A 144179-nucleotide genomic window follows, 5' to 3' on the forward strand; every position below is an offset into this window, starting at 1 on the left:
CTGTGTTTGTGTCTGCTAATAATGATTTTAGTGTATGTTTAGCAAAAAATATTGTTTTCATATTTATTTATTTTTGGGGGGGGGGGGTCCTGACAGATAGGCTGTAAAGGGCCCAGTGATTTCTAACAGCTGCCTTGCAAGTGATGTGTGTAGCTGCATGTTGCAGTGATGCATATGTTATTGTCTGGCCAGTGAGGAGATAACCTACCTAGTGATTACATGAAAACATATGTATGGAGAACATTGATGTTGTTATAGGGAAAATGGAAGGTATATTGGCGAGTAGTTACTGTATGTCTCTCCTGTTCATATCTGGACATTGTGCTACTCTACAGTGCAGGTGAATTTTGCATTACAATACACATGTGCTGTTCAATGCTTGTACAATGATCAGGAACACTGACTTGCTTTTTTCTGGCGACATTGGAACTGGCGTGGCAGTGATTAGGATTTAGGAACACTGTAGTTGGCTTATACTGGTCTGGTGACACTGAAACTGGTGTGGCGATCAGGAACACTGTTACAGGCTTACACTTATTATGTGCCACTTGGACGGTGCCGATCAGGAACATTGCTGTTGACTTACACTGGTCTTGTGACACTGGGACTGGTGTGGTGCCGATCAGGAACATTGTTGCTGACTTACGCTGGTCTTGTGACACTGGGACTGGTGTGGTGCCGATCAGGAACATTGCTGTTGACTTACACTGGTCTTGTGACACTGGGACTGGTGTGGTGCCAATCAGGAACATTGTTGCTGACTTACACTGGTCTTGTGACACTGGGACTGGAGTGGCACTGATTAGGAACACCGTTGTTGGCTTACACTGTTCTGGCATCACTGGAAATGGTGTGGTGGCGATCAGGAACACTGCTGGCTTATACTGGTCTGGTGACACTGGGACCAGAGTGGTAGTGATCAGGAACACTGTTGCTAGCTTACACTGGTCTTATGACACTGGGACTGGTGTGGTGGTAATCAAGAACACTAGCTTACATTGCTCTGGTGACACTGAGACTGGTGTGGTGGCAATCAGGAACAGTGTAGTGTTGTTGGCTTACATTGGTCAGGTGACATTGAGACTAGGGTAGTAGCAATCAGGAACACTGTTGCTGGCATTCACTGGTTTGGCGACACTGGAGCTGGTGTGTCAGTGATCAGGAACACTGTTGTTAGTTTACACTGGTCTTATGACATTGGGACTGGTGTGCTGGTGATCAGGAACACTGCCTTACTTTGTTCTGGTGACAATGGAACAAGTGTTGTAGTGATTAGGAACACTGTTGTTGGCTTATACTGGTCTGGTGACCCTGGGACCAGAGTGGTGGTGATCAGGAACACTGCTGTTGGCTTACACTGGTATTATGACACTGGGACTGGTGTGGCAGGGATCAGGGACACTGTTGTTGGCTTATACTGGTCTGGTGACACTGGGACCAGAGTGGTGGTGATCAGGAACACTGCTGTTGGCTTACACTGGTATTATGACACTGGGACTGGTGTGGCAGGGATCAGGGACACTGGCTTACATTGTTCTGGTGACACTGGAACTGGTGTGGCAGTGATCAGGAACACTGTTGTTGGCTTATACTGGTCTGGTGACACTGGGGCCAGAATGGTGGGGATCAGAAACACTGTTGCTGACTTACACTGGTCTTATGACACTGGGACTGGTATGGTGGTAATCAGGAACACTGGCTTACATTGCTCTGGGGACACTGGGACTGGTGTGGTGGCAATCAGGAACAGCGTTGTTGGCTTACATTGTTCTGGCGACACTGGAACTGGTGTGGCAGTGATCAGGAACGTTGTTGGCTTATACTGGTCTGACACTAGGGCCAATGATGGGGATCAGGAACACTGTTGCTGGCTTACACTGGTCTTATGACACTGGGACTGGTGTGGTGGTAATCAGGGACACTGGCTTACATTGCTCTGGTGACAATGGGACTGGGGTAGCAGCAATCAGGAACACTGTTGCTGGCATTCACTGATTTGGCGACACTGGTGCTGGTTGTGTCAGTGATCAGGAACACTGTTGTTGGCTTACATTGGTCTTATGACATTGAGATTGGTGTGTTGGTGATCAGGAATACTGCCTTACTTTGTTCTGGCTACAACGGAAAAAGTGTTGTAGTGATTAGGAACACTGTTTTTGGCTTATACTGGTCTGGTGACACTGGGACCAGAATGGTGGTGATCAGGAACACTGTTGTTGGCTTAAACTGGTATTATAACACTGGGACTGGTGTGGCAGGGATCAGGAACACTGGTGATCAGGGACACTTGCTTACATTGTTCTGGCAACACTGGAACTGGGGTGGCAGTGATCAGGAATACTGTTGTTGGTTTATACTTGTCTGGTTACACTGGGACCAGAGTGGTGGGGATCAGGAACACTGTTACTGGCTTACACTGGTCTTATGACACTGGGACTGGTGTAGTGGTGATCAGAAACACTGACTTATTTTGTACTGGCGACACTGGAACTGGTGTCGCAGTGATCAGGAACACTGTTGTTGGCTTAAACTGGTCAGGTGACACTGGGACTGGTGTGGTGGCAATCAGGAACACTATTGCTGGCTTACACTTGTCTGGTGAGACGCATACACTCATGCAGTATTACATTTTACTGAACATCACTGCACGTGACCCCTAGTGCAGCGTTATGGTGTGCACTGGTCACAATTGTTTTCTATATGCCCTGGTGTTGAAATTATGTTGATATATGCAAATTACCACAGTTCTAGCTTCAAAATGGCTCTAAAGGCGCAATGCATGAAGGTAAAAAAAACCTTCTGTGTGCAGCAGACTACCCCAGCACCCCTAATACTTACCTAAGCCCCATTGTGATAAAGCAAAGTGCACGAAAGCCTTGGCTCTTTGGGGGCTCTCCCTCCTCATTGGCTGAGACAGCAGAGAGGGCCATTAGAAATAGGGGCGGGGTGGGGCCCTGGCTCTATGTCAAAGTGGACACGACAAGCAGCAGCTCTGGAACAGGCCTGCTCAGGTGCCCCTAAAGCAAGCTGTTTGCTATGGGGGCACTTGGCAGGAGTGTGGAGCCAGGATCCAGGCTGCTCTGTGCAAAAGCACTACACAGAGCAGGTAAGAATGACATGTTTGTTATTTAAAAAAAAAAAAAACGCTGTGGTGCCGTAACTGTGAATATTATTTAGTAGTTTCATAGCAGCTAAAATGTGTAAAAAAAAAAATAACCGAAATCTGTTCTCTCAAATGTATTTAAAATAAAAGGAAACAGATTAACAACCATAAACAAAGACGGTTTTCCTAAATGCCTTGATTCCTGCTACGTCTGTGTTATAATGGTGCGTTGTACAGCCATATCAAAGCATTGAATAAATTCAGCATTTCTTTATTGGTACAATTGACGTAGATACTCGGAGGTCACCTGCGTGCCCACAGTGGAACATTTGCCCTGCTAATCACAATGACTTGGAGTGACCAATCCTATGGGGGAGGAAGGCTGGGAGGCGCAGGGAGGAGATAATGAGATATGATGGAGGAGAAGGAGGAGGGGGGGGTCGGAGGAAATCTTTACATCCGTAGCATCAGCATCGCTGCATCAGGGAGACACAACACAGAGTGACGGAGCCAGGTGACAATCGGAGGCCCAGCAACACAGCATTATAGGTGAGAGAACATATGGATGAAATAGATTATAAAGCACAGGGGAGGGAGGGTGATTGTAAGCAAGCAATGCAATGTGTATTGATCAGATGGGAGGATGATGCAGATAATGGGAGAAAGTGGTACAGAACCAGGAAAGGTGATTCTGGTCTGACTCAGCTCGGATTTTGTATGCGGAAAAGGCAATGAGATTGCAGAGGATTGAGACAGAGCGAGAGAGAGAGAGAGAGGGATCAACAGGTTGAACAGAGGACCAGATATAAGTGTAACTGCACTGCAGTCTTCAACCCTATATGGGTCAATTTCAAGCCATATATGGCAGCATCACATTCTATCTGCCGCAGTGTTTTCCTTCGATCTTCGACAGATCTGCTACCCCACAAAGCTATGGCTTGCTTGCTATTCCAGAATGGGGTGTTTAAAGGTCTATAATTGCAGGGTAATGTGAAATAGGTTTAAATTACAGGAAAACTTCTTGTAGATTGAAAGTGTATCCCCAGGCATATTATTATATTGCATATAAATAGGGTGTGCACATCATTATATGCTCGCTGTTGATCCTGTCAATTCTCTCCAAGACACATCACTTCCTTGCAGAGTGCTGACAACGCTGCAGGACCTTTGATGGAACCAGGAGCTGGTTTTCTTGCAGTCACGTGACCGCTCAGCCTCCCCCCATGGGCGATGAGTTGGGACTCTGCATCCTCCTCCTGCATTAGACTAAATCTCCACAGGGCCGCGTCACCTTGGGGAGGGCTGACAATGCTGCGAGACCTTTGATGGAACCACGGCAGCGTTGTCAGCCCTCCCCAAGGTGACGTGGCCCTGTGGAGATGTAGTCCTACGCGGGAGGAGGATGCAGAGTCCCAACTCAACGGGCACGCAGGGATGCTGAGTGGTCACGTGACTGCAAGAAAACTCCAATAGGAAATGTATCTGGCTGACAAATCTTTAAACTGCTTGGATAGGATTGTGGTGCCATCCATAATCTGCAGTTGCTGTAGCTTTCCCATCTACTTTTTTTATTATTATTTTTATTAATGTTATACAGGATTTATATAGCACCAGTTTGCACTTTACAAAATAAAGGGAGACAGTACAGTTATAATACAATTTAAATAAAAGGGTTGGGGGGGGGGGGGGGGGGCTGCTCCCAAGAGCTTACAATCTACTTTTAATAATATCTATGGGGCATAGTTATAAAGCAGTAAATGTGCCATTTACCAAACATCTGATGCGGGCGAGTCATCCTCTTGAATGTGTTTTAACATACTAAACATAATTCACCATCAATGAATATTTGATGAATTTGACACTCATGGTTTTATAAATTTTTCTCCAATAGCCTTTGCTATAGATATATGTATATATAAAAGAGAGATCAGCTTGATGTAAATAATGTTATCAGTAATTGTAAAAAAATCTTATTCTGTTTAACCACTTACAGACCGGACCATTTTGCTGGTCAAAGACCAGACCACTTTTTGAGATTCGGCACTGCGTCGCTTTAACTGACAATTGCGCAGTCGTGTGACGTGGCTCCCAAACAAAACTGACGTCCTTTTTTTCCCCACAAATAGAGCTTTCTTTTGGTGGTCTTTGATCACCCCAGCGGTTTTTATTTTTTGCGCTATAAACAAAAATAGAGCAACAATTTTGAAAAAAAAAAACGCATTATTTTTTACTTTTTGTCATAATAAATATACCCCAAAAATATATAAAAAAAACATTTTTTTTCCCTCAGTTTAGGCCGATACGTATTCTTCTACATATTTTTGGTAAAAAAAATCGCAATAAGCGATTATTGATTGGTTTGCGCAAAAGTTATAGCGTTTACAAAATAGGGATAGTTTTATGGCATTTTTATTAATAATTTTTTATAATTTTTTTTTTTTACTAGTAATGGCGGCGATCAGCGATTTTTATTGTGACTGCGACATTGTGGCGGACACATGGGACATTTTTGGGACCATTGTCATTTATACAGTAATCACTGCTATATAAATGCAGTGATTCCTGTGTAAATGACACTGGCAGTAAAGGGGTTAACCAGTGGGTGGCAGTGTAGGGGTTAAGTGTTCCTAGAGGTGTGTTACTAACTGTGGGGGGGTTGGGCTTTCATTTAGTGAACACTGATCTCTGCTCCAATCACATGGAGCAGAGATCAGCGTCACTAGTTGCTAGGCAGAATGGGGAAATGCTGTTTACATGGCATTTCCTCCATTCAGCCGCCCCGTGAGACGATCGCGGGTATGCCCGCGGCAATCGAGTCCGCAGGACACGCGACTGGACTCACGGGGGTCCCGAGCCGGCGGTGCGCTTGCGATGGCAGTGCGGCATTGAATATTGGACGTACCGGTACGCCAATATGCCTGCCCGTGCCATTCTGCCGACGTACATCGGCGTGCGCCGGTCGGGACCTGGTTAAAAGATACGTTTTTTTCAAAATCAAACTTACCTAGGTGGATGCTGCATCTCTCTCCCGTCAGCGCTAAGATTGAGAACCGAGCGTTCAAAGACCACCGATTGCTCAGTTCTCAGAGCTCCTTGAGCAGAGAGCTGGTGACTCACAAACCTCCCCGCACTGAGAGGCTAAGCCAGGCTCCGGTCCAGGGTTGTAGGCGGATCCTGACTTGATTGTCACGATCTTGCCCCAGCCTGGACCGGCCCTGTGACGTCAACCGACAGTGGGCTTCAGTCCGTTGTCTGCTGAAAATGGGTCACAAGAGTGCACAATAAAATGCACTCCTGTGATCCACAGGAGAAGCATAGCCAAACGAGCTTTGGTTGTACTTCTCCTTTAATTATATTAATTATATACACACTATGTGCCTGGGGCACTGCCATATTTGCTCATTACATGCTCAGTCCCTGCTTCCTACTTTGCAGTGCTGCATGGCTGATATTGTATCTCAATGGCTGTTAATGCGTATGTAAACCCTAATGCCCTGTACACACGATCTTAAAATCAGACGGCAGATCTTTTGACTTTTTTCGCTTACTAGTAAGTAGAAATTGAATAGGTTACTAAAGTCACAAAAATTCTCGTACGACAGAAAAAAAAAAAAAAAATCGGAAATTAAGTCATGTTTTGTATTGTATTTTCGGACAACTATACTGACTAAACGAAAATCGTACGAGGAAAATTTTCATGCTTGTCCGATCGAACATTATTATTTCAGGTACTTATATAGTGCTGTCAACTTACATATACATTCACATCACTTCCTACCCTCAAGAGCTTACAATCTAAGGTCCCTAACTCACATTCATATACTAGGGCCAATTTAGACAGAAGCCAATTAACCTACCAGCATGTCTTTGGAGTGTGGGAGGAAACTGGAGTACACAGAGGAAACCCACGCAGGCACAGGGAGAACATGCAGACTCCATGCAGGCGGATCGTGGTTGGGATTTGAACCAGCGACCCTTTTTACTGCTAGGCAAAAGTGCTACCCACTACACCACTGTGCCGACCAATAATATCCGATGAACTGTTGCGATCGGCTCTCCAAAGCTCTATACTAACCATCCGATTATCGTACGATTGCGTCAAAAGGATTATTTTTCGGATCGTGTGTATTGGCCATTGCAATGCCCTTCTCTTATTTGCTGCCTTTTGGTCTATTAAATATACAATTGAATGTGTTTCTTATATCTGTTCGGTAGATGCAAATAAATACCTGTTGATCTGGTCAGAAATCCAGTGCTGTACTGTGTCTTGTATACTCTGAAGTGTTATCTGTCCTGCCCAGTTCACCTACAGAACCCCCCCCCCCCCACCTATGTTATGGAGATAAAGAGAGGGGAGGTGTTCTGTAGTACTGCCTAGTGTTACAATGCTGCTCATCTGTATATTGTAGATACAGTAAAGTGAGTGAGTGTTGTAAGCCCTAGAACAGGAAGTGTGTTAATGGTGGGATCACAAGGTGAAAATAAGGGAGTAGGACAGAGCAACAGGTGGCAGCCCCTAACGGCAGCATATACCCGCCTGCCTCATTTGGAAAAGAGTTATCCCTATGTAAGCTCCATGTGGCTACTTAGAACGTGCATAGGACTGACAATTCTTTATCCTCCCCGATGGGGCTGTAATAGGTGCCCGGGAGGTTAAATTCCAATCACTGTCCAGTGGGAAGAGAGTCATATGCACTCCAAAATCCAGAATTGCTGGGTTTTTCTTTTCATTCCTGATGACTAAACAGAGCTTTGGGGAAGAGAAGGGTATGTGAATACGGACGGCCGCTGGGGGCTTTTTTTTTTTGTCCTGTATTTGGAAGAATCTGAGTTGTGTGTCTGACTGAGTAGCAGGTGCAGTGTCTAGCTGAGCAGACAGGAAAAAAGGTTAGATATAAATATATCTAGGCTAATCTGCAGGATAAAGCCTTTGCAGGCGACTATGAAAGAGATATCAGCAGTGACATAAGGGACAGAAAGAGTGACTCACTCAATAAGGAGCAACAGGTTAAGCTCAGGAACTGGGTTACTGTAATAAGATATTACAGGGGTAATAAGGACACTCAGGAGCTGGGTTACTGTAATAAGATATTACAGGGGTAATAAGACACTCAGGATCTGGGTTACTGTAATAAGATATTACAGGGGTAATAAGACACTCAGGATCTGGGTTACTGTAATAAGATATTACAGGGGTAATAAGACACTTAGGAGCTGGGTTACTGTAATAAGATATTACAGGGGTAATAAGACACTCAGGATCTGGGTTACTGTAATAAGATATTACAGGGGTAATAAGACACTCAGGAGCTGGGTTACTGTAATAAGATATTACAGGGGTAATAAGACACTCAGGAGCTGGGTTACTGTAATAAGATATTACAGGGGGGTAATAAGACACTCAGGAGCTGGGTTACTGTAATAAGTTATTACAGGGGTAATAAGACACTCAGGATCTGGGTAACAGTAATAAGATATCACAGGGGTAATAAATACACTCAGGAGCTGGATTACTGTAACAAGATATTACAGGGGTAATAAGACACTCAGGAGCTGGGTTACTGTAAAAAGACACTCAGGAGCTGGGTTACTGTAAAAAGACACTCAGGAGATGGGTTACTGTAAACAGATATTACAGTGGTAATAGGACACTCAGGAGCCGGGTTACTGTAATGAGATATTACAGGGGTAATAAGACACTCGGTATCTTGGTTTCTGTAAAGAGATATTACAGGGGTAATAAGACACTCGGTATCTTGGTTTCTGTAAAGAGATATTACAGGGGTAATAAGACACTCGGTATCTGGGTTACTGTAATAAGATATTACAGGGTAATAAAACACTCAGGAGCCGGGTTACTGAAATAAGATGTTACAGGGGTAATAAGACACCCAGGAGCTGGGATACTGCAATGTAAAAGGGGACAAAGACATTCTGGAGATAGTTACTGTAATAAACCGTTAAGCCCCATACACACTATCAGTTTTTCTGCTGAGTTTTTCCTTTAGATTTACCAAAACCATATAATAAGAGGTCAAATCTTAGGAGTTCCAATGTGTATGCAATCAGACAGGCCCTTGTACTACATGGTTTTGGTAAACGTGAAGGAAAAAACTCAGCAGAAAAGGGGATAGTGTGTATGGGGCTTTACAGAAAACTGAAAGAAATTGCTTGTTAATCCGAGCTAATTATTTTGTTTTTTTTCTTTCTCTATTAGGATAGGATGTCACCATTGTTACTTTCCCTTCTCCCCTTTCTCCTGTTCTCCACATCTTGGGGACATCATGACAGATGTCTTGTAGAGAGGAAGCAGAAGGTGGCTGCCAGCGCAGAATCCGGACTAACAAAGTGCCAGCAGTATTCTAGCCGTGAGTGTGATCTGTATCACTAGGAGACGGAGGAGTGGTGGTGGGGGGTTGTCACTAATGTTGTGCACACCAGAATTCATGTCATATCACAGCTGATCTATTATTGTAAATCTGTAACCTTTGCTGCTCAAATATGTCCTGGACCCTGCTCAATCTACCGTATATACTCGAGTATAAGCCGAGATTTTCAGCCTCTTTTTTGAGGCTGAAAGTGCCCCCCTCGGCTTATACTCGAGTCATCGCTGTCTGCCCGCTCGATCAGCGTGTCGAGCAGACAGACAGCGGCCATTCTGATTCAAAAGCCGCGCCTCCGGCTCCCCCTTCGCCTGTGATAGGCGGAACACTGAATTTCCCAGCAGCCTGTGTTCCGCCTATCACGGACTTCGTATCATCCTCGTACTACGGACGAGGATGATACGACGTCTGTGATAGGCGGAACACAGGCTGCTGGGAAATTCAGTGTTCCGCCTATCACAGGCGAAGGCGGCGGCGCAGCTTTTGAATTTTACAATGGCCGCCGACGAACGAAGAGGGCACGGGACGGAGGCAAGGCACAGGACGGCACGGCACGGGACGGGACGGGACGGGACCGGAGGCAAGGCATGGCGGCGAGGCACGGCGGCGAGGCACGGCGGCGAGGCACGGCGGCGAGGCACGGAGGCAAGGAGGCTCGGCACGGGACAAAGGCTCAGGACACAGGTAGGCTGGACACACACACACACACACACACACACACACACACACGGATACACACACACACAGGGATGGATGGATGGATGGAGACACACACACACAGGGATGGATGGACGGACACACAGGGATGGACGGACACACAGGGATGGACGGACACACAGGGATGGACGGACACACACACAGGGATGGACAGGCATGTCTTACCCTCGGCTTATACACGAGTCAATAAGTTTGCCAGTTTTTTTGGGGGTAAATTGGGGGCCTCGGCTTATATTCGGGTCGGCCTATACTCGAGTATATACGGTAGTTAATTATTGGCTTCCACTGAAGCACTTAACAGGTTTTTACTGAAGCAACAAGCATCTCTAGTATAACATGTGGCCTTGTAGGCTATCCTGCATCCTAACACCCAGCAGCTTCAGACTGAATTTGTAGATTGGCCTATTTTGACTTAAAGGAGTTATAAAGGCACAAGGGTTTTTATCTTAATGCATTTTATGCATTAATGTTAAAAAAAAAAAACTATGCGTAGCACCCTCCCCTGCACCCCCCAATTACCTACCTGAGCTCCTTCTCTCTCCAGCGATGTCCACAATCCCCTCAGCCATCCAGTACACTCCTCCTGATTGGATGAGCGAGCAGCAGCGATATTGGCTCCCACAGCTGTCAATCAAAGTCAGTCAGCCAATTAGGGGAGAGGGGACAGGGCTCCATTTCTGAATGGATACACAGAGCTCTGACTCGGCATGGGTGACCCCTGTAGCAAGCTGCGGGCTAAGGGGCACTCAAAGGAGGGAGGGACTAGGAGCAGCAAAGAGGGACCTGAGAAGAGGAGGGTCGGGGCTGCTCTGTGCAAAACCAACTGCACAGAGGTGGTAAGTATAATATGTTTTTTTTTAAGCAAGCCTTTACTATCACGTTAAACATTTGGTCTCATATAATTTTAGCATATACCCAGCTTTATTACATATCATATCACAGCATCCTCATTTGTCCATATAAACTTCCAAGTAATCAGTAATCCACTTCTGCAACCAGAATCTGCATCTTAATTTTTAGAATTGCAGAGTGGTTCCCCTCACCTAAACATCCATTAGCTCCAGCCTTGGTTATAAATTGGTGAAAACCCAACCAATCAGTCATTATCTTCATTAGGACACGTCTTACTTCACCTACCCCAACTCCTAGCATCTCCGTGCTCACATGTAGTGATGTAGAATTGCAGGGTCACCATCCTGATTTGTGTTTGTCATTGTGGAACGGTTTCTTCCATGTGAACCCTCATCACCTCCATCCTGACTTTACATGCTGGACTTCTCCTCATGGTATCTTGACCCTGATATTTCTTTGTAAATTGGACTCCTCAGTCGCAAACCACCAGCTCTTTACTGGCTTGTTGTCCTCTAGACTGGCTCCTTTTCCATCATGACCTATAGTTTTTCTCCACTTGAACATGGTCTCTCCACTCTGATGTGTCCAGATAGGTAGGACTCTTTTAAACAGCTAGGATCTCATTACTTACTTTTTATCTTGTAGACTGGTTCCTCCACCTCCTGATTTGTTACCTTGTACACTGCCTTCCTCCATCATAACACTCAATGGCTAACTTTCTCCAACAACGCAAGTAACCTTTCCAACCTAAATTGTAGTATTACTGACTGGTCTCCTTTGTTTTCAACACCCATCTTTATCCACTTTTTCAACCAGCTTCCTTTTCCATAAAACATCCCAGTCTTGAAGACTGGTCTTCTTCATCTTCATTCTGACTTTAAGCTTCCTGACTTCTTTGATTTCCAAAGGCACCATCTTATTCATGACTTGTAGACTAGCTTTCACAGTCCAAAGCATCACCATCTTCACGTATATTGTTGTAAATTGCCTTCCACCACTTCAGAATAATGTATTTTACACCTAATTTGTAGTCTTTTAAGTCAGCTACCTCAAGCATAATCCCAACATTCTAGCTTGTAGCCTTGTGGATGGATGGACATTTACAAAAGCACCCTTTTTCATCTCCACATTGTCCTGGAGACAATTGTAGCACTCTTGGTGTTTACATCCATCCAAGGTTTTATTCTATTCTTCTTTACATAATACCCAAGCCTAATTGGTCTAGAATTCTAATCCTTATTTTTTTTTATTATAATAATTAATTGCATAATTTTAAAATTACCGTATTTTTATACATAGCAAGCTATTCTTACTTCACAAGATAGCTCAAGGTTTGCGTGGTAATATCATGGCTCCCAGCAGCATAAGGCAAGGAAATTCCCCACATGTAAATAGCTCCTGTCATAGAAATTGAGACCAGAGGGATTAAAAAAGGCATGAAAACATGAAAAGAAAAAAGTCAAAAAGAAGGGGAGCAGGGCTAGTAAATGCAGGATCAAGGGGGGGGGGGGGGGGAATAGCAGCTCCATCCAGAGGGTAATAGGTGAGCTTCAAGCAAACATTCTGTAAGGCACTTGTGCAGGTCTCAGAGTGCTCTCAGTTGTGGGTGAATCAGGTTGGCCTGTCTCCTTCTCCATCTCTGTAGCGGTGGCATAAGGCTTGTTTGTTGTGGTCCAGGCACATGGCTGTGTCTTGAGCCCACTCAAAGAAGTGGGCCTGTCTGTTAGCTGTAACTCTTAGCTTGGCGGGGCACAGCATGACATACGGTAGCTGCAAAGCTCTCAGGCGCCTCTTCACATCCGAGAGTTTGGCCCTACGTTTTTGTACCTCTGCGGAAAAGTCGGGGTAGAACGACACTCTTACCCCATTTACCTGAACATTAGCCTTCTCTTGTGCATTCCTCAATACCGCTTCCCTGTCTCTGTAGTACAATAGCCTGGCCAAAATGGGTCTGGGGGGAGCTCCCGGTTGTGGCGGGCGACCTGGTGTGCGGTGCGTGCGCTCCACTGTAAAGAATGGGGAGAAGGCCTCCTTCCCAAATATCTCAGTCAGCCAGGTCTCTACAAAGGTGGTGGTATCTCTCCTTTCTTTCTTCTCTGGCAATCCTACAATGTAGATATTGTTGTGTAGCAGGCGATTTTCCATGTCATCTGCTCTATTATTGGTGTCCTTGGCAAGCTGATAGGCGGCATGGGCCTCTCGAGCAACAGGCAGGAGTTTATCTTCAATATCACTCACTCTGCTTTCCACTGCAGTCAGGGAGACATCCTCTCTCAGCCCACCACATTGCTCTTTAAGGGTGTTCACAGACACTGCATACATGCACAGCTGAGTATTTCTGCCAGAGTAGGTTGCTCAGTCTCCTCATTGTCAGTGTCTGTATGGAGAGAGGGGGGTTGCTCTGCCATATCATCAGCTTCCCCTGTGCCCTTTTCTTGGTGCCCCCCCCCAGCTTTTAGGCATAACATAGCATGTCCTTTCGGGTAATTCTTACCCTGCTGTTTCTGTGTCCTTCTGCTGTACCCCTCTTTGGTCTTATCGCTGCCCCTCGGCGTGCGCTGTGCATCCATCTTGGATTGCAGAGGTCATGCTTTCTACCTTTTTCTTCGCTTTCCCACAGGTACAGAGGGCCAGTGGGTGGACCGGGAGGGTGTGCGAGTCGGTAGCCAGCTGGAAATCGGTATTTCAGCGTCAGATCACTGCTGGGAGAGGATCGATTGTCTGTGCTGGAGCGGAGCTGTGAGACACGTCTTTTCACATGCTGGTCCTGGCCACGTCCCCATAGCAAACTATTCTTATAAACTGATATTCACAATTTTATTTTTATTTTAAAACGCTTATGTACATATTTTATTAAGACATAAAAATGATTTAAACCTAAACGTGTCTACAATGTTCTCGTTATATGGAGTTCAACCTAAACAAATTATCTACAGTATATTAACGGCAGGTATCTGAAAGCACTACATTTTTCCAGAGGATACCATGAGCGACACTAGGCATGTTTGGCAGAGTGCATCGAGCCTCTATTACTGCAGGTATGCACTTGCTGTGCGAATAGGCAAGAATAGATGCAGACAGCCTGTCATTGCAGTGTAAGAGTTCAGTGGCCGCAGCTATGCACACGTAGCCGTCAATCCCAAGTAAACACCAGTGTGAATGGTGCCTTAACATATTTGACACCCAGGGCTGCTTCAGAAGGCAACATTTTTTTCAGTAATAATGGCCAGAAAAAAATGCAGATAGTCATATTGTAGGGTTACTTTACACTGGTAGCAAGCAAAAAAGTGCCTTTTTACATTGGGGGTCACTGTAGTGTCCCCTTACCCTGGTGGTCAGTGAAGTGCTCCATTGCATGAGTGGTCAGTGGAGAATGCCTCCCTTATAGTGGTGGTCAGTGGTCGTTGCTCAAGAACCCCTAGCAACCTCTGGATAAACTCTAGGTTTCAGACACCTGGCTGTAAAAAGGCTGGGTTATAAGCTCAGTCAGGTTTTTACTGCTTGCTGTGTTCCTGCTGGGGAAACTTCCCCTCGCTGCCTGTTCACGTCACTTCTACAAGCAGTAGGAGGAAATCACTTAAACACATATACACAAATCCCAATACACTTTTAAGTAGAAGGAAGAACAATTATAGCCTCCATCATCTAATATTTTTCCTTTTGTTTCCAGATTCATGCTGCTCTCAGGAACACATAGATGCCCCACCATCTGCCCCTTATCCATGGGAAGGATGTGGAACCCTCAGTCCCAGGTGATATTTCCTAAGAATACAATATATCCGATTATCCAAAAGAGTATTTATTTTAAATTGTCTAAATGTCACATTTAACTCTAACGCAGGTGGTCAGCTGGCTACTGTGTTCCTCACCTATAACAGCCCCCTGTCCAATAAGGCAAGCAGGCCAACCGGTACTCATTTGCCTCCAGGTTTTATTCGCAATGCTATAGTGCCCTGTTACTACGCCGGGGCAGACGCAAACTGAGCAAACAGGTATTTGCAGTTGGCAAAGTGGTTCAATGATAGTCCAAGTAAAAGGCAGGCAGAGTTCATAGAATAGCTGAATTCCGATAGGAGGTCATAGACAGGGAATTCCAATCTAGCAGAGCAGGACAGACAAAAAGGGAGGTTGATCAGGATTTTCACACACTATAACAAGCATGAGACTGCAGGCTTGGCTAGCTTATATCAGGTTTGGTCTCCACCCATAGCCTGGCCACGATAAATCACCTTTCAGGTGAACAGACAGACAAGGAGAATACCACAGCCAAAACTGGGATGCTGGAACCATAAACTATGACGGAGCAGGAGTATACCCTCCCGACACAAAATCAGCCTCTGTCAAACTTTTAGCATGGAAAAACTCTTGAAAAAAAACTTTCTGGTCTCAGTGGTATCGTCACTTGGAGGAACACTCCTTACATTTGTGATCATTGGGAGGCTCCCCTCTCACAGATAGCTAAAGAGATCAATACTGTCAATGATTACTTATCTAAGAAGCAGAAATTGCTCATTGCTCCAGGAACCCCAAGTAACCTCTGGAGGACCCCTGGGTGAAAAAGACTGGTCTAATTCAAACCAGATTCTATTTGTTCTCCAACTGCAGCACAGAAGACTGATAAAAGAAAATCCAATAAGTTACCATAGACAACAATTACAGTTCCCTCTGGTGAACACAACCTAACCAGAACTCTGCCCTTCATTTTTCCAAGGTGTGAAGAATACGTGAGCCGTGTGCAATGTATGTATCTCTGCTCCCCGCACATCGCCAAGTGGGGTCTGCCTGGATCGCTCGCTGGGATACATGAGCTGCCCCTCTGTGACAGATTTTGTGACCAATGGTAAGAATACACTCATGGTCTGCTATAAATGTTGAGATGTAAACACAAATGATATGGAAAGGGATGGTTGGCACACCAATTAATATAGCCGTTTTGTGTCCTCTAACAAAATGTATGCCACTTTGTGAGTGTGAAATGACTGAAGCACCTTATGTAGGTGGCCATTTTCCATTAAACTACCCATCTTTTGCTCCTCCTCCTGTTTATTTTGGCTGGGAGTAGCTTACAAAGTGTTATGGGTTCCCCTATGACAGAGCTAATTGTCCCAGCACTGTCACATGGAGTGAGTCGCATGCTCCTTCATAATTCTTTTGCTACTTTGCCACTGCAAGGAGCCCGCTGTGGCCTTACTCATAGCAATGAAGCGATGAGTAAGGCAACAGCAGATGAAACGCATTCATTGCTTTGAACATTACAATTAATTAAATGGCACTTTTGGTTTGTGTTGCTCAGATTCAGTGTAGTTCCTCTTTAGGTAAACAGCTTCAGGGATCAAGGCATGGCAGCACTGACAGAAGACAGCAGTGCATCATTCTGCAATACAGGGTTCTGTATCAGAGCTTACACAGGATTAACATTCAAGAGAAAGGATTAAGTGACAGCTTCCTTTTAATACATTTGTAATAATGCCAATGAGCCCAGAGGTACCCTTTAAATATTTTACAGGTCTTGACAGAAATTGGGATTTTATGGGATCTATTTTGTAAAAATTGTCATCTTAGATGGTCTTTATGTGTAGACACTAGAAGGCATAATCTATAATGAAGCTCCTTGTACCTAGTAGATCAGGGGTGTCAAACTTCATTGTGGGCAACCATCAGCAGTATGGTTGCCTTCAAAGGGTCAGTTGTATCTGCGCTACGTACAAAGTTCAAGAGTGTGCTACGCACAGAATGCAGGGTTCAGGATTGCATTACATAGTGAGTGCAGAGTTCAGTGGTGCACTATGTACAGAGTGCAGGGTTTAGTGGTGCACTATGCGCAGTGTGGAACACCCCCCAAGCTTCCTCTTTCTCCTACCTGGTCCAGCTCTAGTACCTCTCCGTGTCTGCCTTGCCTTGCAGAGGAATTCTGGAGTTCTGTGCACGCAGGGATCTGTTAGTTCTGGGAGATGCCAAGAGCAAAACTGTCCCTTGTAAACACAGAAGGCTTCTGAGTTGACAGGTCTCAGTGGGGAGCGGAGGGTGAGAGCCAGAGTGGCGGAATGAAGTTCCCCATGACAAGACCTAGCAGGCTGGATTCGGCCCATAGGCCTTACTTTTGACTTATGCGTACAAGATGCTTTTAAGTTTTTCGAGTTTTGGTAGGTTTATTTATTTCAGGTACTTATATACATTGTACATTTACATCAGTTCTTGCCCTCAAAGAGCTTACAGTCTAAGGTCCCTAACTCACATTCAGTCATACACATACTAGGGCCAAATTAGACAGGATCCAATGAACCTACCAGCATGTCTTTGGAGTATGGGAGAAAACCAGAGTACCCGGAGGAAACCCACGCAGGCACAGGGAGAACATGCAAACGACAGGCAGGTAGTGTCCTTGTTGGGATTCAAAATGACAACCTTGTTGCTGTTAGGCTAAGGTTAAAGCGGAGTTCCACCCAGAAGTGGAAGTGCTGCTTTAAGGACTTCTCATCCCCTTAAATGCAACATTGGGCATGTCATATTTTTTTGGGGGGGGGAGTGGGTACTTAGTTTTGACAGGTACCCAGCTCCCACTTCTGCTAAGGCTGCCTAGGTGACTCGAGCGGAAGTTCTCCTCACAGGTCCCAGAAGATTGCCTAGCCATTGAGGCGCAGTGCGACTCGTGCTTGCGCAGTGTGCACACAGCTGTGAAGCTGCAAGCTGTCACAGCCGAGTGCCCACACTTGTGATGCCGGCGCCAGGGAGAGAACCGAGGGTTCAGACAGCTGCATCGCTGGACCGTGGGACAGGTGAGTGTGTGTTTATTCTGTAGCTTAACAGCTATTTTGTAGCTGTTGACTTTTAATAAACGCGAAAACGAGTGAAACTCTGCTTTAATATGATCACTGAACATTTATTTTGAAAGTTTTATCTAGCCAACTGTATGCATAAACATAACTGCACTAGCATTGTCTTCACAGGTTTGATGCATGTAAAGAAGATTTATTATGCTCTGGATACACAAGCACTGAAAGCAACTGCAGCAAAGGCTGTATAACTTACACACAGGTGAGTGCGCTATTCAATCTTCATTTTACCACTTGCCCCCACCCACAATGTACTGTGGGTGATAAATGGCTGCAGGCAAAGCAATGTACCTGTACATTGTTGCCTACTTCTAAGCTTTTGGCGCACACATGCTCACCCCCTCCACTGTTGATTATACAGTCTGCAAGCCCTGGTCAATCATTCCACATGCAGGACCTGCTGACTGTCCTTGTGCAATGACAGCCCAGAGTTCTGTGTTGGTAAGCAATACAGGGCTCTGTACACCGGGAATGATCTGTCAGTTTCTCATCCCTGCTTCGCGAGGATAAGAATCTTAGTGATCTTAATGCCGCACACACACGATCAAACAAGCGGGTGGCAAAGTCCGGCAAACTCAAGTCCGCCGGACAATCCCCCTGTGTGTAGCCTCCGGCATACTTTTTTGACCCGAAAGTACGGCAGACTTAGAATGTCGTTTTACACTCCAATCTTCCCCCCCGGACTCGCATTTCGGCGGACAATCCGGCCGTGTGTATGCCAGTCCGCCGTACTTTTGAAATGAACGGACTTTTCCCGCCCGGAGAAAAGTCCGCTCATTTCGAGCGGGTCTCCAGGTAGGCAGGGCCCGCGAAGGATACGTCGCTGGCCCCGCCGCCTGGTATGGACTTAAAGGGGAACCCCCAACGCCGAAAAAAATCGGCGTGGGGGTCCCCCCAGGTCCACATCAGACCCTTGTCCGAGCACGCTACCCGGCCGGCCAGGAAAGGGGGGGGGGACGAGCGAGCGCCCCCCCCTCCTGAGCCGTACCAGGCTGCGTGCCCTCAACATGGGGGGTGCCTTGGGGAAGGGGGGGCCGCGTGGCCTCCCCACCCCAAAGCACCTTGTCCCCATGTTGATGAGGACAAGGGCCTCTTCCCGACAACCCTGGCCGTTGGTTTTCGGGGTCTGCGGGCGGGGGGGCTTATCGGAATCCGGGAGCCCCCTTTAATAAGGGGGCCCCCGGATACCTGCCCCCCCCCCCACCCTATATGAATGAGTATGGGGTACAATGTACCCCTACCCATTCACCTGTAAAATAAAAGTACAAAAAAAAAACACAACACACAAGATAAAATAGTTTATTGCACAGCTCCGGGGGTCTTCGCGCCGGACTCCTCCGCTATCTTCTTCTAGTTCTTTTGCTAGCGGAGGAGCCCGGCTTTCTTCCTCGCCGCCGGCCTCTTCTTCCGACTTCGGGGGTCTTGTCCCCTTCTTCGGTTCTTCTGCCGGGCCACCGCGCCTTCTTCTAGCTCTTTTACAGGCGGTAGCCCAGTCTTCTGTCGCCGCCGCCTTCCGTTCTTCTTCAGATGTTGCCTCGCCGAGTCCTCCGCTCACAATGACGGGGACCGGGCACGCGGCGACTTATATAGGGACAAGGGGCGGGGTCTTCGGTGGATGTCACATGGGTTGATGTCACAGTCCCAGAGGATGCTGGGACTGTCGCCATGTGACATCAACCCATGTGACATCCACCGAAGACCCCGCCCCTTGTCCCTATATAAGTCGCCGCGTGTCCGGTCCCCGTCATTGTGAGCGGAGGACTCAGCGAGGCAACATCTAAAGAAGAAGAAGAGAAGAACGGAAGGCGGCGGCGACAGAAGACCGGGCCACCGCCTGTAAAAGAGCTAGAAGAAGGCGCGGTGGCCTGGCAGAAGAACCGAAGAGGGGGACAAGACCCCCGAAGTCGGAAGAAGAGGCCGGTGGCGAGGAAGAAAGCCGGGCTCCTCCGCTAGCAAAAGAGCTACAAGAAGATAGCGGAGGAGTCCGGCGAGAAGACCCCCGGAGCTGTGCAATAAACTATTTTATCTCGTGTGTTGTGTTTTTTTTTGTACTTTTATTTTACAGGTGAATGGGTAGGGGTACATTCATTATACCCCATACTCATTCACATAGGGTGGGGGGCCGGTATCCGGGGCCCCCTTATTAAAGGGGGCTCCCAGATTCCGATAAGCCCCCCACCCGCAGGACCCCGACAACCAACGGCCAGGGTTGTCGGGAAGAGGCCCTTGTCCTCATCAACATTGGGACAAGGTGCCATGTTGAGGGCACGCGGCCTGGTACGGCTCAGGGGGGGGGGCGCTCGCTCGTCCCCCCCTTTCCTGGCCGGCCGGGTAGCGTGCTCGGACAAGGGTCTGATGTGGACCTGGGGGGACCCCGACGCCGATTTTTTTTCGGCGTTGGGGTTCCCGTTTAAGTCCATACCAGGCGGCGGGGCCAGCGACGTCTCCTTCACGGGCCCCGCCTACCTGGAGACGCGCTCGAAATGAGCGGACTTTCCTCCGCGTGTGTGGGCGAGTCCGTTCATTTCAAAAGTAGAGCGGATAGTACGGCGGACTTAGTACGCCGTATTAGTCCGCTGAAAAAGTGCCGTGTGTGGGCAAGTAGCCCGTTCGGAAAGTCCGACAGACAGTCTGGCGGGAAGTCCGCCAGACTAAGTAGGTCGGACAGACGGCTACGTGTGTACGCGCCTTAAGTATATAAAAAAAAAAAAAAAAAAAAAAGCAGCAGCACGCTTTACCCAGTAAGGCCCCTTTCACACATGCAGACCGTTCATTTCATCAGTTGAGTCATGTCTTTTCAAAGAAAAAACGGATGGAGTTTTCATTCATTTTTCGTGAGTTTCTTTACATCCACAACCAATGCAAAAAACAGACCATTTGTTAATTTACATCTGTTTTTCATCCGATCCGTTATATTTAAAACAGACGAAAAATAGAGCTTTGACCAGTTTAACCACTACAGCCCCGGAAGATTTGGCTGCTGAATGACCAGAGTATTTTTTTCGATTTGGAACTGCATCATTTTAACTGACAAGTGCGCAGTAGTGGCACGCTGCACCCAAACAAAATTGACGTCCTTTTTTCCCAAAAATAGAGCTTTCTTTTGGTGGTAAATTGATCATCTCTGCGGTTATTTAAAAAGCGACAATTAAAAAAAAAAAAAAAAAAAACAATATTTTGTACTTTTCGCTATAATAAATATTCCTTTTTTTTTTTTAAAGCTAATTTTTTCTCAGTTTAGGCCGATATGTATTCTTCTCCATATTTTTGGTAATAAAAATAGCAATAAGTGTATATTGATTGGTTTGCAGAAAAGTAATAGCATCTAAAAAAAATACGGGATACATTTATAGCATTATTATTTTTTACTAGTAATGGTGGCAATCTGTGATTTTTATCAGGACTGCGACATTATAGCGGACACATCCAACACTTTTTTGGGACCATTGGCATTTATACAGCGATCAGTGCTATAAAAATGCACCGATTACTGCAAAAATGTCACTGGCAGGGAAAGGGTTTACACTAGGGGCAATCAAGGGGTTAACTGTGTTCCCTAGTGTGTGAAGGGGGGGAATGGCACTGTCTAGGGGAGATGACAGATCACTGTTCATACTTTGTATGAACATATGAACAGCCTCTTCTCCCCTCAGAGAACCAGAATCTGTGTGTTTACACACACAGATCCCAGTTCTCGGTGTGTCACGAGCGATTGCGGGAGCCCGGCGGTCATCGTGCTCTGGGCACTCGCATCGGCTCCGGGGGGCGAGCAGTGGGCACGCGCGCACCCCTAGTGGCCACAAGGCTAAGCGACCGTTACACAACCATTACATGCCATTCTGCCAGCTGGTCAGCAAGTGGTTAAAATCAGATGTTGATGGACGCTGATGTAAATAGATGATCATCCGTTTACAATTTTTCCATAGAGATGCATTGATATCCGTTTGAAAAAACAGACCGCCTGTGTAAAAGGGGCCTTAGGCTAACTTTTAACCCCTTGATCGCCCTAGATGTTAAACCCTTCGCAGCCAGTGTCATTAGTACAGCGACAGTGTATAGTACCACTGCAATACATTTTTTTTTATTTATACCGCCAAAAAACCCCCCAAAAAAAACAATGCAAGGGTGATCAAATACCACCAAAAGAAAGCTCTATTTCAGTGATGGCGAACCTTGGCACCCCAGATGTTTTGGAACTACATTTCCCATGATGCTCCAGTACACTGCAGAGTGCCAGAGCATCATGGGAAATGTAGTTCCAAAACATCGGGGGTGCCAAGGTTCGCCATCACTGCTCTATTTGTATGAAAAACATGATATAAATGTTGTTTGGGTACAGCATTGCATGACCATGGCTTACCAGTTAAAGTAGCACAGTGCCTAATAGCAAAAAAAAAAAATGGCCTTGTCATGAAGGGGGTAAAACCTTCCAGAGCTGAATTTTTTTTCTTGCAGCAAATCTGTCACTACATTACATAGTGGATCATAAGGGCTCCTGTTTTACTTAGCGTGCATTGACAAGTTAAATAATAGGTCTAAAGCTGAATCAGCTTAAACATATGAGCTGACCGATAACACCTGTATTGTCCCTTTAAAATAAATAAAAATAAGAGGATGAATGAGCCAGTGGAATTAGTGGACTTGTATTGACAGTAGCCGCAGTGGGATTTCATTGCTTTTACCCAAATCGTGTACAAGGTTTGTATTATCCAATTATATTACAGGAATCCATTAGCGAAGATTCAATTATCCCAAGATGGGGGTGGGTAGAATGGTACATTGATCCTCTTACCTTCTGGGAATAATGGCTTACAAGACCCTTTTATCCCATCAACGTGAAGGGTCTCCGACTGCCTCACCTTCTGCACTTTACATGTTTAGCGGCATTAGCTTATACAAGGTTATTAGCAGATAGACAGGTACGAATTATGTAGGAGGATTGGTTTCATCTACGTGCATCATCTGAGGCTAGTCACTTCACTTGGGTTTACATCCACTTTAAGTCTGGAAAAAAGTGCATTTACAGTGCCCTTGAAAAAGTATTCATACCCCTTGAAATTTTCCACATTTGCTCATGTTAAAACATAAATGGATTTTATGTGATAGACCAACACAAAGTGGCACATAATTGTGAAGTGGAAGGAAAATGATAAATAGTTTTCAACATTTTTTACAAATAAATATGTGATAAGTGTGGTGTAAATTTGTATTCAGCCCCCCGGAGTCAATACTTTCTATAACTACATTTCACTGCAAGTACAGCTGCAAGTCTTTTTGGGGATGTCTCTACCAGCTTTGCACATCTAGAGAGTGACATTTTTCCCATTCTTCTGTGCAAAATAGCTCAAGCTCTATCAGATTGGATGGAGAGCGTCTGTGAGCAGCAATTTTCAAGTCTTGCCACAGATTCTCAGTTGGCTTTAGGTCTGGACTTTGACTGGGCCATTCTAACACATGAATATGCTTTGATCTAAATCATTCCATTGTAGCTCTGGCTGTATGTTTAAGGCTGATGCCCTGCTGGAAGGTGAACCCCCGCCCCAAGTCTCTAAGCCCTTGTACACACGGTCAGAAATTCCGACGGAAAATATCCGATCGGCCCGTGTTGTCGGATAATCCGACCGCTTGTGGGCTCCATCTGACTTTTTCCGTTGGAAAGTCCAACCAACAAAGTTTGCGAGCTGGATATAAAATTTTCCAACAACATGATCCGATCTGAGTAGTTTGTAGAGAATTCCGATCGAACAAAGTGCCACGCATGCTCAGATCAAATTATGAGACCAAAGCTATTGGCTGCTAGCCTGAACGTAGTCCTGTCGTAACGAAATAACGTCATCACGTTCTGAACGATCAGATTTTCCGCCAACTTTGTCCGACCGTGTGTATGCAACACCAGTTTCGGACAAAATCTGACAGATTTTGTTGTCTGAATGTCCGACCGTATGCACAAGGGCTTACAGGTTTTCTTCTAAGATTGCCCTGTATTTGCCCTCATCCATCTTCCTATCAACTCTGATCAGCTTCCCTGTCCCTGCTGAAGAAAAGCATCCCCACAACATGATGCAGCCACCGCCATGTTTCACGGTGGGGATACTGTGTTCAGGGTGATGTGCAGCGTTAAAGTGGATGTAATTTTTTTTTTTTTGATGTCATAATGTAAAGTATAAGATTTACTATCATTTGAGCCCAGTCTTGCCACAAAGAGTTAATCCATCTCTGAGCAATCATCTTTTATTGCTCGGTCAGATAATTCTTGACAGAGAAAAACTTTGTCTAATCTTCCCCCTTGCTGTGAGTGACAGGTGATTTACAGATCTCGTGCACCAGCCTAAGAGACATGCATTCTTTTTTAATTCCCTCCCACGCCTTTCTTCTGCTGCTTTGCCAGAATTGGATGTTCCCCACCTCAGCATGATTGGGCATGCTGAAGTCATATGATTACTTTCCTGTCTTTTCACTGGATGTTAGAGATCATAGCAGAAGTTCAGTGTAAGAAATACACAGGAGAATTTGCATATTGACAAGGGGAGTGTAGAGGTGGGCGGGGAGTCTACTTACATCACGACTCCACCCACCGATCTCCAGACAACAGACCCACCCACAGAATCTGCAGTTTTTCGGGTCTCATAGCAGACAGAGGGGAGACATTTGACAAGTAAAGATACATGAAGGAGGCATGTATATCCGTATAGATAACCCCTATGGCAGTAGTTTAGAAAGGATGACATTGGGTTTACATCCACTTTAAGCCTGCCATACACTTATAGATTATCTGAAGATTTTCTATGGTTAGATGGAAGAAGTGTGATATTCCTCCATCCACACAGTTTTTTTTTTTTTTTTTTTTTTTTTGGGAAAACCAATTTTTATTGAGTATTGGTATTGGCAATTGCAAACATTTCCAAAGGTAGTTATTATCATCATAACAGTGGTTCAACAAGGATGTGGTTCACAGTCTGATATATATACATTTTTAAAACATGCAGTTACCCGGTCTTGCATATGACCGCAAATCTGTTGGTCCCCGACATCCTTTTCCCTCCCGTGGATCTCTCATTGTCCCCTTATCCCCAATCTGCCAAGTGGAGTAATAGTACTGAGCACCGGCGCTTGTCAAGAGCTATGTACAAGTTTCCCCCATCTCCCAGCCACCTTTCCCAAACCTTTGTATCTATCCACACAGTTTAGCAAACATGGAAAAATCTGTTTCACTTTTTCCATCTAACCATAGAAAATCTGCAGATAATCTATAGGTGTATGGCCAGCTTTAGTTTTCCGCCACCCATAACCTTTTGCTTTTAGGCCAAAAAGTTCAATTTTGGTCTCATCTGACCAGAGCACCTTCTTCCACATGTTTTGCTGTGTCCCCCACATGGCTTCTTGCAAATGGGACTTCTTAGGGCTTGCTTTCAACAATGTCTTTCTTCTTGTCGCTCTTCCATAAAGGTCCAATTTGTGATTTGCACGACTAATAGTTGTCCTGTGGACAGATTCTCCCACCTGAAATGTGGATCGCTGCAGCTTTTCCGGAGTTATCATGGGCCTCTTGGCTGCTTCTCTGATGCTCTCCTTACCTAGCTTGTCAGTTTAGGTGGACGGCCATGGCTTAGCAAGACCGCAGTTGTGCCATACTCTTTCAATTTTTGGATAACTGGACAGTGCTCCGTGAGATGTTCAAAGCTTGTTTCGTTTTTTTATAACCCAACTCTGCTTTAAACTTCTCCACAATTTTATCTCTGACCTGTCTGGTGTGTTCCTTGACCTTCATGATGCTGTTTGTTCACTAAGGCTCTCTAATAAACCTCTGAGGGCTTCAGAGAACAGCTGTATTAATACTGAGATTAAATTACACACAGGTGGACTATTTACTAATCAGGTGACTTCTGAAGACAATGGGTTCATCTATATTTTAGTTTGGGGTATCAGAGTAAAGGGGACTGAATACAAATGCATGCCACACTTTTGAGATAATTGTAATAAATGTTGAAAATTATTTATAATTTTTCCTTCCACTTATGTGCCACTTTGTTGGTCTATCACATAAAATTCCAATCAAAAAAAAAAAAAAAACATTTACGATTTTACTTGTAACATGACAAAATGTGGAAAATTTCAAGGGGTATGAATGCTTCTTTCAAGGCCTTGTATTTTTAAATATTAAACCTGGAGGGCGTGTGAATGGAATAGTAGCGTGTTGATCAGCACACTTGTAGTCTATTGAGAATTACAACTCAATTGCCATAGTGACAGACAAGTCTTATTCATCATTCAGACTGCTCTGAATGAATGATGCGGTTCTGTGGATGGAGCCCCAGCACAGCCGCACCAATTTTTAAATGCGACAGTGCCTGGGGGGGGGAGGGGCGCAACCCCCTCGGTCTGCTGTCACGAAGAGGGAGGGCTGGAACATGTTCCAATGGGGAACTTAGCTTTTTACCCTTACCTTTTATTTCAGCGCAGCTTTTTGGATGCAGTACATCACAACCCACTTCTGGTGCATAAAGTTTCTATTCCATTACTGAAAAACCACAAACGCTGCCATGTGTCATTTTAGACACACACACACACACACACACACACACACACACACACACACACACACACACACACACACACACACACACGCACGCGCGCGCGCGCGGCTGCAGTTTAACAAGTCCTCTTGTGTTAAATGAGCCCTTAGAAAAAAAAAAAAAAAGAAAAAAAAATCGTTTCATGCTTGTTTAACGATCTGCAATTGCCTTACAGAAATTTGGATCGGGGGAACAGCTGTGTGACACAATCTGGAGGCACTCCTTTGTAGCAGTAACTGAGGAGTGCTTCTGCATCACCCCTCTGGCAGAGGGGGCGGAGATTTCACAAGAGGATCACACCCACGCAGATCTAGATGCTGCCCAGGAGGGCTCATCAGGATACCCAGAGATGTGTGCCCAGGATCCTCACAAAATCCCACACAAGAGAAGGATGAGAAGAGCTGTGTGGAAGAGGCACGCCCACTTAGACAGTGAAGGGAGTGGCAGCGGCCTAGGGGCATAATAGAAGCACAGCAACCTTTCTTACTCGTGCTAACCACCTTCCCTCCTCTGACGAGTTACCCCACCCTTTCCCTCCCCCTCCCATAATACCTACCCTTTAAAGTGCCCATATAACCAAAGTTATAACCAGCAGGTGATCAAGCTACAGCAGAAACAAGATACGCAAGCACAAGCTGAGCCAAAGAGCTTATAATCTTTCATGACACTGCTACATTAATAAAAAGTATTTTACAATGATTTTACTCTGCCCTTTATAAATGCAGTATTTTTAACTTCTCACCAGCATGTGGTCTCTTGAAACAAAGCTGTTGGTTAGGAAGCAAAACTCTTCCTGGTTATGTACCCCCCCCCAAACAATATAAAGAAAATAAATCTATATATTAAAGTGTATTCCGCGATTTTTCTTTTATAAGCTTGTGTGTATCCAAAAGGGACGCTGGGATTAGGTCCGATGCAGGAATAATGTTATGAAGTTGCGTAGTCCTAATCGGATTCTGGATAACATAGAACAGTTGCAAAGCTAGAGCAACGTGGAACTCGAGCCAAAAGTTATTCTTTGCTTTGGAGTGAGTGGAGATGGATTAGACTTTGACAGTGCTTTTTTTTTTTTTTTTTTTTACTGGGGAGATTTTCTTCCCTTTCTGTTGCAGTGACTGTAGTCACCAGGATAAGACGTGAGATGAAAGGTCTTCAGTGGGGACACAAATGGCAATTACCCACTAGCTTTAGGGCTAATGTAGATGGATTAACAACTTCAGTCAGGTTTTTTTTTTTTTTTTTTTTTTTTTTTTTAACTGAGGTTTACATTCCCTGTTAAGCCTCATACACACGATAGGACTTTTTTCAAAAATCCAAGGGAAAGTTTGTACAAAGGGCGTCGGCCCTGAACTTGTATTGCATACACACAGCAGGACTTTTTCAGCCAACTTTCACCAAATCACGTGGTTTTTCTGCTCTTTAACGCCACCTTTGGTCAACTTCTGTATTGTTGGCTGATCTTTTGCATTGGTTCTGAGCATGCCTGTTTGTACTTTGTACGAAAGTCCTATGGTTTTCTGTACACACGATCAGACTTTGCTCCATCGGACTTTTGCCAGAAAGTTTGTCCGTTCGCACAGCCAACAAAAGTCAGATGAAAACCAAAAAAGTTTGTCCGATGGAGCGTACACACGGTTGGATGTTGCTCCAAAACAGCTAATTTGCATGTTTGTTGTCAAAAAGTCTGATCGTGTGTATGGCCCTTTACAAAGATTTGGCTCACTTCTTGTTGCCAGGAAGCAAGGGTAAATCTCAAGGACAGAGCAGTAACAAAAAAAAAAAATTCAAAAAGATTCTGACCCTTCTTTGTTATTTTGAAAACAAAAATTTGGGCTGGAGTAGCACTTTGTCACTCTTTGATCTACACAATATATTTAAAGAGGAACTGCAGTCTAATCACATAATTTGTAATAGCATATTTGCCATTCTGAAGCTTCCCTCCAACCACTTTGCATATTTTATATATACTGTGATTCTGTACTTGCCAAATACGCTGCAGAAGTCTACCTCCAATGAGTCTGGCTGCAACCATTTTAACTGTGGACAGCTGAAGCTGCTGCCTGTTCACTTCCTGGATTTACACAGATACACCCTTCCAGCTCTCATTGGCTCTCTTATAACTCATACCCCTCCCTTCCAGACAAACTCTCACCAGAGTGAGAGACAGAGAGCTGTGCATGATGTCATAAGCCTAGGCTTTTTACAAGACAAGAAACAGGAAGTGGGCTGTATAAAGTATTTGGCAGAAAAAGAAAATGTTTTACTATCCAAAGTTTAAGTAACAAGGGCAGAAGATTTATTAGATGGAAAGTAAAAAAAAAAAAAAAAAAAAAAAAAAAAAAAAGACTAAAGTTCCACTTTAAGTTACAACTGAATCCTGTTTTTGTTAATTATCACAATCAGGAAATTACAAGAAAACATTACCAGTGTCACGTTAGGCCGATTTCACACTCATGTGTTCTTTCCCACTGATGCATTTTCAATGGAAATGCCATCAAAACGCATATCAAAATGGTTTTAATCTGCATTATTGCACATTTGCAGTGCACTTAATGTCTACATGCATAACACACATCGAGGCGTATTGATGCATTGACTTCAATTGAAAAAGGGAAGCCTTAGGCTGGATAATTTTTTTATATTTTCCACAACCATATAATACGAGGTCAAACCTAAACACTTTAAATTTGTACGCAATCAGGCAGACCCTAGCACTACATAGGTGAAGGCAAATCTAAAAAGGAAACTGAATAAGAAAATTGTATAATGTTCAAATCTTGGCCAGTTCTGCCGGAAGCAATGTCCCGGCAGGAGGGATACCCCCGTCAGCACTGTATGTGTTGATGGGGGAATCGTGCAAATTTCTTAAGAAAACACGACAAGCATTTACAAAATAATACGTTTAATGTTCCTAAATGTTTCCTTTTACAGAAGCACAGAAAAACTAAATAAAAAAAACTTGATTTTCTGATCAATTAGTTAACTAGGACAAAGCAGAGTTCCTTTTCTATTTGGTGTGTGTGTGTGTGTGTGTGTGTGTGTGTGTGTGTGTGTGTGTGTGTGTGTGTGTTTCCTTAAGAAAGGTGCTTGATCCAGCACAGTTCTGATTTAAAAATGAGATCCTGGTGACAAAGGGTGGGGGTAAACTGCTACAGGTATGAAATGAACACACCTGCACAATCCTACTGGCCTATTACAATAAGCAGCCTCCCTGAGGCTTAGGTAAACAGTTACATCAATGCGTTTAGTACCACTCTAATGTGTACGGAGTTAAGGCAGCCCACTGATTTTGAATGGCCCGGCAGCCCACCATGACACACGAAAAGTCAAAAACGACTTTTTTTTTTTTAAACACAACACACAGCATGTGCGCTGTAGTGAGTTGCAATTAAGGTGAATTGCCTGCTATTGTAACAGTGCTTTAAAAGTGGCATTCAAAATGAACAGCACCACCTTTTGCGGCAACAAGTGCCTTTTACCACAGTGTGGATGTGGCTTGATTTTAAAGTGTTGGAGTAAGTGTGTGTGTGTGCGTGTGCGTGTGCGTGCACACACACACACACACACACACACACACACTCTGATACAAATCACCATTAAATTTACCATTACTGATCTAATCTATACATGGAAGCCAAAATAGAATTCCAAACCTGCTGTACATTTTTTTTCCCTCGACTTTCTCAAATTCAATTGAGAAAAAAAAATAATAATAATACAAGATTCTAGGCAACAAAACAATGAACTTCCAAGTGCAGACTCGATCAGAAAAAAATAAATAAAATAAGTGTGTGTCTGTTATTAGGGATGCCATTTTGGTATATCTGTCTGAAGGATCTATAAAACTAGTTAATATTGGTTACGTTGAGGTGATGATCCCCCTATAAATCAGTCACAGGCTCCAGGTGTCTCTCCAGAAAGAATCTGTGCCTCTGCGGTTTGGATTCCTTTGTTGCAGAGAAGAACAACAGAAGCGACTTAGATGACTTATCTGCGTCTTCCTCTTCATCATCCCTGCACAAGAGATACCAATTCAAAATTTTAATATTAAAGCTGAACTTCAGAGAAATAGCATAATAGAACATTGATATGCATATATACAAAAGACGCTTTACCTGCAAAAGGATGTCTATCCAGTGATATACACAGACACATCAGACAGTACAGCCAGGTTGCTGGCCTGACTTTGCTCTGCTGCAGTTAGGCAATACAGCCTAGTCATATTTCTGCCCTTAGCCTGTGATTGGACAATGAAAACAGCAGCAGACCACACGTCATCCATGAGATCACTCTGCTCTCTTTCTGTTGCTATGTGTTTTTTGCCAAGCAGCATTACAGCACAACCGATTGTCTCCTCACTGCTCCCCCATCACCCAGCCTGTGTGCTGCTGAGCAATGGATTACCAGAAGCTGATAAAAAGGACAAAATATCAGCCATTTAAATTTATAAACAAAAATAAATAAACACGCCCAGGTTGCAATATATCCCTTTTCCAGAGCTATCCCTTTGCTGCGGTTTCTTGCCGCTACATGACCCCAGTCTCATGGGATAAATCACATCCCCAGTGAAGTCCTGAAACCAAAAGATGTCCTGTCTTCCCAGATTCCATGACACCCAGTGTTATTCAACCGCCAAGACAGAGGTGATCCTGCGAGTACGGGGCATCATGGATTGTCCTAAGGGGGGTATCACCACAGCACCCTGCGTACAAAGTATGCAATGAGCCAATCATGACTTGAATGGAAACATCTGGAAAAGGCAAATATATATTTTTTTAAAATAACCCTCTAAGGCAGTGATGGCGAACCTCAGCACCCCTGATGTTTTGGAACTACATTTCCCATGATGCTCATGCACTCTGCAGTGCAGTTGAGCATCATGGGAAATGTAGTTCCAAAACATCTGGAGTGCCAAGGTTCGCCATCACTGCTCTAAGGGGATTGACTGGGGGTCAGAAGGATGAGCCAAATTTAAACATGAAAGTGCCAAAAAGAATGGTCTTAGTTGTCCACAGCAGCCAATCGGCTTCCTACTTTGAATGTGCAGGGTTCTCCAAACTTTTTAAACAAAGGGCCAGTTTACTGTGTGACCAGTGAGGGTAACAATTATCCTGGTGTCAGCAGGCGTAAACAGTGCCCCATCTTTGATTTTGGAGAGAACTAGTACCCCACATTTTAGGAGTCGTGGTAGGAACTATGGCCCATTGTTGGTGCCAGTGGAAGGAATAGTGCCGGATAAAGGCAAGCAAAGGGCCGCATCCGGCCTCTGGTCCACAGTGTTATAGAAGCAAAGATGCTCTTAATCTATCCACTACAATATGTCCTCCAACTTAGGAGACTCTAAAAATTATATATAGCGTTAGGACAGCAGTAGCCTTGACGTGGGCACTGCGGCTTACGCATATATTTGCAAATGTGTGCTAACAGAACCCTCTGTTTAATGTGAATTGTTAGACAGGGTCAATTGGGTCGTTTTGCAGGCTGGCTGGCAAGTGTGCTGGGAAATCTTTGTGCTGCAGAACCTCCAGCCACTCACAGTGCCCCTCACTTCCCACAGTGCCCCCAACTACCTCCAGAAACCATCCGCTACAGGGCCATCAACTCTGCTGCAGAGTCCCCTAACTCACATCTAGGACTCAGCCCCATCCAGCATTACAATAAAGGTTTTACATTCCCATTCTTTTATCGTGAGAGTATAAAACAATTTTTTACTGTTAGGGTATGGAAGGTTTATGAACAATTTACTGGGCCCTGGTCTCCAAAAAAAAAAAAAAAAAAAAAAAAAAAAAAAAAAAGAGAGTTGACAACCCCTGGTCAGTTTAAACTGTCCCTATACGGCCAGACCAAACCCCCCCCCCCCCCCCCTCCTGCAGACAGCTCAAGCTTCAGTATGTTTGACTGGTGACCAGTAACTATACCAGATGGTGGTGTGGACAGGCACTAATTGCCCATAAGCAGGCACAACAGGAGTGATGAAAATATGTACCAATTAGGTCTTTGTCCAATCACATTCCTATTTCTATGCACATAAGCGGATTATGTACAAGAAATGGTTGAAGAGGCATCTTGCAACATCTATGGGGATCTTCAAGATTGCCAGTCATCGTGGAAGAATTCGGCTACCAGGAGAGGTCATTTTTGACAGATTTGAGGCAAGCAAGTAAGTTTATACTATAGAAACAAGGAGACGCATGCAGAAAGGTCTTGGGTGAATAACAAAAATTTATCAAACCTGTTTGAATGAGCTCTCGCCACTAGCACCATCAGAGAGGGGTGTCTTCTGATGCCTAAAGACATTAAAAACTTTCCCCGACCCATCTGATCATATAAAATGCCTGAGCAGATTTAGCTTCCCATCAAAACAGAAGACCGCAGGAAGCCGAGACCTGAATTAGAGGCACAGAAACACTCAAGGATCTGCGGTGGTTTTACAAGTGGGTAATTAGACGTGTGAGCAGTTGGGGGATGGAGAGAAGACGTGCAGGAAAATCCTCTTTACAACACAAGGTCTGTCTGACCTCCTCCCCCCTCCAGCAGCCGGCATAATCTGACACTGCTAATTAACGCCAATGGTACTAGCAACCAAGGCCAGCTTTGGTAGAAATCCATGACCTACTGTTACAGTAACTGCATGCAGATAGAGAAGAAAGGCCCTGTGGATATTCTCGCCCACTGCTAGTGCCCCCTGTTGGTGGATATAGGCCAAACAGCACAGGTAAAAATCCTGTTAAAAAGGAAATTATATCATAATCTAGCACCAACACTTTGCGAAGGTAGCACCAACACTTTGCGAAGGTCTTAACAAAATGAAAACATGAAAAATAAAAAAAAATGTATATATCTAATCTTTAGGTCTATTTTTTTTAATATCATCAGCCAGATTCGCCTCGATACCATCCTCCTGCAACCTTGTAAAGCTAAAAACAGACTTAGAGGAGCAGCACCAATGAGCTAATCAGGCTCTGCTGCATACACATACAGTGGTGTGAAAAAGTGTTTGCCCCCTTCCTCATTTCCTGTTCCTTTGCATGTTTGTCACACTTAAGTGTTTCGGAACATCAAACCAATTTAAACAATAGTCAAGGACAACACAAGTAAACACAAAATGCAATTTGTAAATGAAGGTGTTTATTATTAAAGGTGAAAAAAAATCCAAACCATCATGGCCCTGTGTGAAAAAGTGATTGCCCCCTTGTTAAAACATACTATAACTGTGGTTGTCCACACCTGAGTTCAATTTCTCTAGCCAGACCCAGGCCTGATTATTGCCACACCTGTTCACAATCAAGGCATCACTTAAATAGGAGCTGCTTGACACAGTAAGGTCCACCAGAAGATCCTTAAAAGCTACACATCATGCCGAGATCCAAAGAAATTCAGGAACAATTGAGAAAGAAAGTAATTGAGATCTATCAGTCTGGAAAGGGTTATAAAGCTATTTCCAAAGCTTTGGGAATCCAGCGAACCACAGTGAGAGCCATTATCCACAAATGGCGAAGACATGGAACAGTGGTGAACCTTCCCAGGAGTGGCCGGCCACCCAAAATTACCCCAAGAGCGCAGCGACGACTCATCCAAGAGGTCACAAAAGACCCCACAACAACGTCCAAGGAACTGCAGGCCTCACTTGCCTCAGTTAAGGTCAGCGTTCATGCCTCCACCATCAGGAAAAGACTGGGCAAAAATGGCCTGCATGGCAGAGTTCCAAGGAGAAAACCACTGCTGAGCAAAAAGAACATCAAAGCTCGTCTCAATTTCTCCACAACACATCTTGATGATCCCCAAGACTTTTGGGACAACATTCTGTGGACCGATGAGACAAAAGTGGAACTCTTTGGAAGGTGTGTGTCCAAGTATATCTGGCGTAGAAGGAACACTGCATTTCATAAAAAGAACATTATACCAACAGTAAAATATGGTGGTGGTAATGTGATGGTCTGGGGCTGTTTTGCTGCTTCAGGACCTGGAAGACTTGCCGTGATAAAAGGAACTATGAATTCTGCTGTCTACCAAGAGATCCTGAAGGAGAATGTCCGACCATCTGTTCGTGTACTCAAGCTGAAACGAACTTGGGTTCTGCAGCAGGACAATGATCCTAAACACACCAGCAAGTCCACCACCGAATGGCTGAAGAAAAACAAAATGAAGACTTTGGAGTGGCCTAGCCAAAGTCCTGACCTGAATCCTATTGAGATGTTGTGGTATGACCTTAAAAAGGCCGTTCATGCTCGAAAACCCTCTAATGTAACTGAATTAGGACAATTCTGCAAAGATGAGTGGGCCAAAATTCCTCCAGGACGCTGTAAAAGCCTCATTACACATTATCGCAAACGCTTGGTTGCAGTTGTTGCTGCTAAGGGTGGCCCAACCAGTTATTAGGTTTAGGGGGCAATTACTTTTTCACACAGGGCCATGATGGTTTGGATTTTTTTTCACCTTTAATAAACACCTTCATTTACAAATTGCATTTTGTGTTTACTTGTGTTGTCCTTGACTATTGTTTAAATTGGTTTGATGTTCCGAAACACTTAAGTGTGACAAACATGCAAAGGAACAGGAAATGAGGAAGGGGGCAAACACTTTTTCACACCACTGTATACAGCCTATAGGTAGTCTTTTCAATGTATTGTACACATTCACTCTCACCATAGCACCGGGGCGGCTTTACTGTCCAAGATGGTCTGCGCTGTGCTCCAGCTGAATCGTACAAACTGAGGGTACCCAAAGACAGGGTCAAGATGCTTAGCGAGCCACTCTTTGGTCTTTGGGTCTGTTAGAATAGAGAAGTACAAACATGAGATGGAAAATCTCTGCGATCAAAGTGCCATCTTTCCCTTTTCTACCCAGGAGAAGAAGTGTATTATAATACATCTTACTAGTCTTTAGATGTTATTGTAGATTAGCAATAGCGATCCAGCTAGTAACATATTCCCTTGTCCTAGAGCGAGAACACTCACCATACTGTATCTATGGAGGAGAAAACATTCTCCTGCACTCACAGTGGTTAACCCAGAGGTACAAAGTGTAAAATTTCTTCTTAATGCCAATGGTCTTAGGACAATGGGAAAGAAAGAAAGAAAGAAAGAAAGAAAGAAAGAAAGAAAGAAAGAAAGAAAGAAAGAAAGAAAGAAAGAAAGAAAGAAAGAAAGAAAGAAAGAAAGAAAGAAAGAAAGAAAGAAAGAAAGAAAGAAAGAAAGAAAGAAAGAAAGAAAGAAAGAAAGAAAGAAAGAAAGAAAGAAAGAAAGAAAGAAAGAAAGAAAGAAAGAAAGAAAGAAAGAAAGAAAGAAAGAAAGAAAGAAAGAAAGAAAGAAAGAAGAAAGAGAGGCGCACTGACCTAGCACATAACTTCAATAAAATGTATTCAAGATAAAACACGGATATATAGAGATACATAGATAGAGCTATATAGAGAGCTATATAGAGATATACAATATATACACACACTCTGAAACATAGTGTGTAAACGCATATAGCAAGTGAAGGTCTAATCAAGCCAGGGTAGTCATTCACTAGCCTAGCTTTGACAAAGAAGGGTTCACCCTTGAAACAAGTCAGCAATTTTGGATGCCTCCTGACAGTACCAATGGACTCAATTAGAACTTCGGACAGTCTCACTTGCTATGATATGCGTTTACACTATAATATTAACATATTATATATATATATATATATATATATATATATATATATATATATATATATATATATATATATATATATATATTATCTATGGAGGAACACCATTGTTACCCCAGGGCTAGACTACAACACACATCCGCATAATTATACATAAAAAAAAATTATTTAATTATACATAAAAAAAAAAAATTATTATATATATATATATATATATATATATATATATATATATATATATATATATTCACACACACACACAAGAAAAATATAAAAAAAGTGTGTGAACACACACACACTACAATATTTTATTTATATATATTTTCAAATACACACATACTCCTTTTTACACAGGTTAGGCAAGAGGATAGGAAGGGGGAGGGAAATTTTTTAAGAATAGATGGTGTAAAGCTGGTCATAGATGAATCCACTTTTTTGTTCAACCTACGGTTGTGGATGGGGGAATCCTCCTCGCTGAGTTATTGCATTCTGAGAGCAGACAGCCCCCCCCCCCCCCACCATAAGAACACACTGATCAGCGCTGCCGGCTATAGCCAGTGGCACCGCTCGCAGCAAAATCCAGCAGGGCGGTTGTGCAGAAGTTTATCATTAGATAGACAACCTCCCTGACCATACATGGATTGGAACCAGCCGAATTTCAATCCTTGTATGGCCAGCTATAGGCTTTTCTTCCACTTTAGGAATAAATTAAATAAGAAGTAAGGTTTTCCTTTGTGAAACAAATGCTGCACCCGTCATCTATATTAACACATCAAGTCAATGTTATCGGACAATGTGTTGGGGAGGGAGGACTAAGGAAACAGGATTGATGTAACAAACATTTGAAGGTTATTGTCAGCATGTTTGTGTAATGAGCATAACACAGAATGGATGAAAAGGATACATTTCAAGTATCAGCATATTTTTCTAGTGGATAAAAAAAATATCTATTCAATGCATACTGACATTACCATCCTACCATGTGACAGAGGAAGACTATGACTCCTCCCTGCTATTGTGTAATCCCGTGTATCCATATGGGTGTATGCGTCTGTTAAACTATTCTGCATTGATAGTCCTAGTTAAACCTCAAAACTGATAAACGCTCAGTACAGTCAAGGATAGAATTAGGGGGCGTCTAATATTTTACCAGACAAGTTCCCCAGACAAGGAGAATGGTGTTGCACAGTAAGACAGAACTTTAACATGACTTAAGCTGGCCATACATGGAACAAAATGTGGCTGGTTCAGCAAGGAATGGTCAAATCCATGTATGGAAATTGTGGTTGTAAGGAAGTCGATCTACCGATAGACTTCTGTAACAGCTGCTTTGTCGGAAGTCTCCCTGCTGTCAGAACACAAAAGCTCAAATGTGTGAATGGAAGAACTGGGTCTGTTTTTTTCATTCAACAAAAAACGTACTAAATGTATGGACTGCCTTAACTAACCATTGGGATAGCCGGAGCCGTACTCGGTATCAACTCCTCCCAGATCCTCCATGAACTTCCAGCCCTTAACCACACGGTCCCTGGCCACCTGCAGAGAAAATACAGGTCATTAAAACTGTACAGGCACACTTATCAAAATCCAACTACAAATTTAACATATTGCAGCGCAACAGTTACGTTCATTTTTTGCTTGACAGGGGTTTCTCTGAACGCCCACCCCATTTTCTTCACCTGGTGATGCAGCGCATAACACACTTTCCCTCCCCTCGGTTGCTACACTCGGCCCTCCACTGTATCTATGGAGGGTGCCATGTTTGCCTCACAGGCTGAACTTCAAACATGTCCAATTTATTAATTTTGTTAATCTCCATTAGAAGGGGCAAGTGACAAGGACACTGCATTTCTGACAGGATCAACAGGAATTTTCCTTACTTGCTTAATATGTTCCTAGCCTGAAAAAAAAACCCATATGTAATGGTGCATTATTGTGCTTGGTTGTAGATGCCTTTAAAGTCTGCCTAAAAAGAAAGGCAAAAGTGAAGCCTTTTACAAGGCAGAGTTTCCTCTCTCCAACCACACCAGCAATACTCACGCTGGACAACCTCATTCGTTTACAAAGAATCATTTAATACAGGGCACCTCAATGGACACTGATGCCAATGACCACTGTGGGGCCACAGCAGGTGCTTTTTGCCTTAGGTTTTCTTTCTCTGACTAAAGCCCAGTGCACACTAAGCCCTTGTACACACGGGCTGACATTCCGACGGAAAATGTCCAATGTCGGACCGCGTTGTGTGTGGGCTCCATTGGACCGTTTCCGTCGGAATATCCGACCAACAAAGTTTAAGAGCTGGGCTGTAAAATTTTCCGACAACATGATCCGATCGGACTTTGTCCGATCGTTTGTAGAGAATTCTGATTGGACAAAGTGCCACACATGCTCAGATCAAATTCCTAGACCAAAGCTATTGGCTACTAGCCTGAACGTAGTCCCGTCGTAACTAAATTACGTCATCACGTTCTGAAAGATGTATGTATGCAACACAAGTTTCGGACAAGATCCGATGGATTTGGTTGTCGGAATGTCCGACCGTGTGTACAGGGGCTTACAGGCTTTCACAACCCAGCGAGCTGAATGACAAAATAAAAATGGACAGTTCAGGAGGAGCCGCTGTACTATTTGATGTTAGTACAGTGATCTCACCTGCCGTGTTATTGTGTTCTGACAGGGGGGCGGCCTCCCTACCACAACACTCTGGTCAGTGCTCTCAGCCAATCATAGACCTTTTTTAGTCATGCACCATCTGCAGAAACCACCTGACATTCGGCCCATGTGTACTGGGGCTTTAAGCTACATTAACACTTGTGTGTTGCAGGAACGAGCAGAATCATGGGCTCTCTCACAAAGCACATAAAAACAAGATGCTCTTCTGCAGGTGCATAGTTGTGTCATTAATTCTTAATGGCACCCCTATGCATCTTGATAATGTGTATGCACCAGAATGCATGTACCAAGTGTTCTGGTGTGGAACAATTTCAAAAATGACATTAAAGTGGTTGTATACCCTTTTTTGTAACTTTTACCTACAGGAAAGCCTATAATAAGGCTTACCTGTAGGTAAAAAAAATATCTCCTAAACCTGTACGGTTTAGGAGATATTCCCCTTGGTATGCGCCGCTGACTGCAGCGGCGCATGCGCACGAGGGGATTCTCGGCCTGAAAATCCGGCAGTGGCCGGCGGCCGGAAAGAAATCTCCCGCGCGCATGCGCGGGAGTGACGATATCGCGGCTCCGGCCACTCACAGCGCCGGAGCCGCGATACCCGGAAGAAACGCCGAGGGAGCATGTCAGCTCCCTCGGCGTGGATCGTGCCAGATGTCGGGGCCTCGTTCTAAGGTAAGTATTTCATAATGAGCTAGTATGCGGTGCATACTAGCTCATTATGCCTTTTGCTTTGCAGGTGTTAAAAAAAAAAAAAAAAAAAATAGCGGGTTTACTACCGCTTTAACATGCTGACCTAAGTGCATGCCTGCGAGCAGAGTACAGAGTTTTTTTTTTTTTTTTAACAGTTTATTTTCAATAAAAAAAAAAAAAAAAAAAAAAGGGGGAGGAGAAATAGGAAGCAGTGGTTACGGTCACAACATTCAAAGAAATCAATGTAGATGGTACACAAACAGTAATCCATTTTAAAAATAATGGAGTTAAGACGATGGTACATATTCAGTATTGCATTTTCTTATTGCGAATGTAAACAACTACGAATGTCATCCGCTCTAGTCAGGGAAGGATCCAAATATTTAAATCACCATGTACAGCGAATGGTAAAATGAGGAGAGCGTGTACGGATTCCCATCTTTTGGAGGGTTATCATTTGCCCAGAATTGGGCAGATAGGTATCAAGCAAGATCTTCAGTAAGTAACCTATGGAGTACAGTCACATAGGTGACTAGTAGTCAATATAGTGCATGGGTGGTGGTCTTTTGGTTTCAATCTCTACTCCACGGGAAGCTAGCTGCTCCTCACGAGCCCAGACCTTATCAAATTCTTTGGGGCAATTGCATCCCAGATAGGTCAGCTTATACAATGTCAGGGCCGCATTTATTAGGGTTCTCAACTGCTGTATCGTCGGAGAGGAGGGTCCTTTCCATTGTAGCAAAATCGCCTTCCTGGTATAGAAGGCTGCATAGAATACATATTGTTTCTTGGATTGGGGGGCTTCCAATGTTTCGACTATACCAAATAATAATGGTATCAGGTCACAGGGTACTTTTTTTTACTTACAATTAATGAAATTGACAACTACCTTCCAGAAAGTTTGTATGTGTTGACAGGACCAAACATGAAAGAAAGAATTCTCCTCCGAGACACATTTGGGACAGAGCGAGCTTCTATTGCGGTATATTCTAGCTAGTCGCTGTGGAGAAAAACATTCCCTATGTAAACTTAATTTGAGTGAATCAGTCTCTGGCAGAGATCACTAGAGAGAGGTATTGCTGCATGCCCTCTTCCCAGTCATCATTGGCCAGTGTAGGCACATCTGCCTGCCACACAGAACAGCTGTGAGACTTTAGAAGTGTCCAGTCCCACCAGGACAGAGCACAGAGTGGACAGGGGTTTAGTTTCATCCACTGCACTCAGTAACCGGTCGACACCAGAGATCTCCAGCACAAGGGATAGAGGGAACTGGGACCGAAAAGCATGGTGGAGCTGCAAATACCTAAAGAACATGTGGTTAGGTAGCTCTCGTTGCTCTTTTAGGTCAAACATGAGTAAGTCATCAGGGGACACTGTCTGCCAATGTCTTAATTTCAAAGCGGGCTCACAGCACAGGATCCGGATTAGACTGGAAATGTGGCAACTGCGGATTTCCCCACAGCGGAGTGCGGGGGGACCAGTCGTTGGGCTTCTGGACCTTGGCCCGAACAATTTCCCAAACCCTTAGGGTGGTCTGCATCGAGGGAGTGATATTTGGGTTGGACCGAGGCCCACGCTGTATTAGATTCCACAATGCAGAATAGGACTCAAGCAACGCCACTTCCACTTTGGATGCAGGGTTGGCCGGCTCCTCCAGCAACCACCATCTGAGCGTGACAAGGACAGCAGCCCAACAATATTTGAGAGAGGAGAGTAAGATGAGGCCTCCTAAGGTGATCGCAGTTGCAGAGTGGATTTGGTATTCCAGGGCTGCTACCATTCCAGATAAATGAGATAATCAAGCTGTCCAGTTTTTTAAAGAACACATTCGGAATATATACCGGAGTCTGTCTAGGGTACCAAGTCTTAGACCCCTTTTACAGGCGCTATAGCGCTAACATTAGCAGCTGCAAAGCGCCTCTCCTCTCACTACAGTGTGAAAGCCCGAGTGCTTTCACATTGGAGCAGTGCACTGGCAGAGTGCTCAAAAAAAGTCCTGCAAGCAGCATCTTTGAGGCGCTCCTAAAGCGCCCCTGCCCATTGAAATCAATGGGCAGAGGCGCTTTTAACCCTTTTTCGGCTGCTAGAGGGGTTAAAAGCGCCCCACTAGTGGGCGAAAAACGACGCTAAAAATAGCGGCACTTGAACGCCGACGCCCCGGGGAGGCTCAGTGTGAAAGTGCCCTTAAAGTCTTTAAAATCCCTATAAACAAAGGAGCCTCAAGGGAGGGGAGGGGTGGGGGGTTGAGTGATTCCCCATTCAGTTGGGTGTGTTAAGATTCAGTTATTGAATTCTTCTTTTGAAAAGCAATAAAAAAGAAGCCAAAGGCTCCACCTGCTCACTGGCAAAGTAAACCATTTCATATAATATAAACCATTCCTCATCACCCATCTAAAATTTCAAATGTTTACTCATTAGCCCCACACAAAATAAAAACAAAAAAACACACACATGTAAAATTGTTTGTTTTCGGGTAGACGTAGTTCTGGGCCATGCCTACGTCAATAGGATCTGCAGCTGTCCCTACAAGAAAATTGCAAGCCTGGTGGTGTCACATGGAGTAATAAAAGCTGTACAAATGAAGGGGTCAGAAAGTAAAAAAAAAAAATAATGTTTCTATAGCCCATATTAAGGAAAACCTGTCTTTGAAGATGGTGGCCCATTGCTGGCTTCTGCTTTGGAAATGCTGGTTGAATGGCTGTTATGTAGATGCTTTATCTTCAGTACTTTTTGAATCACTGCCCCTAAACTAGTATACAGATAATTTTTTCTGACTGTCAACCTCATGCTCATTTCAAGTCAGTGACTAAGGAATACAGACACTACTGCAAAAAAGTTTAAGTTTAAATTTAAGTACAGAAAAAAAAAGAAACCCCATAAATATATTTTTATTTATTTTTAAAAGAAAATTTTTTAAAGAGACACTTACCTGTCCCAGGGTCCAGCGATGCAGGGGAACGAAGCCCACCCTCGTTCCCCGCTCTGTTCGAAGTGCCGGCATTCTTACCGTGTGAAGCCACAGCCGGGCACCCACTGCACATGCGCAAGCGGCGCCAGGCGCTGCGATACGCCGCAGTCATCTGGGACACGTGACAGGTCCCAGATGACTGTGCCGCGCGAGGGGAATTGATGTCACCAGCCCAGGCATTGAAGGCGGCAGACTACGAGGGACACACTAGCAACAGGCATTTAGAGGGGAGTAAAAAAAAATTTTTTCCCCCAATTATTTTTTTTTACATTTTTTTTAATGAATTTTCAGCTATTTTTTATTTTTTTTTGGTGGCAACACCACTTTAAATTTAAACTGGATGTAGTTGAGTTTTTTTCAAACCTATTAACACAATGCCTTCAAATTAAACATCTAGAACAGTGATGGCGAACCTTGGCACCCCAGATGTTTTGGAACTACATTTCCAATGATGCTCTGACACTCTAGTGTAGTGGAGCATCATGGGAAATTTAGTTCCAAAACATCTGGGGTGCCAAGGTTCGCCATCACTGATCTAGAAGGTTGCCATGTAGAACTGCTAAAAAAAAATGTGTCCGTTAATTTTTAATCTTTCCACTCTGGGACAAATGTATTATGATCATATCTACAAAAGGCCAAAGCCAATTTTTACAGGAGGAAACAAATGACATTACTTTGTCTCCCCCTGCTGTTCACCAAAGTAATTGGACCAAGCATACATGGACATGCAGTATTTTTAACACATCCCACGATGAAGAACAACAACATTAATATGATCAGGTGGTGTACAAAAAGAGCAGTTGGGAGTGTTTAAAGAAAATGTGACAACTGAGTAAACGTTTTAAAAGTCCTGCTTTGTTCTTCTCTGCAAAAAGAAACAAATTCTCTTGCACTCAGGAGATTGCCATAGGGTAAATTAGAGCAGATCTTCACAAATCACCCTGCTGCATCAGCTGTACTGCCACTCTCAACAGGTCAGAGGAAACTCTAAAAAGAAAACCAGCCTTGCGCATTACCTTTGAAACACTGAAATTTATTAAAAGTAGAATTGCTTACTCACAAACGAGTGATAAAATCAGGCAGATAATAAAATGTCCATCATTTGCATCATCCAGCAAGATCTGCTGGCCAGTAAGCTTTGGTGGGATGAAAGTTCAACGAAAGCTGAAGTGTTTTGAGGGGTATCCCCTCTTCTTCAGAGCTAGGTTTGGAACGCAGGCAGACTGTTTTTATAAGATGACTGGGATCAAATGGATTAGATCATGTGATGCGAACCCCTCATATGGGAGGACCAATACAATTAAAACAAATATTTCCTTCCCCATTAGGGATATATGCCAGCAGACATCATATGCATACAATTCAGATTTATGCGTGTGTATACATAAAAAGGAAGAGAGATCACAGTATTAAATACACAAATAGACAAACAATTAAAAAAACAATAGAATACTGCACAAGATCGCTATAGGCACCAAACACTATCTGTATGTAAATACTCACCCTCACTCAGCTATAACCCAGTTGTATATGGCTGTGGGGTGTTCGTAATCCCGCACATGCCATAAGCTCCTCCAGTCTTTTCATCTTGTAAGCTTCTGGGCTCCCACGGAAATCGCTCTATTTTTTTGTGGCATTACAAACACCCCACGGCCATATACAACTGGTTATAACTGAGCGAGAGTGAGTATTTACATATAGAAACAGTGTTTGGTGCCTATAGAGATCTTGAGCAGTAAAGTATTCTTTTATTTAATACTGTGATCTCTTTTCCTTATATGTACACACATGCATTAAGATATGTAGGATGATAAATCTGAAATGTATGCATATGATGTCTGGTGGCACGTGTCCCTAAATGGGAAGGAAATATTTGTTTTAATTGTATTTGCCCTTCCATATGAGGGAGCGGTTCTGGTTCACATGATCTAATCCATTTGATCCTAGTCATCTTATAAAACAAAAAAAAAACAAAAAAAACCACAACATCTACCTGCATTCCAAACCTAGCTCTGAAAAGGGGATACCCCTCGAAACGTGTCAGTTTCTTTGGACTTTCATCCCACCCAAGTTTACTGGCCAGCAGATCTCGCTGGATTATGTAAATGACCTTTTTATTATCTGCATGATTTAATCACTCGTTTGTGAAAATTTAAAAAATTAAATTTTGCTTTTAATAAATGACAACAAATGCCCTGCAATCACATAGCATCCCCTGTCAACTTGTTCCATCTGAGCTCTCCCTGGGCCAAGTGTTGGAGGTGCCCACATCGCTTTCCTGACCGGTTGTTCCAAGAGTCAGTGAGCAGATCGTTTACAGCCCATCGGCAGCTGCTTGATGCGCCAGCATCTGTGGAGCTGGCCTGTCCATCCATCCTGTGGATAGCTCATCTACCCCAGTGTTCAGATGTGACCCTGTTCAGGGTTTTTCATTGGAGGAACTGTTTGACGCTTAGGATTCACCTAAGTTTGTGAGAGTGTATCGATTTTATCTTTTTTATTACAATAATATATGGTCACATCTGGACACAATTCTTACCTTTGCACAGATACTAGCAGCACTAACTACAGGAAACAAAGAATCAGCTTTGGGCTTCACAGTCACTTCCAGCCCAGGAAACCGCTGCTTTAGCTTCTCCTGATACTTCTCAGCAGGACCCACGGTATCCACAAATATCTGCAGGGGAAAACAAATTAATACATTTTTTTAAAAAGGGAGAAGAAAGCATGAGCTCAGCTGAGGGATCAACGCCACATCCCCAATATTTATAGAAGAAAAAAGTAAATAGGGATGTGGGACTTTAAAAGGTGGTAAAACAGAACGATTACCAATACACAACCTTTTCTTAAAAAGGTTCTTTAATACAAAATTTATTAATAGTATTGGGGTGTGTACCCCTTTAAAAACATGAAAAGCTTCCATAACTCATGTAGTAACACATCAAAATATCTTACAGGGGAATAATAAATTATACTGATGCATTTTGGCTTCTTCAGGAAATGGAAGGAAGAAAAAGAAAAATTTACATACAATTGCAGACATATTTAGCCATATTCACTGTTTACTAATAATTTTGCATATTTAGCTATAATAACTTACGAGTGTAAAAAATGTTTTACTCACATTGTAAGTTATTATAGCTAAAATATGTGTAATTTGTGAATATGGCTAAATGTTTGTATGAAATCATATGTATATTTTTCATTTTTCTTCCCAGCAACCTTTTCTAACTGCACTCCTTGATCTCCTGAAGAAGCCGACAAGGTGAAATGCATCAGATTGATTATTCTTCCCTTGTGTGATATTTGATGTTTTACTATGAATATCTGACATATATCAAAATAGATCTCATTATTAATAGGTCTATAGCAGGGGTGCCCAACCTTTTGAAGAGCAAGGGCCACTTAAGCGACTTGGTAAACGGTCGCGGGCCACAATGAGTGCAGCGGGTGGATGGCATGTCTGTGTCCACTCTGCATTTGCAGAAGGGACACGGACGCAGCCCGCTATACTTTTTAGCGGATCGTATTGGAGGTAGAGCAGAAGTCGGTTTATGTCTGCCACTACTTAGGAGGTGAATAAAGGGTCCAATTGGTCGGACTGTCAGACTAACCGTGTGGAAGGGGTCCAAGGCTGCTTTCACACTGGTGCACTGCGGTTGACCTGCCCCACGTGTGCAACGCAGTGTACCTTTGGCTTTCCTGCGGTTTGCAATAGACTTCTATTATATTCTGCAGGTTTGGTGCACTTGCAGAAAACTCGCAGGTAATAATAGACGTCTATGGCTCAGTGCAGGAAACCCACATGTATACTGCTCTGCACCTGCGGATCAGTTTTAAAGCAGCCCAGTAACCACTGCAGAAAAGATATGCCCATATATACACTGTGATTTTAGTAATAAACTGACCTTTAATAACAGTCTTCTTTCTATTCTATCCCAGAGCAGGGGGTCGTGGGCCACATCAGAGGGCCCCGCGGGCCACTTGTTGGGCACCCCTGGTCTATAGGGATGGACCTCTATCTTTAGGGGTCACTTAGTTGGAATATGGGTTGTGGAACCTTTCATGGTTTTAAAGGGGTACACACCCCCAATGCTATTTTTAACAAATTTTGTAATAAAGAACCTTTTTAACAAAACGTTGGGTATTGGTAATCTTTCTGTGAGAAGGATTCAACACCTTTAAAAAGGTCCCACATCCCTAAATTAATGCTGGAGCCAACAACAAACAAAAGATGGTACTAGTACATAAAATGAAAACTAAGGCTGGGTTCAAAATCACAAATCACAGACATCGCAATGCTGTGTCACACATTTCACAGAGCCTGCCTTCTTAACTACACAGGTGACTAGAAGCGTTTCAGGAGGTAGAGTCAGTACAGGAATCACTGCTTGCAGGCAAGGTACCATGGGATATGTAGTCCTTAGAAATTGAGGACAAGCTGCAAAGCACTATAGCGTTAAAAACATCGCCTGCAATCCGCCCTTAAACAGCTGCTCCATTGTGTGCTCGCTTTCACCGCTGTCGTCAGTCTGCAATCATAGACTGGGAAGACTACCCTGAAAGCAAGGCTTGAAGCTCTCGTGGATCGCAGCGTGAAAGGGATAACATTTATGGCAGTGCGAAGGATGGTCTATGTGGACAGCTTTACCCTGGATGCCTGCATATTTAGATGTGCTTGTTTTAATCATCAACCATGCAAGTTTCTAAATGTTGTACATTCTTACCTATATGAAGTCAATTAAAATGTTGCTTGCCTTCAAAAACGCTCTCAAACCGAGGTTTTAATCAAAAAAATTTATATATATATATATATATAACCTGCAGAATATAATAGAAGTCTATATATATATGTGTGTATGTATATTTTTATATACAAACTTTGGTTTGAGAGCGTTTTGCAAGACAAGCTTATAGCAATATCTAAACAAACACACACACTTGTGCTCATAAGTTTACATACCCTGGCAGAAATTGTGCCATTTTTCCATCAATATCGAAATGCCAGATCGTGCACAAAAACTGTCTTATTTAGGCTGCAGTACCTCATATTCCCATCACACACGTCCCTGGATGCGCTCTCGGATTTGAGTGCTGTAGCAACAACCAGCTGGATACTGGTTCAAGTCACTGTGAAGATATTTGGCAGCACACCATGGAACGACACAAATAGCGTTCAAATGGGCGATTTCTTGCATGATCACAACACAAGGATAGTGCAACGTTTCAGAGCCACACAGGGCCCCCTCGTCAGGCATGTGGCATGCCTGACGAAGGGGCCCTGCGCAGCTCTGAAACATTGCACTATCCTTGTGTTGTGATCATGCAAGAAATCACCCGTTTGGACGCTATTTGTGTCGTTCCATGGTGTGCTGCCAAATATCTTCACCGTTATTTAGGCTGCATTCACATCTGAGGGTTCTCAGCTCATAAAACGCCCAAAAAGCAAAAATCACATTCACTTTAATAGCACCTGTTCACATCTGAGCGTTTTGTCACCTGAAGCAAAACACCTGAAAAACGCCTTAAGCTAAAAATAAATAAATAAATAATAATAAAAAAAAAAAAATCATGAACTTCTTTGGGGCAGATTACAGGTTTTTACATTGGTAACCCTTTGATTAGTACAAAATCGTGGCAAAAACACACAGGTATGAATGCAGCCTCAAGGATGGCAATCACATGAAGCCATTTATTATCGAATCGTTTTTTTGATCCTTTTTAAATCATAACAGAAATCACCCAAATGGCCCTGATAAAAACCCTACATACTCTGGAATGTTTGGCCTTGGTACAGTTCATGTGTCACAATACTTTTGACAATAAAGTATATACACATACATTCATACTTGTCACTCGCTTGTACCGAATATTTATAACAACATCTCCACGTTCAAAGGGCTGTGTTCTCCACCACCAGTTATACATACCTCGGTGACCTGTACGCCGTTATCCATGGCGTGTTGAACGAGACCAATGGCTGTGTCATGGGACAAGGCATTCAGATTGTACTTTGCCCTGGAAGTAGAAGAACAGGGGGTAAAATAATTGTGGCAAACAAATTAAGACAAATTACTTTTGAGTAATGGCCCCCTATGCAAGTTTTAAGCATTCCCAAGTATGTGGTACACAGTAGCGTAGATTTCAGTGAAGTACACTCACAATTTAAACCCTTAATGCCTGAAAATAAAACAAATTGTAATACCTCAACCTAGTTTTGCAACTTTGGCATATGTTAGCAAAACTGTACATACCATCACAACTACAGCGTACCCACCTAAACTGTACCTTGATTTTTTCCAGGATAAATCAGGTCTTTGATGGTAAATGTTACGGATATCAACTTTTTTTATTCAGGAAAATGACCAGTTACACTTACCGGTAACGTCTTTTCTAGGAAATCTTCCAGGACGGCACACCTGAGATGACTGGTCCACCTGACAGGAAACACAATCAACAACAAGTTTAAAAGTCCCCACCCCTCCCTCAGACCCTCAGTTATGGTAAAGAAAATCCCACACCGGTGTCAGAGGGAACATTCTGTGAGGAATCAATATACCACACCAATAAAACAAGGGTAGGGAGTAGGCCTGCCGACCTGGAAGATTTCCTAGAAAAGACGTTACCGGTAAGTGTAACTGGTCATTTTCTCCAGTCATCTTCCAGGACGGCACACCTGAGAGGATAAGCAAGAAGTTCAGGCCTACTTTTAGGGCGGGACAACCGCTTGTAGGACCTTCCTGCCAAATGCCAAATCCTGAGGGGACAACAGCTCCACTCTGTAGTGCCTCAGAAAAGTTCTATGGCTCGTCCATGTTGCTGCTCTGCAGATCTGGTCGATTGAGGCGCCTGCCCTCTCTGCCCAGGAGGTCGCCAGGGATCTGGTTGAATGCGCCTTAAGGCGGGTTGGTACTGGTTTACCTGCCTGCCTATAAGCAATAGATATGGTTTGTCTAACCCATCTAGCTATCGTTGTCTTAGAAGCTTGTAGACCCTTTCTCTTCCCTGAGAAGGTGATCAATAAGTGACTGGATCTCCTAAAGTCTTTCACTCTTTCCAAATAGGCTAGGAGACAACGCCTGACATCTAAGAAATGGAACCTTTCCTCTTCCTTATTCTTGGGATTCTGGCAAAAAGACGGGAGAATAATCTCCTGCTTCCTGTGAAATAGTGAAGCCACCTTTGGCCAATAAAGAGGATCCTGAGTGAGGATTACCCTATCCTCTAGGATGCGCAAAAAAACAGCTCTTTAATCGAAAGGGCCTGTATATCACCCACCCTTCTGGACGTAGTGATAGCCAGAAGGAAGGCCAACTTAAAATGATAAAAGTTTAACAGAAATTTGAGCCACTGGCTCAAAAGGCCCCCTTGTTAGGGCATCTAATACCAAGGACAGGTCCCATGGAGGGCAACTGACCGACCTGACTGGAACTACCCTTTCCCTGGCCAACAAAAATCTTTTTATCAGCGGCTCCTGTCCTAGCTTCCTATCAAAAAACACGGACAGGGCTGCCACCTGGACTTTGAGGGTGCTGACTGAAAAACCCTGGTCCACCCCCTCTTGAAGAAAGTCTAGGATGGTAGGTATCATCTGGAGAACCCCCTCCTTAGACTGCAGCCAATGGGAGAAAACTTTCCAGACTTTTGCATAAATTTTTCTGGTAACGCCTTTCCTACTGAGGAGAAGAGTGTCTATCACTCTCTCCGAACAGCCCCTGTCACGGAGTATTTCCCTCTCAATAGCCATGCTGTCAGAGAGAGACGTCCCGGGTCGGGGTGAAAGACTGGACCCTGACTGAGCAGGTCTCGTTGCACCGGCAGATGCAACGGGGGAGCTACCGAGAGACTCTGAATGGTGGGAAACCAAACCCTCTTGGGCCACCAGGGTGCTATTAGCACCAGGTCTGTCCTTGAGTAGGTTAACTTCTGTAGGACTCTGGGAAGGAGTACCAGTGGGGGAAAGGCATAAGCCAGCCTGAAATTCCACACCTGTACAAGAGCGTCTATCCCTTTTGCTTCTTGATCCTTGTAAAGGGAGAAAAAATCTGCTGACCTTCGCATTCCTTCGGGAAGCGAATAAATCTAATTCTGGCTTGCCGAAATGTCTGCAAACCAGGAAGAAGATTTCTTTGCTCAATCCCCATTCCCCTGAAGGATGGGCTGTCTGCTTAAGAAATCTGCCTGTAGATTGAGTGAGCCTTTTATATGAACCGCTGACAGTGAAAGGACCTTCCTTTCTGCTTCCCCAAGGATTTGCTGCGCTAACCAACCCCCTCAGTTTGCCAGACCTTGTTCCTCCCTGGTGATTTAAGTATGCCACCGTGACCTGGTTGTCCGAGAGGACCTGAACCTCTCTGTCCTGCAGCTACTGTTGGAAATAGTCTAGGGCCTTGCCTACAGCCAGGAGCTCCCTGAAATTGGAGGATTCCCTGGCTTGGCTGTGGTTCCAAGACCCTTGGGCATACTGGTCTACCAGATGAGCCCCCCAGCCCCAAGCGCTGGAGTCCATGGTCAAGACTAATGGGTTTACCTGGGCCCAGGGGCGACCTTTCACCAAATCAGGTTACTGCCGGTATGCAGGCCGTCATGAGGCCCAGCAGTCTCATTATATATCTCAGAGAGGCTTCTCTTCTTTCGAGAAGGGTGACAACCGCATTCTGGACCTTCCCTACCTTTTCCGCTGGTAAGAACACCCTCTGTGCCTGTGAATCTAACAGGTAGCCTAGGTATAGTTTGGACTGAGAAGGTGTCAGTAAGGACTTCTCCCGGCTGACCAACCAGCCCAAGGTTTCCAGAACCTCTAACACAATGTCTCTGTCTATCACTGCTTGCTTCTGATCCACACTGTAGATCAGCAAGTCGTCTAGGTAGGGTATTAACCTTATGCCCTGTAGGTGTAGATATGCTACGACCTTGGCCATCACTTTTGTGAATAACCTTGGGCTTGCCGCCAGCCCAAAGGGAAGAGCTCTGAACTGCCAGTGTTCTACTTTCTGCTGTATATGGACTGCGAAACGTAGGTATCTCTGATACTCGGGAGCAAAGGGTACATGTAAATATGCGTCATTCAGGTCCAGAGTGACCATAAAAACTCCTGCCTGAAGATGTTTTCTTACTGAGTAAATACTTTCCACCCTGAATCTCTTCTGAAGTAAGTAACGGTTTAGTGCTCTCAGATTTATTATTAAACGAAATCTGCCTGAGGGTTTTGGAACCACAAATACGTGTGAGTAAAAACCCTGGGCTAATTGACTGGCTGGTACTGGAGCAATGGTTCCTTGCTCTGCCAGCTCCTTTAAATTTTCCAGTAAACCCGCTGCCCTGGCTGGGTCCCTGGGAGGAAAGGTAATTAGAAAATTCTGTGGGGGAAGACTTTGGAATTCCAGTCTGTACCCTACTTCTAAGAGATTTAAAATATATGGACTCTGCGTAATCCTTTTCCAATGGGGAAGGGAAGTTGCTGAGTCTTGCGCCCACTCCTATGGTGGCGCATTTACCCTCTTTCTGAGAGGTTCCGGAACTGGAAAAAAGAATTGTACTCTTATCCTTTCCTTTTCCACCTCTTCCTTTGTTCAACTTTCCCTTTATGATGAGTCCTTGAGTGGGGCCCTCGAAAAAATTTCTTACCCCTTTCCCTCTTGGGTTTTACCGGGAACTTCTTTCCCTTTTCAGTAGATCGGGACAAAACCTGATCCAAGCCTGACCCAAACAACAGGGAACCCTCAAAGGGAATGCCACACAAACGGGATTTGGAAGTGAAATCTCCATCCCAGGTCTTTACCCATAGGGCCCTCCTGGCGGAGTTTAAGAGTGCTGCTGTCTTAGCTGTGGTCCTAACAGTCTCCACCGCTGCATCTGCCACATACGCTACCGCTCGACTGATTACCTCCAGTGATTCTAAAATATCTTTAGTCTCCTCACCCCGGGAGACGTGATCTATTGATTTGTCAAGCCAGGTGTCTGTATTTCTGGCTACTCAGGCGGAAACTAGGGCCGGCGCCATTGCTGCCGCATTCGCTTCCCAGGCCCCTTTTAGTAAAGTCTCAGATTTCTTATCCATCTGATCTTGGATATTTCCAGAATCTTCAAAGGATAAATCCGACCTCTTGGACACCTGTGCCAGGGCTGCATCCAAACGAGGGGTTTTTTAAAAAATCTTTCCTCCTCCTCACACTTAAAGGGACACCTTCTTTTTTAAGCTTACAGTCCGAGAAGCTTACGTTCAGGTTCCTTCCACTCTCTGAGGACTATCTCCTTCAGAGACTGGTGGATGGGAAAGGTTCTGGCCTGCAACCTTCCTAGGCCCCTATACACCCTGTCCTGTGCTGAAACTTGGGCAGAGGGGACCTGGATATCCTCCGAGGTGTAAATGGCCTTTAAAAGACCCTCCATATCCTCACTTGGGAACAAAAAACCCCCATGTTTTGCCTCCCCCTGGCTATCCTGGTCCGAATCCTCCCCAGAAGTAACTTCTGGGACCTGACCTTCCTCCACTCAGACAATAGGGAGGCCTGGCCCTGGCTCTCCGTATAGGATGTGGAAAAATTTTCTTGTGGGTGAGGAATCTCTCTCTCAGAGGGACTCTCATCCTGCTCTTCACTAGAGTAGTTTGAAAAGATTGAAGGGTGGCTAACATTTCAGACTGTAAAGCCCTACCTTCCTTCACGACCTGAGCGGTCTCCCTGCCTGCGAGTTTAAAGATATACCTATCGCAGAAAGGTTTGCTGTGGTCCTGTGCTAATTTAGCATTCAATAACCACAGCGTTTGGACTTTGAAGTAGCCTTTTCTATAGACCTACAGGCTGACCCCTGGGCAGAGCCTTCAGTCCCTGGAAAATAGGAAATTTAACAATTAGCTACTCAAGTCTAAAAGGGCCAAGGGGAGTCTACCTCAGAGTACCCCGCCCCTCAAAACACAGCTTGATCACTCACCCCCTGTGGCGACCTCAATAGCTGTCTGCTCAGACGGACCTTCCAGTTCCATGACGATTTTAGCTGCCCTGCAGAATCGCTGGGTTAAGGCACAGTCCTGAGCGTTCCCCTGTTTGCCTTTGAAAGTGCTGCAAGGTAAACGGCGTTTTCACAAACAGTAGCCGGGGTGCTTCACTGCAGCCTCTGCTGTTTGAATATTCCCGCCGGTCGGCGCCATCTTTAGGAGGTCCGTCGGCCGGAAGTGACGTACGGCCTCTTCCGGACCTGCGCTGTGCAGTTGGAACGCACGCCAATGCGTCCAGACCTCCCAGCCTCCATCCAGAAATCCGATGGCCGGAAGTGATGCATCCGGACTTCCAGACCTGCGCCGTAGAGCTGGAACGCACGCCACCGCGTTCAGCACTGGAGGAATGCAGCTTACCACCAACGAACAGTCGCTCAAGGTAGGCAAACACAAATGGGGAGCAGCACGTTTAGGACAACTCCCCTGTCCCACGAAGCTGCAAACAGGGCTCCTAAAGGAGACCTTAAGCGAGGACTATTTCCCCCAGGTGTCTCTGGGGGTTGCAAGGGAGAAAGGCAGACCCTGTCCGCTGAGCCCCACAAACAAGGATAATCCTCTCTAGGAAAAAGCGAGGTCCCAGACCTCTCCATAAAAAAATAAAAGGAGAAACTTGGTTTCGCTGTCATCTGTGGGAAACACAATCAAGAACTGAGGGTCTGAGGGAGGGGTGGGGACTTTTAAACTTGTTGTTGATTGTGTTTCCTGTCAGGTGGACCAGTCATCTCAGGTGTGCCGTCCTGGAAGATGACTGGAGAAAACTGTCTTAAAATACAACGGTTTACTACAATGTAATATGTTACTATAAGGGGAGCGGAGCGACACCAAGTTGCATGGTGACAGTGGCCAGCAGCTTCCTGTGCTGATTGCTGGACAACCAGAGCGTGGACAGAAGTTAAACACGGGGGTTGTTTTACAAAAATTGGAGAGTGCAAAATCTGATGCAGCTGTGCACGGTAGCCAATTAGCTTCCATTTTTTTTTTTCTTTCAAAGCTTGATTGAACAAGCTGAAGTGAGAAGCTGATTGGCTACCATGCAGAGCTACACCAGATTCTGAGTGCACCAGTTTTAGTAAATCTCTTCCATGGCGTTATGCGTTTGTCAAGGTGCATGTGCTATATGGATATTTCATGTTCATAGAGTAAAGTTGGCTATTTACTGATCAAAATTTGGCAAGTTCGGCACCTTTTGATAGACTTCTTTTAAAGAAACAAACATTCTGAAAAGCGCCTCCCAGTCAGCAGCTGCAGTCATCAATCAGAATAATATGACAGAAGTCAGGGTATTCCTCCATCCACCTTTTTTGCGTGGATGGAGAAATCTGTCCAGTGGGCTGGGAGTTATTTTTCTTTTAAACACCCCAAACCCCACACACCCTGTTTAAAGCGGGAGTCCACCGGGACTCCGCGTTTTTTTTTTTTTTTTTTTTTTTAAAGCCAGCAGCTACAAATACTGCAGCTGCTGACTTTTAAATAGTGACACTTACCTGTCCAGCGCGCCCGCGATGTCGGCACCCGAAGCCGATCGCTCGCTCGTCTGTCAGGTCCTGCCGTCGCCATCTTGGGTATGGGAATCAGGAAATGGAGCCTTTCGGCTTCATTTCCCGGTTCCCTACTGCGCATGCGCGAGCCGCGCGGCGCAATCCGGACGGTCCCCGCTGCCTCTGGGAGCTGTGTGTTTCCCAGCAGGCAGCGGGGCACTTGCTGAAGGGGGCGGGCGCTTGCGGAAAGGGGCGTAACGTACACCCTTTCCGCAGAGAGCTAGCCCGGAAGTGGGTGCAGTTACCTGGATTATCCAGGTAACTGCACCCCCCACCCCCCTCCCCCCTGAAAGGTGCCGATTGTGGCGCCGGAGGGGGGATTCCGATGAGCGGAGGTCCATTTTAGGGTGGACCTCCGCTTTAATTGGAAGTGAACTACCGCTGCACTGCAATAAATTATTTTACCAGTAGATGGTGCTGTTCCATCAGTGATGACAACTTTTTTGTCCCTAGAAAATCTCACAGCTGCTGGGGAGGGGGTTGGGGGTCTCGAACAGAGAAGCCTCCAATCTGCAAGGGCATTACATTTACTACTTCAGCTCCGGATGGTTTTACCCACTACCTGACACAGCACTGTGTTACTTTAATTGCGCAAAAGTTACAGCATATACAAACTATGGAATAGATTTATAGATTTTTTTTTACCTAGTAATGGTGGCGATCAATTTTTAGCAGGACTGCGACATTGCAGCGTACAAATCTGACCCCAGATGAATCCTTATGGGTAGAGCTCCAAAAGGGATGAAGCTAAGGGGAAAAATAATACTGGAGTATGCTATAGGCCCCTAACTTGTGGGAGGAAGGGGAGACAGATCTATCACAATTTGGATTAGCAGCAAGGATGGAAAGTGTCGTCATAATGGGGGATTTCAATTATCCAGCCATCATCTAAGGCTCGCCAGTTCCTAGATGTCTTGCAGGACATTTTCATGGGTCAGATGGTAGATGCACCAAATAGAAAATGGAATTTCTCTGATGTTCTGAAACGGCGGTTTCTGAAGTGCAGATAACACCAGGTTCAGATAACACGGGGGTAATGGTGGATGCACCAGAGGAACTACATGTCTGACCCCCAGAGTAAAAGTGCTCACTAGAGTGAGACGCCAGGGGTCGCTGAAAAAATAAAGCCAAGGCTGATATTTGTCCTTTAAATGGTGCTTAAAGCCAATTTCTGTTCTATTCCCCGCTGCAGAAACAGCAGGATCCTGGAAACGGAATAGGTGTGCGGACGCCATCCTTTCTCCACACACAGAGATGTAGGCCTTCCAAGTACGATGATACATCTTCCGAGAAGATTTCCGTGCGCTCAGTGACACAGTGACTTGACGCGTCTGCCCAAGGATCTCTTGTCCTGGATACGAATCTTGGCACCTTCCGATTGAGACGGGAAGCCAGGAGATCCACGTCTGGTGTGCCCCACTGCAGGCACAGTAGCAGACACAGTCTCCTGGATCCAGCATCTGGTGACTTAGGTAGTCCGCCTGCCAGTTTTCCACTCCCAGGATGTAAATGGCCGATAAGGCCGGTACATGTCGCTCTGCCCACTGAACAATGTGAGAGACCTCCCGTGCTGCAACTGAGCTTCTTGTTCCTCCTTGATGATTGGCATATGCCACCGCCGTATCGTTGTCTGACTGGATCCTGATCGGACGTCCTCGTAGTCTCATCGACCATGTGGAGAGGCATAGCCTGAATGCTCGTAGCTCGAGCACGTGATCGGCAACTTGGATTCCTCCCCTGACCAGAGGCATTGGTTCGACTGTACTACCAGTACTCCACCCCAGCCAGTCAGGCTGGCAGCCGTTGTGATCACTGTCCAATGCAGAGGTAGGAACGACTTCCTGGACCGAAGTGCCGGGGGCATCAGCCACCAGGGCAGGGAGTCCCTGACTGACTGGCTTACCTGAATCTGCCGATCCAGGGATAACGGATTTTTGTCCCATTTCGTCAAGATCTCCTTCTGCAAGAATCTGGTATGAAACCGGGCGTACGGCACTTCCTCGGAGGCCACCATGAGCCCCAGGACTCACATGCAGAAGCGTAGCGACAACTACCTGCGGCTCAGCAATAGTTTCACCCCGGCTCTGAGAGTCTGCAGCTTGTCTGAAGGGAGAAACGCTCTCGCTTCCTTGGAGTCCAGCAGTAAGCCTAGGTACTCCAAACGCTGAGTTGGTATAAGCACTGACTTTTTTAGGTTCAACAGCCACCCAAAATCTTGCAGGGTTTGCATGGTGAGCGCCACATCCTCCTTTAATTCTGAGGTGGAAGATGCTCTCAGGAAGAGATTGTCTAGGTAACCTACAATCGCAATCTTGCGTTGTCGCAACAACGCCAAAATTGGAGCCAATACCTTGGTAAAGACTCGGGGGTGCTGATGCCAAGCCAAAAGGGAGAGCCACAAACTGGTAGCAGGCTTCTCCAACTGCTAATCGCAGAAAACTCTGATGCCGGAGGCATATGGGTATGTGCAGGTACGCATCCTGGATGTCCAAAGATGCCAGGGAGTCCCCTTGATGGAGTGCAGTGACTACGGAGCGAACTGATTCCATTCTGAACCTCTGTACTTTTACAAAGCAATTGAGAGCTTTTAGGGCCAAGATTGCACGTACTCATTCCTTTATGGGGACTACAAACAGATTGGAGTAGAACCCCTGGAACTTTTCCAACTCCAGAACAGGCACAGTCACCCTGCGACTTAGCAGGTCCCTTACCGCCCCCATGAGGGCTTCCCGTCAAGCTGGGAGTAAAGGTATGCTGGAGGGGAAGAACCTGTTTGGTGGCCAAGAGAGGAACTATATCTTGTAGCCAGAGGAAATCGGTTTGCAGACCCATTGTTCGGACAGCCAAGAGGCCCACCAGGCTGCAAATTCCCGAAGGCGACCCCTTCATGCAGTAGCACTTTTGCTCGCAGGCTTATTAGGCTTGCGGTTCCAGGGATGCTTTTGTCCCTCAGAGGCCGTCCTGTTGGGCTGGGGACGTTTAGCCGAAGCTCCGGGCGGACAAAAAAGCCACTTATGAACGAAAAATGAGGGCCCTTGCCTACAGCGTGGCTCCTTAGTCTTCCTGGTCTGTGGAAGTAAGGTACTCTTCCCGCCTGTGGCATTCTTAAGGATGTGATCCAACGAGCTCCAAAGAGCCACTCACCAAGGAAGGGTAGATCCGTCAGGGCTTTTTTTTTTTTTTTTTTTTTTTTTTTTTTTTTTAAGATGCCTGGTCCGCTGACCAGCATTTTAGCCAGATCAGGTGCCTTAGCACCACTGCTGACATTGAAGCTCTGGATAACAGAAGAAGGGTATCCAGGGCCAGGTCACAAACGTACTTAAGGCTTTTCACTAACTGGTCTGCTAGTTCCACGCAGACAGGAGAAGCCTGTTGCTCCCCCTATTCGCAGTGCAAAAGTTTTGCCCAATCAGTAAGTGTCTGTGACACAAGTCCTGGGGCCAGTCCCGGTCGCATTGCTGACCCCACAATCATAAACAAGGAACGGGCCACTCTCGGCCTTCCTGTCTTGGGGTCCTTAAATGCAGGAGTCTCCTCTACTGGGATCGTGGTTACTTTATTTAACCTGGATACTGGGAGGGGGGGGGGGTCGCCGACCATTTTTTAAGGCTCTCCTCAAAGGGGTAACGCACCGCCATACTTTTTGGGACCGAAATGGTCCGTTGCGGTCTTCCCCATTCCTTTTATATGAACTTATCGAAATAAGTCAGATACAAACACCTTAGCTGTACGGGCTGGCTTACGGGACCCAAAAGGGACCGCTACCTCAGCAGAAGGATCTGCTGTATCCTGAATCTTCAGGGTATCACGCACAGCTGTGATAAGTGCTCCAACTAGCGCTTTGTCGTGCGCGAACCCGGACGGGAACTCATCCTCACTGTCTGCTTTTTACCACCTTTGCGCCCACACACTGCCTCCATCCTGGCAACGAACGTATCAAGGACTGCCGGACAAGGCGTCCAAAGGCACTGCACTGTTTGCAGACGAGCCGGTTGCAATTGCCGGGAGTTTGGGGGAAGAAACACTAGTTTCTGAAGCCATGCTGACCCACCCTGTCTGCCACCTGTTGGGGACTTAAGACAGTGACAGGTGCACAGTCCCACCTTCCTAGCTGCTGCAGACTGAGGGTCCTGTGTCAGCTCCCAAGTGTTCTGAGTGAAAAAAAAAAACAAAAAAAAAAAAAAAAACACGCTGTTCTGAACTCAGGGACCAGCGCTGGGCTACAACAAAATGGCCACTGGGTGTCCAGTATAAAGGACATAATCACAGGGAAAATGGCCACTGAACTACAGTAAAATGGTTCCTGACCACGCTTTACACTGAGTCACACCAAACATGGCCGACAAAACTGTACACAGAGGAGGACAGTGAAAAAAGACAGAGAAAATGGCTGCAGAACAGCACTATGGCGTTCAGCATGTGCAGACCCCCTGGGGGGGGGGGGGACGACAGGGAGAGAAGAGAGGGAGGAGAGGGACCCCCGAATCAACCTCCCAGGGAATGCCCAGCTGCTCAAGCCCACCGAGGTAGGGAGAGCTGTACTTACTATCCGAACGAGCTGGGGACATTTCATCACAGACTCCCTTCCGAAAAGTATGGGGCGGCTGCTGGCCACGGCACACTGTGACTCAGACATCAGTAGCCCGGTCATGTGTGTGCCCCGGAGCGCTGCGCTCACTGGCCCGCCCTGGAGCGTGAGGGGCATTTCGTGGCCAACCCAGCAATGGCCAGGCTGGTGAGACTGCAAGGATAAGAGTAGTCAGCCTGTCAGCCGGCTGTTGATAGCAGATCACAGGATCTCAAATCTTGCACAAAGGGCAAACTTCTGAAAAAAAAAAATCCCAGGGCCGACGGTCCCGCAGGGTCCCTAGGTCCATCTCCTTCACTAGGCAGAAAAACTCTGAAGCTGCAGGAAGCAGGCTGGGGGGTTATTACTGAAGGGACCGCCCCTTGGGCATAACTAGAAAGTTCTGTTTTTGAACATGTTCTGCCTAGTCCTCTCCTGAAGGTAATGTAACAACCCTATGGTCAAGAATAAATGGAGCTGTGTCAGTCAGTGAACGAAAGAGAAATTTACCTGTTTTGACATACAGATTCAACTTAACAACAAACCTACAGACCCGATCTTGTTTGTAACCCAGAGACTGTAATAGACCTACCGATTACCAACAATACAGTCCTGATGTGGAGAAAACGGGGCAATTTAGGAAACAACGATCACAGGTCAATTAGCTTCAGTATAAAAATCACACAAATAGGAAACAAAGGGGAATACAAAGACATTGAATTTCAAAAGAGCAAACTTCCCCAAACTACGAACCTTGCTAAAAGATATAAAATCTTATAAACAAAGAACATGGAGGAAAAATGGGTATGCTTTAAGAGCATTTAAAATAAGGGCATTTAAAAGAGCGAACAAAAGTCCTGGATGGCTTAACTCCAATGTAAAAATGCATATAAAAGCAAAGGAGAAGGCCTTAAAAAAATACAAGGTTGAGGGATCATCATCAGCATTCAGACTTTACAAAGAATGTAACAAGAAATGTAAGGGTGCAATTAGGGCGGTTAAGATAGAACACAAAAGACACAGTGGAGTAGAGCAGTACAAATACTGTACCGATGACCCCACAATAGTAATTTTTCCGTGGAAGGGAGTTTAATAAGACTCGTGGCCACTCAATAGAAGAAAAGAGGTTTAGCCTTAAACTACATAGAGGGTTCTTTACTGTAAGAGCGGCAAGGACATGGAATTCCCTTCCATAGGTGGTGGTCTCAGCGGGGAGCATGGATCGTTTCCATAACATACAGGGATATACAATGTAATACTGACATATAATCACACACATAGGTTGGATGCGATGGTCTTTTTTTCAACCTCATCTACAGTGCTATGTAAAAAATACACTTTTTGGGGACCAGTGACAATATTACATTGATCAGTGCTATAAAAATGCAAATCTGACTATAAGTGACACTTTTTGGGGACCAGTGACACCAATAAAGTGATCAGTGCTATGAGGAAAAAAAAAAAAACAGTCACTGTATAAATGGCACTGGCAGGGAAGGGGTTAACATCAGGAGTCGACCAAAGGGTTAAATGTGCTTCTAGGGGGTGCTAACCATGGGGGGAAGCTGTGACAGGAAGAAAACAGATCTGTGTTTCTGTTTTGCTTTGTAATTGAGGTGCTTGTTTTTTTTACATTGGTTTGCGAGTATATTAGTTTTATTTTACCAATGAGTGGTGTAAAAAGGTAATGCCATAGGCTGGCGTGCCCTTTATTTTGTCTTTTGTGCAAAGCTTGATCTGTTATTTAACGCCACATGGATGTTCAGGAGGCGTTACCTTTGTTGCATGCTGGTGGAGATAACATTAGGTGACAATATGTGAACAGCCCAACCAATAAAATCTGCAGACCCATCAAGTTTCTCGAACAACCGCTCTCTCTCAGCCTCGCTCAGTGTCTTGGAGTCTGAAAGGAAAAAGAATTAAAGTGGTTTGGTACCTAAAAATGAAAGTTCATGTTATTAAAATCAACAGATAGCATACTTACCTAAACGAACCCTGAAAAAAAAAAATATTATTTACTTACCTTTTATTTCTGATGTTTAAGCGGACTTCCGGGTTGTCCTCCCGTGGGAGTAGGCGTGGCTATCGTCCTCGCAATGGTCCCTGGGAAATTTCCCAAGAATCCATGGGGGACAATGAAAGTTTTTCTTTCCTTGTCACTGCTCTCACTGAGCATGTGCAAGATGGAGCGGAGCATGCTGGGAGCCAGACGTCATCATATACCAGGAAGTAAATGCCTGTGGGCTTCAGACGCCCACAGTTAAAATGGAAAACCCCAGAGCAGGTTTTTATAAGTCATCCTGAGGAAAAGATTCGTCGCGCCGGGGGTCAAATAAACGCCGGACGTGGATGCCAATCGAAGGTAGCACTCGCCCACCAGTGAGACAGGTAAGAAAAAAATAAAAAAAGAGTGGAATCCCACTTTAAAAAAAAAAAAAAAAACACCAACATAGATGATCAGCATTTAATGCGAAAACTGTATGTTCGCAACTAGCGCTGCAATTAACAATTATATTCATATTCGATTCGTTGGCTGATTATGGTTTCGATAAATCGATTATTCGGAGGAAAAGCTCAAAAAAAAAAAAATAAGTGTGGTGTATCATTTAGTGAATATGCAAAGTTTAAAAAAAAAAAAAAAAAAAAAAGGGAAGAAACTATTTTCATTTGAATGCCTTATTTTACCTCCAGTCTATCAGCCTCCAGCTTTTCTGGGTTTAGATGTTCTTCCCTTCACAAAGCCCTTAGGCCCCTTTTACACGGGACGGATCAGTAATTATTCGCCCCGTGATGATCCGCTCGCTCAGCAGGGATCGCTCCGTTGTCCCGGCTGCGGACAGGGCGGTCTCCGCACAGTGTGCAGGGACCGCCCTGTCAGCTCTCCACTCTCCTCTATGGGGATCGGATGAGCACGGACCGTCTGCCCGTGTTCATCCGATCTGCAGACGGATAGAAAAATAGGATTTTCCTCCGTCTGCAGAATCGGACAGTAGCGGAGGCGGACGATATCAGGTGTCTGCGGATGTTTATCCGCACACACCCGCTATCCCATAGGGATGAATGTATGCCCGTATTTGATCCGCAAACGGATGGATGAAATACGGACATACCATCCGCATGTGTGAAAGGGGCCTTAAAGCCATTGTAAATGTTGAATTCTTTTTTTTTAATAAAACCTTTAGAGTCACCTTTAAATCGCTTCTTTCTCCTGCCCAAGACTACATGTCCTATGAGGCATTACTCCTTATTCATTCAAATTCACAAGTTCTCAGGCACTTTTTGACATGTATGGACAGTGTACCGAGCTGTATGTGAGCTGCACTGTATTTGCAGACATTTAAATAATGCATTCTTTATGTAGGACAACCAATTGATTATGAAAGTAGTTGATAATTTTCATAATCGATTATATTGATTAAATTGTTTCACCCCTAGTTTAGAATGGGATCTAAAAATAGATAAAATTATTTAGAGTGGGGCCGCAACTAGGGATTATAATTGATTATTTGTCTCAGCCCTATTTTCAATCATCATTCAGGTAACTGGGAATGCCTCTCATATGTTTAGGACAGGTGCGATCACTACATATCACATGCAGTAGGTAAGGCTTGGACAATATTGTCCTGTTATATAATGGGGGGGGGGGGGGTGGAGGATGAGAGGTGTTGATTTACCAGGATTTGTAATTTATCAATTTTATAATTAATAAGACAAAACTGTGTCTGGGGAATATTCAGTGTTGCTTCTGTCTTTATCTTTATTTGTATTTCCATATGAAAAAATAAATAAATAAAAAAACACATTCAAAATTGATTTAATGCATCAAAACAATTCAGATTCCTGTACAAAATAAACAAAGATTGTGTTGAGTAGATATAAAATGCAAAGCGGCAAGACATTACAACACCCAAAATTATCAATAGATGACACTTGAAATGCATCTACATCTCATCAGTTTGAAGATAACTGGAAATGGGGAACATATAATTATGTTGATAATTATGGCAGTGATACCCAATATGTGTTGCACAATCACTGCTCACTTACAGGCACATTTGCATTCACGTGTACATGGGCCAAGGGGGGTGCTTTTAAACAACATTTATTCTTTAAACCGGTATTAAACCTAAAATTTAAAATGACTACATTGAAGCTTGCCAAACCTTAATTATGGTGGCCGCATTTGTTTTCTTTTAATCATTTTTTTTTCTTTTATTTTCATTGATCCAGCCAGTAAGCAAGTCAGTTATTTTTCTACCCTCCTTTAACAGACCAAGCTGTCCAGCAAAAGTGGCAAAAAACATAAAAAAATAAAAAGGGTTGCCGTCACTGCTTAACCGCTTGCCACCCGCCCACTGTGAAATGACAGAGTAGCGGTGCGGCTCTTGTTCTGAGACAACGTCATATGACGTCATCCCAGAATGGGCGCACAGCGTGGCGATCCCGGCCCAAATCCTTTAACCGCGTGATCAGCGGTGTCCAATCACAGCCGGTCACATGTAAACACAGAGATGTCGGCAATCAGCTCTCATCGCTACACACTGACAGAGTGTGTGGCGAGAAGAGCCTATCAGCGGCATCTCCTCCCAGGGGACATCTAGACATGTAATCAGGGCACTGATCACAATAACATGCCCCCAAGGCCAGCAATCAGTACCCACCAGTGCCAGCAATCAGTGCTGGTTAGTGATGTCAGTCAGTGCTGGCTATCAGTGCTGCCCATCATTGCCACATATCAGTGCGGCATAATGAGGGCCCATAATACCCTCCCTTCGGAGACTGGCCGCAGGGCAGTATCCCAACAAAATGACCCCAAACACACCTCCAAGACGACCACTGCCTTGCTAAAGAAGCTAGGGGTAAAAGGTGATGGACTGGCCAAACAGGTCTCCAGACCTAAACCCTATTGAGCATCTGTGGGGCTTCCTCAAACGGAAGGTGGAGGAGCACAAGGTCTCTAACATCCATCAGCTCTGTGATGTCATGATGGAGGAGTGGAAGAGGACTCCAGTGGCAACCTGTGAAGCTCTGGTTAACTCCATGCCCAAGAGGGTTAAGGCAGTGTTTGAAAATAATGGTTGTCACACAAAATATTGATGTTTGGGCATAATTTGGACATTTTCTTTGAGGGGTGTACTCACTTTTGTTGCCAGCTGTTTAGACATTAATGGCTGTGTGTTGAGTTAATTTGAGGGGACAGCAAATTGACACTGTTATACAAGCTGTACACTCACTACTTTACATTGTAGCAAAGTTTCATTTCTTCAGCGTTGTCACATGAAAAGCTATATTAAAATATTTACAAAAATGTGAGGGGTGTACTGACTTTTGTGAGATGCTGTATATGAAAAAGAGCTGGGTAAATTGACAGCGCTATACAAGTACCTGAAATGAATAAAGAAGTAGATCTTTTACCGGGTGTCCGGCTATGGCCATCTTTATTGGCTGGTTCAGGAGTGCATTCACCCTGGCAAACAGGATCCGTGCTGTAAAGTAAACAGAGCTGCACTTTTTTTTCCAAAAAATAGCCAGGGCAGTCAAGGGGCCCCAAGTATGTATTACAATGTACAGCTTTAATGTTCATTAACTTGACGGGCACATCTGTAGGCCATTTGGGCTTCCCTAAAATCCTAGTTGAAAAATTCCCAGTTGGCAATCCCCATGTCTTGCCTTGTTGCTAGGATGCAAAAACTGTTGGTTTTCATGCCTGTAAAGCTGGGATCGAACATCAGTTTTCTCAAAAACTTTTTTCCAATCTGATTTCTAGGAGACAGATTAGTATAGGGGCTTTGCTCCGCTTTATAGTCAGCATACTAACACAAAAACTAAACACTACTAACAGTTTCACGTAACACTGTAGAAGTCACTGACATTTTCTTGTGATGCAGTAGTGGTAGAAGTGTGTTTGGGTACAGCTCAGTTTATAAGTTAAGTTTCTGGTACATGTTAAAAGCAAAAACAGACTGCAAATTGCAGGTGTGTGTGGGTGCATGGCTATGAGAACAGATCTCAGTAGCTACCACCAACCAGTGCTGTCCCACAAAAAAAGTCGCAGTAAACGAGACCTGCCTACGTATAAGTGGGAGGTATACGCAAATTTTCTACTTTGATACTGAAAACGTAGACATAGGTGTCTTACCTGCAACTTTCAGGTCCTCCAAATCCTTCTTCCGGGATACAGGACAATAACATATTCCATATACCATGGGGCCTGCAACACAGGGAAATAAAAATCACAATAGTGCAGGAAGTAAAAGATCTGCTCTAGTATTTGCTGGTCTTTTAGGGTCCATTGGGATTTGCTGAGAAGCCCGGTCCAGGGCAGTCCCAAAGCAAGAAAAGGGAAAAAGCCTTCTTCCCCATTAGGCCTGTTTACATAACCACAGGTATGGCATGCAGTACCTTTCATTTGTGAGCGCAGCATGGTGCAATGCAATTCGCAACATCACACCACAGACAACAGAACATAAGGGGAGAATTACAGCCAAAGCTTGTTTGGCTGAATATCTCCTGTGGATCACAGGCTTGCCGTTTTTTTCTGCACTCCAGTGATCCGTCTTCAGCCAATAGTGGCCTGAAACCCGATGTCGGCTGAAGTCACACAGAGCCGATCCAGCCTTGGGAAGGGCCGCCACAAAAAAAAAAAAAAAGTAGTAAACAGTGTAAAAATAAAAAAAAAGAGGGGGAATTTTTTTTTTTTTGATTGAAATTGATTTTTTATCAAATTTATTTTAATAAAATGCTTTGGCGTAAAACTCTAAAGATAGTTTTCTATTTAGGAAACACTAATTTAGTTTATGCAGCAGGAAATTGAGCTTAGTTATGTAGCATGAGGCTGTTTATTCTGCAATATTTACATTTTTGGTAAACTCATTCAATGAATCCAAGCTCTGCAAGCTGAGATAACATGCACTGCATTGATGCATTCACACAATTTCACAGTAACCATGAGATAAAACAAAGTTCAGGAATATTCCATTATCCTATTGTTTTGCAAATCTATGTACACTACAAACTGTATGATTGAATTGGTCCTGATATCGCTGTTTTACTAACCCGACATCTTATTATTCTAAATAGGAAACCTTCATTTTGCTTGCAAATATTAAAGATGCCAACCTACCAGCAAGAATAAGTGCTTATATTTAGAGAGCACCTGTCATTTCACATCCATCATGGCAGTGCATGTTAGTGGGCATCCACTCACCTGCTGCCGCCACGTCCCTCACCTTGTTGTGTCACTGCCCCATCACCAGCCGTCCCATTAAAGTGAATGGGACTGTCGGTGAGTCAACAGCGGGTCAGAGGAGGAGCCACTGCGGGACAGAGATGACAGCTGCTCTTTAAAAACTATGATTTAAATCAAGCCTTTTTACTAGTGATTTAAATCAAATCCACCCTGCAAGAATGAGTGTGTTGGCAGTATTCTATTGCATTCAGTGTGGCTCCTGGTGTAAATGAGCCCTTAAAACGAAACTCCAGATTTTCTCTCTTTTTTGTTTTCCTTGGAAACACCTTGCATTTATATAAAAGTTCTCTAATGACACCTATCCTAGGCACAGATAGCAGCTGGTTATTGAAAAAAATCATAGCTGCTCTGATGTGGGATCCTACTCACAGTTGGGGGTGCAACGGATCGCCACCGATCCGTGATCCGAACGGGTCACTCCGCTTGGATCAGCACATGCCACGATCCGTGGTCTCGGCCTTAGGAAAGGCTGCAGCTTTGGCCTAGCTCCGAAGTGGCAGCCATCTTTCTACACCCAGGCTGTTTACACTGCGATCACTCCGACGGAGCGATAACAAACTGCGTCATGTCATGACGCCGGTTCCTCTCTCCCCGCTCTGTACTAATCTGTACAGTGGAGGGGAGAGATCCAGAGATGGAAGCAGCCATCCCTCCATACCCTGCCATACCCAGCCAATACTCTGCCATGCCCAGCCAATATTACAGTGGGGGAAATTGTGGATATTACAGTGGGGACTATATGGTGGTATAAGTTTCACAGGTTTTTGCAAATTAACCACTTGCTTACTGGGCACTTAAACCCCCCTCCTGCCCAGACCAATTTCCAGCTTTCAGCGCTGACGCACTTTGAATGACAATTGCGCGGCCATACAACACTGTACCCAAATGAAATTTTTATCATTTTTTTCCCACAAATAGAGCTTTCTTTAGGTGGTATTTAATTACAGCTGGGAGTTTTATTTTTTGCTAAACAAAAAAGATGCAAAATAAAAAAAAAAATAAAAAAAAAATCATGTTTAATAGTTTGTTATAAAATTTTGAAACAGGTCATTTTTCTCCTTCATTGAAGTGCGCTGATGAGGCGGAACTGATAGGCTGCACTGGTGGGCACTGATAGGCATAGTTAAGGCGGCACTAATAGGCACAGATAAGGTGGCACAGATAAGGCAGTACTGATGGGTACAGATAAGGCGGCACTGATGGGCAAAGATGGGCACAGATAAGATGGCATGGATGGGTGACACTAAGGGGCACTGATAGGTGGGACTGATGGGCACGGATATGTGGCACTGGGGTGAAGCACCGTTGTTGAGGCAGATTGTGGGCACTGATGGGTGGCACTATGGGCACTGCTGGGTGGCACTTATTTATTCGTGAGGTGGCACTGGCAGGGGGCAGGTGGGCACTGGTAAGCTGGCCGTGATCGGGACTGATGTCCCGATCACGGCCGCCGGTGATCGGCTCTTTTTTTTTCTCCTTGCGCTGTCAGCGCGAGGAGGAAAAATAGCCGATCACCGGCTCCGTTGTATCACGTGATCAGCTGTCATTGGCTGACAGCTGATCACGTGGTAAGGGGTCAGGATCGACCCCTTGCTCGGATCCGTGATCAGGCGAGTCTCAGACTCGCCGAGCACAGAGCACGCCGCGTGCGCCCCTCAGGGGGCGCGCAAGCCGCTCATGCACGGGACGACGTCAATAGAGGTGGTCCCGGCAAAAGAGGTCCGCGCTTTAGCCGTCATTTGGCTATAGCGCGGATCTCTAGTGGTTAAATTATTATTTGCTGATCTGAAAAATGATCCGATCCGTGACTCTGATGCGAGGAATGATCCGATCAGTGAGTTTTTAAAGGGAGTGTTCCGCTTTTAAACCTCCTCCTCTCCCCTCACTCTCTCACTTTTGTAGCCTAGTTTTAAAAAAAGGTACCAGGGACCACTTTTGCCATGGTGATTAGAGCGAAAGTTCTCTCCTCCCCCGCAACCTTCTGGGACACGTCACAGGACCCAGAAGGCTGCGGGATATTGGTTTGTGCAAAAATTTATTGTGGACTTGCGAACACGCCTGAGCTCATCCTTAATCAGTGCTAAATAATATGCACTGAAACTGTACTAATAACTAGGGATGGGCTCCGGCATGTTCGCACAGCCCAAGTGCAGAACCCGACAGGAAGCAAGCGCTGCGCTAATCACAGGCAGTGAGACATTTCCCGACCTCTGCAGCCGCACATCGGGACAACCTCTTCTGGGGGGCTCTGCACATGGGCTGTGTGAACACGCCGGAGCTTATCCCTACTACTGACACTGACAGGGAAGGGGTTAACAGGGGCGATCAAAGGGTTAAGTGCGTGCCTAAAAAGAATGAGCCCCGATGTGTTCGCACACCCCACATGCAGAGCCCGCCAGGAAGTCGGCACTGCGCTGATCCCAAGCAGCAAGATATTGTCGCGATGCACGGCTGCAAGGATTGGAAAATGTCTCACTGCCTGTGATTAGCACAGCGCCGACTTCCTGGCGGGCTCTGCATGTGAGGTGTGCAAACACGCCGAAGCCCATCCCTAGTCATTAGTAGAGTTTCAGTGCACGTTATTTAGCACAGATTAAGGATGAGCTCAGGCACGTTCGCAAGTGTCACGATAAATTTTGCACAAACCGATCAATGTAAGCGTAATGGGATTTTTTTTTTTTAAACCAAAAATATGTAGTAGAATGCACATTGCCCTAAATTCAAGAAGAAACTAAATTTTTTTTTATTAGGTAGGTTTTATAGCAGAAAATAAAAAATATATATTTTTTTTTCAAAATTGTTCTTTCTTTGCATATAGCGCAAGTAAAAAATGCAGAGGTGATCAAATACCACCAAAAGAAAGCTTTGTGGGAAAGAAAGAACATACATTTTATTTGGGTATAGCGCTGCATGACCGCGCAATTGTCAGTTAAAGTAAGGCAGCGCCTAATCGCAAAAAAAGCCCGGTCGTGAAGGGGGGTAAAATCTTCCAGAGCTGAAGTGCCTTGCGACCCCCCATAAAAGGATCGCTTCAGCTGACATTGTGATTAAAGTTGTCCCTCTTTCTCATAGGACAGACCAAAGACAGAATATCTCTGCATAGGAATGTGACATAGTTATGTTTCATATGACTAGTCTCCTCTACCTCCTGATCACAATGTAATGTCATGTACAGAACCCCGGGTACCATGTACGGAGCATCTCCCGCAATATCTCACCCAGGACGGGGCCCCTCCCGGCTTCATCAATCCCCAGGCAGCAATCTTCCCGGGTGCATAGCTCCGGTACCGGGGAGGCCAGCACACAGTTCTTAGAATTGTCCCGCTCGAACCGCTCCAGTTCCATGCTGACAACACAACTTCCGGCAACAACAAGGCTTCCCGCCAACTACGAGTGACGTCAACACGGCCCTGACCAGGCGGCGTCAATAAGCTTTATTGACAGGAAGCTAGAGAGAGCACATTGCAGTGTGGTGTGTGAAGTGTGCTGGTTTAAGTGAGATGTAGCTGATGTCAGGATGAGGAGTATTTAAAGGAGCAACTGCAGTTAATTTGTAATAAAAAAAATATTTTCCATTCTGAAACTTCTCTCCAACCACTTTGCATATTATTTTATATAAACTGTGATTCTGTACTTGCCAAATATGCTGCAGAAATCTCCCTCCACTGAGTCTGGCTGCAACTATTTTAACTGTGGGCAGCTGAATCCACCGCCTGTTCACTTCCTGAATTTACACAGAGGCACGCCTCCAGCTCTGCAGCTCTCATTGGCCCTCTTATGACTCCCCCCTCCCTTCCTGGCAAACTCAGGAGAGTGAGAGCTTTGCATGAAGTCATAAGCATAGGCTTTTTTTTCCTAGACAAGAAACAGGAAGTTTCTTACTATCCAAAGCTAAAACAGAAAAGGAAGAAAATTTAATAGATGTTGCGCTTTAATGGTGTGCAGATGAAGCAGATTTGGGGAAAAACTCCTGGGGTGAACTTCACTCAATTCACTGAAAAGTGATCAAAAAATCAGGATGAGCCAAGAAATTCTGTCCCTAGACATAGCAATAGAAACCATGATAGATTCTGTTGTTTGCAATGATTTTTGCACAGTCCCCCCATGCAAGAAATATATTGTATCTACCTCCTGGGGCCCAAACTGTATAAAAAATAAAAATAAATTAGGGGTACTTTTTTTGTCTGTAGGCAGACTATTATTTTAATTAGGGCGGGGCATTCATTTGTAAGCTTGGTCTAGTTGGAATGAAAAAAAATCACCACGTGAAGCGTGCCGCGGCGGAAAAATTTGGCGAGAATTACATGATGCTAAATATTGGGAGTGGCCTATAGGAGGTGTGGTAAAATAGAGTCTGGAGGGAGAAAGAAAGAAATAATAGGAGAAAGAGGGATGGAGGGAGAGAGAAAGACGGATGGGGGGAGAAAGAAAGAGGGATGGGGGGAGAAAGAAAGAGGGACGGGGGAGAGAGAAAGAGGGATGGGGGGAGAGAGAAAGAGGGATGGGGGAGAGAGAAAGAGGAATGGGGGAGAGAGAAAGAGGGATGGGGGGGAGAGAATGAAAGAGGGATGGGGGAGAGAGAAGGAAAGAGGGATGGGGGGAGAGAGAAGGAAAGAGGGATGGGGGGAGAGAGAAAGAGGAATAGAGGGAGAGAGAGAGAGAGAGGGATGGGAGAGGGAGAAAGAGGGAGGGGGAGAGAGAAAGAGGGATGGGGGAGAGAGAAAGAGGGATGGAGGGAGAGAAAGAGAGGGATGGGGGGAGAGAAAGAGAGGGATGGGGGGAAAGAGGGATGGGGGAGAGAAAAGGAAAGAGGGATGGGGGGAGAGAGAAGGAAAGAGGGATGGGGGAGAGAGAAGGAAAGAGGGATGGGGGAAGAGAGAAGGAGGGATAGGGGGAGGCAGATAGAAAGAAAGGTGGAGGGAGAGAGAAAGAAATAATAGGAGAAAATGGGAGGGAGAGATAAGGAAAGAGAGAAAGAGATAAGCAAATAGGGATGGAGGGAGAGAGAAAGAAAGAGGGATGGAGAGAGAGAGAAGGAAAGGAAAAGAGAAGGAAAGAGGGATGGGGGGAGAGATAAAGAGGGATGGAGGGAGAGAGAAAGGGGGATGGAGGGAGAGAGAAAGAGGGATGGGGGAGAGAGAGAGAGGGATGGAGGGAGAGAGAAAGAGGGATGGATGGGGGAGAGAGAGAGAGGGATGGAGGGAGAGATAAAGAGGGATGGAGGGAGAGAGAAAGAGGGATGGGGGAGAGAGAAAGAGAAAGAGGGATGAGGGAGAGAGAAAGAGGGATGGGGGGAGAGAGAAGGAAAGAGGGATGGGGGTAGAGAGAAGGAAAGAGGGATGGGGGAGGCAGATAGAAAGAAAGGTGGAGGGAGAGAGAAAGAAATAATAGGAGAAAATGGGAGGGAGAGATAAGGAAAGAGAGATTGAGACAGAGAGAAAGAAAGAGGGATGGAGAGAGAAAGAAAGAGGGATGGAGAGAGAAAGAAAGAGGGATGGAGGGAGAGAGAAGGAAAGGAAAAGAGAAGGAAAGAGGGATGGAGGGAGAGAGAGAGAGGGATGAAGGGAGAGAGAAAGAGGGATGGGAATAGAGAGAGAGAAAGAAAAAGGGGGCTGGAGGGAGAAAGAAAGAAAGATGGAGGGAGAGAGATAGAAAGTGTGATGGAGGGAAAGAGAAGGAAAGAGGGAAGGAAAGAAAGAGGGAGGGAGAGAGAAAGAGATGGAAAGGGGATGGAGGGAGGCAGAGTGGCCCCATCCACTTCAATGGGTTGCACTGGTGGACACTGAGCTCAATGAAAGGGACAAGGAGTATAAAATCCCTGCCATGGCATGGAAGGAGAAGCGGTTGGGGAGATGGTAAAAACATGTCTCAACTGCCAGGTTTTACCACCACTCACCTGCTACTGTTAATGAGCCCAAAAATGTAGAACGTGCTTTATTTTTATTTATTTTATTTTTTGCCCTGCATATCATGTGTCGCCGTGTCGGATGCATTTTCTCACACCTAGCTTTTACATTTTTCTTTCTTTTTTTATTTTCTATGTGTATTATATTATTTAATTTTGTTTCTGTACATGTACGCAATGCAGCAACATGTGTTTTGTGATGTGTTAAATAAGCCTCATACAGATCTTCCCATAAACAAATTACAGCCTAATATAAATGCAGCAATATAAAATCAACAAAAAAAATGTTTTATTTGCATTCACAATACATTACTTTATGTGTGTATTTACATTATACAGCTTTATATCATTGTCACTTGTGTTGCCATAGCAAAAGAAGCAGACAATAAAACGACAGCACCGAGACATGTATCTAGGTCAAAGTTGCTTCAGAAGGGGGCGGGGAATGACTGTGTAAGTTTATGCAACTGACAGTAACCAATCAGTATAGAGTGTGTGGTCCGGTTGGGGACCAATCCGTAATTAGAGACGCAGGTTGCTATGGTATCGCTGACGCGAGCAGCAGGCAGCCAATGACAGGACAAGGAAGAGATTGTAAACCGTTATATCAGGTGATCATGATCTCTCAGCGGTCCACGCACAATAGAGCACGTATTTATCACTATGGAAGAATCTGTCGTCGGACATTACAATTAAAACATATCTATAGTTCCACCACGCTGTCATCCATTCCGAGCTGCGGATTGGCTAAGGACAATGGCCAGTCTACGCTTTGAGTGGCTGTCACACTGGCCGCTTTAGTCCCGCCCATTTGTTGGCTCGCTGCTATAGGCTGATAATGGCGGGAGAGGCAGCGTGTGGTGATGTGACATGCGAGGTGGATGAAGATCACCATGAACAGCTCATACAATAAAATGGTGACAGAGCAGCTGGAGTCTCTCATTCTACAACTGATATATGAGTGCTTAACCCCTTCAAAATCACTTAGGACCCCCAAACATTATATATTTATTTTTAGCAAGGACCCTAGAGAATAAAATGGCCTAAGGACACAGCGATCACAGAGTGCGCCCCCCAGAGGAGGAAGTCATATGAATGACGGCTTCAGCTGTAATGTTGCCCTTGTTCACCCTGAGCACGGCGGCTTTGCGTTCATCTGAACTCGCACAACTTCAAAGCCGCATTCCAGTCTGACTTCAGGGGGCGACTTGAAAGACAACTGTTAGCCCCCTTGTCATAGTAAAAAAAAAAAAAAAAAACTAAAAACTGAAGAAAAATGAAAACCACTCGCTGCCACACCTAAATGCAAAAGCACACGTGAAGCGAGCACATGTATGTAAAGAGAGCTTACACAACACATGTGAGATGTCACCACAAACATCAGAGGGAAAGCAAGACAATTCTATGGCCCTAAGCCCCCCATTCACATCGGGTTCATGCACAGATGTCTAATGAAATCACCCCAAGAGTCACTATAAGTAGTGCAGGAAGTACTTTTGGAAATCGGTGCCGGCAATAGGGTCCAATTTGACCTGTCAAATCGCACCAATGTGAACGGGGGCTTAGGGCCCTAGAATTTGCTTGCTTTCCCTCTGATGTTTGTGGTGATATCTCACATGTGTGGTGTAATCTCTCTTTACATACACGTGCTTGCTTTACGTGTGCTATTGCATTTAGGTGTGGCAGGGAGTGCTTTTAATTTTTCTACTTTATTGCTATGACAAGGGGGCTAACAAGCCCCCTTTCAGATAGCATGGACAAGTGAACGGTCCTATTTATGGAGACACTAGGGGTCTTAGGGGTCTAGCAGACATCTGAGACCCTTTTCATACTAAGGCAGTTTTTAGCACTAGAAATAGCGCTTGAAAACTGCCTCCCATTCATTACAATGGCAGACATACCAAGCCTCCCACGAGTCGCGGGAGTCTCCCACATTGTGCTGCGGGCTGCCGAGCGATGGGCGATCTCCCGGCTGGGCCTGTCACTCAGCCACAGACAGAAGACAGGGAATTCCGAGCGGCTGCTCGGGCTGCTCTGTCTTCTGTTTGTGGCCAGGGGAGGGGGTGGGACAGAGCCGGGAGTGCTCCACTGGTGGACACTGTAGCTGCGCTGGTGGACACTGATGAGGTGGCACTGAAGGACACTGATGGGCTGCACTGATGGACACTGATAGGCGGCACTGGTGGACTCTGATGAGCTGCACTGATGGGCTCCATTGATGGACACTGATAGACTGCACTGATGGGCTCTGATGGGCTGCACTGGTGGGCACTGATAAGGTGGCATAGATGGGCTCCAGTGATGGACACTGATAGACTGCACTGATGGGCTGCACTGGAGGGCACTAATAAGGTGGCACTGATGGACACTCATAGGCTGCACTGATGGGCTGCACTGGTGGACACTGATAAGGTGGCCCTGTTGGACACGGATAGACTGCACTAGTCGGCACTGGTAGGCTGCACTGGATAGGCTGTACTGGTGGGCACTGATGAGGTGCCAGTGAAGGACACTGACTGATAGGCTGCACCGATGGACACTAATAGGCTGCACTGGTGGGCACTGATGAGGTTGCACTGGTAGGCACTTACGAGCTGGCACTGATGGACACTGATAGGCTGCACTGATGAGGTGGCACTGAATGACACTGCCTGACACTGATAGGCATCCCTGGTGGGCACTGATGAGGTGGCACTGAAGGACACTGATAGGCTGCACCAATGAACACAGATAGGCTGCACTGATAAGGTGGCACTGAAGGACACTGACTGACACTAATAGGCTGATGAGGTGGCACTGATGGGCTGCACTGGTTGGCACTGATGGACACTGATAGATTTCACAGATGGACACCAATAGGCTGCACTGATAAAGTGGCACTGAATAACACTGACTGACACTGATGGGCTGCACTGGTAGACACCGATGAGGTGGCACGGATGGACACTGATGGGCTGCATTTAATTGGCTTTTTAATCATTGCATTTAATTGGTTCTGGTAAGGCTACATTTCATCATTTCATGGGGGGGGGGGGGGTCAGCACCGGCGTGAAGTGTCACCTCCCTGAAAAGAGTTTTTGCAGGTAGTCTGCAATGGGTGCTTTCACACCTGGATGGTGCACTTGCCGGTGTTCTGCCGTATAGAGTCCGGCCATCGATATGTGTCCGTTCCGTACTGCGCATGCTTCAGCGAAGCTGAACGGCGCCTGCGCCGTGAGTGGAGGAGGTAGCCCCACTATCCAAGCGGACATAGGGTTTAGAAATTTAAAGGGCCCCTCGCGGGCGAGCTTCGCTCGCCACGCTTCGGGCTCGGCCTCGCTGCGCTCGGCTCTTTTTTATTCTAACTCTATGTCCACTTGGATAGTGGGGATAGAACCTGGACTCACGGCGCAGGCGCCGTTCGTCCTCGGCAATTTTCGGAATCTGTGCTCCTGTGTACTGCGCATGCGCAGTACGCAGAGGACAGCATCTGATGGAGGACCCTAATTGACAAGACACCGGACATTCGGAAAAGTCCTGCAAGCAGCATCTTTGGGGCGGTGTAGGAGCACTGTATACAGCACTCCTACACTGCCTCTGCCCATTGCAATGAGCGAGCGGTGCTTCCGAAAAGCTATTCAGAAGTGCCACAACACAGGAGTTTTTTGAGCTGCCATCCATATAAAGGAAGGCCCGTAGATGTGATGTATCTGGATTTTGCAAAAGCATTTGACACAGTTCCCCATAAACGTTTACTGTACAAAGTAAGGTCTGTCAGCATGGACCATAGGGGGAGTACATGGATTGAAACCTGGCTACAAGGGCGAGTTCAGAGGGTAGTGATAAATGGGGAGTACTCGGGAATGGTCAGGGGTGGGTAGTGGGGTCCCCCAGGGTTCTGCACTGGGATCAATCCTATTTAATTTATTCATAAACGACCTGGAGGATGGGGTAAACTGTTCAATCTCTGTATGTGCAGACAATACTAAGCTAAGCAGGGTAATAACTTCTCCGTAGGATGTGGAAACCTTGCAAGAAGATCTGAACAAATTAAGGGAGAGGCAACTACATGGCAAATGAGTTTCGATGTGGAAATATGTAAAATAATGCATTTGGGTGGCAAAAATATGAATGCAATCTATACACTGGGGGGAGAACCTCTGGGGAAATCTAGGATGGAAAAGGACCTGGGGGTCCTAGTAGATGATGGGCCCAGCAATGCCATGCAACGCCAAGCTTCTGTTAACAAAGCCAACAGAATATTGGCATGTATTAACCACTTGCTGACCGCTGCATGTACATTTACGTCTGCAGAATGGCACGGCTCGGCAAATGGGCATACCTGTACGTCCCCCTTTGAATTTGCTGCCGTGTGGTCACCGCGTGTGCCGCAGAGCTCCGTGAGTAGGATCGCGAGTCCTGCGAACTCGATGTCCGCGGAGATACCCACGATCGTGTCACAGAGAGGAATAACGGGTAAATGCTAATGTAAACAAGCATCTCCCCCTTCTGCCTAGTGATAGTGTCAATGATCTCTGCTTCCTGTGATCGGGGGCGATGATTAGTGACGTGTCACTCGTAGCCACGCCCCCTAATAGTTAGAATCACTCCCTAGGACAAACTTAACCCCTTCCTAGCCAGCTAGTGGTTAACCCCTTCACTGCCAGTGTAATTTTTACAGTAATCAGTGCAATTTTATAACACTGATTGCTGTAAAAATGACAATGGTCCTATGTGTCCGCCATAATGTCGCAGTCACGATAAAAATTGCAGATCTCTGCCATTACTAGTAAAAAAAAAAAAGATTAATAAAAATGCCATAAAACCAACCCCTATTTTGTAGACGCTATAACTTTTGCGCAAACCAATCAATAAATGCTTATTGTGATTTTTTTTACTAAGAATATGTAGAAGACATATCACCTTAAACTGAGGAAAATAATAGTTTTTTTTTTTTTGTACATTTTTTGGGGATATTTATTATAGCAAAAAGTAAAAAATAATGTTTTTTTTTTTCAAAATTGGCGCTCTTTTTTTGTTTATAGCGCAAAAAATAAAAACCACAGAGGTGATCAAATACCAAAAGAAAACTATTTGTGGGGAAAAAACAACATAAATTTTGTTCGGGTACAACGTCGCACGACCGCACAATTGTCAGTTAAATCAACACAGTGCTGAATCGCAAAAAGTGCTCTGGTAAGGAAGGGGGGTAAATTCTTCCGGGCTGAACCGGTTAAGGCAGTCCTCCAGGTCACCAAAACTAGTGTCCTCATCTGAATATTTCCCCTCTATTCCTGTTCTGGGACCAGCCCAATATGTGGGATTTTCTTTTACTTTCCTATACATGTACTTCAATACAACAAAAAAAAAAAGACAAAAAAATAAAAAAAAGACCAAAAATAAAGGACGTGCCTCCCTTACATAAACATTGCATGTATGACATTCCAGCTCTAAATGTATGTGTCAGGCTGCATGTACAATTGTACAGCCAGTTTATAGCCGTCACATGACTGGCCGACACCACCTGACCCCGCCCCCAACTCCTTCAGCCCTGGACGGATTCTACAAAGTCCTCTCAGGGGGCGCGAAAGGCGGCAGGTGCTGGCGAGACCATGTGTCCCCAAAGAAAGGGGACACGTGGTCTTCGTTTACCCCCTTCATAATTACTGCACCAGGTTGGGGACAATCTGACCTGCCCCTATCATCATCAATAAATCGTTATGGTTCGCCCCTCTGCTTTTCTAGTACAAGGAGCTGTGATGAGCTGGTTGGGCTTCTCCCTCCGCACAGTGGTACAGTCTATGACTATAAAAGGATAGGTCAGTAGGGGGGAGCCTTACACTGCGTGCTGTACTGAAGAGGTGAGTGTGAATACAGAGCAATGGGCTGCATTGTATTGGCTGTCGGGGGAGATGTGATGATAGAGAGTATTGTGTGAGGAGAATGTGATCGTGCTCTGTGTACTGCGACACCAGGAGGAGATCCATCCATTACAATAAGGGGGCAATGCAGCACTCTGCTCATTCATCCATCGTCATCCCCATCACGAGGAATCCATTGTATCCTCCCTAATGTATACTGCTAAATATCAATAGATACTTCCTGATCTCTAGTATTGAATGACCTCTAATCCTTTTGTATCTTTATTTCTGTAAACATAATTTACTATATCTGGGCTATTCTGTGATATATATTTGGCCTTAAATACATGGATTTCTAATTTCTTACTATAGATTGGTATATTACTAATTCTAAGGCTCCCTAATATGTAATGCTCTCTATAGTTCTTGCATTGTATGGGATCTATCTATATATCCTTATTTCCCTCACCATAGAATCATAGGGATCCCTCACTGTGTGTGTGTGTGTGTATTTAATGAGACCCCCCCCCAATATGTAGAGCCCTCCATATAGTTTTAGGGATCCCCCCCTAAATATATATAACTTTAGAGTTCCAGGGATCCCTCTGCATATAGAATAACTCATTAATATAGTTCCCTTAATATGTATCCCTTGTGATATATGTATCCTAGGATTCTCACATATAGTTCCCTCAATATAGTTTGGGGACCTCTCAAAATTCTTGCAATACATAGTTCCAGGGATCCCTCCACATGTAGATATCTCGGTATATATTTCTTGGGATCCCTCAATATGTAAATCTCTCAACATACCTCAACAGGAGGTCCTTCCAGGACCCCCTGCTCTCGTTGCCTCCTCCCATGCTTTCCTTCAGGACTTCGTCAGAGCCTCTCCCATCTTCTGGAACTCTCTGCCCCAGTATATCCAATCAGCCAGTGCCCTGAAAAACTTCCTTACTCAGGGAAGCCTATCCCACACCCACCTAACTGTCCCCGAGCCACCCCATCAAATCATTCTCTGCAGCCATTACCTTTTTGTATTGAACTGTAATGTAATTGTTGCCTGCCCCCCCCCCCCCCCCATACATCGTAAAGCGCTGTGTAAACTGTTGGCGCTATATAAATCATGTATAATAACATATAGCTAAGGATCCCTCAAAATTGTAGATCTGGCAATATACAATGGTTCTATTAATATAGATATCACCATAAGCAATGTATAATTGTAGTTCCTGTAATGTGTGGTGTATGACTGTTGGGGGGGGGGGGGGGGGTGGATTCCCGATTCCCGATTCCCGATTCCCCTGGATTTGTCTCCTTTTAGAAAGGGTCTGATTGGGAGAAACTAAGAAACTTGGTCATGGCTTCCAGTGCTGGGCTGTATTGCATATATTGAAAGGCAAAACTTACTTTGGATAGATTAAAGGAAGGGTTAAAATCAAACTTGAAGGAGATTTCCCTTCACTTCCTATTTGTAAACTCAACAGGAAGTGAGTATCTTTTTCCATTTGAAGGATATCGCCCTTAAATTTTTGCATGCTCTAATGTCCCCATTCCCCAGAATTCCTTTTCTGGATGCACCGCAAACAGTTTAGTTTCCTTCCCTTTCAATCCTGGTGACACTGCGGAAAGGACAGGATTAAAACCTCTAATGGGGCCACAGACGGCTATAACAAACCTGCCGGGTTTCTTATCCCTCTTCTCTATCAATACAAAGTTGTGCCCTTTTTTTGCTGGCAGAATGAAGCTCCACAGTACATGTCTGTAAATTCTGCAGAATCACTCTGAAGTTAGGGTTGCCACCTCATCCCTTTAAACCCGAACACATTGGAATTGAGGCCAATATAATGCAGATAAGGCACTAAGTGAGTTTAATTACCACCTTACTCAGCCACAGAACCTGTAATTCATGTGTGGTCGGGTTTAAAGGGATGAGGTGGCAACCCTATTTGAAGCCCAGACAGAAATGCAGCATGCTGCATTTTTTTTTTTACACTGTGCAGGATGCGGATTGCTCCCTTTGGCTCCTGCTTGAATCTTTAGATGATCAAAATGCATGTCAGTATATAGGTGATATATCAATATGTCCCAAGTGTGGCTTCCTATGCGGCTGATCAGCAGGAAGGACTTTTCCTGGACTGTCTTTGTTTCCACAAACCCAGCGGAAGGGCTGTGTGCACAGAGCTCTGCAGGGACATCTGTATCTGCACCTCGGTTACTTGACTTTAGTTTGCTGTCTATAGGGAGTACGTGAGGCATGTGTCCGGGGAGGGAGGGAGGGAGGGATATATATATATATAATTTTTTTTTTTTTTTTTTTTCCTGACGGCTTGAGTTAGCTAAAAAAAAAAATCTACAATATTTACAAAATTGGGTAAAAACACACTGCGTCTCTTTATTTTATATCATTTTTATATTTTCCTCATCTGCACAAGCTAGGCTTATGGTGGCATAACCCCTGATGGGACATTTTAGTCTGACGGGGGGGGGGGGGCTCTCCACTGTCAGAATACACTGTTTTAACATTCCCATTCTGACTTCTATCAGGCAGTAGGGCTGCAAATGATTTTCATAATCAATTAGTTGGCTGATTATTTAATTGCTTAATAACCAATGTAGTGTAGTGTGTAAGTGTAGTGTGTAATTAAACTAAACTACTAAGTAAACTACTAAGTGTAGTGTGTAATTCTGTTAAAATGTAAAGTTTAAAAAAAAAAATTATTCTTAAATGTCTCTATGCAGGGGTAAATATAAATAACCACCTCTATTAAAGAGGAAGTAAACCCTGATGGGTTTACTTCCTCTTTGATTCCCTGCAAAGGTAAAGCATAATGGACTACTATGCATCGCATAGTAGTCCATTATGTGTCACTTACCTGACACAGGAGCCAGCGAAGTCACCGCTGTCCCCTGTAGTCCGCCGCATCCATCTTCTTGGTGGGGTCTCGCAGCTCCGCCGCTGTCATTCGGCGACGCTGCCATTACGTCACTCCCACGCATGCGCACAGGAGCTGACACGCGCGGCAGCTCCGTTGTTGAGAATGCCGCGCTCAGTGCGCCTGCGCGCCGCAGTCTTTGGCACATGCTCCATAGACAGCAGTGCCTGTTTTCGGGCAAATCTCCTAAACCGTGTAGGTTTAGGAGATATTTCTTGGACCTACAGGTAAGCCTTAATCTAGGTTTACCTGTAGGTCAAAGTGGTTTGTAAGGGTTTACAACCACTTTAATGGGGAGCAAAATCTCTAATCCACTCTGAGAATTCTGAGAATAACAGACAGAAGAGAGATAGTGTGTGTGTGTGTGTGTGTGTGTGTGTGTGTGTGTGTACTATTAAAAGAGAGGTGTACTGTATATACTATTAGAGGCGATCCTGTTGGGAGGAGATGTACTGAATATACTATTAAAGGGTGAATCTGGTAAATATCATCGGACTCGGATCAAAGTTTTGTATTAAAACAATGTCTTCCTTCAAAAGTCATTTTAAGAATGTTTGTTCGCTTTTGTAATAGTGGGGTCAAATAGACATTCATTTTCAACCACAGTGATGGGAACATTTAGATATAACCGAAAACCTCTTGGTCAAAGTAATTTTCAGACAGTGCGTGTGGTTTTCTTTCAGAAATGACGTTCATTTTAAAAACATGTTAAGTGAGAATTTCAAACGGTCTTTCAGCAAATGTACAAAGTTTGTCTGAATATTCTCATCTGAAAATTGATCCGTGTGGCCAGCATGAGGCTCGGTATACACCTATGCATTTTACTTTTGATCTGTTTCTGCAATGCTTTTTGCTGTGCTTTTTGATTTTTGCACATGTGATTTTGTGGCGACTTGTTTTTTTGTTTTTTTATTTTTTCCAATTTATTGGGCAGATTGAAAAACATGAGTTGATGCAAAAACACATTACTTGCCTTTCTGCAGCTTCTCCATTGAAGTATATGGAACCAAAAAAAAGTCCCTGACCCTTTCCAAATACGCAGCAGCAGAAAAAAGCATAGATGTGAACGTGTCCCTAGGAAACAATGTAAATGAACTGTAGTGTGTTTCTGCACCAAAAACACATTGGTGTGAACCAGGTCTAAAACAATCGATTAGTAGTCTCAGCCCTAGTCCCTACTGAACTAGGTGACTTTCAATCCATTTTTGGGCAATATTAAGGGCTGTGTGCTGCTGATACACTTTATTTTTTTTATTTTTTGCAGCAAATTTATGATAGGCCTACATGTACCAGCACATCCAAGTAATTGCGTGCACTTGTGGGTAGTGGAGTGGCCCTGTGCGACTATGCAGTTGCATGCAACTGTGGTACAGGCTCCTTTGCTACTGGCCGCAGCAATACATGAATTCTTGGTGACATGGCCCTTATCAGCCGTCGAAATGGGCTCCAAAAGCATGCCACTCCTTTAGGCACAAATTTTTTACATTTAAACTGCTAATCCTGGGTGGTGATTAAAGTGGTGGTTTAACATAATTGTGGTGTCTCCTAGGTGAAATCATGTCTGCAGGAAACGCTCACATCGGGAAGCCAGCCCCAGATTTTGAGGCAACTGCAGTAGTGAATGGAGAATTTAAACAAGTTAAACTGTCAGACTACAGAGGTGAGTGGTAACGTCTTAAAGATGAGTTTCCTATGCTTAAAACGGAACTAAAACATCAATTTAATTTTTTTTTTTTATTTTTTTTTTTTTTTTAGTTGCCTATGTAAGGCCCCTTTCACACTGGGGCGGTTTTCAGGCGCTACAGCGCTAAAAAATTGGCGCCTGTGTAGCGCCTGAAAAAACCGCCCCCTTTCACTCCAGTGTGAAAGCTGGAGGGCTTTCACACTAGAGCGGTGCTCTAGCAGGACGTTGAGAAGTTCTGCTAGGCGCATCTTTGGAGTGGTGTATTCACCGCTCCTACCCATTGAAATCAATGGGGCACCGCGGCTATACCGCTGGCAAAGCGGTGCTTTACAGTTGGTTTTAACCCTTTTGAGGCCGCTTGCGGGGGTTAAAACTGCCCTGCTAGCGGCCGCAGACCGCTGCTAAAATGACGCCAGCATTGCCCCAGTGTGAAAGGGGCCTAACAGTTGGGTTGCAAGCACAACCAATGCAACAGTCAAACCATGCGATGGCTGGTGTCATAACTGATCACATTTGCAGCACCATGGCAGTTGAAGCTGAAACGGAGGCTAAGATCGTTCCCTTGGCTGAAAACAATAGGAGGATTTACCTTTTGCTTTATTTCAAATGGGTTACATTACACTCCCTGTACTGACACTGGTGGGGAAGGGGTTAAGATCAGGAGCGCTCTAAGGGTCCTTTCACACGGGGCGGATCAGTGCTGATCCGCCCCATGGATATCTGCTTGCTCAGCTGGGATTGCCGGAGCGATCTCTGCTGAGCAGGAAGATGACAGGTCCGTCTCTACACACTGCGCAGGGACGGACCTGTCACAGCGCTGCTCTCCCCTATGGGAGATCGGGTGACGGATGGGAAAAATGGCTTTTTCCTCCGTCACACTTTTTTGGAGTGGGGCGGATGTCAGTGGACTTGTCACCACTGACATCCGATGCTCTATAGACCTCTACGGAGGATCCGTTCAGGTCCGCCTGAAAAAACAGCAGGCGGACCTTAACGGATCGTTCGTGTGAAAGGGGCCAAAGGGTTCCTAGGAATGCTTGCTAACTGGGAGGTACTTTTACTGTGGGAAGGCAGAAATCTGTGTCCCTGCTGAGCAGGAACACCTGATCATGCCTTCCCTACTGACAAAACGGCAATCTGCCTGATCTACATAGGCAGACTAGTTTCCCTCTCAAACAATTGGTGGGTCCCAGTGGACATCCAAGGCTGCGGGTTACTGGCAGCGTGCATGTACAACCCAAGTGCAAGGTCAAAGCATCTGCACACAATTTTGCACTGAAGAGCTGCCATTTATGTACTGTATATGGTTGACAATTGGTAAAGGCAAAACATTTCATTTTGTTTGGTATTGGAATACCTGTCAAGCTTTTCTTGCCATCTATGTCCATTGGGGAGATCTGCCTTCGCTTTTGACCCATAACCAAAACCGAGGAAATTCCTGCAAAGTGAGGGAATACCAGTCTCCAGAACAGGCATCCCCATTGGAAAATGTCCCCTCTGTTCTGGGGAGAACCCAAAATGTAGAAAAATTATTATATATAATTTTTTTTTTTTTCTCCTTTCCCCTATGATAGTAAACATAACAAATGGAGAGCAAATCTCCCCAGTGGGGACACAGAATAGAGGGATTAGAACACCTGTCAGGTTTTATAGGCATCTATCAAAAGAAAAATTGCATTTATACTTTAAAGTGGTAGTAAACATCTTGTACCTACAGATTGGCTTATAATAAAGCTTACTTTATTTCTCCTAAATGCAAACCATTTAGGAAGTTTACAATTTCTTCAGCCAGGCTCTGAAGTGAGCACACACTTGGCCCTCAATCCAGAGCTATGGGGTGGGAGTGAGGTCATTGCAGCTTGGCCATTTAAATGGCTAAAGACCAGGTGAAGATTGAAGCTGTTGGCAGTGACAGGGTTGCCTCTGTGTAGGGATACTCTTTATGGGTAAGTATGTCATAATGTGCTAGTATGTGGTGCAACCTAGCGCATTATGCCACTTACTTGCAGGGGGACAGTTCAAGACATCACTAACACTTAAATGCTGTAAGTGTCAGCAATCCAAGGGGCTTCTAAGTTTATATAGGGAGCTGACAACACTGCCTCTGTGTAGAAATTTCAAGTCTGCCTTTCCAGTTCTCCCCCAGTGGGACTACAGAACACCACTTGCGTCATTATCATAATTATTTACATTCTCGGCATGCAGTCCCCTCCCATGGCAGCTGTCTGCATTTGTCCTCTCCTATTACAATGAGAACCCGCTTGTGGGGAAAATGGCATGGACTGAAAAACAATGCTTTGGCTATTCCCTCTGGAAACAACCTCTGGGCATGTGATCATAACAAAGCTTAAACTTTTACTTTTCTCTATGGAGCCAGTCTTTATGTATGTAGTGTTTTAGATTAATACTTTTGTTTCCGGGCCCCTGGTAGTTTTAGGTAGTTGTGTATTTTTGAATACACACAATCTGTGTGGGAAAGGGTTAATTTAAAAGCAGACCTGATCTCTGGGCTAGATGTTCCCCCCTTTCACATCTGAGCCTTTTACAGGGGTCTCAAACTGGTGGCCCTCTAGCTGTTAAAAACTACAAGTCCTGTCATGCCTCTGCCTGTGGGAGTCATGCTTGTAACTGTCAGCTTTGCAGGGTCTCATGGGACTTGTAGTTTTGGAACAGCTGGAGGGCCACCAGTTTGAGACCCCTGCTTTAATCCATTAGCAGGTTTTTAATGACAATGCTTCCCAGTCGTTACTATTCAGCATACAGCTCATGTGGAATGAGACTAGAGGTCGACCGATATGGGTTTTTCTCTGGCCGATGCCGATATTTAGAAATCATGGCGGCCGATGGCCGATACATGATGCCGATCTTTTTGGGCCAATATGTTAGGCCAATTTTATATATATATATATATATATATATATATATATATATATATATATATATATATATATATATATATATATATATATATATATATATATATATATATATATATATATTTTTTTTTTTTTTTATCCCCCTTCATCTCATAAAACCTAACAGACACCTTTCCCACTGGGGCTTTTTTTTTCATTTTTTTTTTTTTGTAGGCGCTTTTACGCTAAAAATAGCGCCTGTAAAGTGCCTGCAAAACAGCTCCTCTGCAGTCTGTGTGAAAGACAGTGCTTTCATGCTGAGGTGATGCGCTGGCAGGATGTTAAAAAAAAGTCCTGCAAGCAGCACATTTGGAGTGGTGTATACCGCTCCTCCACCACTCCTGCCCATTAATATTAATGGGCACCACTGCCAAAGCGCATGTGATTTGGCAGCGGTGGTTCACGGGTGCATTTAACCTCTTCCTCGGCCTCTAGCTGGGTTATATGCGCCCCACTAGCAGTCGAATAGCACTGCTAAAATGATGCTAAAGCACTGCTAAAACTAGCTGCATTTTACCATCAACGCCTGCCCGCTCCATTGTGAAAGCAGCCTATAAAATAAAAACAGGTAGTCAAAACTTTTGGACGAAAAAAAAAATGGGCTAACTACTGTTTTTTTTTTTTTTTTTTTTTTTTTTTTTTTTTTTCCCCAAAAAATTGCATTTGAAAGACCTCTGCGCTAATGCTGTGTGACAAAATATTGCAACAACCTCTGTATCTCTGGCAGAAAATACAGGACTTTTACGTGTAAGCAACAAGTGTCAGAAAAGATTGAAGTCTTTAAATGGTTAAACTGAGAACTTCTACACACAGATGAGTTCATTCATTCAAGTGTAAACATTGTATCTTTTTGCTCTTTTCTTGGCAGACTGCCCAGAGGAGCAAAGTCGTTTTTATGAAGACTCAGGCAACTTACACTGACTGAATTACAGAAGTCATTTGCAAGTTGTGCTGTAGTTCTAAATCGGCCGATGCCGATTAATTAAAAAATGGCAAATATCGGTCGGCCTCTAAATGACTCCTATGGATTGTGACAAGCTAATGTAAATTCTCTTTGGCAGGTAAATATGTTGTGCTGTTCTTCTATCCCCTGGACTTCACCTTTGTCTGTCCCACGGAGATCATCGCCTTCAGTGAACATGCCGAGGAATTCCGCAAGCTTGGCTGCGAGCTGATCGGGGCTTCTGTAGACTCCCACTTCAGCCACCTTGCATGGTGAGCATAGAAGAAATGTCTTATCACATTCTAATGTCTACCTGCAGGGATCATCTAATGGGCCACTCATTTTTATGCTTTGCCTGCTTGTGCCACTAGTTGCTTTTTCTTTTGGGATTGTCTAAGTATTTGTAAGGTTAATGGGAAATGTTGAAATACTTGATAGTGTATTAAAGGATAAGTTCATCCAAACAATGAACACTTTACCTGCAAAAAAAAATTGATTTTGTTGCAGCAGCCTGGAAAGCATTGCACCAGGGATCAGCAGATCATTCATGCCTTGGTCTCCTGCACACTGTCAGAGTATTTGCTTGCCTGTACATCCTTTTCTTCTCCCTGAAAGGAAACTCCTTTGAACCACCACAGTGCCATGGTAGTTCATTAAGAACTACAAGCTGACAGCCACTAAGGATGATGGGGCTAGTAGTTGATTCAGACTCGCAGCAATGCTGTTTTCAAAATGGTGGCAGCTGGTACAGCAAACTTCTCTCTGTACTGATGCGGGGGGGGGGGTTTGGCCAGTGGTCTGCAGCACATGTTCACACAGTAGGCGGCACGACTTGCAGCGCCGCAAGTCGCCGCAAAACTAGTACAGGAACCTCTTTTCTCATATCGTCTTCCAGGACAGCCTTTGAGATATAGGGCTCCTCCCTCCGGGACAGGAAACACGTCAAGCCAATTAAATAAAAGGTGTGGTCCTCCAGGCCCTCCTCAGTTTTTGTGTTTCCTGCCGGACGGGAAGGAGCACGTCTTGGAACTGGTAAGGGGAGCTCCTTCTCAGGGGTTTTACCTGGGGAGAGCGCCTTGATGGACCTGGCCCTTAGCACCCCTCGGTCCGAACGAAGGGAGGAGAGGGTAGCTTTCAGTCCCCGCTGCCATTTAAACGTTCGGAGAGAACGGGACCCCGATACGCGGCAATCTCCCCCTCGGAGCGCTAACCGCTCGTACCTGTCGGTCGGAGGCGGCGGGAGACGTTCGCTCTACCGACCGGCGTTCGGGTACTGTGAGCGGTACGTTCGTAAGAACGCACGGCGTCGGGGCGGAGTTTTTGCGCTCTGGCGTACGGAAGTGGGAGAGACGCACTTCCGCCGGATTCGCGTCATCAGGGGGCGCCGCAGGACCCGTTCCAGTCCTTTGGGCGCGGCGGTGTGACTACAGGGTTGCCTGGAGCAGTGTGAAGGCTCAGAGAGACTGAGTGATACACAGGAACCATGGAGAGTGCGGTTGTGCAGGTGGACTCCGGTTCAACAGGCTCCAGTACCTCTCAGGTAAGCTTGGTGAGGGCAGACCAGGACTTACACTGGGGGGTGGGGGGTCACTCTGACCCGTAGCACCTTCCCGGGGTGGAGAACCTGCTGGTGAAGGGGGGCACTTCCTAAACAGACCCTAGAAGCACAGTGGTGTGGTCAGGGGTGGTATTTTAATGGGACCCTGTTTTTCTTTGTTTTTAGGTTAAACAGGACAGAGCCCAGATACCTTTACCCAGAAGGAAATGTGCCGTGTGTGGGGCTAAGTTAGGCACCGGTTGGGAGAAGCCGCTTTGCCCAGATTGTGTCAGTAGCCTGGTAAAAGAGGACTCGGTGGCAGCTTGTCACAATGTTTTAACATCCGTAAAGGATGAGATTGCATCCACCTTCCAATCTTTTAAAAACATGATGGATAGGATGCAGGGTCCTTCTGTCTCTTTACCCAGAGCCGTGAGTATGCCTTCCTTATCCGAACCAAGTCAGGAGGAGGAGGTGGATAGGGAGAGGTTATCCAGGTCATTAGCCTCCTCTAGGACAGAGTCTACTTCAGAATCTGAGGGGGAGGAAGAGGCCATTAGATCAGCCAGATACAAGCTGTCTTTGGATGATGTGGGTGACCTCCTCAAGGCTATATATGACACCTTAGAGATCAGAGAAGAACAGGTCCAGCTTTCAAAACACGACATGATGTATCAAGGGTCGAGTGTAATGAAAGACAGGGTATTCCCCGTCCATAAGTCGCTAGTGGAGGCGATTCTGCTGGAGTGGGAACAACCGGAAAAAAGGCCATTTTTTTCAGGTAGCCTTAGAAGGAGGTTCCCTTTTGAATCGGATGCGGTGCATCCCTGGAACAAGGTTCCCAAATTAGACGCTCCCTTGGCTAAGGTCTCTAAGAAGACAGATTTGGCCTTTGATGATATGGGTTCACTCAGGGACCCTATGGATAAGAGGGGAGATCTGCTGCTCAAGAGAGCCTGGGATGCCTCTTCCATTGGGCTTAAACCGGCCCTAGCAGCTACCTGTGTGGCCAGAAACTTGGAGTGTTGGCTTACACAGTTACAATCACATATTTCTGCAGGTACTTCTAGGCAACAGCTGTTGAAGTCCTTTCCGCTACTGTTTAAAGCGGTGGGCTTTTTAGCGGATGCCTCTGCAGAATCAGTCAAACTGGCTGCTAGATCAGCAGCACTAGTGAACGCTGCCAGAAGGGCCGTTTGGCTTAAGACCTGGTCAGGAGACACAGCTTCAAAACTAAAGTTGTGTGGATTACCCTTTTCAGGGGACCATTTGTTTGGGCCCGGCCTGCAAGAGGCGTTAGAGCGCACGCAGGATAGGAAGAAAGCTTTCCCAGAAAGGAAAAAGAGACCTGAAGGGAAACGCCTTTTTCGAAGCCCCAGGCAGCAAAACCTGCAGGAAAGGGAGGTTCGCCCCAAAAAGCATTGGACGGGTCACAAGGGAAGAGGCAGAGGAGGTATCTTATTCAATCCTCCTCAACCCTCCCCTAAAACCCAGTGACTCCTGCGTCCCGGTGGGAGGAAGACTGGGGAAGTTCCTCCCACAGTGGGAAGCTTCAACCGAAAGTCCGTTCATTCGAGATCTTGTAAGGAACGGCTACAGGTTGGAGTTTGGTTCAGTTCCCCTCCCGAACTTTCAAGTAACAAGGTTACCAAGGGACCAAGAGAAAGCAGAGGCTTTGGCTCTTCTTCTGGGGGATCTGGTGGACCAAGAAGTAATGGTGCAGGTACCTCAGGAGGAGCGAGGCTTGGGGGTTTACTCCCACGTATTCGTGGTAAAGAAACCTTCGGGGAAGTTCAGGTTAATACTGAATCTCCGTCCCCTGAACAGATTTATAAAATACAAGCGGTTCCGGATGGAGTCAATCTTCTCGGTAACCAAATTCCTGTTTCAGGGCTGTCACATGGCCACAGTGGATCTCAGGGATGCATATTTGCATATCCCGATTCATCCGGAATCTCAGAGATTTCTCAGGTTGGCGGTGAGGTTGAACACGGGGGTGTTACACCTCCAGTTTCGAGCTCTCCCCTTCGGGCTTTCAGCCTCACCAAGAGTCTTTACAAAAGTTCTGGCAGAGGCACTGGCCCCATTAAGGCTCAAGGCTATAACAGTGATCCCATATCTGGACGATCTACTGTTCATAGCCCAGTCGGCCCAACAGCTGCAGAGGGACATACAGGAGGCCTTGGTTTTCCTGCGCTCACTGGGGTGGCTGATAAACCAGGAAAAATCCCAGCTGACCCCCTCACAGGAGGTCCTGTATTTAGGATACAGGATTTCTTCAGTGGAAATGAGAGTATTTCTTCCGGAGGAGAAGATCGGCAAGCTAGAGCAGGCGGTAGCCCAGCTTCAATCTGGTCGGGAAGCCCAGATCAGGGAGGTGATGAGAGTCCTAGGGTTGATGACATCATGCTTTCCAGCGGTGGCCTGGGCAAGACATCAGCGTCCTTTACAAAGACTCATGCTCCGTTATTGGGATGGCAGGCAGGAGAGCCTGGATCAGGTTATGCCCCTATCCTCGGCAGTCAGGAGGTCTCTTTGGTGGTGGCGGGCCCAGGTCAACCTAGACAGGGGTCTTCCCTGGTCCCCACAAGCTACGGTGGTGGTCACGACCGATGCCAGTGCGCTGGGTTGGGGTGCCCACCTAGAGGGAACCTTAGCCCAGGGTTCCTGGTCGAACCTAGAGACAGGTCGTTCCTCAAACCAGAAGGAACTTCTGGCAGTCTGGAAAGCTATAGAAACATTCCAGTCCCGGTTACATGGCAGGGATCTGCAAGTTCGCTCAGACAATGTGACAGCAGTAGCCTACCTGAACAAGCAAGGGGGAACCAGAAGCCCTGCACTGCAGGTAATTGCGGACAAAATCTTCTGCTGGGCAGAGAAGAATTTGTCCTCAATATCAGCCATTCACCTAAAGGGAACCCAGAATTTCCTGGCCGACTTTCTCAGTCGCCAGAAGATAGGTCAGGACGAGTGGGCCCTCAACAAGGAAGTGTTCGAGGAGATCGTGTCATGCTGGGGAAGGCCAGAAATAGACCTATTTGCAACAGAAGGCAACAGGAAGGTGACACAATTTTTTTCGGTTCACCCACAGGATCGGGCCAGGGGGATAGACGCCCTTGCCAATCCATGGATGTTTGGCCTGTGTTACGCCTTTCCTCCCGTAAGGATGGTGGCGGAGGTTCTGCAGAAGTTCCGTTCGGAAACTACGGACCTCATTTTAGTAGCTCCTTTTTGGCCAAGGAGACCCTGGTTTGCCAGCATAAAGAGATTGGCCGTACATCCTCCGCTGTTTCTACCAGTCAGGGAGGACTTACTTTCCCAGGGGCCGATCCTGTGCCCTCAGATAGAGAGGCTCAAGCTTGCGGCCTGGTATCTGAGGAACAAATCTTAAGGTCACAGGGTTTCTCAGAGAGAGTGATTAAGACCTTGTTAGAATGCCGTAAACCTGTTACTAGGGCAATTTACGCCAAGGTAGGAAAGAGGTTTAATTCCTGGTTGCGAGAACAGGGGATTGCAAGTCCCGGGGTCCCGGCAGTCCTAGATTTTCTACAGGCAGGGGTAGAACTGGGCCTATCTATCAGCACTCTAAAGGTACAGGTGGCGGCCTTAAGTGTTTTCCTTCAGTCCTCCCTTCAGCAGAATCCATTTGTCAGGAACTTCTTCAAGGCTCTATCTAGATCCAGGCCTGTGAGAATGAAGTCCTGTCCTACTTGGGATTTGGCCTTGGTTCTTAGAGCTCTGACCCAAGATCCATTTGAACCATTAGAGGGGGCTTCACTTAAGTGGATTGTACTAAAGACTGTATTTTTGATAGCGATCACGTCAGCTAGAAGGGTCAGTGATCTACAAGCGCTCTCGGTCAGAGAGCCATTTCTGTTAATCTTAGAGGACAGGGTAGTACTTAAGACTGATCCTAGTTTTCTTCCTAAAGTGGTGTCCACTTTTCATAGGACACAGGATATTATTTTGCCAACTTTTTTCTCAACCTCAGACAAGGATGAGGCGAGATCTTTAAGTTTGTTAGACGTAAGGAGAAGTCTATTGATTTTTTTAGAAGCCACTAAGGTCTTCAGGAAGTCAGACTCACTTTTTGTTAATTTTTCGGGCGCCCGCAAGGGCTGCAAGGCGTCCAAAGCGTCTATCGCCAGGTGGATACGAATGGCGATAGTTAAAGCCTATGAGTTAGAGGGGAAGCAGGCACCCTTAGTTAAGGCACACTCTACAAGGGCGGTTTCCGCATCATGGGCAGAGAGGGCTGGAGCCTCTCCGGAGGAGATCTGCAAAGCAGCAACGTGGTCCAGCTACTCAACGTTCGCAAGACATTACCGTCTGGATTTATGGTCTGATAAAGAGCAGACTTTTGGACGTAAGGTCCTCCAGGCAGTGGTCCCGCCCTGACAAGGTGAGCTCCTTGCTTATCATCTCAAAGGCTGTCCTGGAAGACGATATGAGAAAACCGGAGTTAGACTTACCGGTAACTCTTTTTCTAGGAGTCTTCCAGGACAGCCTGGCTTCCCACCCAAAGTTGTTTAAATTGGACTAAGTGGTGAGGATGTGTATTAACATGATTGTTAGTGTGTTATGTCTTTCAGAGCCTCCCGGCGGTTCTTGGAGTAAAACTGAGGAGGGCCTGGAGGACCACACCTTTTATTTAATTGGCTTGACGTGTTTCCTGTCCCGGAGGGAGGAGCCCTATATCTCAAAGGCTGTCCTGGAAGACTCTTAGAAAAAGAGTTACCGGTAAGTCTAACTCCGGTTTTCTAAGTCGGAGCGACTTGAGTCGCTCCTATTAGAACGGTTACGTAGCACAGAACGGGGCGCGACTTGTCAGGCGGCGAAGTCGCCTGGACAAGTTGCCCCTGTGTGAACCGAGCCTTATCCTTTAATGCTCTGGCCTGCCACATGCACCTGTTAATATGCAAAGCTGCTGTGGGTGTGTTCACAGAACCGTTTTAGTTTGGGAGCACATGTTTAAGGGCTTGTAAAGTTTAAAGTTGTCATACTTGCTGCCTCTGCAAGAGCTTTGCTCAGTGGGTCCTCTTCTGGGGTCCCTCCACAGTGCACTTTAAATTTTCCACGAGAAGCCAGGAGCAAAGATACCGCTCTAGTCTCCAGTCCCACAGCAAAGGTGTCCACCCTAATTAGACTTAGCAGGTGCTGGCTCTGCTCATAATAGAGTAGAAAGTCTGGCTGGCCGCAATTCAAAAAAGGCTGCTTTATTGGTTTTCGATAAAATCCAAAAATAGTTCTATCGTCAGAACACAGCATGGCTAACGAACGCGTTTCACACCTCAAAGGCGCTTAATCATAGCTAAATAAAGAGCATATACCCAAATATTTACAGAACATGTAACTGATATGAAGGATCAACCGTCAAAGATGTTAGCATTAATTACAAAGGTAAATGTCTCTAAAGAACTTCACCTGACCCCAAAGGGAAGAAATCAATTAAGCTCCATGTGTGGGTTCATAATGTAATTTTAAATGTAAAAATGTGGTGTTCTTCCGCTGACATTATGAACCCACACATGGAGCTTAATTGATTTCTTCTCTTTGGGCTCAGGTGTATAATTCTTGTCAGGTGAAGTTCTTTAGAGACATTTACCTTTGTAATTCTAACATCTTTGACGGTTGATCCTTCATATCAGTTACATGTTCTGTAAATATTTGGGTATATGCTCTTTATTTAGCTATGATTAAGCGCCTTTGAGGTGTGAAACGCGTTAGCAGACCGCATACAGCATGGCTAGCTGACAAGGATATAACTAACTATTTTTGGATTTTATCAAAAACCAATAAAGAAGCCTTTTTTTTATTTTATTTTTTTCTCTCCTCCATGCCCTGACTAAGTGCTTTCCCTAGGGGCACTTGTGTGGGTGCGCTCCCCTGTCCTGCTGTGTCAATTGACAGCAGGCCCTGGCTCCTTCATCACTGGATTTGACAGCAGTGGGAGCCAATGGGCTTCTATCTATCTAATGAGGACCAGACACTGGCTGGAGCTGGTGTGCTTGTCCCTTGAAAGACTAGGTTCAGGTAAATAGAATTGGGGCTCTGGGGTGGTGCGGCAGCACAAGGTTTTCACCCTAATGCATAGACTGCATTAAGGTGAAAAACCCTGAGGGTTTACAACCCTTTAAGCAAAAAACTGCCCTTTGGAAATTTACTTTAATTCTGGCTACAGGAAGTGAAGGGATGTCTGCTTCAATAGGAAACTACAAAAAAGTCTTAGGATTTAACAATGGAATTCCTGCTTATTTTTGGCACTGATATCACTGTGGTGGTTGAAGTCTTTCAGGATCCACTTTTACAATGTCTATGGACTGTTTTAAACTTTCATTGATGCATATTACATGAAATTATTCACTATTTTATTAGCACAACCGGTTTGTATATCTCGCGCTAGGTTTTTAGGTCCATTTATATGATCTCCCCAACCAGTGGCAGGAGAGCACTCCCAACAATGGTTAGTAAAGCTTGGCGTAATGTCACCCATAGGCTTCAATAGGCCATCTGTTAACAGTGCTCTGTCCTGTAGCTGTTCTGGCTGACACGGGGTCATGTTACCCAAGCAGGCTGCAAATGGGCAAGTATATCAATCTTTCAGCATAGGTGTTGGAGTGCAGCAAACGTTTTAAGGTGTGTTGGAATTCCACTTAACTATTCCTACACTATCAAACTGTTTTTGGCTTTAGATATAATTTAAAATACTAAAGTTTTGAGATAAATTGAACCACTCTGAAGCCTCCACATTCTTTGGCAAGTACTTCTCCGCCTTGCTCCAGTGATCTATTCATTGACCATGAATATTACATGAGACCTTAAGACTCAGCAGAATGCAGCAGGGTGTGGAGGTGTTGGCTTGTGGCTGATGTCCTTTTATCTCTGCAGCTTTCTGCTATTCTCCACCCAGCCAGTGCAGTGCACACCTCTCCAGTAACTGTAAACCTCTTATCAGGTGACTACAGATCTGCTTTGATGGTGGCAGTTTTTGAAAACTGTCTTGAGTAATCTATAGCAGAGCAGATGGCTTGACTGTAAGGCTCTGAAACAATTATTCACCCAGGTATAGAGGAAAATATCACCAGCACACCAGGATCTCAAAAAATGGGTCCAAACTTTAATCAGCGATTACAGCTGAAGGCAGCTTTTTGGAGCCATGTGAGACCCCCCCCTTCATCAGGCGTGTTCACCCAGGTAGTCAGGACCTTGCTAAGCATAAAGATGAATTGTTGGAAACTAAACGTTGCTACAAGTTTAAGGTGTGGTTTAAAAGCGGGAGCATTGAATGTGACTCTTTAACAACCTTCTGCCTGTAGGACGTCCTTTGTTTGCAGTGTTTATACCGGAATGATGCCTGCACCTACAGGCATCCCAGTATTTATCTTTTCAGCTGGTGATTCCCTTTCAGTCAGAAGTGATCCTGGCTGGCCACTTGCTTCTGTGGGTGGTGGAAGGGGGTCTAAGGCTGGATTCACACATATGCATTTTTTTTGTGCATTTTGAAGGTTTGCACTAGAGAACGTGTTCCATAGGAAACCATGTTAAATGGATTGTAGTGCAAAAAAGCACTAAAAATGCATAGGTGGAAATGCAGCCTAATAGACCACAGATCTCAACAAGGGGAGCTGTCACAGCCAATGCTCTCGAGGGGAGTTCATTCCCAAAAAGTTGCTTAAAATGTAAAGCACTGGTTGCGCATGTGAACACATTACTCCTGCACGCTTATGTAAACAGATCGCACCACATGTGGGGTATTGTCACGTCAGAACGAGAAATAATTCTAGCCCCGGACCTCCTATGCAACTCTAAACTGGTAACCTGTAAAGGCATTCATGCACAAGGGGGTATTCTGTATCTACCCTAGAACAGGAAGTCTGGGCATAGCTTAGATTGCACTTTAGATTGCACTTTAGATTGCACTTTAGATTGCACTTTAGATTGCACTTTAGATTGCACTTTAGATTGCACTTTAGATTGCACTTTAGATTGCACTTTAGATGACAAATGATAGTCTACTTGTATTAACTAGGGGTGCACCGAATGGAAATTTTGGTGCCTATACCAAAAATTAAGGATGCACTAGACCAACAAGTACTTATTATAGTTGTAACTTTTTTAATATGAATATTGTTTGTCATTATTGGCACCTTTAGTGCAAGAAAGGTCAAGAAAAATGCAGTCTCCATTTCTTGTATCATGTCTGCAATCTTTAAACATGTTGCTAATAGTATTGGCAAAATTTCCATTCAATGCACCTCTAGCAGAGGATACAGGAGAGTCATACTGCAGACATGATGCTAGAAATCAATGCAGCCTGCCTGTGCCCATATCAGAGTGGTGATCTCATGGAGCAGGGTTTGACTTTGCTGGGCTGCAGTCACAATATCCCGCTTCTGTGATCACATCACACTGATTCAATGTCCTGCCATTGGATCAGTGTGCTGTCTGTCACAGGAAGCGGGACATTGTTACAACAGCTGCCCAGACGATACAGCTCAATGACATGTGGAGATCGTGGCGAGGAGGGAATGGGTGGACTCTGCCCCCTTTTGGTATCTTTTTTATTTTATTTATTTATTTATTTATTTTTAATGAAAAATCACTTTTTTCAGCTGTCATTTTGATGCACTGCTAACCACTCTCTGCCCTCCATATCGTAAAATGACAGCCAGTGGGGTGCATGGACAGGGCCTCAGGGGTGTGCTGAAGCCGTGCTGTGTTTCTAGGACACGGTGTGACCCTGACCTCAGACCTGCTGATGTGGCTCTTTACCCATGTGATCAGCTGTGTCCAATCACAGCCAGTCATGTGTAAACAAAGGTGGCTTTATCGGTGGCAGAGAGCCGTTCGGTGCCATCTCCCCACAGGAGACATGGATGGATCATCAGTGCATTGATTACAGTACAGCCCCCACAGTGCCCATGAGTGTGGCATATTGGTGCCGCCTCAGCAGTGAAGTGGAAATGACTAATTTATGAAATTTACTGAGACTAAAACTTTAGTTTTAATTTTTAACCCAGGAGTGACTACCACCAAAAGTTTTGTAGTGGTGCATGACCCTGCTGAAAATTGGCCTGGGCAGGAAGGGGGTAATAGTGGCCAGTAGGCAAGTGGTTAAACAGGAGAACCAATGAATTACTGGTGCAAAAGGGTTTTAACAGATTATATCTTATAAAAAATAAAGGAGTAAAAGAGGGGAATTTTTTTAGCGGTGCAAAGTATAACAATGGTATACACAAAATATACAAAAAATTCAGGTTATTTTATTACATATACATTAAAAAGACATAGAAATACAAAATTATGCAAACAGTTGTATACACATGATTACTGAGCTGAAAGGATCCCGGCAGTGGGTGTTGGCAGGATAATCGCACTTGTTCCCGACATGTTTCGCAATGTGCTGCTTCAAGGGAAACGTGCAACTGACAACAAATTTAATTTTCAAGAGAAAGAAAAAAAAAAAAGGGAAAAGTTTAGACTATGCAAGAGAAACAACAAAAATTTTTTCAAGGTATTTTTAATTGCTTAAATAAGAAGCTAAATAGATATCAATCCAACAAACATCGATCTGGTAAAAATGGCACTTACCCACAGCCACCCAAGTCATTAAGTGCTCGGGATCAGCAAATAGATGGAATATGTGCACCCTATCGGCCGAACAGATGGCCCCCCGGCCTATTGGAGGACACAGATGGGGGTAAATCAGCGTTAAAAAATTAATGAATACATTTTTTTTATATATAATTGGTGATTGATTAAAGAATAATATCTAGTAGCCTAAATAGGTAATTATAATAGTAACAGTAACCTCATTTTAATGAGGAAAAGGGGCATAAGCCTCAGTTAAGTCAAATTTATTGTAGTCTACAAAAAAGGCAATCAATACTTATGGGCTATTACATAAAGACATAATGAAATTCTTTGCTGTAAATAAAAACGATTCCAGAGAAAACCTATAGCGATTTGTCAAATAAGAAAAAATATATAATAATGGCTATGTACCTTTTAATAATTGGTAGCAGGTAAGACGTGATTTTAAGCCTCCCTATTAAACCAACTATGCATTTAAAAAAACAGATGGTAACCAGAGGAGTGAACAGCCTGGTAGGTTGGAGAGCCAGGCTATATTGCCCAAAAAGTGATTCCTTTTCCTGGGGACAAATACAAGATTAAAACTAGTATCAGGAATTTACAATAAAAAAATAAAAATAAAATATCAGTCTACGATGAAATGGATGGATTACCAGAGAGCTAGGCAGAGCAAAACTCAGTCGTGGCAGCCGATGGTGTGATTGAGCATACTGACAAGGAACGGGGATTGCGCTGATATATAAATCCCCCCCATCCATCGAGCTGGCGTCTGACGTCACCGGCTCAATGCGGACACAATGGGAAAGGCACTGCGCATGTGTGGAGCCCACCGCGCCGAGCCCGGACTAATTTCCCATAATACCGTTGGGCTGACTAGGATGACGGACCGCGGAATTGTTACTGCCGATGGGCAGAAGCGGTGGGATAATCGCGTCGGATCTCCGCCGCACCGGAGAAATGAGACGAATGCAGGGGGGCCGGAAGACATGTAGGCATTGGCCCCGATGAAGGGAACACCTAAGAGGCCTGACCAAGACGGGAGCCCTCGGGGATAAAAACACCAGAGGGCTCCCTTGGGTGTCCATATGTCCTCCAGAACAAAAGTAGAGGCCAGGGGATCATGAGTCAAGCCTAAGTGGTGCAAAGTAAAAGATGTTAAAAAATAAATAAGCGGTGGGACGCCATAGTGTGAACACGGGTCAAGGAAACCTACAGAGATCCCATGTAAGGAATCCTTGATCGGCGAGCACAGATCGAACATATTTTGGACCGATATGACCATAAATCATGATGCAATATAATCATGAGGACATATTAATTATACATGGTGTATTTATATTAAACACAGATAAAAGTAATATTCAATTAGAAAATAAACTGAGAATAAAGAAATAGTTGAGTGGGGAAAAAAAAAAAGATTTTGAATTAAAAAACAAAAATACAAAATAATTCCCCCCCCCCCCCCCCCCCAAACCAAACCATCAATGAAGAGAACAGCGGTGGGGATTGCAAAGGCCAATGACCCAGGAGAGTAAATACTCAAACAAGGTTATAAGAATGATCTGTAGCTAATATTTTCGTTAAAACCCGGGTATTGCGTTGCTTTTAGGGTAAAGATCCACTTGGCTTCAGTTTGTAGGAGGAATTTATCTACAGAACCACCCCGTGAATTCAGAGGTATGTGTGCCAGGGCAGTGAAGCTAATCCAATTTGGATCGAAAGAATGATAGAGTCCGATGTGTCTACTGATGGCCGTGACTATTTTTTTGTTTAAAATGGGTTTGCTATGATCTTTGATACGAATTGAAAATAATCGTTTAGTCTTCCCTATATAGAAGCCTCCGCAGCGGCATTGTGCTAAATATGCAATGCCCGGAGTAGAACACGTAACTCGAAATTTCGGGAGGAACCAATTACCATTGGGCAATTTGACCTTACCAGAGTTAATGTATGGGCACATTTCAGTTACCACATGAAAATGTGCCTAATTGTGTAGGTCTAATGGATAGTGAATTGTCAATGAAGTGGCTTCTTACTAAGCGATCTTTAAGAGACCTAGGTCTCTTAAATGTGATTGCGGGCGAGTCACTTATATAGTGATGAACAGTGGGATCTGCTTGTAGTAGATTATATCTTAGTTTGCTGCAATCTGATATCTATATTACTATAGAAGTAGACAAATTTAAATTGACATATGCATGCAATATGGATTGCGCTAACTACCACCACAATCATTTGGTGTCAAATATCACTTTCAGTGTTTTATACAAAACCATGTAAAGTGCCGTGCCTCAATTAAATTCCTCACTTTACTATCCTACTATATAAAGTGCAATTAATAGAGACAATATGGATGGAAGATAAAAATATATATATATATATATATATATAAAAAAAATAATAATAATAAAAAAAAAATTCTAGTGCATCGTGAATGTCCTAAGTGAGGGATCACTCCAGTGCCACTAAATTCCTCCTAAAGTGCTTCTTCTATCCACCAAAAAGTGGTGTAAAACCATGTAAAGTGCCAGAAATCAAGTGGCCCAAAACCTTCCTGTAAATGAGATGCCTTCTGTCAGTAAATTGGTGATAAATCAAGAAGTGAATCAATTCATAAAATGCATCAGCAGCTGCTAAAATGGTAATCCCTATATCAGGGCTTGACAAACCCCAGGCGCCAGATCGCCAATGTGACCAGAAATCGCAACCTGGCACCTAAGCTGCCACCAGCCCACTCACTATTGATGCCCCAGACATGCAGTGCATGAACACTGACTGCCGTCCTCCTCCCTCCTCCACACAGCGGCGCTGCGCGAAGTGTGTGAAACTGACAGGCAACAGAGGAGGATCTGTCAGATTTCAGCTTTATGTCGGGGTGGTTGGGACCCGGCCGGGTTGGGTGGGACCCAGCAGCTATCAAACGCCAGCCAATGGGATCTGGGTGGCCTGCTATGTGTGGCCCCACCCCTTTTCTTAAGCAGCCCAATGATTGGCTGGTGTTTGAAAGCTGAGTCCCGGCCGGGTCCCGCCCATTCCAACATTAAGCTCAATTCTGACAGCTCCTTACATTTCAGTAACAGCGCTCTGTGTGAAACCTGCTAGTGCCACCACCAATCAATACCACCTGCAACCACCAACCAGTGCCACCTGTCAGTGCCGTGTCACCGTCAACCAGTGCCACTGCCAATTGGTGCCATCTGCCAGTGACAACTAGTGTCACTGCCAACCAGGGCCACTTCCAAGATGGTGCCACCTGGCAGTTCCACATGCCACCGTCAATAAGTGCAAACTAGTGCCATCACCAACCAGGGTCACCTGCCACTTCCAAACCAGTGCCAATAGTGTCACCTGCCAGTGCTGCCTGTCAGTGCCAGCCAGTTCCTTCTGTTGCCCGCCTTACTCTCGGTCAGCCCATAACCCTGATGTAACAGCGTTTCATTGGCGTTATTGACTGGGTGCTCCATTGTGAGTTGGGGATAGGGGGTGAAAATGAGTGGCCTTACCCTGGGAGCTGACAATCCATACCACGCTAAAAAACAAGCACATTTGTCAACCCCTACCCTATATTGCCAAACTAAGTGACATTGGGACATTTTTATATTTGCACTGGTAATCCTGTACCTTACACTTGTGCACTCAACACTGAATCCCAAGTAGTGTGTTCAACCCTGTCTGCATTCTCCCCTGCTGGACTACAGATTGCCTCCCCTTATGAGGAGTTCTGTAGATCAGCAGTAGAGAACAGGGCATGGCCAACACTGCCTGGGATTTCAGTACAGTAGAGACATGGTTGGTACAAATGTCTTCTGGCAGATCAACTGTAAGGCCTCATGCACACGGACGTTTTTACAGCTGCTTTTTTGAGCTTTTTTTGCAGCTTAAAAACGGCTGTCCATGTAAGTCTATGGCTTCATGCCCACCTAGGCGTTTTTAAGCTGTAAAAAAAAAAACCAGGACCAGTGCGTTCCGTGGCGCGGAGCTAGAGCTGTAAAAACGCTAAACGCGCAACATATTTTCTTTTTCTGAGTGCTATAGCCAAGAGATGTTTCTTTAAAAACGCCGATGCAAAACGCTGTAAAAATCACATTTTTAACGACTATTTTTCCAGGCGTCGAGCTAGCTTTGCAGCCAGTTTTTTAAAACGTCCGTGTGCATGAGCACTTATAGTTTGAGCCAATACATGGCGACGTGCATTGAGATGTATTGCATGTTTATATTGCCCAGACTAAGTTTCCTTTCCTGTAAAGATTCAGTGGTATAAACAGATATCATTGCAGAGAATGTCAGGGTGACCCTCGGGCTTGGCATTGTGCTTTTTGTGGGCATTGAGACCTTATCACTGGAGAAATGACAAACCTAATTCATCAAATTTCTATATATAGGAGCATGGGCTGCTTCATACAAACCTTATCAACTACACTTGCAGTTCATAGTCCAAACCAAGCTATGATAATGCACAAGCAAAGGTTGCCTTCAGTGAATACTTGAATAGGCAATCTTGTAGATAAAGGACCTGAAGCTGCATGCAGTGCACAGGAGTCAAATGACTCTTCCCATGATGGTACAACACACATGCTGAATTATTATTTATTTATTTTTTTCCCCTATAGGGAAAGATTTTCATTAGCTATGATGTCCTGTGTGGGGAATCTCTCCTTAAAGTGAAAGTCAAGGCAAAAACTAACTTGAAACCTGCACTCTGCCACATTCTAAACCTAATCTATCTAGCCCTGTAAAGCAAACTTGCTGTATTTTCCTATTCTGCAGCCGATCTGGTCCAGTTTCCAGGAGAGGACCAACAATGGCTGGGAAGTGACATCACCTGTAGTTTCTATGGGTCTTTGGCTGCCTCTCCTGCACACTAAAGCTGCTGCTGACAGCTCAGCCTGGCACTGGACCAGATTTGCTGCAGAATAGGCAAGTTTAACAACTTTTGCTTTACAGGGTTGTATAGATTAGGTTTACAATGTGGCTGAGCAGGTTTAGCATTAGGTTTTGCCTGAACTTCCACTTTAACCACTTTCAGACCGGACCAATTTGCTGGTCAAAGACCAGACCACTTTTTGCGATTCGGCACTGCGTCGCTTTAACTGACAATTGCGTGGTCGTGCGACGTGGCTCCCAAACAAAATTGACGTCCTTTTTTTTTCCCACAAATAGAGCTTTCTTTTGGTGGTATTTGATCACCCCTGCGGTTTTTATTTTTTGCGCTATAAACAAAAATAGAGCGACAATTTTGAAAAAAACGCATTATTTTTTACTTTTTGTTATAATAAATATCCCCCAAAAATATATAAAAAACATTTTTTTTTCCCTCAATTTAGGCCGATACGTATTCTTCTACATATTTTTGGTAAAAAAAAATCGCAATAAGCGATTATTGATTGGTTTGCGCAAAAGTTATAGCGTTTACAAAATAGGGATAGTTTTATAGCATTTTTATTTTTTTTTTTTTATTTTTTTACTAGTAATGGCGGCGATCTGCGATTTTTATTGTGACTGCGACATTGTCGGGGACCCATCGGACATTTTTGACACATTTTTGGGACCATTGTCATTTATACAGTAATCACTGCTATATAAATGCAGTGATTCCTGTGTAAATGACACTGGCAGTGAAAGGGTTAACCTGTGGGTGGCAGTGTAGGGGTTAAGTGTTCCTAGGGGTGTGTTACTAACTGTGGGGGGGTTGGGCTTTCATTTAGTGTACACTGATCTCTGCTCCAATCACATGGAGCAGAGATCAGCGTCACTAGTTTCTAGGCAGAATGGGAAAATGTTGTTTATACAGCATTTCCTCCATTCGGCCGCTCCGTGAGACGATCGCGGGGATGCCCGCGGCGATCGAGTCCGCGGATCCCGCGACCGGACTCACGGGGGTCCCGACCAGCGCTGGAGCGCACCGCCGGCGGTGCGCTCCCGATGGCACGGCGGCAACGAATATTGGACGTACCTGTACGCCAATATGCCTGCCCGTGCCATTCTGTCGACGTACATCGTCGTGCGCTGGTCGGGAAGTGGTTAAGGGCCATGGTTTTTGGTGGCCGAGGAGAGACTTTGGCCAGGTTTGGCAGATGTTTTCTTAGGTGGCTGGAGCTGTGCTTCATGCCATGTTGACATCAATGCATGTCAAATGCACAACGGCTCGCATGCTTTCATGGAACAGAAATGTGCTGCCCTTTAGCAGATGTGGTGGTGCCATTATGGCACCCCCACACCTGTAGAAATGTTTCAATTTGTATGGCATTTTCACACCCCAAACACTTGGTGCCACAGATGGTGGCCTGTTTTTGGAAAAGTCATTTTTTTTTTGTTTTTTTGCATTTTCTTGTACATATGGGATGCCCTGGAAATGTGCTCAGTCACACCTATAAGTATGAACTCTGCCTTAGAACTGATTTTTCTTTTATTTTTATTTTTTATTTTTTTGTTCTATTGTAAATTTTGTGGGATATGGCTAATAGTTTAACCACTTGCTTACTGGGCTCTTAAATCCCCTCCTATCCAGACCAATTTTCAGCTTTCAGTGCTGATACATTTTGGCAATTGCAACACTCTACCCAAATTAAATCCCCCCCCCCAATAGTTTTCTTGGTGGTATTTGATCACCTGGTTTGTTTTTAATGTAAAAAGACTTTTAACATGTTATAAAGAAAAAGGGGTAATTTTTGCCATTTATGTACGCTGATGAGGTGTCAGTGATGGGCACTGATTGGCACCACTGGTGGTGGGTGTAGATAGGTGGCACTTGTAGGCATTTTCAGGTTCAAACTATGAGGCATAATTGCCTCTTTCCATTTCAGGACCGTTGTCCCTTTAACCACTTGCAGACCGCATCATTTTGCTGGTCAAAGACCAGACCACTTTTTGCGATTCGGCACTGCGTCGCTTTAACTGACAATTGCGCGGTCATGCGACGTGGCTCCCAAACAAAATTGACGTCCTTTTTTTTCCCCCCACAAATAGAGCTTTCTTTTGGTGGTATTTGATCACCCCTGCGGTTTTTATTTTTTGCGCTATAAACAGAGGGACAATTTTGAAGAAAACGCATTTTTTTACTTCTTGTTATAATAAATATCCCCCGAAAATATATAAAAAAACTTTTTTTTTTTTTCCCTCAGTTTAGGCCGATACGTATTCTTCTACATATTTTTGGTAAAAAAAATCGCAATAAGCGATTGATTGGTTTGCGCAAAAGTTATAGCGTTTACAAAATAGGGATAGTTTTATAGCATTTTTATTTATTTTTACTAGAAATGGCGGCGATCAGCGATTTGTTTTGTTCATTGACACACAGCACTCCATTATTCCTAACCATAGGGTTATACTTTGAGATGTCCCTTTTGGTTCTGAATAATGGAGTGCTGTGGAACGAAGGAGAAAAGGGGATTTTTGACTTGCCATGAAATTCATTTTTTCGAGTTCATTGACACACAGCACCACCCCTCTAAAGAGTTTTAATACTTCTGACACTGTTACTAAACTGAGGCCCCCCCCCCCCCCCCCAGTTCTTCCAGAGAATGCATTTATGGAGTCCCAACATAGAAGAAGGCTCACAAGATTATTTGCAACAGATCACAAAATCCAACAAAGTAGCTCTGAATGCTGCCATTCCTTGTAATATTTAAATACCCTTTGCTATGTTAATCTTGTACAAGTTCACCTAGGTATGTGGGAAATGGCCTGTTAATCTAATTGAACATTTCAAAGGGGTACATTGTTTACATAAGGGATGATTAAGGACCATATAAATATTGGATAGTAGACTTGAGGGGTATTCATGGGAAATGGTAATGTATTGGCCTAGTAAACTTTTTTTTTTTTTTTTTTTTTGAGACCTTGCATGCTATTGTCAGTAATTACAAGTTGGGTTGTCATGTTAAGATCAATGCATTGGTCAACCAATCAAAACCCTGCTCCCCAGTGTCAGACTAGTATTTTAGAGGAAATATTTGAGCTGTTCATTCTAGATGTGAGCACAGATCTAGATTTTAATACACCATTATTGAATGCATGGACGTTAACTTGGGTGAAAATGCTGCATTGTAGTCCCTCCGATTGCTAAAATGTCACAGTAGAAACTGAGTTCTTTGAAGGTGTCTGAATGTTGCGTGACAAAAAGAGGAAGAATAATTTCAGACTCTAAATGAGGTAATGGGGGATGTTCAAGTCTCCGTCTGCAAGCCCCCCCCCCCCCGCCATCATCCGGTTCAATATTGGAAATCTAGAAAGAGCAAGAGGTGGGACTTTGAGGCACACAGAAGAAGATATTATTTTTTTACTCATCTGCTTCGGTGTGCCTCATTTAAAATCCCACCTCTTGCTCTTTTTTTCTAAATTGCTGAATGTTGCATTAGTATCCTTTCTATCTTGTCTGTACCTCCTGAAGTTTTAAATGTCTTCTCTGGAAGAACTGGGTTGCTGCTGAAATAACTTGCATTATAGTAAAGATCATCCACATCGCTACACTACCTATACCTCCTCAACGTATTGCATTTTTGCTACTGTTTAGTTCTTCTGCAAATTTCACCCAATGCCTCCTCAGTTGGTCTACATGAACAGAGCTGACGGAAGCCACAAAGAGTCATCACTTGGGCACCAACAAAGCTTTGAGGATTTCTTTATTGCTTATATGGTAAAGTCCTGCAGGCAGCCTTGGATGTAGCAGGGTCTAATGGCAGTGTAGCCTCCCAGGGGTTGATACCATCCTCCTTTAGGCTGTCTTTACTGCACTTTTGGTGGCCCTGTCTAATGTTTTGATATGTTAAAATGGAGTTTGCTTGGACAAATCCTGGCCTGGTCAATGTCAGTACTGTGTATGTATACATATAGCATATTCAACTGGTAACACAAGGTGTATGGTCTCCTAGTACCTACCCTACATGGGTAGGCAACCTCTGCACTCCAGCTGTGGTGAAACTACAAATCCCATCATGCCTGTGATTGACGGGGTCTTGCAATGTCTAATGGGACTTGTAATTTCGCCATAGCTGGAGGGCCAAGGTTGCCTACCATTGCCCTACTTAGGATTTCTGAGGCCTGTTGGCTATTTGAACACAAAGTTAGGCGTGTGTGTGTGTAAATATATTTACTTTTATTTATCTTTTTACTTTCAGGACCAATGTTCCTCGCAAGGAAGGTGGTCTGGGACCCATGAACATTCCTCTTGTGTCTGATCTGAAACACACCATTTCCAAAGACTATGGTGTTCTGAAGGAAGATGATGGTGTTGCCTACAGGTAAACTATATTGCTACACCTGTTAAGGATACAAACGGATACCTGTACCTTCCAGAAAGCTGTAGACAGTCTTGTCATTCCAGGCATTTGACCATGCTTTTTCCTTTCTTAGGGGTTTGTTCATCATCGACGGCAAAGGAATCCTCCGCCAAATCACTATAAATGATTTGCCTGTGGGCCGCTCTGTAGATGAGATCCTCCGCCTAGTTCAGGCCTTCCAGTTCACTGACAAGCATGGCGAGGGTAAGCTGGAATCTTTCATGATGGCTGCCAGTCAAGGCTTTGCATGGCTGTCCAATATGCTGGATTGTAGACCTAGGGGTGGTTGGGATTAATACAGAATTCAAGAGCAATGTTACACTGGAGTTTGCTCCTGACAGAGTGCAGGCCTCTAGTTGCTGGTCAGACCATTAAAGCTGCTTTAACTAGAGAAAGGAAGCCTCATGTATGTTGGAATGTAGCATACACAGGCTGATCTACCTATCCTACAAGTTCTAACACATTTCACTCCTCTATATGGAACTGGGGGTATGAATAGGCTCTGGATGGAGTGAAACTCATTAACTTATGTATGCTATATTTAAAACATACAGTACATGAGGCATTTAATGAAAAGTGGCTCCCTTTCTCAAGGTGGCCTAGAACGAGCATGCACCCACCGAAATCTTTTCAGTTCTAAATCCAGATTGGTATTGCCAGATCTCTGCTATCAAAATAAGCTGTGGGTGGTTTTTGTTCTGCAGATCTCAAATTTTTGTATGAACAGTCTGTGGCTTTGTTCATATTTCAGCATGCAATATATCTTAGTAGTGACTGCAGTAGACTGTGCTGAAGCATCGTCTCTAGGACAGGGGGAGTGGGTACAATCATCAAAGCAGCACATGCAAGCAATACAGGAGCATTACAGGAACATTCGCAACAGCATGTTTGTCTTTAGATGCACTGCACAAACCACCAAACTGGGTTTACTGTAAATCCGCTATAGATTAAGATGCAGACTTGCTTCACTGATCACTTAGCCACCACTTCAGCATTCAGCAAATAGACCATACCATTGTATATTCTTTAAATCTATCAACGGAGTTTTCCCAAAATATATCTTTCAGCACAGCACCTGAGAGATCATGGCTCCTTCCCCAGCAGGAAACACTTCATCATAGAATTCGTTAAAAGGAGGCCTCAACTTGTTTCCTCAGGCCTGGCAGGGACGCCTCCAGTCAGCTGTGACCTCTTAGGGCTTTTCTGGGAGACATGTTACTTAGATTTATTTTTCCCTCCGTGGGAGCCTTTGATCCTCCCACTTACCTCTGGATGGTGCTTTGTGCTGCCCCATGCTTTCTTTGGCAGGGTTGTGCTCGCATCCTGCTTGCCAGCCCCATGCTGGAGCAAAATGAGGGTTTGTTGCTGGGTGGACACATGTTTCTGGTGGCTGTTAAAGCTTTCTGGAAGGTGTGAGACTTCTGGCTGGAGGGGGCAGGGTCTCCCTGGTGCCTATGCTCCTGTCCAGCGCAGCAGAGCTTTTGGATTAGGAATCTGTTTTCTTTACAGACAGGGGGCAGGCACCAGTAAGGCCAAAGTAAGTGACTAGCGAAGTCTGTACTTGTTGTGGCTCTCTATCAAAACCACCCCCTTTTTTGGTTTCTCAGGTGGTGGGGCACAGGGAAGCGGAGAGATTTGTCCAGCCTGTAAAGATGTCCCGTTTTCAAGGAAAAGATGAGTGAATCCTGGACCAAACCTCTGTGCCACTTGTATCGCAGACTTGGTTAAAAAGATGTCCCTGTCTATTTGTCTCAATCTCAACTATTGAATGAGCTTTGTGCTACCTTTTGGGCAAACCTTGGGTAAGATCTTGGAGATTCAGGGGATTCTAGTGTCATTCAGCTGTCCCCAGAGTCACAGGTTGCTTCTGATACAGCAAGAAGCTCTGCTTCTAAGGAGGCCAATTCTCCTTCTTTTATTGTGGGTTCTCCTCAGGATGAGGCTGACGCTGCTTCTAAATAGACGTCCCTAGAGATGGGAGGTCTTGAGGTAATTTATGCTACTTTTGGAGATGGAGGAAGGGCTCTCAGCTCTCCCTGCATGGCTATGTATGTCTGGTAGATTTCAAAAAGTGACCGCAGTGGGACAAACCTTTCTTTTCACGGACCCACAAAAGGTTTGAAGATCCAGATTCTAATTTGAATGAAGTTCCTGTTGGATGCAGCCTTTCTCAAAGTCTACAGACTTGGCCTTTGAAGCTGTGGGCGCCTTTTAAAAACTCATGGATAAGAGGAAGGGGTTAAACAAGAGTTTGGCAGTCAACTATAAACCTGAAGCTGGCTATGGCAAGGAAATGGTGCTAGAAATTGATCACTGGGTCATTCAGCTAAAATCTTGCATTACAGTAGATTCCCCCCCCAAATTAAACATTCTGTATTCATTTGCAACCCTTATCGGCAGCGGTGGCATATATTGCAGATGCTTTAGAAGAAACTATGAATGTCAGCAAGATCTGCAGCTTTATCAAATTCTGCTAGAATGGCCCTGTGGCTTAAGACTTGGCCAGGGGATGCAGCATCAAACAGGCTGTGACATCCCATTTGCAGATATTTTGGGTTGGCGTTTGCATCCATCTTTGACCGTACAGCAGACAAGTCTTTTCTGGTCAAGCAGGGTTCAGAATTCTATTTTCCCAGTCAGAAGCCTCCTGAGCCAAGGGTGTTCTATGCCATCAATGGACTTGCAGGATGCTTACCTCCACATAACCATTGCTGCCTGGTACCAAAATTTCTCAGGCTGGCTAAATTTGGGGAAACAAGTGCTATACCTACATTTCAGAGTCCTGTTTGGCCTGCCTGCTCCATGGGTGTTTTAAAAAGGTGGTGGTCGACGCTATGGTGCCTTTGAGCCTAGAGGAGAGCTCTGGTTCTTTGACTTATTTATTTTTTTTTTTTTTTTGGGGGGGGGGGGGGGTGGGGGTTTATCAGATCAACTCGGTGGAGCAGCAGATTTTCCTTCCAGAGGGGAAGCTGTTAACGGTAACATCTGTTCAGCAGTCCAACTAGCTTCTAACAATCGGGAAGATCACATCAGCTTTGGGAACCTTAACAATCATACCTTCAATTCAGTGGGCATAGTTCCACTTAAGACCCTTACAGAGCTTTATACTGAGAGCATGGGGTCACCAACTAGATTCGCGGGATAGTTCCCACGTCCCGTGAGGAGTATTTGGAAGAACCAGACAGATTTGAGTGGCTTTGTTAGTCTTTCCTGGTAAGTAAGGATAACCTCAGATGCCAGCTTCTGGGGTTGCAGATTGGTCCAGGGTAGAGGCCATAAAACCCTCAAATTGTAGGGAATTGAAAGCAATGGAGATGGCCCTGCTAACTTTTACCCAGGAAGTGCAGGGGGATCATGTACAGATCTTGTCAGACAACGCCACAGCAGTGGCTTGCCTAAACTGATGGAGGCATCAGAAGCAGCATTCTCTCAGAAGTATTCTGAAATGGGCAGAGCACATACTATTGTCTGCAGGCCGTCTAAGAGGGACTCAATAAAATGATACTTTCTCAGACACCAGGTACATGATGCAGTGTGGTCATTGAACCCAGAAATCTTCAGTTTAATCAGGAAATGTGGAGGGTGGGAAGAGCCACAGGTAGATCTTTGACTCGGAATACACAGATGCCTCAATTCTTTAACCTGGACATAACTACTCCCCTGGGCTTAGATCCTCTGGCCCAGTTGGAAGTTTCACCTGTGACACTCCCCTTCCCCTTAGCTTATTCCTCAGGTCTTTAGGGATAAGAATGAGGATTACAATCCTATCCTTTGGATCTTCCTAAAGAGCCTGGTTTTTGTCCCTTCAGATGCAGCTTGAACCTTATTGGCATATTTCACTGAGACCAGACCTGTTCATACAGGGTCTCCTAATGCACCAGGAGATAGTGATGCTAAATCTCAGCCATGCTTCAAGAGGGCTTTCCAATGGGCTGGGTTTTATCGGGCAGAAAAAAAGTTAACCAGAGCAATTTATTTCAAAGTTATGAAAGTATTTTTGGTGTGCTATGTCAGGCCGTTCCTTTTAGTTCTGGAATTCCTGCAAGATGGCCCAGATAGTTCTTGTGGTCAGTACCCTCAAGGTACAGGTCACTGCACTGGGTATTCCTGGAGTGTAATCTCGGCAGAACCTTGCGTGGCTAAGTTCGTCAGAGCCCTCATCCGATAGACCAGCTAGAAATTTGTTTCTTTCCAAAATGGGACAGGTTCTGTTGTGCTACAGATTCTGACCAGAGGGTCTTTGAACCTATGCATTCAGCATCCCTTGAGTTGATCACCTTAAATGGGCTTTTTAGTAGCTATAACAGCACAAAGTATCAGTGAGCTTCATGCCCTGTCCATCAGGCAATCCTTTGTTTTTCAGACAGAATTGTTCTGAAAATAGATCCCAATTTTTTACCAAAGGTTGCGTCGGTCCAGAATTGTTCTTGGGAGATTATACTCCATGTTTTGCTCCAGGAAAAAATTTCATAAGTTTGATTTTAAGAGGGCAGTTTTTTAAGTTGCCTTGAAGCCACCAAAGAACTTTAGGCTTTCAGATTCCTGATTTGTTTTATGCCAGTGGTAAGAGAAAATATGCTACCAGAGGAACCATTGCTAGATGGTTAATGACCATCTTGAAGGACTAGACCATTTGTGGTCAGAATAGTCCAGTCAGTATTCATGCTCATTCCACATGAGCTCTTGCGGTAAGCTGGACAGTTGGTGTCACCCTGAACAAATCTGCAAAGCGGCTTCATGGACTTGTCTGGCAACCTTTGCCCATTATAAATTGGACCTCTTGACAGGTGATTGGGCTTTTAGTAGAAAAGTCTTAATGGCTGTTGTCTGCCCTAATGGGATAAGGCTCTCATTTTACTCTCTGGTGCTGTCCTGAAAGACATTTCGGGAAAACTTCAAGTTAGACTTGCCGGTAACTTGTTTTCCAATAGTCTTTCAGGACAGCAATAACCACTTGTATATTTTTTTTTTTTTTGATGCATGTTATGTATATTTGCTTGTTTCAGCTTGGGCTGGAGATTCTCTACAACAACTGAGAAGGAGCGAGTGGAGGCCTACTTTTAAAGAATTCTATGATGTGTTTCCTGTTGGGAGGATCCATGATCTCTCGTCTGCTGCCCTGAAAGATTATTGGGGAAATGACTTGCCAGTAAGTCGCATTTACTTTTATAATTTCTACAAATTGGGTTTAGGTTAACATTTGGTTCTAAAGCAATTTTGTGCACTGAAGATCGGAGGTTTTAACGAACTAGATCCTTGAAAGACCCTGCAGCACTCAGTATAGAGAACATAGTTTTTGAAAGGATGTTGGACATGCTGCATATTCTACAAGGAAAGGGTACACAGGTGTGTAGAATTATGGGTTGAGTAGGAAGGGTAGTCACATAAGATCTTTAAAGCATTACATTTGTTCATGCATAGGTCCTCGGCTTAAGCTTTTAGCTCCCAGAGCTGTTTAATGAAAGTAAACTAGTGTAATACATCTCAAGCCATTCATTAACCAGCATGTTTGTCGTTTTTTTTTTTTTTTTTTAAGTTTGTCCTGCCGGATGGAGGCCCGGCAGCAGCACCATCAAGCCCAGTGTGAAGGAAAGTAAAGAATACTTCTCTGCAAACAACTAAGCCAATGCTACTCCATATGATGTGACTATCCCTGTGACAATGGGACCCCCTGACCTGCACTGATTTTGTTGTATTCATGCTGACACTCCACCCCTCCATGTTCTGGAGGCAAAAGCACTTAGTTCTTCCATCTTCAATAAAATGTTGTTAGAAGTCCTGTGTGTTTGGTGCATTAGCAGTATTCTGTGATGGTGTGTATTTGGCTCCCAGCACTTTTTCTTTAAATGCCAGGCATTTCATTTGCAGGTTAAAAGATGTCTAGTGGTGGTCCATCTTATGGAAGCCCAGGCTGCCATGCATATCCTTTAAGAATGCAATACATGCCAGCCTGGGCTCCCACACTAGTGATGGTCCCAATGACATGAAAGATGGTGACAGACAGTCAGTGGATTGCTGCTAGAATGCAGGGCCTGACAAATTTGCTTTGAATCTGGCGGGGGCGGGAGAGATTCTGCTTTTAGGCCCTGTTCACACCTGGACATCTTAGATGTGTTGTGATTCTGTCTGCAATCACAACACAGGTGCAGGTGTCATTCTTTTCAATGGCACCTAAGACTCGGTGCAGTTGTACTTCACAACAATTTGCATGGTGTGAAGCTTGTTGGCCTAAAAAGGAGCAGCAGCTTTTGGGTGACAAGCTTCACAAGATGCAATTTGTCATTCAACTATGATAAAACCACACCAGATTTAAGGTGCCATTTAAAAACGTGGCACCTGAGCTTGCATTTTGTGATTGGGCAGAATTGTAGCAATTCTGCTGCAAGCCCAGCTGTGGTTTACACAGGTTTTTCAAACTTGCATGACTGGCTAGAATTGTGGTTCACAGTTGCATTCCACACACATTGCATTTTGAGCACCATTATATAGAGTCTTGTGAGTTTGTGTCAGTGCAATCCAGACTTGTATAAGTGGCATGCAGAGATGAGTGTTCACATATGATTGTTGGGAGGTGTGCTTGCATTGAGCCAACTTTGCAGCAGGAAGTAGTGATTTCAATACACATAGGTGTGAACCTAGGTGCTAGGATGTTCCTAGGCACCATGGAAAACAGATTTGTCAAAGTGTCTTGACCATTGCCACACCAGTGTCAATGGAGCTGGTGTCCCTGATTGCATTGCTGCAGTCTCAACAATACAGGTTTTGCCTGAACATGTTCAAAACAAATACACCATTGAGGGGGGGTGTTCAGATGCTAAGTATGAAGGCAGTGGGGAGCTCACTGTCACTCAAATGCTGAATGTGGACAGCAGCAGTCCTGTCCATTAGTACAGACCTGATGAGCACGTGCAGTACTACAACAAGTGAGGTGACAGGCCCGCCACTAAGGCTTGGGGCCCATACTGGTCTCCTTGCGGCACTTTAAATATCCTGCATGGCTGCCTTTTTTAAGTTCAGCAGCACCTAGAATGGTACCCACCCCCCCCCCCCCCCCACTTACAGCCCAGTCATTTATGCAGAGACCTTATTTTATAATGCCCTGCAGTATATTTAAAACCTAGCGCCATTGTATTCCTGTCCATTGGAGTGGAAACCTGTGGCAGTTCAAGAATTTTTCCTTGGCATCCTCCCAAATATGGCACTCAAAGCATGAACTGCAGGCCTATAGGTACACGTGTCATCCACCATATGCTGCTCCTGTCCAAGATCTACTATTAAATGGGTGTGATTTCAAAATCTCAATGACCAGTCCCTGTGCCAGCCCCAAAATAACCCTGAATACAAAGCTTTATAAAATTATGCTACCAATCAAATACTTTTAACAAAAAAATTCCTGAACTGTCTAGTCCTGACAGACATCTTCCTTTCCCTCATTTTTAGCAGCAGGCTGGGCATCAGCCAATATCCCAAGTAAACTGGCCACATAACACTGAGCTTTTACTCCAATGTTTGAGGGTCATAGTGTAGACAACTCTCAGGTCCTTGACAACAAAAGGATGGCCAACTAGAACCCCCCCCCCCAACTATATGGGGGAGCAGTGGCAAAATTGTGTGGGATCTTTTCTGCTTCAATTTTTCTTATTGCAGATATAGCTTTAAAACATACAATAATGTTGAATGCACTTAGGCTGCCCATACAGGGGCTAGAAGTGGGATGTAGAAAACATGGAACATACAACAAACTGAGGGAAGCCTCCTGATCAAAAGATTTCAGAAAACCTGAATGCTGTGTGGGACATCTTCATCCTTAAGCCATCAGGGTTACCACCTCCTAAGTGGACAACTTGTACACAAGCTTCAGGCCCCCCACCACCTTATCTCTAGTGAACTGTATGTAGCCTGTGGTACAGTTTGTCTGTTTGAAAGGGCTTCCTACAACTGCTCACCACCAAGGTGAAAGGAGTCGGCCAGTTTGCGAAGTAAAGAATTTTGCTCTTTAACCACTTCCCACCCGGCCAATGCATATATACGGCCGGGTGGGAGCCGTCTACTCCTGATAGGACGTTCAGGAACGTCCTTCAGGAGTAGCGGGATCGCGCGCCCGCACAGCGGCGCGATCCCGATGTGCTCGTGTCACCCGGACACGGCACATCTCAGATCGGCAGGAGGGCTCTGTGATTGGCCCTCCTGATCACATGACGGCCGTGTCCAAACAGCCGGTTGCTAGGCAATCGGCTCTCCTCTCCTCACACAGAAGTCATCGCTGAGGAGAGGAGAGCAGAACGCTGCAGCCGGCTGATGATCAGTGAGTATGGGCTGCTTTTTACAGCTTTTTACTCACTGATCATCAGTGTAGTGTAAACACACAACACACCACACAGTACAAACACAGTCCCCACACATGTCCCCAAATAATAAAAACACATGTCCCTAATAATAAAAACATGTCCCCCACATATGTCCCACTAAAATCACATGTCCCAATGATTATCTGCACACATATGTACGTGATCACCTGCACACATATGTACATGATCATTTGCGTACATATGTCCGTGATCACACAAACCAATTATTATACACTTAACGAAATTTTTTTTACCAAAAACATGTAGCAGAATACATTTTTGGCTTAAATTTATGACAAAATTTGATTTTATTGGATTTCTTTTCAAATAGAAAAAAGAAAATATTGTTTTTTTTCCAAATTTCCGCTATTTTTGCGCTTATCGCAAAAAAAAAAAACGGAGTCGTGAATAAATAACACCAAAATAAAGCTCTATTTGTGCGAACAAAATGATAACAATTTCATTTGGGTACAGTGTAGCATGACTGCGCAATTGTCACTGAAAGCGCTAGAGCGCTGAAAGCAGAAAATTGGGCTGGGAAGGAAGGGGGTGAAAGTGCCCGGTATTGTAGTGGTTAAATAGAGGATAAAACAAGATGTGTCCTTTCCTCCATCTGCAAAACACCTCCATGGAAATGCAAGGAACACGGTTCAAAAACCTGAATTTATACTTGACTGTTCATGCGAGGTGTGGATTTTAATGACCAAATGTTAGTCGCTTGGCTACCAGAATATTGAACCATCGGAACAAAGTGTCTATATACCGTCTTCCCTCTCCCCCCCCCCCCCCTCTCTCAATTTGGTCCTGTACAACTCCAGAGACCCGTCGCCTTCCTACACTATAAAGGGTTTGTAATATCCCTCACTTATCAGGAATGCAAATACCCCCCCAAAAAAGTGTATGCCCCAGTAGCAGAATTGGGTGTGACACCCAATAGTGTTGTCCCCAATGTCTCTCAGCCTGGCCTCTGAATAGGAGACTGCTTCTGCTGCTACCATACTCTTAGATGTTTATCCTGTGACAAGCTGCCATTTCCCTGTATCTGATGTCATGTACCAAGCAGTTGCCTGTTGCTGCATGGATGGACCATTTGCCTACATACTGACTGCCTCTGCCTGTACTGACCCTGGTCTGTTAATCGACCATGCCTCTGTCTCCTGCCTGAACTGACCCTGGCCTGTATATCTAACAGGCCAAGGCCAGTTTAGACAGAAGGCAGAAATGTGGTAATCAAGCTTTTTTTATTTATTTGTTGGCCTGCTGCCTGCACTGACCCTTTTCCTGCCACTGTAGTAGCATGAAGACCACACAGGGATGTCTTGTGTATGCAGAGTAAGGAGCTCCAGAGTAGTGTTTCAGAGTGGAGAAAACCAAAGCGTTTTTGAGTGTTGTCATTTTTGCATTGGGGACTGGAGCCCAGAGGCTTTGAAGACCTTTGGGTGGGAACGAGCCTCTACCCCTTTGCAGTCCTTTGGCTGGATGTTTCTGCCTGAAGGTGCTCATTGGATGTTGGTCCCCTCTATGTGGCTAGGCTGTGAAAAAGTCTTGTGGTATCGTCATACTCAGGCGTGACCGAATGTATTTTGAGGTATAAATCATAAGTATGCATATGATTGTATTAGAAATATTGTATTGACAACTTTGTATAAAATGTAGTTTCATTTTCTTTCCACATTTTCCAAAAACTTGTCAATTTTTTTTTCAAGACTTCTTATGCCTCCTTAGAAAATACGCTGGAGCGCTTGCTTTCCAAAATGTGGTAATTGAAAAAAAAGAAAAAAATACAAATTTTATTTACAACTTCAAAAAACAATGCCTTACTAAATACCCCAGACTGTCTACTTTCCAAGGAACTTGGGGGTTATTTTTTTACTAGTGCTGAAACTGGGGGGGGGGGCGCACCACTGCAACCTCCACTCCCTGACATGCCGGTCCTCTGCCATTTTGACAGCTTTCAGATCTCTCTGCTGCTGTACCAACCTACAGTCTTCCCTGACGGTCTCCCCCTCTTCTCTGCTCATTTTGCCTTTCTTAGTCTCTTCTTTCTCTCCTCCCTGCCACTAACTGTTGCAGCAGCACTATTTTCCAGCTCTCCTCCCCCGCAGTAGCAAGTCCGATCCTGACACACCTGTGCTTTTTGTGAAACTGTCATTTGCTAAACAGAACCGCAGCATCTGTATTAGTGATAGCGCAGCTCTTTGAGCGGTTCAATGTTTTTTCTGGTGTACTGTAAGAGGGTGGGCGCCTAAAACATTGCTAGCGTGTGACATCCCCCCCCAGTTGGCTGCCGCCTGTCCCCTCAATGTAACTGAGCCTGGGCATCTTTCCCTAGGCTCCTCCTTGGCTCTGTTTTGTCCTATGACAGACCAGCACGAGGAGGAGCCTGGGAAGAACATCTATTGCCTGCATGGAGCCGTGCTGTATCTGAGGTCTGTGTTCATGTTGAGAGGGGAGGATTTAGGATCACATTTTTACAGCTGGGGGGGGGGGGGGGGGGGCTTGTTTTAACCACTTCCTGCCCAAGGTACGTCATGACGTCCTTGACTTTGCAGGGGTATAGCTGAATGATGCCTGCAGCTACAGGCATCCTTTAGATATCTGCTTTTTCAGCCAGCGATTCCCTGGACCTTAAGAATGATCATAGTGGCTGTTCTGCTGCTTGATCATTCTTACGGGCAGTGAGAGGGGATGCCACCGCCCTTCGGTGCTTTTACCGACTCGCCACTTCCATCAGTCAGACGGACACAGGATCCGCCGGCCCCGGATGGTGAAGTTAGAGATGTTATGATGTCACGCCCGGCCTCTGCATTCAAACGAATGGTGCCACCTTGGCTGGGAAACCAATAGTTTTTTTTTATTTTTTATATATATATATATATATATATTTATTTATTTTTTCTCTCTTCAGGCTTCCAAGCTTAGAGGTGGGGTCTTATTGACCCCCATATCTCACTGGGACTGATCGTGCCATATTCCTATTAGAAGGGATGTTTACATTCCTTCTAATGGGAATAAAAGTGATCAAACTAAAAAACCTAAGTAAAATTAGCAATTTTTTATTTTAAATTGCCCCTGTCCCCGTGTGCTTGCACGCAGAGGCGAATGCATAAATAAGTCCCAGGCCACATATGAAAATGGTGTTCAAACCACATGTGTGGTATTGGCGTGAATATTAGAGTGAGAGCAAGAAGTCTAGCCCTGGACCTCCTCTAACTCAAAACATGTAACAAGTAAATAATTTTAAAGTGTCACCTATGGGGATTTTTAAGTATCGAAGTTTGGTGCAATTTTGAAGCATGACATGTTAGGTATCTATTTACTCCGTGTAACTTTATCTTTCACATTATAGAAAACAAATGGGCTAACTTTAATGGCAACCATTAGCAACTGTTCCTTTAGGCAGCCACTGTCATGTCGGCTTTGAGACTCCAAGTCCAACGTTACTGACTCAGTGATATCACTTGTTGCTAGATGCCAGGTGGCACAGACGCTAGCAATGAGTGCAGGGTTGCCAAGCCAACGGTGCAGCTCCACCCACCTCCAGGCTTCAGCTGTTCCAGGTGCCGTGCAACATGCAGGATATGCAATTAGCGGACCTCCAGCTGTTGCTAAACAAGTCCCATCATGCCTCTACCTCTGGCTGTCATGCTTGTGGCTCTAAGAGTCTTGCTATGCCTCATGGGAATTGTAGTTCTGCAACAACTGGAGGTCCGCTAATTGCATATCCCTGCGCTAGAGTCTCTCTCTGCGCTGCTGATTGGCAGAGAAAGAGAGAGACAGACACTCGGGCAGAGCAGTGTTGCAGCCTGGTAAGTGACTGTGACCATTAAATCATGTCAGTCAGTGTGATATTTTTGGGGGGGTGGGCGCAATCTGCCCCTGCCCTGATCTCTGGACTCCATGCACCCCTGACAATATCAGGCACTGTGTCTGGAATGAATCTTTAAGGGAAAATCGACGCTAAATTAAAACAAAAATGGCATGGGTTCCCTCTCCAAGAGCATACCAGGCCCTTCGGTCTGGTATGAATTTTAGGGGAACGCCGAAAAAAAACTGCATGGGGTCCCCCTAAAATCCATACCAGACCCTTATCTGAGCACACAGTCCGGCAGGTCAGAAAAGGGAGTGGGGACGGGCACGTGCCCCACTCAACCGCATGCCCTCAACATGAGGGGGTGGGAGCGTGAGCCCCCACCCCAAAGCACCCTGTCCCCATGTTGATGAGGACAAGGGCATCTTCCCGACAACCCTGGCCATTGGTTGTCAGGTCTGCAGGCGGAGGGCTTATTGGAATCTGGAAGCCCCCCTTTTAACAAGGTGGCCTCCAGATCCCGCCCCCCACCCTATGTGAATGAGTATTGAGTACATTGTACCTCTACCCATTCACCTAAAAAAAAAACACAGTACACAGTTTTTTAAAGTAATTTATTAGGGCAGCTCCGGCTTCCTCCCTCTCCGGCTCTTCCGCCTTCTCCGCTGATGTCTTCTAGCCCTCTCCAGTTCTTCTCCTTCTGTCCACTCTCTGCTGCTGGGTCTTCTCTGCTGTCTTCTCCCTTTGTTGTTCTTCCGATGTTGATTCAAAGCACTCTCACACTCTAATGCTAGGTGTGCCACTAGTTATACTGGCATGGGGTGTGGTCACATCGCATAGAGGCCACGCCCCTTAATACATCGCCACCCGGGGAATGGTGGGGTGGTGATGTCATGGGGGCGTGACCTCTGAGTTATGTCACTGGGCGTGGCCTCTGGGTGATGGTGTTCCTGGTTTGGACTTTGTTGGACACCATTGAGGTACTGCTGTGTTTTCACCATCGAGAAGGAATGGAAGGACTCCTGTCAGGAGTTCTCTGGCTCCTGTGTTGAAGGGTACTGTAAGCCTGTCTTGTGTGCACTGAACCCTTTAAGGGAAATCCCCTTAAAACCAGTTCTATCATCTTGTCTCCAGTCATTGAGCAGAGATTTATGCTTCTAGCTGCGTTGCATTCCTGAGTTCTCTGGCGGACTTGGGAATTAATTCACACTCTACAAGCTGTTTCTGGCTAATTCGGCTTTTTTCTGACAACTTGCTTAGCAAGGTTTGTTGTCTAGCAAGGTGAATTCTATAGACACAGAGTTCTCCTCTCTTTATCCTAGTCAGGAGTGGTAAGGTTAGGGCCTTCTCTTGCCAGGACTGGTTTCTCTTAGATTCTGTCTTGCGACCAATACCTTTTTAGGGGTTTGACTCTATTACTTGTTGACTGCCTCAGCTTGTGGGTCGCTCTTCTTTCCTACACACATTTGTTGTCCCACCTGTTATAGATTATCAGCTCTTGCTTGATCCAGGTTTCTGTGTTCCCTTCCGTGTAAGATCCTCTGGATCTGACCTTTTCAATCTTGGTTTTGAGTATTGTATTGATTATGTATGTCCTCCCCTATGCTCGTGGTGGCAGATGTCCCTATCTTGTTGGGAACTTGGCTTCATCCAGTTTAGACTTGGGGCTTGATTATTTTTCCGGAGTTCGGCTTGACACCAGTGAAGGGAACACTTAAAGAGGAAGTAAACCCTGATGGGCCCATTATGTGCCACTTAACTGCAAACAAAGCCTACAATGTCCCGCTGCATCCATCTTCACCCCTTTTCCTTCCGGGGCTGTGGACTCTGGCCCTGTGACTGGGCAGGGCCACGTGACGTGACCCGCGTGGGAGCTGGCGGTCAAGGCACAGGCCCTATAGAAATGTGCCCTTTCTTTAGTGTGCATGTGCCGATTCTGTATATGATAAATATAAAGATATTTCCAGTACCTACAGGTGGGCTTAGGTAAAAGTGGTGTGCATAGGGTTTACAACCACTTTAAGGCATTGGCATTTTAAGACATTTTGGACAATTTCATGCTCCCAACTTTGTAGGAACAGTTTGGGGATGGCCAATTCCTGATCCAACATGACTGCACATCAGTGCACAAAGCGAGGTTCATAAAGACATGGATGAGCAAGTTTGGGGTAAAGGAACTTGACTGACTTCAAACCGACAACACATTTATGATGAATTAAGGCCCGTACACACGGTCGGACTTTTTGACAACAAACATGCAAATTAGCTGTTTTGGAGCAACATCCGACTGTGTGTACGCTCCATCGGACAAACTTTTTCTGTTTTCATCTGACTTTTGTTGGCTGTGCGAACGGACAAACTTTCTGGCAACAAAAGTCCAATGGAGCAAAGTCCGACCGTGTGTACGCAAAAGCATCGGACTTTTGTACAAGGTACAAACACGAATGCTCAGAACCAATGCAAAAGATCAGACTACAATACAGAAGTTCACCAAAGGTGGCGCTGGAGTCATTGAACGTCCTCTTTTGAAGCGGCGTCAGTATGTTGTGACGTCATTACGTTCGTGTTTGTTGTCAAAAAGTCCGACCGTGTGTATGCAATACAAACTTGTGGACCACGCCCTTTGTACAAAAGTTCACGAAAAAGTTTGTACAAAGTCCGACCGTGTGTATGAGGCTTTAGAGTGGAGACTGCAAGCCAGGCCTTCTTGTCCAACATCAGTGTCTGACCTCACAAATGCGCTTCTGGAAGAATGATCAAATATTCCCATAGACACCCTCCTAAACTACATGGACAGCCTTCCCAGAAGAGTTGAAGATGTTATAGCTGCAAAGGGTGGGCCAACTCAATATTGAACCCCATGGACTAAGACTGGGATCCCATTAGAGTTCATGTGAGTGTAAAGGCAGGTGCCACCACACTTGATAGTATAGTGTATCAAAATATCAAACTAAAAAAGGAATGAAAAATAATATAAAACCTTCAGGCATACAGTAATTCATACCATAGTTTGGACCTTTCTATACAATTGAATTACATTTTTGAAATCTGCCAACTTTCACATTGTAGTCATATTTTCCCTTTAGGGCTGGTATGCACTCTATTTAAGGTGGTACACCATATTTTTGGCAAGTGGCTGTTACATTTGTATAGAACATGTCTATTAATACATGAACATAAACTGCTCAATGGTATGTCTGAAGTATGATTACCCATCCATATTTTAAAAGGTCACTATTTATTTTAAAATATAATATATTTTAAAAGGTCTTTTTTTTATTTTATTTTTTTTATTATTATTTCAAAATAGTACCTGCCACATTCGCAGTGCAACATATAAACTATTTTGTAGTCTCCCAGTTAACAAAATGTAATGATGTAGTGTAATTTCCATCTGGAAGCAGCTATAACAATAATTTACTGTATTGGCACATACAGTAAATTATTGCCCTTAAATGTGCCTGTTCTTCTTCCTTGTACGACCTGTTTAAATGCATTCTGTAACACCTAATCATTATATTGATGTTCTTTCAGTCTCCCTCTCAAAGTATCAGCTTCTCTTTTGAAATCGCTGTCTTTGGTACAGTTATGGGAAATTCTCAAGTATTGTTCATAAGGGATATTCTGTATTCAAGATATAGGTTGGCCACTACTGGGAGGCAAAATAATATTACCTGGTGTAGGTTTGCGAGATGTGTGCCTAATCTACCCATCGAAACCGTCTCAATTTTGATGTCCAACAAAGGAAATCTATTTATCAATAAAAGAGAATGAGGAGCAAATCAGATAGTGTTATTCAAGTTCCCAATAAATGTAATAAAATGTTTGTACCTATGGCAAGATACAGTGTGGCACAGGTACATGGTGAGATCATCTCCTGAAATAAATGGTCACGGTACAGTTTCTCACAGGAAGGGGGGGGGGGGGGGGACACATTGCCCTCATCACTGAGTAATTGTCAGGGCTGGATTCTTCCTTCTCTGCTCAGCTGCTGTATAATTGTCAGCAATCATTGATCCCTCAGTGGCTCACCTGGTTATCCTCTGCTCGTCAGTCCTGCCCACAGCCAGCCCATTCTGGCTATTTAAACTGCCTGGTTCATTCCTTTCCTGCCTTCGCCTTGGTCAACATATCTGGAGATTCTCTGCTGTGTTCCTGTTAAAGAATTTGCCCGGCTGACATCCCTTCTAAATCCTGATCCTGTTCTGCCTCTGACTACGCTGATGCCTGGTTTCCTGATTACTGGCCTGTCTGACTACCCGCTTTGGGTACTGATCCCTGGCTTGACCACGTTTACTGATCTGTACCATTTTTACTATTATATTAAAAGGTGCAATTTTTACTGCATTTCTGTCTCGGACTGATTCATGGTTCCTGACAGGAAGCGAAGGCCATGAATTCAGTCGATGCAGGCAATCCACTGAGTGGTAATATTTTTTCCCGTTTGAGCAGGACCACCGCATGTATCAGTTTGCCATAGCATTACAGATGCTCCTGATTCACACTGCTCACCTGGATCCTCCCACTTTGGATGTTCCAATTTAACCAGTGTTGCAGGCTGTCCCTGCTGCTGCTCCAGTCTCTGTGCAGGTACCCGCCTCAAATATTACTTCTGTAAGAGGTATGTCTGGTTCCGCTCCACTTCTCCAACGATTTGGGGGCAATCAAGTTCAATGCAGAGGGTTTCTCAACCAAGTCTGGATATACTTTGAGATGCTGCCTCAGGTGTTCCCCATGGACAGAAGCAAAGTAGGCTTCATTATTTCTTTGCTTTCTGATAGAGCAGGGATATGCAATTAGCGGACCTCCAGCTGTTGAAAAACTACAAGTTCCATCATGTCTCTGCCTCTGGGTGTCTATCGTGCTATGCCTCATGGGGAACCCATCATGCTATGCCTCATGGGAACAGCTGGAGGTCCTCTAATTGCATATCCATGTGATAGAGCCTTGGCCTTGGCAAACCCTCTATGGGAGATGCATTGTCCTGGGTTTGTGGCTTCCTATAAGAGGGTATTTGAGGTTCCCACTCGCTCCACTTCTGCTGCCAAGAGCCTCATGTTTATCAAACAGAGTACAAGAACTGTTGTTGATTACGCCATTGAATTCTGTACTCTGGCAGCAGAGGTTGCTTGGAACAATGAGGCCCTCGTGGCTGCTTTTTCTCATGGTCTCTTGGATAACATTAAAGAGGAGAGCAGCCCAAGATATACCTACCAATCTGGAGAAGTTAATCACATTTGCCATTTTCATTGACTCCAGACTTCGAGAGAAACCTTCCTTTTAAGGGGCACTTGTGGAAGCCTCCTGTATGTTTGTCTATGACCTTTGCATTCCCACTCTTGCCTCACTCACCTCCCATGCCTCCTAGTAACGAGTCTGCCAGTGAAGTGGAACCCATGCAGTTGGGCTTCACACATCTCTCTGCGGAGGAGAGGGCCTTTAGGTGGAGGGAGAGATTGTGGCCGGGAAGGTCATTTTTTGAAGTCTTGTCCTACCCGTCCAGGAAACGCCCGCACCTTGAGGTCCTGTAGGGCAGGGGTTTTCAACCCCCGGGCCGTAGCCCGTTTGCAGCCGGGCCGCGAAGTGTGCACTGAGATGCGGCGGCGAGCAGAACGATCACCGCACTTCCGCCCACACAGCCCTGCCGCTACACTGCTGGGGGTGAAGCAGACAAGCAGAGAGATGACATCATTTCCCACCGCCCACCCACATCACCGCTGTTTCGCCCACACAGCCCGGCCAGTATACTGTTGGAGGTGAAGCGGGGGAGCAGAGAGATTACATCATCTCTCACAGCCCGCCCCACATCACCTCTGTTCTCTCTCACGCAGAACCCTCCACTCTACTCCACTGCACTGCACTTAGTGACAATTTGCATTTAAGATGCTGCATCTAGTGGCATGTGTCTGTGGCAATCTGAATCTGGTGGCAAGTGACTGTGGCAATCTGCATCTGGTGGCATGTGTCTGTGGCAATCTGCATCTGGTGGCATGTATCTGTGGCAATCTGCATCTGGTGGCATGTGTCTGTGGCAATCTGCATCTGGTGGCATGTGTCTGTGGCAATCTGAATCTGGTGACATGTGGCAATCTGCATCTGGTGGCTGTGGCAAGTGACTGTGGCAATGCGCATCTGGTGGCAAGTGACTGTGGCAATCTGTATCTGGTGACATGTGGCAATCTGCATCTGGTGGCATGTGGCTGGTGGCAATCTGCATCTGGTGGCATGTGGCAAGTGACTGTGGCAATCTGCATCTGGTGGCAAGTGACTGTGGCAATCTGCATCTGGTGGCATGTGGCAAGTGACTGTGGCAATCTGCATCTGGTGGCATGTGGCAAGTGACCGTGGCAATCTGCATCTGGTGGCATGTGTCTGTGGCAATCTGCATCTGGTGACGTGGCAATCTGGTGGCATTGAACTGTGGCAATCTGCATCTGGTGACATGTGACTGTGGCATGTGTCAATCTGCATCTGATGGCATGTGGCAGTCTGCATCTGGTGGCAGGCGATGTGGCATGTGGAAATCTGGTGATAGGCAACGTGGCAAGCTGGTAGCAAGTGACAAGCTGCATCTAGTGACAGATTCTGCATTATGGTGAGTTGAACTATTTCATTTTATATTACAATACAATAATAAAAATTATGCACTTCAATCATCCTGACACCACATTAACCATGGTGTTGTGATGAAGTGCTAACACCAGCCATTTCCTGACAAATTGGCCGCGAAAAGCCGAATCGTCCCCCATGCGCCCACCCCCCGGGCCTTGCCACAAATTTCATCCACAATGCCGGTCCCCGGTGCCAAAAAGGTTGGGAACCACTGCTGTAGGGGACAGACCTTAGTTGGCGTTGTTGCATCCCCTGTTATCCTGAATGATAAGCCTCTAGTTCCGGTTACCCTTTCTTGGTCTGAGTTGTCCATTGGTACACAGGCTCCAATCAACTCTGGAGCTGTAGGCCTGTTCAAAGATCATACCTCTGTTTCTAAGCACTCAATTCCGCTGCAGCTTTGTGCCACTCTACTTGCCATAGGTAGGAGACCTGATAGGTGACCTTTACAGCCTGCCCATGTGACTCATGAGACTGCCCCACTGACCATGGCCATAGGGGCTCTTCATAATGAGATAATCCAATTTCATGTCATTTCCTCACCTCATTACCTGGTGGTCGTTGGTTATCCTTGGTTACAGAGGCACAACCCCTCTTTTGATTGCTATCATGCTGAGGTTCTTTTCTGGTTGCCACAATGCAGGAAAACATGTCTTCAGTAACTGGTTAAGGTTTTGTGCACCTCTTCACCCTCCTTGCCAGAGGAGTACCGTGAATTTAGCGATGTCTTTGACAAAGGTCAAGCCGGTAGTTTGCACAGACAAGAAGGCCTAGTTTTCAGTCTGCACTCTTAATTTATCCCAAAGATGTTCTGTTGGTTGAGGTCAGGCCAGTCAAGTTCCTCCAACCCAAACTCGGTCATCCATGTCTTTATAGATCTTTCTTTGTGCACTGGTCAGGGGGGATTATGGTGAGGGGTTGTATTTCAAGGGTTAGTTCCAGAGAAGGTAACTCCAAAGGCATCAGCATACCAAGACATTTTGGACAATTTCATGCTCCCGAAGTTTGAGGATGGCCCCTTCCTGTTCCAACATGACTGCGTACCAGTACACAAAGCAAGGTTCATAAAGACATGGATGAGCAAGTTTGGGGTGGAGGAACTTGAGTGGCCTGCACAGAGTCCTGACCTCAACCCAATAGAGCACCTTTTTGATGAATTAGAGCGGAGACTGGAAGCCAGGCCTTCATGTCCAACATCAGTGCCTGACCTCACAAATGGGTTTCTGGAAGAAGGGTCAAATATTCCTATAGATACATTCCTAAACCTTGTGGACAGCGTTCCCAGAAGAGTTGAAGCTGTTATAGCTACAAAGGGTGGGCCAACTCAATATTGAACCCTACGGACTAAGACTGGGAGGCTATTAAAGTTCATGCGCATGCAAATAGTATGGTGTAGTTAAACTCTTGGACCCTGAAGTGGGGCTATTGGCAAACTACTTTACCTTTGTTGGAAACTACTACACGTTAAAGGTATAATCACCACAGCATAGCCCTAAAGAATGGAACCATATGGAAGAAGTTGTATTGCCATATGCTTACCCAGTAAACAGAGTTGCTGGTTAAGTAAAATGTCTGGTCTAATTATAGAAAATAACTAATGGGTGAGATTCTACAGTGTATGGGGATGTGTTGGAAGTTCCTGGTTATACGAAAACTTTGGAGAGAGAAGAGAAGTAATGGAGAGAGAGAGAAAGGTAAAAGAAGGAAAAGCAGCCAGTTGGGGAGCAGAGATGGTGGTGGCGGCCGGTAATGAAGGTTCTGACATAGGGATGGGTTAGTGGCTTTATGGTTTACCTTCCTAGTGGCAGGGACCCTCATTCAACTCTGTATCCTGGCCTAGGCCGACAAGGCCTAGGCCTAGCACAGCACTTTGAAGAGGGCAGCACGGAAAGAGTCCTCGCCGGCTTGTGCTGAGAGGCAAATTAGTCTAGCTCCCCCATAAAGTGTGCCGCACTGCTTCCGGCATTCCGCAAATGTGGGGGGGGGGGGCACCACTTCTAATTTTGACTGTCCTATCATCCTGGACTACAAACCTTCCTCACTGTGCAATGTTTTCTGCTGCGCCATTGGCATTGTTATATCTTCTTAGTCCTCTCCATAAAATTATCAGAAATTTGTGCTTAAAGCGGGGTTCCACCCTAAAGTGGAACTTCCGCTGATCGGAACCCTCCCCCCCTCCGGTGTCACAATTGGCACCTTTCAGGGGGGAGGGGGGTGCAGATACCTGTCAAAGACAGGTATTTACACCCACTTCTGGGCATAGACTCCCGTGGGAGTCTATGCCATTTCCTGTCCTGCCGCGCTGTCTGCTAGGACACACACGGGTCCCAGAGACAGCGCGGACAATTCCTATTGCGCTGCGCAACTCGCGCATGCGCAGTAGGGAACCGGGAAGTGAAGCCGTTTCGCTTCACTTCCTGATTCCCTCGCCTAGAATGGTGGCGGCAGCAGCCGAGAGCTGAGCGATCGATCGGCCTCAGCTGCCGGCATCGCTGGACCCCGGGACAGGTGAGTGTCCATTTATTAAAAGTCAGCAGCTGTAGTATTTGTAGCTGCTGGCTTTTAATATTTTTTTTACGCAGTACAGTCCCGCTTTCAAGGAGAACTATAGCCAACACTTTTTTTTTTCATTTTGGATATAATAAGGGAGGGTTATAGCCCCTGTCAGTTTATTTTTTACCATCCCTGTCCCATTGCAGAGATTTCCCTTCACTTCCTGCCCCATAGTCAAACAGGAAGTAAGAGGAAATCTATGCAAATTAAGGGAATCCATTAAGCCACCCCCCCCCCCCGCCCTCAGAACTAGTGTCCCAACTTTAAACAGCAAGGGGTGTGGCCTTGACCGGAAGGGTGTGTCATATTTTAATTAAGGGGTGCACGGGTTTCGTGAGGCCTAGGGAAGCACAAAACCTAAATACACTACTGCCCTCATTTAGGGTTTGCTGCATAGCAGAGCTTTCCTATGGACACGAGTGTGCAAGGCCCGTGAATTATACAACAGCTTCCCTCCATGTTGAAGAGTAAAGTGTGTAAAGCAGTGGTTCTCAACCGTGTCCTCAAGTACCCCCAACAGGCCATGTTTTGGGAATTTCTCTTAGATAAAATAGCTGTCCAAAATACCAAGCCATTGACTTTGATTTAAAGCACCTGTGCACAATAAAGGACTACCTGCAAACATGGCCTGTTGGGAGTACTTGAGGACAGGGTTGAGAAAGGAACTGGTGGAGGAAGATTGGTGTTCTGTGAAATAGCTCCATAATCAGTGCCAGGACATGCGGGAAAAAGTTGGTTATGCTTCTGGTGTGGGGCCTGGTATAACAGGCTGGCCTACAACCATGATTGTAGGCCGTTATTTTTTATTTATTTTTATGGTTGAACTGGATGGACTTGTGTCTTTTTTTTCAACCTAACTATATAAAAGGCCTGCAACTCGCACATTAAATAGTGCCACTGTGCAAACACTGGAAATCACATAAATAGCCGTAACATGCTGGTTCACCCATGTTTCTGGGGTAAGAGGGCACCCCTGAATGACTTACCAACTTCAAGTAATTCTTTATCAGAAAACATATCCAATAGATGAAGAGTATATCTCTCATAAGACGGCAATGTTTCATTATGTTCCCATAGAAAATAGTAAAAAAAAAATAAAAAAAATAGTAATGCTCTCAATAAGAGAACCATTATGTGACAATCCTCCAGTGTTTCTTGTGCTGCATTCAAATTGTCTTCTGTATGTAAATCACTAAACAATCCATTGATATCTTTCATGACTTGGCTGACAAAAGCAGAAAATTTTGGTGCTCATGGCCAGCAGTGGAAAAGTTGCTGATGGTTTGTTAGAAAGTCCCCGGGCTGAGGAAACATTTTATTTTTTTTCCCTCTCAAAATCATCTGGCTCAGTTTTATCTACATTACCCTCCCACCATAATTCCATTACAATTTTTAAACATTCTCTCCTACTCAGCTGAGACCAATCTGCAACCAAACCCTGTAGGAGAAAATTATTGTGTCTATTATATATTAATTCCAGCAAGATCAATCTAGTGAACTAGTCCTATTTATTATTGCTTCTTGGCCTTTTGACTAAGATCAAATGTAGTATCTGTTCTTATCAGGACACCGGTATCCCTAACCAAGGGAGGGCGCTGGTTATCATTTCCTGTTGTAATAAGGTGGGTACTGGGTACTTTCTCCCAGGTGGAATCTGGCCTGGTTCGCTAGTCTTGCCCCTGATTGTAGGCAAGATCTCCCTAAGTGATAATGCCTTTCTGGCAGGGATGGTGCTGCATCTGTCTAGTCTAGGAGTAGGAGGTGCAAGGAGCTCTTGATGATGTGCTCCCCGGTGGTGGCGTCCCAGGGGTGCCCGAAAAACACTATGGTTTTTGGACCCCATTAGGTCACACCACCTCGCCGTACTTGTTCGATTTTCTTGGGCAGACCTTCTGGCTAGCTCAGAGCAATCTTCATACCTCCCGTAAAGGCCTGCTTTGTGCATTTACACTGCATGTGTGGTTTATTTATTTATTTATTTTACTCAGAGATGAAGAGTGCAGGATATTGGGGCTTGTCCTGATGTTGGGGAGAAGGTCTTTCTCTTCAGGAGAGTCCTCACTAAATACTTGAAGAGTCAGCCTCAACATGGTTCCTAAGAAGTGGCATCCACCTGGCTTGGGCCTAGGTTGACCAGAGTACCTTGCCCCCCTGTCAGGATCCTTGCGCCACCCGGGGAATTCAGGGATTAAGACCCTTTCTCTTCGGACGTGTGACCATACGGTATCTTCGTGCACTTTTTTCCATGTGGTGATTTATTGGTTCACTTTTTTGTTCACGGGGTTTTGCGCGATGGAGCCTTTATGGCCTCAGATGTGTCTACATTACATTTCTACAGGGAAAAAACCTGAAACCTCTTTATTTGTTCTGCTGACCATGGTCACTGGGACTGTTAATGGTGGGAGATCCAAAATTTTGAGTTGTCACCAGTTAAAGAATAGGGGGAAAATCTTCCAGAGGTAGTACTCATTCCAGTAATACTGTCTAAGCCCTTGTACACATGGTCGGACATTCCGACCACAAAATCAACGGATTTTGTCCGAAAATGGTGTTGCATACACACGGTCGGACAAAGTTGACATTCGTTCATTACGACGGGACTACGTTCAGGCTAGTAGCCAATAGCTTTAGTCTTGTAATTTGATCTGAGCATGCGTGGCACTTTGTCCGATTGGAATTCTCTACAAACGATTGGACAAAGTCCGATCGGATCATGTTGTCGGAAAATTTTATATCCAGCTCTCAAACTTTGTTGGTCGGACATTCCAACGGAGAAAGTCAGATGGAGCCCACACACGGTCGGATTATCCGACAACACGGTCCGATCGGACATTTTCCGTGTGTACAAGGGCTAAGAGGGACCTTCCCTCACAGGAAATATTCTGACAGGAGGAGAGAGCCTTGAGATCACCTCATCAGCCTGTTTCTGCTCCTTCACTGTTCAATCACAGATTGACCTAGTTGTGCTGCTTAACTGCACTAAACAAAAAAAAAAATCAGATCACCAAGCTGGCTGTGCTATGTGGTAGGGATGTGTAAATCTTAGGACTGGATGAGCAGCAATACAAATCCTTTGGCAGGTAAGGCATCCCCTATGTATGTAATTTAGCTGTGAGTTGATATGCTTGCCTGGAGCAACTCTTTACTAAATATGGCTGCATTTGTTGTGGTATGTGCCCCCCATAGGGCATTTGCACTGCATATTTTACTCATAGAGTCACAATATAGTTACAAAATGCATCAAGGATTGTCAAGAATGTTGTACCAAGATAAGAACTTCAATTTCCTTTTTTTGTTTGTTTTTGCTTTCAACAGAGTGGGTTGGGGTTAGAACCCCTGTCTGTATCTAGTAGTAGTTAGTCACATTTAGCTGGACTTATTCTGTAATGTTGAAGAGGTTTCAAATCTTATATAGGCCATGAAAGGTCTTCAACGTTACAGAAAAATTCACGTTAGATTTGACGACTACTACTACCAATACCACATGGCCTGGGTCAATGAGAAGCTTCATAGACAGCCTGGATTATAGTATAATTAGAGGCAAAACTTTTTTTGTTTTAGTGTTGGATAGAGTGGAGAGGGATTATTTACCATTCTCTCCAAAAGGGAAAGAAAATCCAAAATTTTGGGTTGTCACCAGAAGTGAAATGGAGGGGACATCTTCCAATGAGGACACTATTTTTGATGACAGGAAGTGAAAAGAAATCTTCCTAATGGAACACAGATGACAAAAAAACCAAAAAAAAAAACCTGACGGGTTATAACCCTCCCGAATGACACGTACACACGACCGGACTTTTCGATGGACTAGGTCCGAAGGACGTTCTGAACGAACGGACTTGGCCACACATGACCAGACTAAGTCCGTTCGTTTTGAACGTGATGACGTAAACGGGACTAAACAAGGAAGTTCAATAGCCAGTAGCCAATAGCTGCCCTTGCGTCGTATTTGGTCCGTCGGACTAGCACACAGATGACCGGTTTTCCCGATTTTTAGTCCGTTGGAATTGAGTCCGTGGGATAGATTTGAAACATGTTCTATTTCTAGGTCTGGCTGATTTTTTATTTTTTTATAAAAAACGCTTGGACTAGCCCACACACGATCGGATTGTCCAACAGACTTATCCCGTCAGACCTAGTCTGCTGGAAAGTATGGTCGTGTGTAGGTGGCATTACTCTATCCAAAATTTTAAAAATGCTTTAAAGTGTTACTAAACCCAGGACCCTGCATTCTCTATATCTGGTCTCCCATAGTACACAAAACATAGAAATGCAATAGTTTTAGTAAATACAAACTGCTAAATACCTTTTCTCATCAGCAGTATATAGCAGTCTTCTGACTTCTATCAGTGTCTGGTTAAAGCTTGTAGAAGGAGTTTTCATTTTCCTCTGACCATCCTATGAGGCTACAGGACCCCTGACCCTCTGTCTAGTCAGTGCTGATTGGCCTGCGGATCACATGTACTCTCCCAAAAAAATAAAATAAAAAACCTCTCTAGCAAAACACACAAAACTGAGCATGTGCAGACTGCCCTCAAGGCTCAGTTCTATCAGGAGATGGATTGGGGAATTGTGAAAGAAGGGGAGGATCAGAGAAGACAGGATCAATCAGCCTTTTTTACACAATGCGGGGGATTAACCCCTTAGGTTCCACAGTGAGTATAACGAGCATGCTTTGTTTACTGCATATACAGACTGATTTTACTGTTGTGGGTTTAGTAACACTTCAAATGAGAGAAACATAAATTACCAGGACAGGAACACATAATGCAATAAAAACCTAATACGTAGCTCCCAAAAAATAATATTTTACGGCGTACGGCTCTAATAAGTTAAACCACAAGGTGGTGCTATGCTGCTACTGTAACAAAGCACACAGTTCTCAGTCCATAGTGGTGCTCTGCCTGAATATAGTCCTTACTTGTTCAGTGTAAATTGGCATAGCAGTACTAAGCAAATCTGCTTTCTATTAAGTTATATCTAATGTTTTAATTATTTTTCTTTAGTTTTGGATAGTGTAGGGAAGAGAAGGAATATAACCCTCTGTTTAGGGCATCTCTTAATTTGTCCCGGTGACCATTATTGGCAGAACTGAAAATTAAAATGGATATAAAAATGTTTAAATTGCCACCAGAACAAGAAAATAGCGGACAATAGCAACTGTCTAGGAGTTCCCTATTATTATTTTGCTAAAAGATACCGATTTTCTAAATGTGGCCAGATCAGAAAGCTGAAAGGCTGCAGCGGTGTGCACGCATGTCTCTGCCTATCTAAAAGTGTTCTTACACCTGTCCTGATGAAGCGACCATGTTGATGCAACGAAACACACAGTGTATTTTATTGCTGTCTGACCAAAAATGTTTTTTTCTCACCTGCAGTTCAATCCTCCAGATTTGAGTAGATGCACCAAATGTTTTTTTCGCAAATATAATACCTTCTGATATCAACCACTACACTTAGAAATATCTTTCCGGTTTATCTTCTTTTACTCTGTCTTCTGATTTTTGGAATACTTCTACATCTAATACACAAACATTGCACATTGTATTGCTCAGCAATTCTTTTTTAACCTTAGCATGCCTTCTTACCACATGGTGGCGATAGAGCATTGAAAAGTGTGTTGAGCCAATCCCTACCTTTACAACTTTACATATGACAGTAACTGGAGGTGTTCCAAAGAGAAAAGATACTAAGCATTTCACATCTTTACAGGCTTGCTGTCCATTATTAAAAAGAAAAAAAGTCAATTCATTTTTAAATATATGGCAACTTATAGAGCCTTTTCTCAGCAATACACTTAAAGTGGAGGGCCACCCTAAAAAAATAAATAAATAAATAAATAAACAGCATTAATATCCGTAAAAAAAAAAAAATTTGATTTTTTTTTTTTTTTTTACTTACCAGAAACCCCTGTTGCTAGGCAGTCTTCCTAATCTGCCTCTTCCTACTCTGTAGTGATCTTCGGTCTTCGGTATATGGAATGAGGTGGTGTGAAATAGGAAACGCACAAGCATGGTATATAGAATGAGGTGGTGTGGAATAGGGAGTACACAAGCACCGTATATAGAATGAGGTGGTGTGGAATAGGGAGTACAAAAGCACGGTATATAGAATGAGGTTGTGTGGAATAGGGAGCACACAAGCATGGTATATAGAATGAGGTGGTGTGGAATAGGGAGCACACAAGCATGGTATATAGAATGAGGTGATGTGGAATAGGGAGCACACAAGCATGGTATATAGAATAAGGTCGTGTGGAATAGGGAGCACACAAGCATGGTATATAAAATGAGGTGGTGTGGAATAGGGAGCACACAAGCATGGTATATAGAATGAGGTGGTGTGGAATAGGGAGCACACAAGCACGGTATATAGAATGAGGTGGTGTGGAATAGGGAGCACAGAAGCATGGTATATAGAATAAGGTGGTGTGGAATAGGGAGCACACAAGCATGGTATAAAGAATGAGGTGGTGTGGAATAGGGAGCACACAAGCATGGTATATAGAATGAGATGGTGTGGAATAGGGAGCACACAAGCACGGTATATAGAATGAGGTGGTGTGGAATAGGGAGTACAAAAGCACGGTATATAGAATGAGGTTGTGTGGAATAGGGAGCGCACAAGCATGGTATATAGAATGAGGTGGTGTGGAATAGGGAGCACACAAGCATGGTATATAGACTGAGGTGGTGTGGAATAGGGAGCACACAAGCATGGTATATAGAATAAGGTCGTGTGGAATAGGGAGCACACAAGCATGGTATATAGAATGAGATGGTGTGGAATAGGGAGCACACAAGCATGGTATATAGAATAAGGTCGTGTGGAATAGGGAGCACAGAAGCACGGTATATAGAATGAGGTGGTGTGGAATAGGGAGCACACAAGCATGGTATATAGAATAAGGTCGTGTGGAATAGGGAGCACACAAGCATGGTATATAGAATGAGGTGGTGTGGAATAGGGAGCACAGAAGCATGGTATATAGAATGAGGTGGTGTGGAATAGGGAGCACACAAGCATGGTATATAGAATGAGATGGTGTGGAATAGGGAGCACAGAAACATGGTATATAGAATAAGGTGGTGTGGAATAGGGAGCACACAAGCATGGTATATAGAATGAGGTGGTGTGGAATAGGGAGCACAGAAGCATGGTATATAGAATGAGGTGGTGTGGAATAGGGAGCACACAAGCATGGTATATAGAATAAGGTGGTGTGGAATAGGGAGCACAGAAACATGGTATATAGAATAAGGTGGTGTGGAATAGGGAGCACAGAAGCATGGTATATAGAATGAGATGGTGTGGAATAGGGAGCAAACAAGCATGGTATATAGAATGAGATGGTGTGGAATAGAAACCCCTTCCTGGGATGTTTAGGTGAGAATTGAGGAATTGGAACCGTGTACCTGTTAAAAACACATCACAAGTGTTAGAGGCAGGTGTGTGTTTTACAACTTGCTTACATAAAATACATTTACATGTAGCACTGACCCCTGAAGGAGCGGCTGATTTGATTGGGCTTACCATTACCTTCTGACCTCGTGTATGTCTAGGGGTTTCCTGAGGTTGATGGCCCAAGAACTGCAGAGACTGACACCAGATCCACTTAAGGGATTTTTATTTGCAAAAAGGGTAAACAAACAGTCTCTCAAATTAGGGTTAGAGGGTTTAGGTAGGAAAGTCCAGGCACTCTTGAACTAAATCAAATAAACAAAAGAGTCTCTTACATTAGGAAATCCAGAGAATAGCCATTCACAGCTGGATCCTCACCCTGATCGGATAGTCCTTCTCTCACCAGGCCTAGCAGCCAACAGGGTGTTTAAATCAAACTAAGTCTCTGCCACAGGCTTCTTGTAGAACACCTGAAAGACGTAGACAACTCGGAGAACCCTCGTATGGTAGATCCGCACCCCAGGCCATGAGAGCCCTGGGGGCTGGTCAGGAGGACCAGGACCAAACAGCCAAAAGTCACTTCTCGCCTGGAACCCTGAAGCACGTGACGTCAGCACCTTAAGTACCCTCTCCCAGAATGCACAGCAAGAGTGACACTCCCACTGGGCTGGTTCTGGCACTTAATGAACCCAACTGGATTATGTTCTAGCACCTGCCAGGGATGACACCGCCGCCTATGGTCAAGCAGAACACAATGCAATCCAGACAGACTGGTACTAAGGCCAAAATTTAGAGTAATTAAACCCAGGAATCCAGGAATATTAAATGTCAAAAACACATAGCGCATGCTCTTCAGGAGCCCGCGCTACATACGTTTTTATTACATATCTTATTTTACACCCAGAGATGTAATCACTGGGTCTCTGTACTTCTCTAAACAATACAAGCAGATTATGGCTGGCGGGAGGGTCCACCAGGGTGCTGTAGATAGCTTCCTGAAAACACAGCACCGTCCCTCAGTACTCTGACTTGTTGCAGCTTCTAATGCATGTTGTGAGACCCTCACAGTGTGCAGTGAATTCAGAGTGAGCAATGTCTATACAGGAGAGGAGCCGATACAACTGTGCAAGACTGAAGGGAAAGCTGGAGGTCAGCTTTAAAGTATTGTGCTTTGACACATGAAATGTTAGAAGTGTGAAGCTCCCACTCAATCCAAAACTAAAAAAAGTTTTGACTTTAGATATACCCATTTTTATCAGTTTTATCAGTGTGTTTTCAACAGTTTTGCACGCATGCCCTTTAATATACGTGCTAAAAAAAGTGCTAAGAAATCATGAGAATCTTTACGAAGCAGAAGTGTGAAGATTCAGACTCATAGGATGATCAGTAGAAGATAACCGTCTATTAATAGCAATAACCGGTAATACACTATATTGTCAAAAGTATTATGACACCTGCCTTTACACGCACATCAACTTCAATGGCATCCCAGTCTTAGTCTGTAGGGTTCAGTATTGAGTTGGCCCACCCTTTGCAGCTATAGCAGCTTCAACTCTTCTGGGAAGGCTGTCCACAAGGTTTAGGTGCATCTATGGGAATGTTTGACCAGTCTTTCAGAAGTGCATTTGTGAGGCCAGGCACTGATGTTGGATGAGAAGGTCTGGCTTGCAGTCTCCACTCTAAAGGTATTCTATCGGGTTAAGGTCAGGCCTCTGTGTAGGCCAGTCAAGTTCCTCCACCCCAAACTCGCTCATCCATGTCTTTATGGACCTTGCTTTGTGCACTGGTGCACAGTCATGTTAGAACAGGAAGGGGCCATCCCCAAACTGTTCCTACAAAGTAGGGAGCATGAAATTGTCCAAAATGTCTTGGTATTCTGATGCCTTAAGAGTTCCCTTCACTGGAACTAAGGGACCAAACCCAACCCCTGAAAAACAACCCCACACCATAATCCCCCCTCCACCAATTGTTTTGGACCAGTGCACAAAGCAAGGTCCATAAAGACATGCTTGAGCAAGTTTGGGGTGGAGGAACTTGACTGGCCTACACAGAGTCCTGACCTCAACCCGATACACCTTGGGGATGAATTAGAGCAAAGACAACATCAGTGCCTGACCTCACAAATGCACTTCTGGAAGAATGGTCAAACATTCCCATAGACACACTCCTAAACCTTGTAGACAGCCTTCCCAGAAGAGTTGAAGCTGTTATAGCTGCAAAGGGTGGGCCAACTCAATATTAAACCCTACGGACTAAGACTGGGATGGCATTAAAGTTCATGTGTGTGTAAAGGCAGGCGTCCCAATACTTCTGGTAATATAGTGTATGTCCCAGAATTAAAGCAGAACTAAACCCATCCATTTAAAGATATGGGGAAGAAGCAAACAGGGGACTGGAGGGTAACCAACCCCCGGGACTTTTTAGATGATACCCAATGTCACCAACAAAGAATAAAATCAATATAATTTTATTGAATACACAAGTGTATAAAATATTTCCAAAGAAGGGAAAAATTGTGTGAACATAACGTAACAAATCTAAATATACAAAAACTGGTGCAGAATCATACAGAACTCCACATGTTACCAAATTTGTACATTATATGTGCTGCATTTTTCTCTCTACATGTTTCGCTCTTCTGAGCTTCTTCAAGACATTGCAGCATACACAGATATACAGAAAGACTGAAAAATATACAAAAATAATCATTAAATTTAAATATTAAATGCATCCCGCAAAATTCGAAACACATATAAATTTGTTCAACTACCGTATCCGCTCTAGTCTCAGTTGGTCAAGGCAGATACAGTCCTTATCAGATGAAATTATCAAAACAGGGACATTAATATAAACAAACAAAAAATAAATACAAATTATTAAGTTTAGGATAAACTTAAGTGTTGTAGACATACACGAATAGTAACAAAACTATCTAATTTGGGGATTACAATTACGTTTTTGCAAAATGGCCGCCTTACCCGTTGGGTCTGTAAATTCATGCTTTTCAGCAAAATAATTAGATCAATTGTTGATAACACATTTATTCCCTGGATATTTCTCAGGTATGCTTCTATTTAATCATTACCTGCCTCTCCTTAGTTTTAAACGTACAAGTCTACATTTATTCCACTCTATTTCTCGTGCCTCTACAGACTGCTGGGGAACATCGAGGCTCCTCAATGGCATTCTTATTATATCCTTTATGTATGTTGTGACCTTCTTCACTTATCAACAATTGATCTAATTATTTTGCTGAAAAGCATGAATTTACAGACCCAACGGGTAAGGCGGCCATTTTTCAAAAACTTAATTGTAATCCCCAAATTAGATAGTTTTGTTACTATTCGTGTATGTCTACAACACTTAAGTTTATCCTAAACTTAATAATTTGTATTTATTTTTTGTTTGTTTATATTAATGTCCCTGTTTTGAAAATTTCATCTGATAAGGACTGTATCTGCCTTGACCAACTGAGACTAGAGCGGATACGGTAGTTGAACAAATTTATATGTGTTTCGAATTTTGCGGGATGCATTTAATATTTAAATTTAATGATTATTTTTGTATATTTTTCAGTCTTTCTGTATATCTGTGTATGCTGCAATGTCCTGAAGAAGCTCAGAAGAGCGAAACATGTAGAAAGAAAAATGCAGCACATATAATGTACAAATTTGGTAACATGTGGAGTTCTGTATGATTCTGCACCAGTTTTTGTATATTTAGATTTGTTACGTTATGTTCACACAATTTTTCCCTTCTTTGGAAATGTTTTATACACTTGTGTATTCAATAAAATTATATTGATTTTATTCTTTGTTTGTGACATTGGGTACCATCTAAAAAGTCCCGGGGGTTGGTTACCCTCCAGTCCCCTGTTTGCTTCTTCCCCATATCTTTAAATATTTATTAATTGGGATGTAAGGTACCATTTTAATTATTACTTTTTGATCAAACCCCATCTATATATATCTTTTATATGTATGCCATCCATTTAAAGCTTTTCCAAAACAGTTGTTTGTTCTCAATGAACTGTCAAACCATCAAATGGCTGGTGTCATTACTGATCACATGTGCAGCAATATGACAATTACAGATCAAACAGAGGCTTAGATGGCTGTAAAAGATAGGAGGGTTTAGTTCCACATCAGTGATCAGATATATAAGATAAAATAAAAGTGAAGATTTACAAGAAAACAATAGATTTCACTTGAATCCTATCCAGAAAACTGAATTTGTTTTTTGTAACCAGAAACCAGCAGAGCCGGAATCACACAGACATTGCTCGAGACACCTTTTTCACACCTCGGGCAATGACGGTTTCTGAAGAATTGTGGTTTATACAAGAAGAAATAAATATTCCTTGCATGACTGAAGATATATAAAAGACACTCATGTAAAGATACAACGAAGAGATAAAACTGGGGAATCTATGACTGGTCCAGGGATCACTAATACATTTTAGTGCCCAGGAATATGGCACCCATAATAGCAATACTCAATAAAATACTAAGCGCAATATTACAGGTCAGGGGACAGAAACATGTTAGTCCAATTTTTTGCTCATTTAAAAACAATAAAAGTGGACCTAGTATAATATCTGATATATACCATATCTCACAAAAGTGAGTACACCCCTCACTTTTTTGTTAATATTTTATTCTATCTTTTCATGTGACAACACTGAAGAAATGACACTTTGCTACAATGTAAAGTAGTGAGTGTACAGCTTGTATAACAGTGTACATTTGCTGTCCCCTCAAAATAACTCAACACACAGCCATTAATGTCTAAACTGCTGACCACAAAAGTGAGTACACCCCTAAGTGAAAATGTCCGAATTGGGCCCAAAGTGTCAATATTTTGTGTGGCCACCATTATTTTCCAGTGTGTCCATATATGATTCTTCTATTTATATTGTGTAAGATATACTGGCATCTTCAATGCTTGATGCATACATTTCAACATGACTTTGTAGAATGTGTCTCTGATTGACATTTGTCTTATAGTGCTCATTCAGTGTACTCCTCAACAAAGAACTCCCTGAAGAAGATTGTTATAGTTGAAACACGTAGGGGTATTGTTGTGATGCAGTATTCTTTTGAGGAATGATATCATGTATAATTTTCTGATTCAGACATGTATTGCTTACTTTTTCTACATGCACCATGTTTTATTTTTATATGGATTTTAATATGTTTGTACCAAAAAAAATATTTTTAATATAATTATTAAATTAATAAATAAATCAATTCCAAGTGTCCTTTGGTGCCTCCAAAGTCCTTTCCAATCTCTTCTTTTTTGTTCCAGTATTCATTTGGAATGTGGCACCTCCTTAACACGTGAATAGCTTAGGCCTTCCTCATTGAAAATGTCTCACCATTATTTTCCAGCACTGCCTTAACCGTCTTGGGTATGGAGTTCACCAGAGCTTCACAGGTTGCCACTGGAGTCCTCTTCCCCTCCTCCATGATGACATCACAGAGCTGGTGGATGTTAGAGACCTTTGCGCTCCTCCACCTTCCATTTGAGGATGCCCCACAGATTCTCAATAGGGTTTAGGTCTGGAGACATGCTTGGCCAGTCCATCACCTTTACCCTCAGCTTCTTTGGCAAGACAGTAGTCTTCTTGGAGGTGTGTTTGGGGTCGTTATCATGTTGGAATACTGCCCTGCGGCCCAGTCTCCAAAGGGAGGGGATCATGCTCTGCTTCAGTATGTCACTGTACGTATTGGCATTCATGGTTCCCTCAATGAACTGTAGCTCCCCAGTGCCGGCAGCACTCATGCAGCCCCAGACCATGACACTTCCACCGCCATGCTTGACTGTCGGCAAGACATACTTGGCTACACCATCTGAACCAAATAAGTTTATCTTGGTCTCATCAAACCACAGGACATGGTTTCAGTAATCCATGTCCTTAGTCTGCTTGTCTTCAGCAAACTGTTTGCAGGCTTTCTTCTGCATCCTCTTTAGAAGAGGCTTCCTTCTGAAACGACAGCCATGCAGACCAATTTGATGCAGTGTGCAGCGTATGGTCTGAGCACTGACAGGCTGATCCCCCCACCCCTTAACCCTCTGCAGCAATGCTGGCAGCACTCATACATCTATTTCCCAAAGACAACCTCTGTTCTGAGTGGAACCTGTCCTGTTAAACTGCTGTATGGTTTTGGCCACTGTGCTGCAGCTCAGTTTCAGGATCTCCTTATAGCCAAGGCCTTCTTTATGTAGAACAACAATTATTTTTTTTAGATCCTAAGAGAGTTCTTTGTCTTGAGATGCCATGTTGAACTTCCAGTGACCAGTACGAGAGAGTGATAACACCAAATTTAGACCTTGTAACCCCAACAAGGGGAGGGAAAAAGACTAATTGGGCCCAATTTGGACATTTTCACTTAGGGGTGTACTCACTTTTGTTATACAAGCTGTACACTCACTACTTTACATTGTAGCAAAGTGTAATTTCTTCAGTGTTGTCACATAAAAACATATAATAAAATATTTACAAAAATGTGAGCGGTGTACTCACTTTTGTGAAATATTGTATGTATATTAAGTAATGTGTATTGCAGGCCATACAATACTACAGTCATTCCCAACCAGGGTTCCTCCAGAGATGGCTGGGGGTTCCTTGAGTTGTGACTGATCTCCTATCTCATAGCACCTGCACAGCTCCAGGTCTAACGCCACTTGGCAGAGCCAGCAACATGACTGCAAGGGTGTTATTCTGGCCCCGCCTCTATGCGCATTTCCCAATGACCATCAGTAATGTTGAGGGCATTTTCCCAATGACCACCTTAATGTAAGAGGCATTTTCCCAATAACCATCAGTAATGTAGGAGGCATGTTCTCAATGACCAACAGTAATGTAAGGAGCATTATATCTATTTACCACCAGTAATGTAAGAGGCATTTTCCCAATAACTACCAGCAATATAAGGGGCATTCTATTAATTTACCACCGGTGATGTAAGAGGTATTTTCCCAATGACCACTGCTAATGTAAGGGGCATGTTTCCAATTACCATCAGTAATGTAAGGGGCATTATATCCACTTACCACCACTAATGTAAGAGGCATTTTCCCAATGACTGACAGTAATGCAAGGGGCGTTATGTCCACTTACCACCAGTAATGTAGGGGGCATTATACTGCATCTATTTACCACCAGTAATCTAAGAGACATTTTCTAAATGACCACCAGTAATCTAAGAGACATTTTAAACATTTTCAAAATGACCACCAGTAATGTAAAGGGCATTTTCCCAATGACCACCACTGATGTAAGGGGCATTATCCTAATGACCACCAGTAATCTAAGAGACATTTTCCCAATGACCACAAGTAATGTAAGGGGCATTTTCCCAATGACCACCACTAATGTAAGGGACATGTTCCCAATGACCACCAGTAATGTAAGGGGCATTATATCCACTTACCAACTGTAATGTAAGGGGCATTATCCCAATGACCACCAGTAATTTAAGAGGCATGTTCCCAATGACCACCAGTAATGTAAGTGGCATTATATCCATTTACCACCAGTAATGTAAGAGGCATTTTCCCAATAACCACCAGTAATGTAAGAGGCATTTTCCCAATGACCGCCAGTAATGTAAGGGGCATGTTCCCAATGACCACCAGTAATGTAAGGGACATTATATTCACTTGTCAGCAGTAATGTAAGGGGCATGTTCCCAATGACCATCAGTAATATAAGTGACATGTTCCTAATGGCCACCAGTAATGTAAGGGGCATTTTCCCAAAGATCAGCAGTAAAGTAGGAGGCATTTTCCCAATGACCACCAGTAACATAAGGGGCATTTTCCTAATAACCCCTGATGAGCTAATCTTACCACGGGTTCCCTGAGAACTAAAAATTATTTCAGGGTTCCTCTGGGTTAGAGGGTGAGAAAGGCTGCACTACTAAAGTCTCATAAATTCCTCCACCCACACTATACAGTGGCCCCGGCAGCTGTCAGAATACTCATACAGTGGCCGCATCTGATTGGATTGGATGCAGCCGCTGTTCGACCAACAGTTTTC

General features: G+C 44.6%; 3 protein-coding genes and 1 pseudogene across 4 annotated transcripts; 3 read left to right on the plus strand and 1 right to left on the minus strand.

Moving 5' to 3' along the window:
• Positions 1-3501: 3501 nt before the first annotated feature.
• Positions 3502-27313, plus strand: RTBDN (retbindin). The gene is made up of 6 exons (XM_077470391.1): positions 3502-3652; positions 9321-9471; positions 14726-14807; positions 15767-15895; positions 18003-18090; positions 26637-27313. Exons 2-6 carry the CDS (start codon positions 9327-9329, stop codon positions 26922-26924), a joined length of 732 nt encoding a protein of 243 aa, XP_077326517.1. The 5' UTR covers positions 3502-3652; positions 9321-9326; the 3' UTR covers positions 26925-27313.
• Positions 27314-29346: 2033 nt separating this feature from the next.
• Positions 29347-70175, minus strand: RNASEH2A (ribonuclease H2 subunit A). The gene is made up of 8 exons (XM_077470392.1): positions 69997-70175; positions 65669-65740; positions 61306-61432; positions 48359-48446; positions 44968-45105; positions 37546-37633; positions 35108-35231; positions 29347-30475 (listed from the first exon to the last, which is right to left on the minus strand). The coding sequence occupies exons 1-8, from the start codon at positions 70121-70123 to the stop codon at positions 30343-30345; spliced, it is 897 nt and encodes a 298-aa protein (XP_077326518.1). The 5' UTR covers positions 70124-70175; the 3' UTR covers positions 29347-30342.
• Positions 70176-78402: 8227 nt separating this feature from the next.
• On the plus strand, positions 78403-113185 carry PRDX2 (peroxiredoxin 2). 2 transcript variants are annotated; one of them, XM_077470393.1, is made up of 7 exons: positions 78403-78523; positions 83009-83119; positions 87120-87273; positions 107249-107371; positions 107484-107614; positions 112417-112559; positions 112947-113185. In XM_077470393.1, the coding sequence occupies exons 2-7, from the start codon at positions 83017-83019 to the stop codon at positions 112995-112997; spliced, it is 705 nt and encodes a 234-aa protein (XP_077326519.1). In that variant the 5' UTR covers positions 78403-78523; positions 83009-83016; the 3' UTR covers positions 112998-113185. The 2 variants fall into 2 exon arrangements, with proteins under 2 accessions (XP_077326519.1, XP_077326520.1); XM_077470394.1 differs by lacking the exon at positions 112417-112559 and having other exon boundaries at positions 78499-78523.
• A 17062-nt stretch (positions 113186-130247) lies between these two features.
• On the plus strand, positions 130248-130421 carry LOC143964626 (U2 spliceosomal RNA; annotated as a pseudogene).
• The last annotated feature ends 13758 nt before the right edge of the window (positions 130422-144179 follow it).

Source organism: Lithobates pipiens, unplaced genomic scaffold (genome assembly GCF_037356315.1).
Source record: "Lithobates pipiens isolate NorthernLeopardFrog02 unplaced genomic scaffold, aLitPip1_a1.2 Scaffold_8, whole genome shotgun sequence".
Lineage (NCBI taxonomy): Eukaryota > Metazoa > Chordata > Amphibia > Anura > Ranidae > Lithobates > Lithobates pipiens.

What these genes read in the sequence shown, in the direction of transcription:
- RTBDN (XM_077470391.1), top strand. Translation starts at nt 9,327, where the DNA reads ATGTCACCATTGTTACTTTCCCTTCTCCCCTTTCTCCTGTTCTCCACA. An exon ending in TGTGGAACCCTCAGTCCCAG is followed by an intron (nt 14,808 to 15,766) that starts GTGATATTTCCT and finishes CATTTTTCCAAG; the next exon opens with GTGTGAAGAATACGTGAGCC. An exon ending in GACAGATTTTGTGACCAATG is followed by an intron (nt 15,896 to 18,002) that starts GTAAGAATACAC and finishes TTGTCTTCACAG; the next exon opens with GTTTGATGCATGTAAAGAAG.
- RNASEH2A (XM_077470392.1), bottom strand. Translation starts at nt 70,123, where the DNA reads ATGGAACTGGAGCGGTTCGAGCGGGACAATTCTAAGAACTGTGTGCTG. An exon ending in CGGCTCCGGCTATCCCAATG is followed by an intron (nt 35,232 to 37,545) that starts GTTAGTTAAGGC and finishes CTATTCTAACAG; the next exon opens with ACCCAAAGACCAAAGAGTGG. An exon ending in AAAGCCGCCCCGGTGCTATG is followed by an intron (nt 30,476 to 35,107) that starts GTGAGAGTGAAT and finishes TCTCTTGTGCAG; the next exon opens with GGATGATGAAGAGGAAGACG.
- PRDX2 (XM_077470393.1), top strand. Translation starts at nt 83,017, where the DNA reads ATGTCTGCAGGAAACGCTCACATCGGGAAGCCAGCCCCAGATTTTGAG. An exon ending in TAAACTGTCAGACTACAGAG is followed by an intron (nt 83,120 to 87,119) that starts GTGAGTGGTAAC and finishes TCTCTTTGGCAG; the next exon opens with GTAAATATGTTGTGCTGTTC. An exon ending in ATTGGGGAAATGACTTGCCA is followed by an intron (nt 112,560 to 112,946) that starts GTAAGTCGCATT and finishes TTTTTTTTTAAG; the next exon opens with TTTGTCCTGCCGGATGGAGG.